The sequence below is a fragment of the Mauremys mutica genome, chromosome 8 (genome assembly GCF_020497125.1).
Source record: "Mauremys mutica isolate MM-2020 ecotype Southern chromosome 8, ASM2049712v1, whole genome shotgun sequence".
In the NCBI taxonomy this organism is placed as follows: domain Eukaryota; kingdom Metazoa; phylum Chordata; order Testudines; family Geoemydidae; genus Mauremys; species Mauremys mutica.
The window spans coordinates 96,060,071-96,203,935 of NC_059079.1; the positions used below are offsets into that span (position 1 = coordinate 96,060,071).

A 143,865-nucleotide genomic window follows, 5' to 3' on the forward strand; every position below is an offset into this window, starting at 1 on the left:
GTCTGTCGGTGTTATAGTACCAGTCCTGCTAATAATATAATTACAAGGCATTATTTGTTAAGTTTTAGCCCTGCGCAAGTCGCCACTCTCCATGCGCCAAACAATTTACAAGCTGGCAAGACAAGATGCAGTGGGAGAACCCAGCGGAAAGCCTTACTCCAGAGCACTTCCCCTCTCTGTGATGTGACTGGACTCCTTCGCCTCCTGGCAGGCCTGGTTCCTCACCTGCTTGCTTCACTATTACAGCTAAATGGCCGGGGCCTCCTTCGCGCCTCCAGCGGCCCGTGGCAGGAGCACGTTCTCTCCTGGCCAACCCTCTGGTGCAGCCCGCACATTCCAGCGAGGAGGGAGGCGGGCAGGGCTCCCCGTTCGACTCAGGCTCGCTGGGGTTCTCGGCGGCTCCGGGCCCTCCAAGCCCGTGTACTGATGCCACTGGCTGCGCCCAGTACTAAAATTAACCCGTCTCCGGCACAGGGTCCGCAAGGGCGCGGGACTACAACTCCCAGCATCCCCCTCCCACCCACGGCGCGGCACAGCCGCGGCGACCACAGCCCGGGTGCCCCCCCGGCCCCTTTTGCAGCGGCGCTCGGGCTGAAGGGGCGCGGGGGAGGGTGTCTTTGCGGCGGCCCTGAGCCCCGCTCCCTGGCTGGCTCCCCCCCAGGCTGGGGGGGCTGAGGGCGGCTCCGCTTGGCCTCTCCAGCCCGCAAAGGGGAGTTTCCAGGAAGTGGCCATATTGGATTCATTCAGCCGCATCGATCCGGGGAGAAGAGCGGGGCTCCGGCAAGGCAGTTTCCCGGCCAGAGACCCGCCGCAGGACCCCCCGCTCCAGCCATGGCTGCCACGGACCTGGAGCGCTTCTGCGTGAGTGCGAAGCCGCGCCCGGCGCTGCCCGGCGGGGCTGGGCGCGGCGCTGGGGCTGCGGGCAGCTCGCCCCCAGCCCGGCTGCAGGCGGGGCGGGAGATGATGTGTCACTCGCCGCTTTGTGCCAGGGCGCACGGGGAGTTTGGGGGAAGCCGCGCTGGGGCCGCACCGGCAGCCGCTGCCCGCCTCTGGCTCCGAGGGGGGCGCAGCCCGGAGCAGGGCGCAGCCTCCGCGGCAGCGAGCTTGCGCCGGGGGTCCCGGCAGCCCCGGGGCGCCCAGCCCAGCCCAGCGCGCAGGGACGGTCCCTCTCCCCCGTGCCCGGCGGCGGTTCTGCCAGCGAGCCCAGGCTCTGAGCCCCAGTTTGGGGGGAAAGCCCGGACCCGCGCCCTCCCCGTCTGGGCTCTGCTGCAGCAGGATGCTCTGGGGCTCCGGCTGCAGGAGGGACAAGGGGAGCAGGGCGGTGACAGCGGGGCGCCTGGCGTTGCTAGTACGCGGGGATCGGGAACTGATCCCCCGTTGGGCTTTCGCTGGGAGTGGCGAGTGCTGAGCTGAAAGAGGTGATCCGGGGCGGGGAGGTGATCCTGGGTCTGGGCAGAGCTGGGTGTTTGCAGACGTGTTGCAATGTTTAACTCTACAAACCCGAAAGGTTCTTCTGTTACATTTCGCAAGTTCTGACACAACAAAGGGACAGTCCTGCTGAATGTAGGTGGAGAGTCTCCATCCAGTAATGAAGAGCCAGACCCCAGCAGGCTAGAAAGGCAGTCAGATCATTCTGGGCCCAATCCTGCTCTGGGGGGAGTCACTCTAATACAATTTCAGGGAAGATAAATATCCTTTGTTATTTTGCTCATGGTGTAAAGTACAGTTTGGCATGTTTAAGGGTGGCAGAATCATGCCCTCTTTGAACTTGTCCTGGGGCAAAATATTTGTAAGTACTATATTCTGTAATTCACATTAAGCACCACACTGCTTCTTGGGCAGTTCCATTTAAATCAACCTAAGGAAGACAAAATCTGGCCTTTAACTTGGGTTGTATATTGTGGTGCTGATTCATTCTTTCTCTGGGTCACTTTTCATTTATCCCTATTAAAAAAAAGTTAAATCTCTGTTTCTCCAGCCCCATGAGATGTTGCTGTTTTGTACAGCTATAAATCCTACTCAGTGTTTTCTACAACAAATAATTGTTTTCTTCAGAATAAAAGAAAAAAGCTGATTGTTGAACTCCTGTGCATGCCATTATCTTATCTAGAATATAGCAAACGTTTGTTTAGTTGGCAGATGTGTTTGGCCCTTGCAAATCCTTAATTGTGTAAATGTTGGCATCTAAACAAGAAAGAAGCAAAGGATATTTCTATAACCAATCTTGTGGGTGCTTCTGGATGATCAAATTAATTTACAGTTTGGCCTGCACTTTTATAAACAATATCAGCTATGATTTAGTGTGTGTCTTAATGTTAGGTTGGAAGTTTTAGAGAAACATTGCAACATTTCTACAAATACCACTGAAATGTTTTGATATGCTTGTTTTGAAAGAATAGATTACAGACATGTAGCGAACAGGTGGGATGTTACATACATAAAATCACAATATAAAGTGTGGGTGTAGGCTCAGAGCCAAATGGCAGATGTTGGTATTGAAGCTTCATTTCATAGATGCAGAAATATGCTTGCAGCAAACAAATGGTCACTCTGCAATGGATTTAAGGATACACTATAAATTTCAGAAGAAAATTTCCATCCAGCCTATTGTATAGTTTCAATGTGTGGTTTGATGCTTAAATGATTGATTCATAAAGATGTTTATAGTTTGTGAATATCATTGTGATGCCAAATATGCTCGCAAAGGAAGTTGAATATTCATGTGTTCATAGGTATGTATTTATATAGGGATGAGAAAAATAAATAAAGTGAGTTAAGGTCTTGTTTACAATAAGAAGAATTGTTTGGATACCAATTGTATGTAGATGTCGTGAAACACTGCCAAAGGCTTGCTCTCCATAGCTAACACTATATTTTACCATAAAGAGTGATTGGCACAAAGAAAAATTAGCCTTGTGCTTGAAGGTGCTTTTTTAAAGAGTACTTATGTTTTATCTTTGTTCTTGAGTCAATGTACAAAGAATATTGTATAATAAATCTGAAACATGACTTAGGTGAGGAATAGAAGGGCGGCAATACATGCTGGATAATTGCTACCAGAAGTTGATCTGACAGAAATCTGTTGGCTTAAAGCTGTTTTTTGTCAAAGGCTTAAAATTGTGTTGGGAAGGGTACCCTAAATAAGCAGACTGATGATGTATCTTTCTACCTTTTGAGAACGGAAAATGTCTTCACCACATTACATGGCATAGTCCCCTAAACGCACCGGTTTGCATTTTAATGTTGCTAAATAAATGGGGCTGTAAGCGATGGTCGCTTGAATTATAGACATGTCCGTTGTGCTAACACAGATAAGTTCCTTCTACTGTTTTGTATGTATAATCCTTTCTACCAAGAGTCTTCAGCTCTGCTTCATTGCTCGGCAACCTGGCATAAAATTTCTCAGCTGGAGAGTGAATTTTTAAAAGTGATACTTGGGCCACAGGGAGAGAAATTCCCTTTCCATGTAATTGAAAAACTGTAAATTGTTTAAAGTTCACATAATGCAAGTACAGCTTTGTTTTTTAAAATTAGAAGTTTCAAGATTTTTTATTTTTTTTTTGGAGGGATGGGGTAGAAGTGGAGAATGGAAACAGAATCATTTATGTGGAATGGGGATGTAATTTTTTCCTGTTTGATATTTATGTAAGAATTTCTAGAACATTAGCTTGCTGTGTATGTGTGACATTAACACTGACCTGGTTTAAAACGAATCAATAATAATTACAGATAGGATTAAGCTGGAACAACAGATGCAGCACTCACTGAACTTGTGAGAAAACAGGGTTCATACCTGCACCTTGTGGGCTGAGCCTTTCTTTAATAATAAATAGCTGACCTTTAGGTAGAGCCAGACTTTCAAAAGAGCTCCGCTCCCATTTAGGCACCTACATGAAGTGGCTGGATTTTCAGAAGAGATCAGTGCCCAGCAGCTGCCATTGAAAATTGGTTCACTTCCTTTAGGTGCCTGAATGGTAACTGAGCTCTTTTGAAAATCTGGCCCTATCTAAAGGCCAGGGATGCTACATCAGGTGGTCTCAGTATTGCCCAAGTAGCAGGAGAGAGCATTGTATACTTGAAAGAAACAGGGAGGGGAGAACTAAAAATCTCATGTGGTTTCTAATTTATACACCTCTACCCCGATATAACGCTGTCCTCAGGAGCCAAAACATCTTACATGTTACAAAACATCTTAGGTGAAACCGCGTTATATCGAACTTGCTTTGATCTGCTGGAGCGCTGCTTTACCGTGTTATATCGGGTCGCGTTATATTGGGGTTGAGGTGTATTGGAAGAGCTCCGACCCCTTCCTCCCCATGTTGACAGTGGACCTGCCTAGATGCTCTGGTACATGAGACAACACCTTTGGAAGAAGAGTGATTGTGTGGTTAAAGTGTTGTGTTGTGAGAGCTGAGTCCTACTCCCAGCTCTGCTACAGATGTTGTCACCTTGGTCAAGACACCTAACCTCTCTATGGCACTCTTCCTCAACTGTAAAGTTCAGATGATAATAGTTCCTTATTGCTAAGGAGCAATGAGGCTAATTTCTTTCAGAATGACTGTGACGCTCTAAGTCCAGAGTCCTGAAAAAGCAATCTGATTAAATAGTCTTAGGGATTGTATAGTGTAATGGTGCCATCAGTTAGTTGACACTGACACCTTACTGTGTTACGACTCTTCAAATTAAGAATCTATATTTAAAAACTCCCCAATTGCATACTTCTCCAATATAGTTCTCCACCGTGTCTTAACAGCCCCCTCCAACACAATGAAGTTCCTGTGAAGTAGTACTATTAGAAATAATCAACAAAAACAAGTGAAAAGAAAATTCACCCACAGAAAGCTGCATTTAAGACTGCCTTCATTCTAGGCTGCAGAATCACACCATCAGGGCTCAAGAGTGCTTTTGTTCTTGTAAATATAGTGCTTGTAAGAGATGTTGGCTTCACAGTCCTGGAGACTGTAGTCCTCTGTTGATCCACACAACAGTTACAGCACAGGCATTGGCAGCACTAGTTTTCCATCAATGTGCTCCAGCTCTGACTTGGAAGTCATACATAGGGGAGGATGGTTCAGTCTCTGTGCCCATTACTACCCTGGCGTGTCTATTGACACGGTTAACAAATAAAAACCACCCAGCTGGTTTGTGATGCAGATATCTCTCCCCTGGGAATTGGACTGAGCCCAGCAGTTCATTTCATATAAATTACTAAATATCCATCAGATGTTACTGAGCTGGGATGCACTTGAACCAACATCCTATACATGAAAAATATTAATTTCATTATCAGTCCCCCAAGCCATCCTGTGCTTAAGAGGTGACACATGTGATTGATTGCCAGTGCTGTGCCAGCGTACAGTAGTAAAAGCATGTTGGTATATCTGCTGTGCAACAGCCAATCACCATGTGCAGGAAATGTGAGAAGCAAAGCAGGAGGAGGATAACAGTGTCAGGGAAATGCAATGGGTCTGGAGAGAGTTAAAACACGTGGGAGGGAAAGAAGTGGGAGAGCAGGCACTGAAGAAAAGAGGTAGAGTAAATGGAGCTTAAAATGGGACAAAATTTGGAGACCCACAATTAAAAATAGTCCAAAGAGTCTGGCTAATTTCATTTCAACAAGTAACATAGTTAAGAGTCCGATTAACCCACTAATACATTAATTGATAGGTGCAAATGCAGTAAGTCACTTTGACCTTAACTCAGGCAGTCATGTGCCCTCAGAATGGTGCATTGGTATGAGTTAGAGCCAATGTGTCAGGCCTGATATTCAGCCTTAACAGTGACTGTTCGGGCAGGTGTTGTCTTGTCAGTCCCCTAGGCCCTGGATTTTGAAAATGTCATCCCTAATCTATATGTGCAAATACTGTGACTGCACAGATTGGAGATTTATGTACGCTGGAGACCAGTTGGAATAATAACTGGTGATTTGCACATAGGTATACGTGAGTTGTATACAGAGCCGCCCGGAGGGGGGGCAAGTGGGGCAATTTGCCCCGGGCCCTGTAGGGGCCCCCACGAGAGTTTTTCGGGGCCCTTGGAGCGGGGTCCTTCACTGGCTCCGGGGGTCCTGGAAAACTCTCGCGGGGTCCGGGCCCCGGAGCTTCTTCTGCTCCGGGTCTTCAGCGGCAATTCAGCGGCGGTGGGTCCTTCTGCTCCGGGAACCGCCGCTGAAGTGCACCAAAGACCCACGGCGGGGGGTCCTTCCACCCCGGGACCCGCCGCCAAAGTGCCGGGTCTTCGGTGGCAATTCGGTGGCGGGAGCCCCCGCTGCCAAAGACCCCAGGCCCCCTGAATCCTCTGGGCGGCCCTGGTTGTATATGCAGAAGGGATGGTGGAATTTTTGCTGCTAACCTCATGTGCCTGTTTGATTTTGGCAGACATTTAAGAGAGTCCAACGATTGTTGCCTGTTGGAAGAACTATGAGTGCTGTTGTATTGTTGTCACCTGTTCATTTGTGTAGCTAATGACCACGAGGAACCACCAGGAGAAACCTTTTAAAATATCTCTAAGGTTTCACCAGTATTGGATGAGTCTTGCAAGACTTTCTACATTGCCTTCACTGCTGGTTTTGTTTAAACAGGAGTTTTCTCCTTAACAGCTGGTATCCTCCTGCCTATTGCATGTAGTCACTTCACAGTCTGGTGTTTGAGATATCACAGTTCCTCTCCATGAAAAGGATTCTGCTGTCAAACACTGTCTTGTGTGGCCTCACAGAATGATTTGGGCATGAGGAACAGGCTGAGCATAGAAGGGAGAAAGCCGCATGTATCCAGTTTAGGACTGAACAATTGCCAATGAAAAGGCCACTGTTGGGGCAATGCAGGCCCCAAACTTAGGTTGGATATTTTTGAAAATAACATTTCAGAAATATTCCCACGATTTAAACAATTCCAGTGAAAATAATTTTTATTTGGATACAAACATTCTCCTGCAGATTTTATAACCCAGCCCACTGCAGCATTTTGCTAGGATTTGGGAGCCCTAGAGAGAAACTGACTAGTCTGTTCTTATTGTCCAACTTGAGTGTTTACCTTTGACCTTGTGCTCAGTTTGGAAGAGTGAGATTATTCAAACAGGAACTTAAAAAAGAAGTGAGTTTTAAAATTGGTAACAGATCAGGAGGCAAGTGCAGCTGCAGATTTGCTACTCTGAATCGGAGTGTGCAGCGTATTCCCTTCCATGCGCTGGCTAGATCTTCTAGCTGGGGTGTGTACTTGCCTGAGGAGGGTGGATGGGAAATGATCTCCCTCACTGTTCTCCTCCTAGTGAGGTTGGCACTGCTGGCTGCATTTCTGAGCCACAATCTGTCCCCAAGTGACCTGCACAAGCTCATCCTTCTCTGACCCACAATCTGTCAGGCTACAGAGAAGGGTGTTTTAACTCTATGTGCGGAACAAATGTCTGCTGGAAAAGTATCAGCTTTTCCAAAGGCATTGCTGTTTCTGGCAGTGCAAATCCAATGCGTCTCTTCCTCCTGTAATATAGATACGTTACTCCAAGTGGGAGTTTGGAGTTGCTTTTTAAATGTGGGATCACTGCGAGCTCTGAGGCAGTGGGAGTAAGAACACACAAACTAGAGAATCCTAGAACCACCTGACCCCAGCATGCCCTCTAGAGAAGCAATAACACATGCAACCTGAAGAACAACTCTCTCTTTCTGGGATGCAGTGAGATGACAGGGCCTCTTTTTTGGTTTGTGGCTGAGAGATGTCAGCGAATCTCCAGCATTGTGGGGAGTGGTAACATTTTGGGAACTACACTATCTTTGGGAAGATTATGCCAATGTTATTTCCAGCTACAATCAGGAAAACTGGCCCTCGGTCTTTTCTTCCCAGTGTACCTGCTGTTCCTGTTTCCTTCATCTCAAGGTTTGATGTACCCCAGTGGGAACTATGGCTGCCTACCACCTCTCAGGATCAGGTCATTAGTGTCTGTGGAACTTTCTCCATCATGCCTGTTCTGGGGCTCTTGCGATATTTCTTCCTGATTATCTCCCTATCCCTTTCCCGTGTGCCTCTTTGCTTGGAGTGGGAGAGGAGGAAATGGGGCACAGTATGTGAAAAACCAGATTGATTCCTTCTGATTGTGCAATAAATTGAAGGAGTCGAGTTTCATGAAACAGGGAGAATAGTGCCCTGTTCGTTCAGGGCTGGGATATCTGCACCATATCACTTCCAACTTTATCAAGTGTGTGAGGGGGGAGTGAGAGAGTGTTGATTTGGGAGGCTGGTGGTGAGATTTGGGGGCTTTTAATTTGGACATTGGTCAAAGACATTTGTATTGATTTTTGACTGATAAAATGCATACGTGCATCTAGAACTTGAGCTGGGCCCATCTTAAATAAAACCAATAAAGTCTGAGGCAAAGGGACCCTGCAACAATGGGATGTTGGATAGCAGGAGCGCCCCATGCTAACTTGTAGAACAGCTTGAGAGCTGAGGAACTTGAGGAGAAAGGTTCAGGAGAACAGAATCGCTCAAGTCTTCGGTCTAGGCCTTGAAGTCTCCCTTTCAGAAGCTTGCTAGCTGGCATAAATAGCTGAAACATGACAGACATTTTTGGGGTGGAGTGAAGGGGAAGGGGCGGCAAATGTTATTTGAAATGAGGTTATAGGGAAACATTATTTTCTGAAAAAAATCTGGGTACAGGCCTGTCCCAACAATGGGATATGTCAGGTTTCTGCCAAATATATTCCCTGTTGTGCTATGAACTCTCTTAAACTCCCAAGCTAAATAAGATCCGGGGGCGGGCAGATTTGTCAGTACTTGGATGGGTGACTTTGTTTAGAAGTTGAAATTCCTTATTGTAGCCAAAAAGTGTGTGTCTCACACACATGAAATTTCAGATATGTCAAACAGCCACAGTAGAAGTTCCCATGAACTGTCGTGCCTTAGAACCAGAAACATAACACCCCTCCCTGCTCTCTCCCACCCATCCGGCTCTGCACTAACTTACTTGGGAGCGGTTGGAGACACAGGGAAAGATGAGAGAGTTTGTACAGAAGGTGCTCCTAGGTACGTGGGCCTGTTCCCATCCTGTCCTGAGTTCTGACGGAACGATTACTAAATGACTGTCGCAATAAGCCCCTGCTCCATTACCACTGCATTATCTGACCCAGGAAACTTGAAACTGTGGATTCAGTGTGACATTTCCCCCCGCAACTGAATTTCATTTGCCCCAGGGTATGCAAGGAACTCGTATGCTGCCTTGGAAGTTTGTACTCAAACTGAACCGTTCAATAGCAATAAAAGAGAGAGATCAAATCAGTCCCTAGAAAAAGGGCCCTTTTAGAAGGTTGTTAAATTACGTCTATTCCAACCAAAGGCCCTGGTGAATGAGGGCGGGAAATTGTTGGACTCTAATCCCACCCTTTCTCCCAGCTCACTTCAGTTAGCATACAGCGGGGTGGGCAAACCTTTTGGCCTGAGGGCCACATCTGGGTATGGAAATTATATGGCGGGCCATGAATGCTCATGAAATTGGGGGTTGGGGTACAGGAGGGTAAGGGCTCCAGCTGGGGGTGCAGGCTCTGGGATGGGGCTGGGGATGAGGGGGTGGGGGTGCCGGAGGGTGCTCTGGGCTGGGACCGAGGGGTTCAGAGGGCGGGAGGGGGATAAGAGCTGGGGTAGGGGGTTGGGGCATGGGAGGGGGCCAGGGGTTCAGGCTCAGGGGGGCGCTTACCTGGATCAGCTTCCAGAAGCAGCGGCGTGTCCCCCTCTCCGGCTCCTACATGGAGGCTCAGCCCCGCAGCTCTGCACGCTGCCTCGTCCACAGGTGCCACCCTTACAGCTCCCATTGGCTGTGGTTCCCTGCCAATGGGAGCTGCGAGGGTGGTGCTTGGGGCGGGGGCAGCCCCCTGCCTGCCCCTGTGCATAGGAGCTGGAGGAGGGACATGCTGTTGCTTCCGGGAGCTGTATGGAGCGGGGCAAGCCCTGGACCCGGCTCCCCAGTGGGAGCTCGAGGGCCAGATTAAAACGTCTGGAGGGCTGGATGCGGCCCCGGACCATAGTTTGCCCACCCCGGCATACCGTATGGGTTCAGTGGGAGTTTTGCCTGAATAAGGACTGCAAGAATGGGCCCTGAGAGAACTACTTCTGCTTTCTCCATCTTCCGTAGGCGTTGTAGCATAAGGGTTTATTCTGCAGTATCACAGCTGAAAGGACTATGTTGAATTTCTCTTCTTCTGTTTCAGTTGTGCAATTAGATGCTTTTTGAATTGTATTGACTCTCCAGGTTAACAATATTTTGCAGCTTTCTAAAGGCCTCAGTTAATAGGATATGTAGTAGTCAGCTTATTAGCCTGATGATTTGATGTAGCTCTTGGAGCCTAGTGGTTATGGTGTATATGTACAGCCTTGCCTTAAAGGTTAGGTTACTTGTCGTCTTCCTGATATTTGCCATTAAGCACCAAAACACAGCATACAGTAGTGGTATTTGGACTGCCTGAGTTAGCAGCCAAAGAAAGAATAGCTTATCACCATAGAGAACAATTATATGAATTCAGAGAAATTTGGGCCCAATTTCTAGATATGTTTGAGTACAAAACGTTGACATGGCTAAAACAGTTCCAGACTTCCATTCCATATAACCCCTCCGCTTTTTCTCTCCTCATTCCGCCACCACAGCCATCTCCTTCCTTCTTCTGCCTATTCATGTATGTCTTCTCCTATTTTATCACTGTTAATGCCACCCTAATGTGTTACGTTTGTGTAGTATTTTCTGACTTTGTATTGTCTGGTTTCGCAGCTTTGATAAGCTGTCATTGCATAATTTTATTGGGATAACGCATGAAAAACGAGGTATTTCGAAACACATACAAACTGTAAATCATTTACCTTTTTGTACCTTTCATTGTCTTTCTTTATGAAAATCGATAGAAAATGAAACTCACTCCCATACAGAGAATTGTCCATTGGCTGGAAATGGAAATTTCTTGGAAATACTGTGTGTTGGATTGTTGTGTTGTGAGAACTGGAAACTAAACCCAGTGATGACCAGAATTCATTGACTCTCTTAAGAGTAACCCCCCACCAAAATCCCTTTCTGCCTTGCCTAAAAAAAAAGTATTGAATGATGGAATTCATTATAAATAGGCAAGGAATTCTGGAAACATATGCAGGAATTAGCCATGTTTATTTTAAATAGTAACTAAAACAAATAATCTTAGTGGCAAATATCCAGCATACAGAGTAGAGCAGCTGGATAATTACATAGTATGAATCCCGTCTCCTCTTTCGATGACACTTCCTAAAAAATGCCATTAACATTTACCAAACCATTATGTGGTGTAGAATTGCCCACTAATATCTCTTTGAGGTTGTGGGGCAAACTTCTGCTTTCGGTTTGTCCAACAGTCATTCATGTTGCTCTGGGTGGAACTTGGCAGTGTGCCTCATTCACTTGCAGACCCATTGCTCAAAGTAAGGAGAGAGGATGGTTGGGAGGGAAATGTGGTTAGACCAGGGGACTGCAAGCCAGCACTGCCACTGCTATGTTGTGTGACCTTGGGAAAGTCACTTACTGTGTCTAACTTGAGGGGAAGGGCAGAAATAATGCTTATCCCCTTGCATAGGGTTGTGAGGGTTAATTAACTAAGGAGCTGTGTAAATACTATCTAAAAGACAAAAACTGAGGGTAATTTACTAGTTGGCTTGGCTTGGATATTTTTTCAAATAAGGAACTGAGGAAGAAGTATCTGTTCTAACTTTTGCCTTCTCAGTAAGAGGTTATTCGTGGAGGAATGGAATTCTTATGCAGCTGAAGTGCTGAACTTTCTCATCCTTTCAAGGAAATGTCTTTCATTTTTGGTTCCATAGTTTCCTTCTGTTTCCACTGATGTTCTTCATTCTCAAAGGCAAAGTTTGTATTTGCAAAAGACTTCCTATGTGGAGCGCCTGGCTTGCTCATTCAGAGCCTGAATATATAGCTTATGGGTCCAAATACCAGATAAAACAGGAAAACTGTGGGTTTTTTTAGTTTTGCTTTTAACATTCTGAGCACAGCTCTGTATGACATGATAGATATTGTATGCAGTGTGATGTAGCTGTGTTGGTTGCAGGCTATTAGAGAGAGATGGTGGGTGAGGTAATATATTTGATTGGACCAAATTCTGTTGGTGAGAGAGACACGCTTTCGAGCTTACACAGAGCTCAAAAGCGTGTCTCTCTCACCAACAGAAGTTAGTCCAATAAAATATATTATCCACAAATATCTGTCATGGAGGTATCTTCTTTCTTCAGTGCACACAGATGTTTCTAATAAATGGAGTTACAGGTGTACTTCGGGACTGAGCCAAGATCTTTTGTGTCAATGGGCATCTTTCCACTGACTTCAGTAAGCTTTGGGTCAGGCCGTCTGAGGGGAGACAATATGTTCCATGGTTCTTACTTTCCTGAGTTGGTGTTCTGGGGCTCTGGGCCTACTTGCGCCCCCACTGAAGACCATTAGAATTCAGCCACTGACTTAGCAGAACTAGGATTGTGCCCATTGTATGGGAAAGTTTAAACTAAAAACCAAAGCCCTCACCTTTTTGATAACTATTTAGAAAATAAAAGAAGCCTTCATGAGAACATATCTATTCAGATGAGGTTTTGCAAAACTCATTTTTGCCCCCGTACCTGAAGCTTGAGCTGACTGTATCCTATAGATTGTGTTGCTCTACATGGTTTTGTCTTTAAATCTTAAACTGGATATTGTGGGGGAGTTTTCTTAGCATGTTTAAATGTTGTGTTCCTGAAACTGGATATTCTTGCTACTTATAGTTGGTCCAGTAAAAGATGGGAGAGGCATCTGAGCGCAGCTTTATACGTCATGGTAGATATTGTATGCAGTGTTGTAGCCGTGTAGCCCAGGATATTAGAGAGAGACACAGTGGGTGAGGTAATATCTTTTATTGGACCAACTTCTGTTCTCACCACCTTGTCTCTCTAGCATCACTGACTGGCAGCCCAGATATGGCATTTTTTTCGAAGCTCATATGTGGCACAGTCTTCTGGGTGTTCAGTGGCAATGACAAAACTTATGTCTAATCCTCGTTTGTTTAATGTGATTAGACCTTGCCGACATTGAAACTGAATGGCTAAGAGATTAGAAAGCAAATTTCCATACGTTTTTTATCAGTTAAAAGGCTTAAAGGGGAATATAAACCAGAGCTGGTCAGTTCATCTGTAGAAAGCTGAACTGGTGCTGTATTTGTAGGTAGTATTTGTTCTTAGATGGATGTACAGTATATAAATGGAGATGGGCAGCAACGTATTACCTAGCTGAAGTTTTACCTGGCACAATGAATGTTGCTTATAAAAAAAAATCCTCCCCTCTCCCCCCAGATGCTGGTGTAAAGCAAATAGCAATCCACATAATTCTGTGAAAAGCTGCTCTGGGGGTGAAAGGCTGATTAAGCACAGTGGGAAAAGGTAGAAGAGTGGGTATATAATACAACTGTTTGCTTGCAAGAGCTGAGGAAAACACTCTGATGTGCAGGCATATAGAAATCCAGGCTTCTAGATTGGTTCTGAGATTGCTCAGCTTTTGGTTTGCTATTTAAATATCGTTACAAGGTGGCGTGAGGAATCACACCACCATTAGGCAAAGGGGAGCAATTTGGGAGTTTTGTTTGCGTAAGAAGTGCAAAATTAGTCCTTAAATGGAGTTCTGTTTGTTAAATGAGCCTGATAACAACACTTACATAGCTGGGTGACCCTAGAAATCAGACCCAGGACCCTGGATTTAAACAGAAAACAGAGCACTTCATTTCCTGGGAGGTGCCTGGCTAGAGTAGCCCAGGATCAGGGACCCATGGTATAGGAAGGGCAGTGTGAAAAATAAACAACAATGGACTGATTTGCAAAGACATTGAATACCTGCAGCTCCTAATTCCTTCTATGGGCTTTGGGGTTGCTAGGAAACTCTAAAAATCAGCCCACAAACTTTCAGGGTGGGTGCAGTTTGTTTTCATCTTTTGCTAGTGTCACTTTATGAACAGAGGAGGAGCCAAACTTTTCTTGCCTCTGCAATTTTAAGTCACCGTGTTAAATAAAATTAAACACAGATTTTGTTGTTCTGTGTTTGGTTTCTTTAATGACATTTGGGGCCAAGTCTGGGCATCTTGAAGCTGGGAGAGACATTGAATAATGGCGTGAGTGTTCTGTGAAAATTCTTGACATTCTTAAGAAAAGGGTTAAAATGGAAGGGTGGGGCTGGGTAGGGATTGTTTTTCCTGTGTGTGATTTTTAATTCTGGAGAGTGCAGTGCAGGCCCGGAGCTTCGTTGCAGACTTTGTTGTAGTGAGTTCTACGCAATGGGAATCAAGCAACTTTGGGGGTATGGCTACACTTGCAGCTGCACAGCGCTGCCGCGGGAGTGCTCCCGCGGCAGCGCTTTGAAGTGCGAGTGTGGTCGCGGCGCCAGCGCTGGGAGAGAGCTCTCCCAGTGCTGCAGGTACTCCACCTCCCTGTGGGGATTAGCTTACAGTGCTGGGAGCCACGCTCCCAGCGCTGGGGCACTGTTTACACTGGCGCTTTACAGCGCTGTAACTTGCTGCGCTCAGGGGGGTGTTTTTTCACACCCCTGAGCGAGAAAGTTGCAGCGCTGTAAAACACCAGTGTAGCCAAGATAGTCTCCTTTGTACGAAGAAATGCCATGGCTGTGATGTCAAAACTCAAATGTGAAATCTGCGGTGCTTATTTTGGAGCGTGCTTGTGGGCCTCAGTGGAGAAGGAAATGCAAATATGCTGTACAATGCTGAGAACTTAGATGCAGGATAGTAATATCACCAGGGTAACAGCAACACTGAACTGGTAAGGAAGAGGTCTCACAGAGCTGCCTAGAGGAGCTAGCTGTTAGTATAGGGCCAGATCACCCCCTGCCCTCCCTGAGTGTCTCCATGTGCGGTTCTGAGCCCCACTCTGTGGAAGGGAGTGGGGATCAATACCTCCATGGCAGCATTCCCTTGTCTCTCTTGTCTGGACCCTGTGGAGGGCTCTTGTCACTGTCTGGGGGCCTTGTGAGGGCAGAGGGACATAGTTGGGTAAGCAGAAGGGGGAAGGGTTTACATCCTCTCGTCCCCTGTCCTGTGGAGGATATCCAGGAGTGGATGGTGTATGCCGGTTTCATACCTCTCGCCTTGCCAAGGCCATTTATGAGAGAGGCCAAAAAGGAGCGGCACCAATAAATTATTAATCCAGGAAACTTAAAATTCAGCCAGATCCTTTCCTTTAGTGTAACTGGCTCTCTCCTTGGCTTCTGTGTCATGATCCTTCATTTCTGATGTCAATAATTTTCCACAATGAAAGTGGGGGAGGCACTCAATTTGTGTGCGCCATAGGCAATTTGGGAGTGAAATGCGGGACATCCTGTCAAATGAGGTGCACTTGAGAGGGATACCTAGTGTTGAGCAGCTCTTTCATTGTTGTGGGCCAGCTGTTTAAGAACATGGTTTCTGGCCTGTTTGGACCAAAACAAAGAAAGAAGAAAGAAAGAAAAGTCCCTGTTAGGAAACCTGGTAGAGCCTTTCTGCAGCTCTGATGATTTTTATCATGTCCCATGATATTTGGTGGTAGTTCATAAATCGCCAGCTTCTGGAGCCAGATGATTTAGGTGAGAATCTCTGTTTTTATATGAATGAAAAGTAAGCTTCTAACCTTCATGGTTGCAGAAAAAAGCTTGAAAATTTGACCCCCTTCAGGTTCAAAAGTCAGAAGACAAATCCAAGGAAGGAAACCAAAATTTATTATTTTCAGAACCTCACTATTTTAGCCAATGTCCAGATTTGTAGGGCCTGACTCCTGATTTTCAAACGTTTGTGGCTGGGGATACTGCTTATGTGAGTAGCTCTGTTAAGGAGGGCTCCCAGAATTAACCTGATGATGTGCCTTGCCATATTTTACCACCATGTCAACTAGATCTGTTCAGGGCTAGACAGCACAATTTATAAAACCCTGGGGGCCCAGTTGTATGCTAGCACCTCCCCTGGTGGGAGAATGTCACTGAACCTTCAGCACAGGCGCACCCTGAAAACATAAAGAGCAGAGAACAGCAGATACAAAGACATGCTTTCCTCTCTGCTAGCCACATAATAACCCAGCCAACTCTGTGCTGAGGCAAAAGAGAGAAGCTCAAATGCAGCAGACTGCAATCATAATACAAATAATGAATACAAACCCCACGTTTAAATGCTCTTATTGATCCATTGAACTTTTGCCTTTGCTTTGAAATACCAGGCCCTGATTGAACAAAACACTTAACGATATGCTTATGTCCTACTGACTTCAGTGACTCTTAAACGGGTGCTTAACTGCTTAGCTGAATTGGGGTCCGGTTGAGACTCAGTATCACCTGCATGGCTATTAGATGTTACAGTTTTTTAGCATCACAAAGGTCAGGGAGTCTCCTCTCTTCTGTCTAGCTTTGTACCATCAATATCTCATCATATGGTGAATTTTAATACCGAGCACTCTGCTCATCAGGCCACAGCTAACCGTGTTATGATTATCGACTGCCTCTATAAGAGTATGGATAGTTTACCTAAACCCTCTATGGATACTTGCTATGCTGTCTGCCTCAGCACTTCTTAGCCATCATTAACCTATCCCGAGCTATGAATTTACTACCTCTTTGATGCTATTATTCTTTAACCAGCATTTTTACATAATGTCAAACTTGCTTGACAGAGCAGTAATATATTATTTAATAGTGCTCAGCACATAGGTTCAGGGAAGATAACGTTTTAATCTGTAAAAAAAATCCTCGCTCTGTTGTGAATTTTAGTGTGAGCATTGCCAGGATCATAAAAGTGCTCCTGAAAGGTCAGACAGTGGCTTTGCCATTACTCCTCCTAATCCGCCAGGCCCAGATAAAGAAGCTTTACTCCATGAAAGTCTGCGGTACCTGCTGCTCAGCCCCTGAAAAGTGTCAGTTTGTGGGTGGTCTATTTAATAACAAAAGAAAGGATTTAGTAAAGTAAAAGATATAGGATCAGAAGGGTGGGAACTTGAAAGAAAAGCATCTGGCATATTATTGATATAGAAACTAGCATTAACTTTGAAACATTCCTGGTTGGAGCCAGGGGCTGGCGTCAAGAGACCTGTGTTTTATTTCTGACACTAACTCCTTGTGCGACCTTAGACAAATCACTCAACCGACCTGTGCCTCGGTTTCCCCATCTGTAAAGTGAGGACAATAACATCTCTGTCTCTGTAAAGCTTGGAGATAGTCAGAGGAAAGGGCCCTATGTGATGGATGATCTGATCTGGTTGTGGGTTCCCAGTGCCTCCCAGGATCATGCCTTCCATGTACAGTAGTATTGTGGTAGTTATATTAGGGTTTGTATCCTGTGTAGGCTGCAGCCGTTAGAGGACAACATGATCTCTCGCTCTTGCACAGGTCTGACATCCAAACCAGCAGGGAGCTATGTGGTCAAGACACACATTGTGGGTGGTGGGAAGGACAGACAGACAAAGGTAAGGCGTTACAGAATGAGTAAGCCTCTGAGACTGCCTCACCCTGCCCACTTACCTGTCAAAAGGTTAGCCAAGTTATTCTGCGTAATCTTCCTCCTCCCGCCCCACCCCTTAGTCGTAATAAAGATTCCTTTGGAGGGGCCTGAATTACTGCAGAGCTGCAGCATGAATGAGTAATTTCCCCGTGCCATTCATTTTTCATTCGGGAGGCAAGTGAATAGCATCTTAATCAATGCCATTGACTTTTGCATTAGAGTGTTTGATACATGTACCATTGTGCCAGGGAGCGGAGAACGAGAAGGTAAAGAAGGGGTGGGCAAACTTTTTGGCCTGTGGGGCCACATCGGGTTTTGAAAATTGTATGGAGGGCCAGTTAGGGGAAGGGGTGGTGGCCCGGCCACCACCTCCTATCTGCCCCCCCAGGGACTTCTGCCGCATCCAACCCCCCTGTTCCTTGACGGCCCCCCCCGGGACCCCTGCCCCATCCACACACACCTCACTCTCTGTCCCCGACCGCCCCCACCCCATCCAACCCCTCCTCTCATTCCTGACTGCCCCTCGGAACTCCTGCCCCATCCAACCACCCCTTCTCCTTGTCCCCGACTGCCCCCAGAACCCCTGCCCCTGACTGCCCCCCACCGCCCCATTCAACCCCCACCTCCTTCCTGACTGCCCCCCCCAGGATACCTCGACCACCCCAACCCCTATCCACACCCCTGCCCCCTGACCACCCCCTGAACTCCCCTGCTCTCTATCCAGTCCCCCTGCTCTCTTCCCCCTTACCACACTGCCTGGAGCACTGCCACGCCACCGCTGCCACCACCACCACCACCACCGTGCAGCACAGAGACCGGGTCAGGCCAGGTTCTGCAGCTGCGCTGCCCCAGGAGCTCACAGCCCCGCCACCCAGAGCATTGCGCCGGCGGTGGAGCGAGCAAGCTGAGGCTGCGGGAGAGGGGGAACAGCGCGGGAGGGGCCGGGGCTAGCCTCCCAGGCCAGGAGCTCAGGGGCTGGGCAGGACAGTCCCGTGGGCCGGATGTGGCCTGCAGGCTGTAGTTCGCCCACTTCTGAGGTAAAGTCATTTGCTTTGTGATTAATAAGAGGCCCGATCCTGCTATCTGCTGAGCACCCTCCACTCCGAGCGAGGACCAGTTGTGCTGAGAGTATTCAGAACCTCACAAGTTTGGGCCCAGAAATGGCACCGAAGGGATATTTTGTATATAAAAATATAACTTCCCTCCTTCTTTTCATCTCACTTTTTTGAATAACTGAGGGCTGGGAACTGCAATCTGTCTCCTTAACGTTAGTTTCTCCTTGTATCCTGTTCACACTGTAGTTTGGTTAGACTGTAAACTCTTTGCTCCATCTGTTCGCTATGTCAAGGGGCCGTGATCCCTGACTGCCCCTCCCCCCTCGGGTGCTACTGTAATACAGAAGAACAAACCTCATAATACATTTGATGTTACAGGGTACTGATGGGTGCTGGGCTAACGATGCCAATTTTATAGTTTACCCAAGCTACAAAATTCAGCTCCTGGTGTGACGGTGTTTGAATCCAGGCTACAGTTCTTGGGCTGCTTCCTGGCTCTAAGAGGCAAATTCTGCACTATGCACATGTAACTCTTACCTACTTCCCTAGGACCGAGGGTGCTCTGTAAATGAAAACATTCTGTCCATGAGAGTTTCCAAGCTGGAGAAGCCCTTCGATGCAACGCGCTACGCAGTGACTGTGTGAGGTTGGCTTCCATTGTTTTACTGAAGAAAGCAGTAAACAGGCTCAGAGATGCAAGCTTTAAACATGGCTGTCAGTGAAACTTGTCACAGTTTCCTGGCACTGAAACTAGAGGACTCCGTTCCAGTCCAACCATTCGTCCTCCCAGTTATCAGATTAGCTCTTGGAATGCTGCAGCCTCAACCGTGTTCTAATTAGGGTTGCCAGCCCTTCAGGATTGGCCTGGAGTCTCCAGGAATTAAAGATGAATCTTTAATTAAAGATTATGTCATGGGATTAAATCTCCAGGAAAACGTCCAACCAAAATTGGCAACCTTAGTTCTAATTAGACATTAGAGTTAAGGCAGTCAGCGATTTTATTCTGATTTTTATTCTTCCAAGCCATGACGACACTGCAGGGAGTGTTCTCAAGGGCTGGGCTCATTGGCGGGGAACCCTGTACCTGTTAAATTTACAATTTGTGACTTTCTTAAAATAAAGCCATTTTTATTTATTATGAAAAAGAACCATTTTTTTTCTGTTAAGCCTTTGCCTGGGAAAACTGCCTGCTATTTATCTTTTGTTTCACATGCTTTAGTTTGCCATAGAAGGGGAGGGATGGGGGGAGTTTTAGAAACAAGAAAGTGCCATATTTATATAATCCCTTAGGGTCCAAGCCCAACAGTTCTAACTCCTGTGGTGTTTTGCCTGAGTAACAGCTGCAGCATTTAGATATTAGGTCTTGATCCTCAAAACTTTACTTGCAAGTTGCTCATGTGCTTAAGTGTTTGCCAGAGTAGGGTCTAAGATTTTAAAGAGCATATTGAGCATCAGACTTAAGCAAATAAATTGGGCATGTGGCACTTGCTTATTTTTTGCTTTGAGCTGCCGCATTAAGAACAAAACAAAATCATTTAAAAGTGTTAGGGTTGTTGCCTGTTAAAAACACAAGTGTCAGTTGTCAAACAGCATTTCTCATTAAAATGAGGTTAAGATTAAAACTGGCAGTTGGCAAAGACCAGATTTTTAGGTCAAGTAAAGCAGGAGGACTTTTTCAGGTGAGTCTCTGCTGATAGTCCCTTTTGAGGACTGCCCTGCTCACACTGCCACCTGCATTTAATCTGAGAACCCTCGGGGGTCAGATCCACAGCAGGCATAAGACAGCACGACTCCTTTCTTTGCCAGAGGCCTGCTGGGGAAATGGTACACGCGAGAGGAAGCAGAGTTAGTCTGATGGTGGCGTTCTCTATAAAGTGCACATGTTGCAGTGAAAAGAATCTGCTTGGGAGTAGGGGCTGGAAAATGGGATGATGTAGTTTGAAATTGATACTAATTTGGGGATGAAAACAGGAAGAGTTCGGGAGCAGGAAAACTACATCTGACTTCATTAAAGGACCATGACCAAACTGGCTGCTGCTATTTTTTCTCTTTGTTCCTTTACCACCTTTTCTTGCTAGCTGAGGCTTGTTAGTATGTGGAATGCCTGATGCCCACCCCTTCATTCGAAAGCTTCCTGGTTTGGTCCCTCTGACCTTTTTCTGGTGCAGCTTCTCCTTGGGCACTTTCTGTTTTGAAAAAGAAGGACAAAATGTTCACCTTCCATTAATGATATGGTTTCTGGCCAGTTGGTGACTGTAGAGAGCAGAGGCTACATCTTACAAGGTGCTGAAGGCCCTCAGCTCCTAAAATGGTAGTGGAAATCAACACCTCATAGAATTGGACCCTTTGGGCTTTGAAAATAGTCCTGATGAGGTTGTTCCTTGAAGGCCACCTTCCTACGCTCCTTGCTCCTCCATAGGCCCCTGAATGCAGCTGGTCACATGCATGCAGCTCCCCTGTACGGCAGTGCAGGGTCAGGTAGTTGCACCTCAACCCAATCTTGCATTTGCTTGGCTTCCATGATACTTCTCTCAGCGCAAGAGTGCATGCGTCTCAGTCTGAGGAAGTTGCTGATGGATGCCTCGCACCTCCTGAGAAGCAGGGAGATTTCAGGTGAGCAGGGAAAAGAGGAGAGAGAATGCAAGAAAAAAATATGAGGGGGGAAAAGAGAGCAATGGTTGGGTGGCGGGCAAAAGGAGAGATGATGGCAGATGTCCAAGGGAACGGCATCCAGGACATGAGTAGGAAGAGGCTGTAACATGAAAATGTGAGGAGCTACTGCCTTATAGCAACACCTGCTTTCTGTTGTCAGTGGTTTGTCCCTCCCTACTGTTCCTCCTGGGTGTAAAGTGAAAATCACACCACAAACATAACAGGAAGGAACCACGCTGGCAAAATGGGGTCCAAATAGCTGTGTCAGCTGACTATATACAGTGTATAAGGCCTGGAGCTGCTGCTCCAGTGGCTTCTGAGACATAGAAGACAGTGGGGACCAGTAGACGGCTTGCAAATTATTTAAGGGAATACTGCTGAATTCTGATACACTACACCTCCCCACACCCAACTGTATTTACTGTAGTCTCTGTTTTGTAGTAAAATACTTATCACCTTTTCCACTCTATTCTTAATGAAATCTTAGCTCTCTTAGGGTATGTCTGCACTGCGAAGTTGTCGACAAAACTTTTGTCTTTCATGGGTACTTAAAAAAGCCCTCCCCACCCCCACCCTCCCGTGAAAGACACAAGTTTTGCTGATGCAAGTGGCAGTGTGAACGCAGCTTTGCTGGCAGGAGCATTGGAAGTTGGTGGGGCTGGAAGTATTTTGTCGATAAAAGTGTCGACAAAGTACTGACAAAAGAGCATTTACACATGCTGACTTTTAGCTGCGTGGTGTAGACAAGCCCTCAAAGACTGTTTGAATCCATTGGATTAAGGCTTTGATGTCTTGTTGGTGGGGGCATGGATGCACCTAAAGTAGTAGTTAAAAGTGTGACTCTATTCCTCTTTGTCCCCTGTGTCCCTTTTTGTAGCCTTCAGAAGTCAGTAGGTGCAATCTTCTGGCTGCAAGAGGTGCTGTTATAATCAATGCAAAGGTATGAATGTCAGTTTGTATGTGACCAGACCTGAAGAAGAGCTCTGGGGAGCTCAAAAGCTTGTCTTGCAGCAACAGAAGTTGGTCCAATAAAAGGTATTACCTCACCCACAGTGTGTATGTGAGGCATATAACTGCTCAGATGGCTGACCGAGTGGATGCTGGTTTGAAATGATATATTTCTCGGCCTTCTTGATCAGTTATCCCTAGTGTTTTTGCAAATTTATCGTTATTAATGGTTTTATTTATACTGCCAAAAGTTTGCTTTGGTACTTCACCTCTGGGGTCCTTGTCCCGACGACCAAACCATCAAAACATAGGAAGAAATCCATTTCCTTCTGGTCAATGGTTGGTGTCATGAAGTTTCCTCTGGCATCCTCAGCCACAGCATCATCAAATTAATGCTGCCCGTTTGTGCAGTTTCAATGGTATACGGTACAGCTCACTCAGAGAGTCTCTGGCATGATTGACGTAGTTAAAATATTTAAAGCACTTTGGAGCTGTTAATGAATTTCATCCCGATCTTCTGATAATTCTTTTGTTCCCCACCAAATCATAGGTTCTTAATACAAATAAGCCTTTAGTGTCCCTGTTAAAACTCCAAATAATATCTCAAGTCATAGAAAATCTTCAAAGAGCACATTGGAAGGCTCTGAGTAAAATCCTGATGGCAGCCTGTCATTGGATGGCACTAAGTGACTGGGAGGATATTATTTAACACTGCAAGGCCTTTCATTGTGGGAATCTGTATCACAGAGCTGTAGTAAGTGAATAATTACCATGTTGCAAAGTTTATAAAAAGTATTTATTTTTTCTCATCTAAGAGGAACAGGCTAAAGCCTCAGAATTATTCACCGACCCACTGCAAGCTGACTGGGATGTGAATAAACTGGAGGAAGGGTCTCCATAGCCCCTGAAAGGCCTGGCTTGTCAGAAGTGGGAAAACGTATCTGGACCTCTCCCTGCACAGCCTCTTCCGTATGTTTGTGAATGAAAGTAGTAATTCTCCTTAGCTGCTGTTAGTACCAAAGAACAGAAGCATTACAGAAGATGCGGCTGCTGTGGACTAGTCAAATGGGACTAATGATTTGAGTAAGAGCTGCGGGATCAGGGCCTGATTTCCTTCCTTGTGGGGTACCAGTAACACTGGAGCTATTACAGTTTAAATATCTGATTTTACTCTTTTATACAGTCTATTTCCATTTTCCAATGCAATGAAAACAGGCTAGTCAGTTTCATGTCCCCGCTCTTCTGCATTAGCTCAATTCTGCATTGTCTGGTTTGCAGACCTGGCAGGGGGATCAAATAAAATACGGTTTCCACTGGATTTAAAAACGGCCAAGGAAACATTTTTATGTGTCTTTTTGGCTTCTGTAAAAGCTCTGTTGCCTCCTTACTATTTGTCACCTCTATTAGTCGTCACACCTACAATTTAGACTGTAAACTCTTTGGGGTAGGGGTTGTGTATTTCTTCTGTGAAGCACCTAGACACCTTTGGCCACTGTTTGATAATCTGTGTCACTTTCAAGATGATGGGACCCACCTTTATTACTGTTAGAACTGTGTTTAACGTGTCATTGAGATAACCTGGTAGTGTGGTGAAAGCAGATGTGTTGAAGACTGTACATTTGAAATCTAGCCATCTTAAAAAAGAGATACAAATAGTTTCAGGTACTCCACCAGCCCTGCACTAGTCATGGTACTTTGATAATCAGTTTCCTATATTTTTTTTAAAAAGTCTTCCTCTCCTTTGTTGTTTATATGAAAGATCTATCCAAACAACAAGAGAAACTGACTATACAGGGAAACTGATTGTACACAAAGAGCTGTGAAGATCACAAAGTTAGCAAACTGGAAAAAATACAGAAAAATATACCTTTTTCTCTAATCTCTGTCCTTTATATTAATTTTTGTTGGTACTTCTCTCTCTCTCTCTCACACACACACACACACACATACACACACACACACACACACACACACACACACACACATACACACACACACTCTATATTTCAGCTGAAGTGATTTTTATTTATTTATTTATTTATTTTAAACTGGTGGTTGAGTTACCTTTCCAATCGAAGCCACTGGAGGCTTCCCATAGAAAAACTGAACAAATCAACTGCCTTTGCCATACTGTTAGTGCCTGCTAGGTAGCTGCAGCAGTGGGACTATGGTAGGATAACAGTAATGCAGTGTTTCAGAGTGGCAGCTGTGTTAGTCTGTATCGGCAATGCAATGGTTGTTTTCTTTCCTTTCAGTAGATTCAGCTGACTTCTGCTTTGCCTAGAGTGGCAGCGGGGTCTTGGATTTGGATCAAATTATGTCACCATTGAGAAAAATAAAAGAGAAAAACAACATCATCACAACAATACTGGACACATTTTTGCCATTCACTGTATTTTTAACCTCACCACCAGTTTAGAGATTCGGTGTTTTAACAGGGCATTTGCAATGCACCTCCTTTCTTGACACACACTACCCTGTAACTAAACATTGCAAAGAGAAGCAAAAGAAAAGCTGTTGGGGATTTGGCTTTTCTTCTTCCCTTTCCTGATCACGTTTTAGTTTTTGATTTAGCTTGGCCTCGCTAGAGCCTGCTTTAAAATCAGTCATAGCGATGCCGCCTGTTGCCTAGGAACATCTCTCAAGTCTTTTGGGGGCATTCTTATTCTAATCATAGCTCTCAGGCAGCCTTGTTTATTTCCTTTCCAGACAGTGGTGATTATGAAAAGCATCTTACACTTCTGGTGTATGTTTTTGGTTAGGCTTGGTTGACCCCCCCCCCCACACACACACGCGCACATAACCGTAAAAGTCCATTTTCTGTGGAAGCAATATGCTTTCCTGCCACATTGTTTCTGCATCAGAATGACTCTACCTGATAATATCTTAACCCGTGTGACCAAGTCGGGGGAGGATTCTCTCTAAGGCATGTGGGTAGGGGGAAAGGGAAGCCAGCTTGGAGAGGCTGGAGTGAATGTGGGCAGAAGCCTCAAGGAGTTCTTTAGCTGTCCAGATGGTGCTTTTGCTAGTCCCTGTCACAGTGTGTTCCTTGTAAGAAGCAAGAGGAAAAGAGAGAGAGCAAACACTAGGACAAAACGTAAACAGCAATTTGAGGAAGGCGCAGAAAGGGGGCGGGGGAGAGGAAATGTGTCATTTTTCTTGAAAAATTTTGTGCATTAATTTTGTGCTTATGAAAATGGACCAAGAACAACTGGCCAAGCACAGTCAATACATCCTATGCCTGGGAACAGGGGGCCCCTGCCTGCCAATGCCTTTCAGGCTTGAGGCGCCTGTCTAGGGCTTGGTCTACACTACAGAGTTAGGCTGATGTAAGGGTCTACCTACAACGTTGTTCCCGCCGATGTAAGTCACCCACTACACCGACCCTAATAACTCCACCTCCACGAGAGGCGTAGCGCTTAGGTTGACATAGTAAGGGTGACACAGTATCTGTGTAGACACTGCGTTACTTATATCGCCGGTTGGCTGTCAGCCCTGCTCACAGCTGGAGACCCACTGCCCTTCAGCTGATGTCGTAGGGTAGACACAGAGTTAGGTCAAAGTAAGCCGCCTTACGTTGACTTAATTCCATAGTGTAGACAAGGCCCTGACAGGCAGCTCAGGCCTGAAATGCATTGGCAGGCAGGGGGTTCTCAGGTATGGATGTATGCTCGCTAGACCAGCTTTGGTCCAAGACTACAAATCATGCCAAAATGCGATGGGAGGGTTGAGACCTCTCCTTACTCCTGCTGTTAGGAGTTGAACCAGTGTCTTCTGGAGTGAGAGCTGAGTATGCTAATGTACTGCAGTACCCAGCTCCATGACATGGTTGGAAATGAAGTGACATGGAAAGAGATGAGGAGGCCTTGTGGCACCTTAGAGACTAACAAATTTATTTGGGTATAAGCTTTTGTGAGCTAGAACCCACTTCATCAGATGCATGGAGTGGAAAATACAGGAGCAGGTATAAATACATGAAAGGATGGGAGTTGTCTGACCAAGTGTGAGGTCAGTCTAATGAGACAATTCAATTGACAGCAGGATGCTAAGGGAGGAAAAATAACTTTTGAAGTGGTAATGAGAGTGGCCCATTTCAGACAGTAGACAAGATGTGTCTGAAAGAGGTGTGAGATGGGCCACTCTCATTACCACTTCAAAAGTTATTTTTCCTCCCTTGGCATCCTGCTGTCAATTGAATTGTCTCATTAGACTGACCTCACACTTGGTCAGACAACTCCCATCCTTTCATGTATTTATACCTGCTCCTGTATTTTCCACTCCATGCATCTGATGAAGTGGGTTCTAGCTCACAAAAGCTTATGTCCAAATAAATTTGTTAGTCTCTAAGGTGCCACAAGGACTCCTCGTTGTTTTTGCTGATACAGACTAACATGGCTACCACTCTGAAACATCACCATGGAAAGAGATGCAAAGTAGGAACTGAAAAATAAGCCAAAGGCCTGAAAGATTACACTAGTGTAATCTCTGACTAGCCTGGCCAATTAGTGGAGGAAAGCAGGGGAATTTCAACACCTGAATACAGTGTTTATAGGCCAAGTGACTATGGCTTAGGGAGAATATGATTTATTTCTGAATGCAGGTCCTAGTTTAGTTGATAAACAATGGGAAATACTTTTGGTGTCTAAGCTCTTGACCACATTTGAGCCTGAATAGACTCTCTCGAAGCGGATTTTTTTGGTGATGGCTTCTTCCTTGTTGTTTAGTGAGAACAGTCAATACTGATAGATTAAACAGGAATTGATTGCAAGAGAACAAACAATTATGGTCAGATTGTCTTTCTGCTCCAGGGAGAGCATTGTGATAATTTTCATCTGAAAGATAATAAAAACAGATCAATACCCACAGAAAAGAAGGTTCAGTCTTATTTCAAATGTGATAGCTGCCTCAGCCATTTAAAAGTTCCTTTTGTAATTAAGTCTTTTTAAAATAAAGAAAATACTTATTTATTCTTCCCAAGGCAGGACTGAAGACAACTTTGACTTGAGATGAAATTAAACAAGTTAATCTTTTGTTTAGGAATCTTGCTCTCACAGAGAGAATGAATTTCAAGTTACTGCTTTTAGAACTTTCCGCTCCCCCATGGGAATATATTTTAAAATATGATAGCCTATTAACTTTATTCTAAGTGCATGGCTTCTGTAGTCTGGGTGTGTTACACACTGGAACATCAGGGCAGAGTTGTGGGGGATGGGAACAGGAGCAGAAAAACCTGATCAGATAAATTGACACTTATCTTTACCGCCCTGTGCTTGTAATTTAAAAAAAAAAAAAAAGGCTGCATTTAAATATGTCACAACAGCAAATGTGTAATTCCACAAAGGAAACGTTAGGATGAAACTGAATAAGCAGTACCCCAAACAACATTTCTGGACATTTGCTTCTCCATTAGGTCTAACTGCATTTAGAGGCAACTTGAAAATGAAAAGAAAAACCAGTTTGTAAATTCAGTGGTCTGCTCAGTTGGTTTTGGTGGTATTATTTGGCTGTGTGGAGACAAGGTGAAAGTTGATTGTAAATCTAAACATATATATATAGAAAATAAACACCTTGCAACAGTTCTATTCTGAATCACTTGAGCTAAGGATACTGGACGTAATTTCCCTTGTCCATTGATTCTAGTGAAATCAATGTCCCATAGATTTTAAGGCCAGAAGGCACCATTAGATCATCTAGACTGACCTCTTGTGTAACACAGGGCACAGAACTGCACCCCTTTACTCCTGTATTGAGCCCAGTAACTAGTCTGCTTATCCCAGGGCTGAGTTCAGCCTTTTTATGTACTTTCCTAACTAGTAACAGTGGTTCTGGATTTTCAGTTGAGAATTTTATTTTTCCCTTTTCTGTGTGCAGTGGCAGGCAGTGTCTGTGCTAAGTCTCTGTGCCCTTGTTATGCATTCCATTGAATGCCTTTGGCAGGCAGAGAGGTAAACTTTGCAAGGTGAATAGAACTGCAAGCATGTTTGTCAATTTCTGGGACCAATAGGCTTAAGCTACAGGGAAAGATAATAATCCTGTAGAGTCCCTGGGCCAAATTCAGTCCCTGTATAAACAAATGCTAGGTTATCGACGCCTGGAGCTGATTGGTTATGCCATCAGGAGTTTGGCCTGTGTCTTCTGCTGGGCTGATTACTTTCTTGCTTGTGTGTATTTACTCAGAGCCCCGGGCACAGTAGCGTAAAATCTTGGGAGTAGAATGTGCATCCCTGCTGGAGTAGACTGGAGGCTCCATGCCTTTCTGTCTGTCTGTGATTTATTAAGAGAGACATTTTATTACTCTGAGTTATTTCCTCCAGTGTCTATCCTATTTATTTATTTCTAAACAAAGCTTCCAGTAAAAGTGACCAGCTTCTTCCACTTGGGGAGGAAGGAGACAGATGGGATTGTAAGGTGTATGCGTGGGAGGAGGGTGGGAGAGATAGGAACAGCTGAAGAAGAAGAGGAACTGGTGAGGTCACAGATGGTGAGGTGAGAGGGTTCATTTGCCTCCCCTTGTAACACGTACCCCTGGAAGTATGATTGAACAAAGCTGCTAAGGCAAAGCCAAAGCAAAAAGATCAAGGGCTCTGAAAGAGGTCCAGACTAGCTCTGACAACATTCAGTGCAGGAACCTCTCAGAACATAAAAGGGGGAGGGAAGTGATCGATAAAACATGGGGAGATGGTTTTTTCCTGCTTTATTCTCCACAAGCTGGATGCAGCTGAATCTTGCCCCGACTTTTTCTTCCAGAGTGGCTCAGCAGTTTAGTGTGCTGTCTCTTTAAGATAATTCCCTGTTAAGATTAGATTTTGTTCTACTGATGCTTGGCTATAATTACCAGTATGTCTGGAATGTGGATATCAAAACATAATAAACCTCTGTGCGGGTAGTGGTAGGATTACCTCAGTGACTCGGAAACACGCGCTGCCTCGAGTACGATGGTAACATTTCTTGTGATTTTATTCCTTGGCCCTTGCGCTGTTGACTCTCTTTTAATGTGCTCTTGCTAAATTGACTCTGTTTGCTTTAACAGAATGAAGAGAAGCGGAATCTTTCCCTGGGGGGCCATGTTGGATTTGATAGTCTCCCAGATCAGCTTGTCAGCAAATCTGTAACACAAGGATTCAGCTTCAACATCCTCTGTGTGGGTAAGCAGAGTTTACCACAGACTAGGGAAATTCTTAGTAATAGTAATACAATAAATAATAATCTAGTAGCACATCAGATCCATGGATGTCGGAGCATGTCACAAAGTACCATTACCGGAATTTTACATGGAAAATGCAGAGAGGTTAAGGCCAAAATTTGTTCAGTTCCCTGCTCTGTCACAAACTCACTGTGTGACCTTGGGCAAACCACATAGGCTTAAATTTTCACAAGTGCTAGCTTATTTTGTAGGCCCAACTTTGGATGCCTCTGATCTGCTTTTCATAAGCTCTGAACACCCTCAGCTGTGTTCAATATCAGTTGGAGTTGTGGGTGTTCTGCCAATGGCCTATCATGCACTAGGCACTCAAAATTAGTGGGCACTTTTGGAAAGTTTTGTCCTTAAATGACTTTGCGAAGGTGTAGCAATGAGTCTGTAGTAGATCTGGGAATAGTGTAAAGTATAAACCACTGGTAAGTGTGTGTTAGAGGTTCCCCTCAGAATAAATCTCCAGAGTTAAAGTTCTCTAGCTGGGGCTGAAGAGGACTTTCTTCCTCTTTAGTTGTAGTTGTAGCGGCTCTGGAAATCCCTAATTCAGTCCCGAGTGTGTTGGCCAAGGTGCCAGCCATTGCAATAGCACTCAGAAGTCCAGTCTGCCATTAACATAATGTCGTGTTTTATTGTTTTATGAGGGAAACCATGTTCCTCTGCATAAAGATAGTTGAAGTGGTTTTTTTTTCTATTGAAATATTCCACATATATAGAGCTGGGCAGGGATTATTATTTTTATTTATAATTATTAATAATAATTGTATTTCTTATTAAACTTTTTGGTCAATAAATGCCAGTTCATCTAACCTGCAACTTTTTGTGGGAAAGGTTTTGATGAATTTTTCAACTCAAAAAACACTTTTTTTTTTTTCAAAAGTTCCAAAAATGTCAACATTTTTTTCAAATGAAAAATTCCAGTTTTCCGGTTCAAAGCAACCTTTTGTTTTGAAATTTAAGCTAATTAGATTTTTTAAAGTGGTTGAAATTGAAATGAAATATTTTTTAAAAAATCAAAACAAAATGTTTCAATTGGCCAAAACTGGGGTTTTGCTTTTGGGGATTTTTTTTTGGATTGTTGGTCTACAAAAGTTTTTGATACTTTGACCTTTCAACCAAATTTGGGACAGGAAGATCTTTCAAATTCTCAAAAATGTTCAAAAGATGAAAAAAAACAACAACATTTCCTGCCCATCCCTATGCATGGGTTGTTTTACTGCAGTCAGATCATGATGGGAGGACAAACAGAATTAGCTTCTGTACCTGAGCTGCTGTGGGTTATATGTAGGGCCCTACCAAATTCATGGCCATGAAAAATGTGTCATGAACTGTGAAATCTGGTATCCCACTGTGAAATCTGGTCTTTTACCCTATACCATACAGATTTCACTGGGGGGAGACCGGTGTTTTTCAAACTGGGGGTCCTGACCCAAAAAGGGGTGAGGAGTCACAAGGTTATTTTAGGGGAGTCATGGTATTGCCACCCTTACTTCTGTGCTGCCTTCAGAGCTGGGCAGCTGGCAGCTGTTGGCCAGGCACCCAGCTCTGAAGGCAGCACTCCACCAGCAGCAGCACAGAAGTACGGGTGGCAATACCATACCATGCCACCATTGCTTCTGCCTTCAGAGCTGTGCTCCCGGCCAACAGCCACCACTCTCCAGCTGCCCAGCTCTGAAGGCAGTGCCTCTGCTAGCAGCAGAGCAGAAATAAGTGTAGCAATACCGCAACCCCCTACAATAACTTATGACCCCCCCCAACTCCTTCTTGGGTCAGGACCCCTACAATGACAACACCGTGAAATTTCACATTTAAATATCTGAAATAATAACATTCATGATGTTTTTAAATCCTATGACCGTGAAATTGAACAAAATGGACCGTGAATTTGGTAGGGCCTTAGACATACGGATTTGAGGATGGGGAAATGAAGTGGCTGGTAGCAGGCTTAAGAATCACTATCGCTACAGCTAGAAATAGTAATGCTTTATTGCTGAGATGGGTCCAGATTGGAACTTCGGCAGAATTTGGGGGTGGGTGAATCCAGGGTTTTGAATTGAGTCCATTTCTATCCCCAGAGAAAGATGGAATTTCCTGTTTGCCTTCAGCATAAAACATTTATCTCTAAACATGCTGGCTGGTTGCTAGAGAACAGATCTTACAATAATCTCATAATAATTTTGCTTTTTCCCTTTCAATTTGTGCATGATTCTAGTAGCTGATGCCACACAGACGCTTGAAGCCAGTCCTTTCTGGTGATGCCTGGGGTGCTGGCTTGCAGATGATTTTTGTTTGTTTGTTTGCTTGGCATGCTTTTGTTTTAGGCTTAAAGTACTGCAACCTGCAATAACAGTTGAAGTGCTTTTGGGGGCAGAGAATTCTTCCCAGCACTGGCTCTGGACCAGTGATCAAGGCAGGGGAAGTGATATTTTCAATATCTGAAATGTGTTCCAAGATCTCTTCCTGCCCAGACTGGATACAGCATTACATAGAGTGGGCAGTGGAATACTTCCTTTATTCCAATCCTCATCCCTTTAGGAACTCGCTACCTACACCCTTCCCCCCCCCCCCCAATATCCAAACCCCAAGTAAGCAGCATTGCTTGTACCCAGAGTTTAACGTTAAGCAAGGATGTTACCCTGGGCTTTATAATGTCATTCTTCAAAAGCAGTGTGTCAGCAGCAGAAGACCGTGCATTTGTAATCGCCACATTTATTTTTTTGAGGGGGGAAGAGGTCAGACTAGATGATTCAATGGCTCCTTCTGGCCTTTAAATCTATGAAACAGTGGGAGAGATCATCAGATTTCCTATAGTTCCCTGGAAAAGGGAGAAGAACCCAGTTACAGCTGTTGACTGCCATTACAAATTCTTCCTCCCAGTCCTGACCCAACCTGGACAGGAGAATGCTGGGAGAAAGTCAGTGCTTCCTGACAGACTTTGGATAGGCCAGCCCTGAGCTTTCCAAATGACTTCTCTGCCACATGGGCTTGGATCATCAGTTTGTTTTTTGTCTCCTTTGCATGGCATTTTGCCATTGTTGGGGGATCCAGTATTTGGCTCTCCACCATTCTATCTACAGTACAAATATTCCACGCAATATTTGTTCTCCAAGGTGGGAGCAGAAGGGTTCCAGAACCTGCTATGTCTAAAATAAAAACCTAGTATCAGGCTTTGGTACTTGTGTAGCCTAGCAGCTTGCCAGTTATCCCATTCTCCCATAACCATGTCGGTTCAGCTCAGATGATTGGTGCACCTTAGACTCTCTATCAGTTCCAAAAGACGATGGCCAGGAAGGGGCATGTCTAGTAAAGTTAAAATGGTGGCCCGTCAATGCCGAAAATGTAGCAGTATGGTTTATCCATTCTGTCTTGTACAGTTTGTCTTGGTGTGTGGGCAATGCATGTGATCATTATTCACCCGGGGAAGCTGGCCTGGGAGAGACCCTCAACTTTCCTTTATTAATTTTCTTAGTTTTGTAGTCTTCTTCCCACTGAGCCTGTCTCTGGTGTCCCCATTTGACTCCACATTCCATCCCTCTGCTTGTCTAAATTATTCAACTTGGCAAAGATTTCTTTTAGCTCTTCCTGCACAGATGATGCATTAGGAGAGGGGAATGATGCTAAACCAACGAATCCCTGCTGCCTTGCTCCTGGGTAATGCTCTGCCAAGACTGTACAGCAATATGGCACTTGGTATGTGGCCTGCAAGACCAAAATATGTGAGACTGGTTTAACTACCTCCACCCCCAGCCCCAAACAAACGTCTGTTAGTCTTGCTTTACCTTTGCCGCAAACCATGCTGATGTGGATTGGAGCATGTGACTAAGGGCAATAATGCAATGTTGGGGGAGGGGAAAATGACTAAGTAAGCTCTGTACATCAGGAGATCTATAGGAGGAACCCATCTCTTCAGCTTAGGTGTTCCATCCTCTCCGAATTCTATCACCAGATCTTCCCAGCCAGCTGAGGCTTTTGTTAACTATATTTCAAAACATTCCAGCCCCTCTTTGCCTTTGAGCAGCTCATCTCTCCTTCAGAAGTTTGCCTGGGTGGCTTCAGATTGGCACCTGAGGCAACTTTTCTTATGCTTATCTCCTTGTGATTCCAACTTGGCTGGTTCTGCTTGATGTGTGGCCTCGCAGCCACTCTTGCGCCATGCAGCACCATTTCCTGCTCTCTGTAACATGCAGCCTAGGAATATTTTGGAAGATTTATTTATACCAAGCCAGATCTAAGGAGTGTTTTAAGCCTTTTGAATGGGATTTGCATTGGGTTCTCAATAAATAAAACACCCAAGAAGTGTTTCCCTTTTTCCTTGTTTCAATGCTGCATGCATTTGCCTGCTGATCAGCACGTACTGATACCCTGTGCATCAGAATGGAGCGTTTTCCAGCACGTCATGCTCACACCCACACTTTTGTTCATCACACCCCTGATGAAGAACTCATGGTGCCTCTAATCTTCACCCTCGAGATGGCTCGATGGGGCGCAGCAGCTGCTAGGAGAGCAGAGCAGGCAGAGGGGCCATGAGGACCAGCTGTCTCATATGCAGTCTGGGCTGGGCAAGGGCAGACCTGCAGCCATAGGCCAGCCATGCACAACAGAGGAACAGATGTGTTGGCTGACAGGTTAAGCTGACTTAGCAGGTCCACTTCTGTGAAGGGAAGGGGGCTGTGGGTTTCTGTGCAGTGGGAGCCCTATGAACTTTTGACCCTTATTAATGGCACATTGGGGATGAAAGGATTAAGAGTATAGTTGAGGAACAAGCAGTTTTAAAGCCTCTGGGCATTTGTTAGGTTGATCTGGCTTTGATTGGAGATTTAAAGAAAGGGTTTGTAGAACAGTGGTATAGTAAGATTTCTTAATACTTAGCTAGCAGCATTTACTAATGTAAAATGACCAGAAACCATCTCTAGTACTAACAGGCCTGGTTTTCATACTTAGGGTATGTCTGCACTTGAGCTTCAGGCGTAAATTTCAGCTCTGGTAGCCATACACACACTAGCTTTGATCGAGCTAGTGTGCTAAAAATAGAACTGTAGCTGTTGAGGGAGGAGGGGCTAGTGGCCTAAGTGAGTACCTAGGGTCCCAGGCAGGGTTGTCCTCGGGGCGTCTGGCCTGTCCTGCCACTTGTGCCACCATGGCTATGCTTCTATTTTTAGCATGTTAGCTGGATGAAAGCTAGCATGTGTATGTCTACCCGAGTTGGAAATTATACCTCCATTGAATGAGGATGTACCCATAGAAGCCTGAGCTCCAGGGCGCCTTCTGTGCACATGCTCACTGCATGCACATGTAGGTCGGGGAGTTAGGCATGCACTTGGCAAGACAGTCGCTTAGCTGATTGTGCGCACTCACAAACTCTCCATTCCCACAGGCACGCTCAGGAAGTGCCCATTGACAAACAGGCAGCACAGGACTAAATAAAAGCAACTGAGGTTGCTCTGACCACTGCAGATTCTCAATCCTGGCCTCTTCCTCCCACATTCTGGGCCAGATTCACCACTTGGGACTCACATGCTGTTACTCGAAGGAGGGATTTTGCCCTGTCTGCTAAAAAAAAAAAAATTACATATTCCTCTGATTCATAAATGGTCAAAATCTGAACTCCTGGGTGGATGGAAATAGTTTTTTGTCTCACAGAGGGAGAACACGCCTGCCCCGCTTGTGCAAATCCCCAAAGAGAGACAAGTGACAAGGCCAAACAAAGGAAGCCGAAAGCCAAATACATTGGGCACTGCTAAAACACACACGAAAAATCTCACTATGAGAAAAAGAGAATCCGAAGACTTAAGCAGACATTTCATGTAGTTCTGCCACAGATCCACGGAACGTAGATCACACTGCACTGACTTGCATTGTTAACTGTTTTAAGTACCTGGAGCTATTGCTTTGTGAGTACGTCCTAAAAGGTGTGCAAAAATTGAGCCAAGTACACTGTAACTTGTCAACAAAAGCATTTGAGTTGAAGAATCAATCAGAACTGAATGTTCTGTAAGTTGTGTTGTGTTCTCCCTAACTTTCATCATTTTGGGCTCTAAATTTGGGTTGGAGGCAGGAGAGGGTTCTGGTTACGTTTGGTTTGATTTAGTTTGCATGTGCTTTGAGATCTTTGGATGAACAGTGATGCAGAAGCAACGTGCTAAATAAGATTAAGAATCAGAGGCCTTTAGGAATAGGGCAGTAGGAACATCACAATGATTATACCTCTCGGAACTTGGGGGAGTTGCAGTAACCTCTCACAGTTTAATTTTTGTTCTGCTCTATAATTAATTTACTCTGAAGTCCCTTTACGAATTCCACTCTGCAATGAACTGGTGACCCTTCCTTCCTAGGTGAAACAGGCATCGGGAAATCCACACTAATGAACACACTTTTCAATACCACCTTTGAGACGGAGGAGGCCAGTCACTATGAGAATGCAGTTCGTTTACGACCGCGTACCTATGACCTGCAGGAGAGCAACGTGCACCTGAAACTGACAATCGTGGATGCAGTGGGGTTTGGAGACCAGATAAATAAAGATGAAAGGCAGGTCACATGCCATCTAGTCGCCATTTCTGCACCAGCCTCTAGTGTTCTAACATGTAGCTATATGCGATTCTCCCTGCAATGTTACAGACAGAGCCTCTGTTCCTGGGCACCCAATTTTCCCATTTGGATTATGAGGACTCTTTATTATGGCTGCGTTAGACTGAAGAGAGCAGGGATGAGCTGCTGTAATAAGTATGGGAGAATGCTAGAGGGAGTTTGGCTAAGCAGAGAGGGTGAGGTTAGTGAGGCACTGAAAATTGTAACGTGTTGTGAGTTGTCTTAAAGAATCCAGTGTAATCCTGCTGACTTGTTTGCTTAATTCAGTGAAAGACACACCAAAAGACACACGTGGCTCTCTTAGGAGACCTGCTGAGGAGCAATTCTTCCCTCCAGGCTTGTTGAAGAAGCCATAAACCTCTTCTTCTTTTGTAGCGTTGGGACAGATTCTGCCACCCTTACTCAGGCTGAGTAGTCTTCTACTCTGTGAGGAGTCCCGTTGGGTGCAGAATCTGTCCTTTTATTAGTGACGGTGAGAGGTTTGTTGTGTTATCACTCCATCCATCCAAAACATATTACCCAGGGGAGCTCACTCACATCATGAGTCAGAAAGATACTGGATTAGTGGGGAACCTACAGAACTGGGTCTTAAATCAGAGATCTAGTTAACTCACTCAAAAACTCACTGAGCCAAATTCTGAGGGATGCTGACCATCTGCAGCTCCTTTTGAAGTCAATAGGAATTGCAGATGCTCAGCACATCTCAGGTTTCGTCCCATTGTCTTTAACAGGGAATAATAGTTTCTTCCCTTTCAGATGGCTTGGTTAGCTAACCTGTAAACTCTTACAAATCTAGTTAAAAAACCAAACCAACTGTGGAATAGTTGGAATTGTTCATGATGACAATGATCAGTTTGTGATATTGGTTCCTCCCACCCACTCCCATTTAACTGCTCGTGCATCTTGTTTGGATCAAGTGACCTTTGCAGGAGGTCAGACAAGATGATCATGATGGTCCCTTCTTGCCTTAAAGTCTATGAGTCTAAGTCCCTGTAAGACGTCTTGCAATAATTTCAATTGGCCTCCTTTCAAAGTAGTTATAATCTGCCATGGCTATCCAGCGGTAAAGGCTCTTCAGGATTCTTGGATTCTCCTCTTTGTGTTGCTATGCTACTATATCGAGATACTTTACACCTGAAATCTGGTCAAAGCTTGATGTATGGAAGTTGTCTGCTTTCCATATTTCAGTTCCACCAGCATTAATCCCTTTTGTGCTGCAACAGAGCCTCTGAAAATACCATATGCCTTTTGATTAGAAGTTGCGCGTGTGAACGTAACATTCTGCATGTTGCCAGTGGAAGGCTAAAAAATTTTGTGTCTCTTTGTAAATGGTTTTTAAACAATAGGCCTGAGAGAATACATGATAACTTTAAACTGTCAACTTCATTTAAACTTCAGCATTCTGGTTGCTAATGGTATCTGTTTTTAGTTACAGGCCAGTAGTTGATTACATTGACACGCAGTTTGAAAACTACTTGCAAGAAGAGCTGAAAATCCGTCGTTCTCTTTTTAATTATCATGACACAAGAATCCACGTCTGCCTTTACTTCATCACTCCAACTGGGCACTCACTCAAATCCTTAGATCTGGTAACGATGAAGAAGCTGGATAGCAAGGTAAGGCGTTTAAGGCAAGCATCCACTCTTCAAAAGTAATGTATGCTTTCTGTTAGATGTAAAGCAATATTAATGCATAGCATCTTCCATACATGGGTCTCAAACCACTTCACAGACATCAACTGATGAATTCTCGTAACAGCTCTGTGAGCTAGGTTGGTTAAAGCACAGATCTGCCTGTGACTTCATATAGATGGTTTCATGGGGTTCTGTGTTCATTTCTTCTCAGTGGCGTCCATATAAAATTTGCTCTTTTTGCAAGAAAAACTAGACATTTATTTGAAAACAGTTTCTCTCAAGTTTTTCTGCAGCACCCATCATTGTAATAACTTTGCTTGGGATCTGAAAGTCAAGCTGGGCTGTTTCTGGCTCATCATCTCTTGTGGAAAACAAGGGAGTCTCCAGCTGAAACTTAGTTAACTATTGTTTTTGGGGGAAGGGGGGAGAGAGGAGGTTTGCTGACATGCAAGTCAGTATAGGTTCCAGCTCGCTGTCCCACAGCTGTGTTGTAGGAACTGCAGTGCTACCCGCATTGTCCTATCAGTAGTGATAACGGGCAAAAAGCAGTAAAAATGGAGACTTCTTGCTAAAGGTAATAGATTTTGCCCTTGGATATACAGATGAAGCAGTTGTTGATGAAAAATGTTTTTACATATGGACTTAACTTACCACAGCTGCACTTTAGAATTGTTGTCCCTATATTCACATTGGAAAAGTAAGTCAAAGAGGATAAGTGACTTGCTCTAGATCAAACAACAAATCAGAGGCAGGAACAGAACCTACGTGTCTCAATGGTCTAACTACTGTATCATGTTGCCTTCTCAAAGTATAGCCAGGGCAATAACCTAGCAAGATCATAGGAATCCTAAAAAGTAGGTCTGTTTATAGTCTAGCTAGTGGTTACATCTATATTTTGTTACATAGGTACTCAAGCAGTCACTCCTTTAGGTGGCAACTGGTCATGTGATTTGTTACATGACATTCATGCAGCTTAAAGTAGGCTTCTTGACACACTTTCTACTTGGTCAGCATGCTGTGAGGGAGTTGGAGGCAGGCTCGAAAGGTCATTGATGTCTTCTTCATCTTGCTTTTTTAATAAAAGTGATTTCCTTGTCTTGAAGAATATTTAACACTTAGGATGCCAGCCCTTTTTCTCCATCACTAGCTAAATGTCTATAGCTACCTGTATGCAGTGTAGTTGTAGTGTCGGTCCCAGGATATTAGAGTGACAAGGTGGGTGAAGTAATATCTTTTATTGGACCTTCAGAACACAACTGACTTCCTCCATAAACTCTGCTACATTAACAACCTCCCTCAGAACACCATCCTCGCCACCATGGATGTCATTTTGCTAAACACTAACATCCCTCACAATAGCTGCTTGCCTCAAATATCTACAAGACAATAGACAACCCTCAGAGATCCACCCCAAACACATCGTCAAACTCATCCATTTCATCCTCATCCATAATAGCAACAAATGCTTTATCCGAATCATGGCAACAACCGTGGGTACTAGAATGCCAACCTCCTCATGGGCCACCTTGAAGAAGAATTTCTGGACAAATATATCACAAAACCAGAGATATACCTGAGATCCATTGATGATGTTTTCGTCATCTGGACAGACGACTTAAACACTTTCATAGATTTCCACCAGAACTTCAACAACTTCCACCCCCTCCTTTAAACACTCTCTGGAACACTCCCACACAATCATCAACTTCCTGGACACCGTAATCAGCTTTAATAATGGAACCCAACAGACAACCGTATACAAGAAACCCATAGATCACCGCACGTACCTTCATAGATCCAGTAACCACCCCAAACACACCAAGAAATCTGTTATTTACAGCCAAACACTCAGATACCACAGAATATGATCCAAGGAGAAAGTCCAGGATATACGCCTTCACATGCGAAACTGCTTTCACCAAAGAGGGACACTTCACCAGAGAAGTAGTTCGCATCCTGAAACGGGCCACCCAAATACCATGAGACAACCTGCTTCAGTATAGAAATAACCCCCCCTCTGACAGCACCAGGGGCGGCTCCAGGCACCAGCACTCCAAGCGCATGCCTGGGGCGGCAAGCTGCGGGGGGCGCTCTGCCGGTCGCCGCTAGGGCGGCAGGCAGGGTGCCTTCGGCGGCTTGCCTGTGGAGGGGCCACTGGTCCCGCGGCTTCGGTGGACCTCCCACAGGCGTGCCTGTGGAGGGGCCACTGGTCCCGCGGCTTCGGCGGACCTCCCACAGGCGTGCCTGTGGAGGGGCCACTGGTCCCGCGGCTTCGGCGGACCTCCCACAGGCATGCCTGTGGAGGGGCCACTGGTCCCGCGGCTTCGGTGGACCTACCACAGGCATGCCTGCGGAGGGGCCACTGGTCCCGCGGCTTCGGCGGACCTCCCACAGGCATGCCTGCGAGAGGTCCGCCGAAGCCGCGGGACCAGCGGACCCTCCGTGCTTGGGGCGGCAAAATGTCTCGAGCCGCCCCTGGACAGCACAGCACACCACACCCCTGTCACCCCACAGTGAAATCTACATGGGGTATCATCAAACTACAATCCATACTTGCTGGGGACTTTGTCCTGAAAGAAATCTTTCCTGAACCCCCACTTCTGGTCTTCAAATACCCCCCCCCCAACCTTTCCAAAGCATCATCAGAAGCAAGCTCCCCACAGACCGACTCACCAACTCAAAGCAGCACCAGACCGTGCCAGAACAACAGATACAAACCATGCAAACATGTCTCTGCTGCTACAGTGATCAACACCCCCCACAAGACACTTTTTAAGATCCATGGGTCTTACACACACTTATCACAACATGTGGCATACCTCATCCAGTGCACTAAATGCCCCAGTAACAACTATGTGGGTGAAACCAGACAGTCACTACGCTCTCAAATGTACTCACATAGGAAAATGATAAAAGAGACACACAAAACCCACCCTTGCACCTGTGGGTGAACAACTTTTCACAAAGCAATCGCTCTAAATCCTACCAGTCCTCATCTTCAAAGGAAACCTGCACAACACTTTCAAAAGATGAGCCCAGGAGCTGAAATTCATAATTGTGCTAGACACTAAAAATCATGGCCTGAACAGATAAACACTGGATTATTACACATGGCTTATTACAACAATCTGTAACCCACTAACCGCCCTTTTTTGTCCTATGATTGCAGCGGTCACTTTACCTTGAATGGAGCCCTCCCTGGCCCGGACACTCCCCCCCCTTCCCCCTCAGGCCAGCCATGGCCCCCTCCACCCCAGACACAGGGATCCAGAGGGAGAAACAGCCTGATGCTGTGCCCCGGGCTTGCACGGAGTTTCCTACATGTGCTGCCTCCTTCCTTCAGGGTGTTCTATTCGCAAGCTGGGCTCTGCTGGGTCCAGCGGTCCCTACTGGCAGCCAACATCTCTGCAGTCCATTTCATTGAGGGGCGGGAGAGGAAATTCTGTGTGCACATTAATTTCTGCAAAATTCTGCATTGCGCAGGAGTAAACTAGAGCATGGACTCTGCAGTAACCAGGGACCCTCTGAATCACTTTTAAGGTCCACTCTCCAACCCAACCTCTGTCCAAAGGTGGCTCTGATGCACTTTCCTTAATGGTAAACATTTACTGGAAGAAGATTGCAGATGTCTGTGTCCCACACTAGCTCCAGCAGCTGGCTCCATTTTATTTGGCACCGCTTACTGGCTTCCACCTTGTGATCGCCTTGTTTGTAACTGTAGTTGCTGCATAGGTGCTGGAATGAGGGGTGCTGGGGGTGCTGCTGTACCCGCTGGCTTGAAGTGGTTTCCATCATATACAGGGCTTATGGTTTGGTTCAATGGTTCTCAGCACCCCGGCTATACAAATTGTTCCAGCACCCCGGAGTTGCTGTTACATTAACATCACAGGGCATCTGAAAACTTTCCCCTAATAAACTCTGCCTCCTGGTGTGATGCCAGCATTACGTGTTCTCTAAAGTATGTTTGCAAGAATGCCCATGTGTGATTTCCCTGGCATTCTTCGTGGCGGTGGTGGTCCCACCAAGCTTTTATATTCCTTTCCTCCTGCATTCCCTTCCCTTAACATCCCCTGCTGCCTTTTTTTTAATTGGCCCTTGTGTAAGGGGCTGTTGGCCCCTTACTGAAACGTAGTGCTTTTTTTTGTTGGCCCTCTCCTAATACCAGGAGAAAGGGGAAGGGCCAAAGAGGAGTCAGAATCCTGGGACTGACAGGTCCCCAGGGCCAATGGGAAGAGGCCGTCCCTCCCAAGTCGGCCAGCTGGCCACGTAGGCAGGTCCTTATTTGTTTACAATTGCTGTTTAATAAATTGTATGTGGTTAAAACTCAATAGTAGTGATCACTGGGCAGAGAAGTGGACAGTGCGGAGAGAGTACTCCAGAGTGGAGCTACCCTAGGCTCTGTCCTGAATTTCCCATGATGAAACGGGGGGTTAAGCCCCCGCAGATCCTGGGTCCAGCCTTATTGGGATTAAAAGGACCCTGCTGCATGGGAGAGAGAAAGAGGAGTCCTCGTGGTCAGGCAGGCATCTGGGTAAAGGGAGTTGGGCCGGGGATTCCAGTGGGGGTAGTATAGAAACCAGGAAAAATTATAGCGGGATCATTCCCCTGCTTCTGCTAGGATCATACCAAAATTAATCATTTGTAATTGGGCATATATGAGAAGCATTTTTTTCAAGTTGGCTAAGCCACTTGGCTAAACCACACTGACATTGCATCCCCTCCCGAAGCCTTCAGATAGTGATTGTATTGCATGGAATGATTACCTAGACCCTATGCAGTGTCTTTAGACGACTAGGAAAGGGGAGACTGGTGATCTTTCTTCTGTTGAATCCAGGCCTGTATAGATATTTTGCATTTCACCACCACCTTCCATCCCAGGATCCCAAAGCGCTTTACACAAGCTTTCATTAATTTAACCTCTCAACACTTTCCTGGTAGGCTGGTAAATATTGTCATCCCCCTTTTGCAGTTGAGGAATCAGAAAGACTAAGGTGATGTGTACACTATGCAGCTTTGAGCAACACGGCTCTGGGCGCGCAGCGTAGCTGCTGTTTGTCGGCAGGAGAGAACTCTCCTGCCGACAAAAAAAATTCCACCCCCAACGAGCGGCAGCAGCTTTGTCGGCTGGAGAGCGCTCCTGCTGCCAAAGTGCCGTTCACACCAGTGCTTTTTGTTGGTAAAACTTTTGTCATTCGGGGGTGTGTGTGTTTTTTTTTTTTTTTTTTTTTTAACACCCCTGAACAATAAAAGTTTTGCCAAAGGGTTTAATCACAACAGGTGTTGACGTCAGTGAGATCTTCTGAGGGTCAAGTTCAAGGTCAGAAGTCTATGGCAGAGCTAGGAATCAAAGCTCAGGTCTACTGAGTCCCAGTCCTGCCCCTTACCCACTAGACCACCATCCTCCCTCTCATACGGGTTGGTTCCTACGTTGGCTTGAGTTCTAAGACTTGTTTAGCAAGGGGCTTGGGTTTTTTGGTAGGAATCTGATTATTATACCTCTGCTGTACCATATTAGCAGGCTGAGGTCAGGTCTTGGATATACAGTTTTGATTCCCTATGTTGATTTTAATAACGTGTCTTGCTCTAAGTACTGAATTTTCAAGATTCCTCTAGGGCTAAGGCTTTTTTGCGTGAAGTCTTCCATCATGCCGTAATACCGCATTTGTTCTGCAGCTGAGCTCACGGCCAGCTGTTGTCTGCTGTATCTAATTACTTCCAGGCAGCCAGAAACATCTTCAAAGCTGGATTTTAGGTAAATAATAGATGACTGGATGTCTGTTAAACAAGAAGAGGCATATTTGAATTGTAATGTGTCTAGCTTTTCCCTTGGTGCGAGTAGAGAAATAAGAAAAGAACTTTAAAAACAAATCATCTCCCTGTGGGCCGTTCTGCCCTAGAAAGTGACTCTGTAAAACTGGCATCCTGGGGCTCCATGTTTATCATCTCTCCATGATTTCCCAATCAGCGTGCTCCATTTACAAGATAAAGCTAACTGCTTGCCCTACCTGAGTTCAGAGATCCCAGATGGACTTTTTACTACTTGCATGTCATCACCAGTCAGAGAGGTTCTGCAGGCCAATTTATGCTCTTAATTGTTTCTGTGCATTCCCAGACTCTGCTTTCAGTGACACCTGTACCACTCCATCGCTGTCAGTGAGGATCCACAGGTGTAACTGGAACTCGGGGAACAGTTTGATTGATGGTGCACAAGCTAAAATAGAATCCAGCTGTGTTAACTCTATGGTGCTAACAGGAGTGTGAAAAGAAGTAAAAATTAAAACATATTAATTTGTATTGATTTACAGAACGGAGGAGTAAGAAGGTGCAGTTTTCCACAGTCCTTTTTCAGAGTGCAATGGCACTTTAATGAAAACTAAATTCAAAGGTGCAGGGTTTTGCTCTCTGCAGAATGTGTTTGAAGCAACCCTCACTAGCCAGCTCTGTTTGGTGTCCTGGTAGTTTACTGCTGCTTATTCAGTACTATACTTTATGGCCTCCTAGGCCTTGGTTTTATTACACTGGAGCAACCCAGTGCTGTGGAAGGGCAAAGTGAACGGGATCATTTGGGTGACCTCCAGGGTACAGAATAAGGTGAGATGCCATTGAAGCTGGAGAAGAATATTCACCTCCCTTTTTTTGTTGGGGGCGAGGAGAGAGGCGACAATTTCTGCTTCACTCTGGGATCCTATTTGACCAAGGGCTTTCCCCCATTGCAAGGTTTCTAAATGGAGTGCTTTATAGCCCTTTTATTCCAAAGCTTTAACATTGTAGAATGAGCCAATGATATCTGAGTGAAGGCTGCATCCTTTTGAGGAATTCTGAATACACAGTGAATACCTGGATCACATCACGAAGGGGATTACCATTAGATCTCAGAAAGCTTTACTTCAGAGGCCTGGCAAGTAGGGATTTGAGCAGAACGAATCAGTAAGCGCTGCCCTTACATATAATCACTCCTTCTCACAGACTGTGCAGAGGTTAGAGCACCAGCGTGAGAACACAGGGACCCTTGGATCCTATTCCCAGCTAGGCCATTGACTTCAGACACTTGTAACCTGATTTTACCGAGGTGCTGAGCACCCATCGATTTTGTTGGGAGCTGAAAACCAGATGGTAAACTCCTGTGCCTCAGTTTCTCTGTCTTTAAAATGGGGATAACATTTAACTACCCCATATAGGTTCTATGAGGCTCAATTATTGTTCATAAATGACTGTGGAATCCTTGAATGAAAACCCTGTGTACGTGCAAAGCATTATTAGTGTTGTGTTGTTAGGGTCTACTCAGGTAGTGGAAGGATAAACCTCTTTCTGTTTCAGCCGTGTTCGCTTTGTTGAGATGGGCTTGTGCTGGCTTTATAAACGTAGTCAGGAGTGAGATGAGACTTTGGCTCTGACTCCTCGCTAAACTATATATCAGTCGATTGGGGCTGTGTCCTTCACGCTGCAAGTAGATACACGAAGGCCATTGTAAGAGGAATGATGTACATTGGTGGGTGGATCAAGCTCAACAGCACTTGAAACCCCATTTGTTTTGTTGTTGTTTTTGATTTATTAGACTTTTTTTCAATTTTTTTTTTTTGTACAACAAACCAAACAAATTCTAGAAGCCAACATATAAAGCAAGTTCAAAAGGAAATCCATCAGAAAAGACCAAGATATTTTACACAGTCATGGATTCTTCTGTGCATTAACAGCAATAGTCCCGGGACAGGGGTTCTTATGACACATATCAAAACAAAAAAATAATAAAATGAAGGAAATCAAAGTCGGGAGGGAAAAGAGTAGAGGAAGGGAGTAGTAGACAGAGAGGAATGGGGATAGGGAGAGTGTGTGTGCGGGGGTTACCTCCGGCTTTTCATCCAGGCCTCCCGTATAGATCGTTAGTTGACAAGTTCTTGGAAAGTGAAACCCGGTTTGAAGGAGGTGACATAATCATTGTAACAGGACGCTTTCTGATACCTTCCTGATGCAGTCTTTTTTTTTTTTTTTTTAGACAGCTGTTAATATTTTTGCCAGGTGTCAGGAAAAGTTGGAATAATCCAAGACTAATTCAACTGAAGCACCATTATTTTTTGCTGTTAGCTAATTGCTGGCATTCATATTTGTATTGGCTGCTGATTGTTGGACGTATCATCTATTTAAAAAGCCTCTTGGATCTCAAATTGTGGAGCAGAGGATTCTTCTTGATTTGCCTTTTCAAGGCAAACAGAATCTGATCAGCGGGGATTAGAACCAAATCCTAGGAGCCTTGGCCTGCACTTTATCTGAGCAATGCAGGGGCCCAGGAAAATACCAGGGGAAACAGCTGTTAACACAATCTCTGCTTCCTCATCCCCACTGGAAGGGCATACCAAACTGTATGGGGCCCTTTGCCTCCTGCATTGTTATAGGTAGAAGGCTGAGCTTAGCTAATGCTAAGAAGGAGGACCTAACTGCGTGGTCAGATTATACTATTTAATACTAATAAAGACAATTGAGCCAAATTGATCCCTGTTTTGGGTTTCAATGTTCTAATCCTTCATTAGCTGCTATGGGACATATTGTCAGAGAGAGTCCCAGGTTCTGATCCTTTCTCTGGAGGATTTGGGTTGTTGAGAAGAGGGTATGTTGGGAAACAGGATGATTAATTTGTCCAAAAATGGAATGACTAAACAATGTTTCTAAAAGCACAAGCCCTGCTGAATTGTCAGCACAAACTCCCGGAAATGCTGGAGGGTGCAACACCGCATACAGTCTGTCCTGGGCTTTCCTCCCAAGGTCATTCTTTCTTCCACACAGGTAAATGGGCCTTATACCAGACCTGGAGAGACCAGCACTGGGAGTTCTGGGTCTACTCAGTCCTTTCTGTCTCTGCTCAGATGGTTAACAAGATAGCCCATTGTGATGTTGGTGTTTTTCACAAGAGGGACATTTGGCCCCTGGCAACTGGAACAAGACAGACAGGCTGCTTTCCAGGTGTCTGTCTGTCGTAGGTACTTATATGGCCTCTGTTGCCATAGTTTCTGAATGATATGTTTATCCTTTTCAACACTGCTGCGAAGTGGGGAAGTGCTATTCTCCCATTTTATAGATGAGGCTCTGAGGCACAAAAAGAATAAGGGCATGTCTATACAAGGACACTCAGGAAAGTTAATCTTTATTAACTAATGGTATGAATTTAAAGTGGATTAGTTAAACCTTTGGAAATGAATTAAGCTCAGTTGAACTAAAGGCACTCTAATTCTGAATCAGTGTGTCCCCACAAGGGCTTAATGTGGTTTAACTAACCCACCTTGGCAGTTAACTCGGATTAACTTTCCTGCAGCTATGTCTTCGCTAGAAGTGCTGCTTCAGGAACAGGTTCTGCTGTTGCTATAGTTAATCCATCTCCCCAAGAGAATTCTTCCACCAACCTAGCGCTGTCTGCACTGGGGTTTAGTTTGGCTTAACTACGTCATATTCTTGAGTGACGTAGCTGGATCAACCTAAGTATTTAGTGTTGACCTGGCCTTAGTGTAGACAAGCCCTAAGTGACTTTCCTGGGATCATGCAGGAAATCTGTAGTAGAGCAGAGAATTAACCTGGGGCTTGGGAGAATCAGGTTCATCAGCCTAATCACTGGACTGTCCTGCCTAACCTCTAGTTCTAGTCAGGAGAAGCTTGGGACTGAGTTGCAAAGATCTCATAGGACAGGACTGAGGTATGTCATAGGAGCTGGGCAGAAGAATTTGCCAAAGTCCAGCTGTTTGTTTGTTTACTTTCATGAGTAGAAATGTCACTGACAAAAACCTAATATGGGAAAATATCATGATGGGGCAGCTAGGGAATTGGGTCACTTTTTTTAATCCAATAAGTGGTCTCCCTTCTACCAGAGAGCTAAGCCGGGGATGGCATGAAAGCTGGGGAAAGCCACCTAGCGAGTTACAAAGAGATTCAGAGCTGGGAGAGCAGCTTTGTTTATTTTAATGGGTGTCAATAGACAGACCAAGCCACAGTTTTGAATTCCAACCTCTGCAGGTCAAAAATACGAGAAGTAGAAAAACATTAGGTGACAGATCAGACTTTCCCTTAATTTGTCTGGAGTCTGGGGTTTCCCTGTTTGGAGTGTGGAACCAGTACAGAATTTTTCAGTGGTCGTTTGTAACTTTTCTGGGCAGAGGGAAATTATTTAAAAGCACTTGCTGAAAAGGGTCCTGCTCCCCAGGAAGCACTTGCTATTCACCACCATCAGCTGCCACCTCCTGTATCCCAGAGGACCCAGACAGATCTGTAAACTGATTTTTCCCTACCCCCATGATTCCAGCTGCCTTCAGACTCCGTGTGGTATAGTATCAGACACACAGCACATCCAAGAGTGGCCTATAAAAGCCCCAGACATCACAAATCATTCACAACTTGCTGCCTTTCCTTGTGCCAGGTCCCCCAGAGAGAAAGCAAAGCCTGTTTCCTCACTTCCCCCAAGACTCCCCTTCTTCCCCCGTCGTGCATTCTCCTTCACCAACCCTCCAGAGGGAGGACAAGAGAGGACTTTCCACCCTAACTCCAACACTGCCTTGCGTACCAGGCTTCCCAGCTCTGCACAGTGTTAGATGATAGTGAAATGGCTTCCTGCCTGAGAAATGTCAAAACGGCCCTAGGTTTTGCTAGACTGGGCTACGCAGTGAATGTGAATGACTTTCTCTCCCTGTGGAGGTTAGTGTAGCTGTGGGAAATGGCTTTGCAGAACCCGGAGGGAGATAACTGTACAGTGTTTGTTTTGGGTCTGAGCTGCTGATGTGAAAACACTGTTAAGTAATGCCAAGAGTAAGAACACGGGCACTTCACAGCTGGGTGTCATTTCCCAGTCGCTCACTTAATCTGCAGGACACACACATAGTGTGGCACTCAAGGGGAGTTTTAACAAGCGTTAAAATAAATTGCTGCAAAGATTCTGACAGCAAGTCTCTCCTCTTCCCCCACTGAATCACGCTGTCTCATTTCACACTATCCGTAACATTTCAGGGATGAAATGGCCTAAACAAGACAATAGTGAAGCACAAAAGTATGAGCTTTATTGATCATGGCTGCACCTACAGGAACTAGCGAACTACCGAAGTCTTGTCCCAGTGCTCGCTGGGCTGAGGCTAAAAGCAGGAAAAGAATCTCTGAAGATAACATCTTGGCTGATTTTTTTTGTGTGTTACAGAAAGTTTGATCTACTCGTTGTCCACATTAATCACAGGGCATTTGTCCTTTAGCTTCTCCAGGAGTTACTGTTGCAGAAAACGTAGTTATATGGTGGCATCCTACACCATCCAGTGCTTAGCTGTACTAGTGCTGCTACCTGTCTTGTAACATGTGTGGGATATTAAGAGATTTAAAGGGGCCGTCCAGGTGGCGCAGCTATTCTAAGAGGGTCCGTGCCATAGCGGCTCTAAACCCATCAATGCTGCTCAGCCAGGGACAATGATTGGCTGCTGCTCCCAGATCTGCCCTATAATGGTTCCCCTGGTTTCTCCCCTACTCCCGTTGTAGGTGAATATTATCCCCATCATCGCCAAAGCAGACACCATTTCCAAGAGCGAGCTGCACAAGTTTAAGATAAAAATAATGAGCGAGCTGGTCAGTAACGGAGTGCAGATCTATCAGTTCCCCACGGATGACGAAACTGTCGCAGAGATCAACTCCGTAATGAATGTGAGTAATGCTGCTTATTGCCTTTCCTCTGAATATTGTAACAAAGGAAACTGCTGGACAATGACGCATTTTAAAGTGGGTCCTCAAGGGGGTTGTGTGGATACTAGATGTGTTTTAAAGATGAGCAGTGCATCTGACAGAGGCCTACGGCTATTGCTAAAGAGAGTTTGTGCCTTTCAACCTCACTGTACAGGAATTTAATTAAAGTGTGACTGTTACTTATCTCATACAGTTCTTATGAGAGGCCATGTTCTGCTCTAAAATAGATTGCATGCTGATATTTCAAGGCTGGGTTTGCAGCAAGTCGTAATACGTTTTTTGCAAAAAAATTTTTGTTTTTTAAATGTTTAGAAAAAATTAGAAATTTTCTGACTTTAGGGATGAGAAAACAGAAAAGTGTTCAGCTTTTGACGTTTGGGGTTTTTCCCCATCCTTTTTCAGAAGCAAAATGAAAAAAGGAGAAAATGGAGAAGAGTTGGAGGGAGAGGAGAAAAACTGAAAAGTTTTTTAGTTTTAATTTTTTGTTGAAGACTTAATAGATTTTGAAACAGGAATCTTTGCGCCAGAATTGTTCGTCTTTCTTTTTTTAAAAAAGGTCATTTGTCATGGCGGGGAGGGGAAGCTTTGAATGAAGAATTTCAACCAGCTCTAGTTTAGAGTCTCCTAAGCCAAGGAAGCCAAATAGATTGAGCCCAACTTAAAATAAAAATAGGGATGATTGTACTCTGCTGTGTTGTTGGGTTTTTTTAAGGCCAAATTCAGCCCTGGTTTAAGTGAGTGTGAGTCTTGCTTATTTCCATGAACTGGGCTATCTGGAATCTGAATTGTGCTTTTGAGTAGAGTTGGTTGACATTTTTCATCTGAAGTAGGGTGTCTGGGGTTTTTTAAAACTAAAATTGGCTTTTTCCACAGTAAATTTCCATTTTTGATTAAATGTTTTTGTCTCTCACCAAAAAACCCCCCCACAAATATGGAAATGGGGTGGGGGTGTGTTCTGGCAACCAAAAACTGAAAAATTTGGGCAAAATTTTGCAATATAAACAAAAAACGTTTGCCCCATTGGCTGGTTTTGGTTGCTGGTTTTTTTTTGGGGGGGGAGGGGAAACTGAAAAATGCAGAAAAAAGTTGAAAATGAAAATTCTTTTGCTTTTGTTAAAATTGTTCATGGTGAGAGGAAGAGGGAACATTTCCCCATGGGTTCTACTTTTGAGTCTACTTCCTCCTATTAATTAAGGACCTCTGTTAACCTCTCCCCATTGAAATCCCTGGGAAGCAGAACAAGATTGCAGTACGTTTAACAGTGTGGTGAACTCTGGATACTGGCTGTAACAGGGAGCATAATACCTACCCACATCTGGTTACCACTATAATACCTACCTACCTCCTAGTGTTTTCTGTGCTCCTTGTTCCAGCAAAGCTCCCATTGATTATTGAGAGCTTTGCCGGCTGACCAGCAGGTAATCGGACCAGTCTTGTATCTATAACAGTAAAACTCTGCATGTGCTGGTGTTTGGGGAAGATCAGCTGTCTGGTGCTTAGTGTGTGGCTGGGTGGTCATTCTGTACTGGTAATTGCCATAACACTTATTGCAGCGTGACTTTCCAACCTCCAGCATTAGTGCCATGACAGAAGAGAGAAGCAGTGATGTGAGGAGAGTAGTGAGAATGTAACACATGTTCTCTAATTGATATTTGCCTTGGGATGGGACAGAGCGACTGACAGTGCCTGTAGCTCTCTATGTAAGGGCTGTGTCCAACGAACACTGTGTTCTCAACCAATGCCCTCCTTTACTGCACTTACAAAGCTGACGACGTCGTCTTGATGCCACGTTCCCTAAACGTGTTGTGATTCTCCCCCCGCTCTCACTCTTGGACACCATGTCTCTAATAACTATGTCTCTAATAACTAAACCAGCATGTGATGTGTCCTGCAAACGCCCCATCCTGTGCCTTCATGTGAGCTGCTGTGCAAATCACCACTAACAAATGTCTTTGTGTGTATGTTCTTCAAAGAAGGCATTGTCCCACCCTCTGTGTGCGGACAGGGCTTAGCACACTGGGGATGCTACAGCAATAAGAACAATCCGGCAGGGAGGGGCCTCTACTTGCTGGCTGTGGAAGCCAGTGATGCTTTATGTGTTGGGAACAGCTGTAGTTTGGAAGTAACTGTCCAGGGCATTAACAAAATCTCTCTCTAACTGACTCAGTGCCAAAGCCGGTACCTGAACCTGTTGTGCCATGCTCTGGCTCCAAGCCGCACTGCACAGCTCCATGGCAAGCAGGTGTTGGGTACGCAGGGTGCCCTATACCGTTTCAGAGTGGAGATTTTCACGCTGAGTAACGAAGATTCTGTGCTTGAGATAAATGATTTTGAAGCAGATTTTGTGCCTGGCTAGAAGCAGCTCATGGTCGCTTTGTAAGACTGATGCCTGTGAGAGATTCTAGCGTGTGCACTGAATCCCTGGGCTGATTCTGTTTCAGGCTCATCTGCCCTTTGCCGTTGTTGGCAGCACAGAGGAGGTGAAAGTTGGAAACAAGCTGGTGAGAGCTCGGCAGTACCCATGGGGGGTGGTGCAAGGTAAGGAAGTCAACAGCATGGCACATTTCAGAGCTGTGAAGCCTCTCGGCGTGTGTGTGTACTCATGCTCTCTCCTGCACATCTTTTTTCTACCACCATGTCAGTGTGTGGGTGCCAGGGCAAGAGACCCGAGGACTCTGTATCACCATTCATGGCTCCTTTGTTGAATCAAGTTATCAGGTGCCTGAAGGTGCAGTGTGGTTACGGCTGGGTCATACCGGCAGGTGCATTCCCTTTGCTCAAACCAGGCTGGAGCAGGTTATGAACAGAGAGAGCTAAGCTCTGGATCAGAGAGGTTCCAGCAGGGAAAACCCTAGGAGCAGCCAATTTTAGGGTGAAAGCTTACACTGAAGTTTATGATGAGCTGTTATAACCAATGCAACTCAAGCCTTGGAAGGAGGGTTGGCTTTATACAGTGTGTGGGAACTCTTCTCAGAGCAGGGTGGGAACTTCAGCTGCTCCTGAGGGTCTTTCTGCTTCTCTCTCTCTTCCAGTGACCCTCCCAGCAATGGTAGCTCTGTGCTGAATGTCTAGGTGGGGGACTTAAGCCTCCCTAGCTTGTTCAGGTGCATCACTCTGTGCTGGGATGATTAGTGCAGTACAAGTGCCCTCCCTCGAGTGCTGCTCCTCCTTTCGGAGCCCCTCTCAGAACGCGTGCGGTGCAGTCTGGGCAGGGTCTTTCACCTGAGCCCCATGCCGTCGAAGTAACAGCTCAGAACGGCACATAGAACCGGGTTGAAGGGAAATGTATTTTTCCTGGATTTTATTTCCTCTTTTCCTTGAGTGGGGCAGAGTCCTGGTGACAGAACCACTCCCACCCACCTTTGTGCACATGCCCCATCATCCTTTTATGACACCCATGGCCATGGCCAGCAGTGTATGGAAGGCACCAAGTCCCATAGCTCCTCTCATAGGTCCGCCATTAGTTCCTTTTGTGCTCATGACCTTTGCTCTTGGAAATGCTGTCCTAGCCCTAGAACCTTGAACCCTGGTAAAGAGCAGTCTCCTGCCTAGGCAGATGCTTCTGAAACGGAAAGGCCCTGCTTCTGCAATGCTCTCCTGTTGGAAAGCTTCGCTCATTGCACCAGAGGTACACATTCCCTGAGAGAGGATCTCGCTGGGGTTAATCTGTCCTGCCCGTATCCTTGCAATCCTCCCCGCCCCTCCACCCCCCTCACCCGGTGTTTGCTGAATTTCTTCCCTTCTGTTTAATCAGTCGAGAATGAAAGCCATTGTGACTTTGTGAAACTGCGAGAAATGCTGATTCGAGTCAACATGGAAGATCTTCGGGAACAGACTCACACCCGCCACTATGAGCTGTACAGACGGTGCAAGCTGGAGGAGATGGGGTTCAAGGACACAGATCCTGACAGCCAGCCATTCAGGTGAGTGACCCTTATCTTCCCAATCCATTTCCAGTAGTGATCCTGCAAACCTTCCATCAGCTGGAATCCTCTTGGGCAGAGAGCTTGCAACATCAGGCCACTAGACTGAGACCTGCTAACATAGATTTTGAACCTCTCTGCTGATTGAGATATTTTTCTCTTCTCTGTCCCCTCTGCCTTCAAGCAATTTAGATGGGCATAGCCTTGCTAGTCACTATTGAATAATACCGTAGTGTCTCGTTTGCTTTTTATCCAGCCTTCAAGAAACCTATGAGACCAAAAGAAAAGAGTTCCTTGGTGAACTGCAGAAGAAAGAGGAAGAAATGAGGCAAATGTTTGTGAACAAAGTCAAGGAGACTGAATCAGAACTGAAAGAGAAGGAAAGAGAGGTGGGTATATCAGAGACCTGCGAGTTGAGCCCAAGCCACACGTTCAGCTCTGAGGTCCAGACGTGGATGAAGTGTGAGCACGTGAAAGCTGTGAGCTGAACACAGTGAGCAGAGTAACGTAACAGTCTCCCCAAGTAGCATATCCCAGCACCCGAGGGTGGCTCTGGGTCTCAAATATACGCAGTGGTATCTAGCTAGATGCTCACGTGGGCCCCATCGCCGTGGGATCTGGACACCACAAACATTAATGAATTTCTCCCTGCAGTAGCCTGGCATGGTAGGGAATTATTCTCCCTGTACAGATCAGAGAGGGAGGCACGGAGGATGACATTTTGAAAACTACCTAAGATTATGTCCACACAGCATTTTGGAGCAAGCAGAAGTGAGTGGATGCTCAGGCTCTGAAACTTAGGGAGTAGGCCAGAGAGTCTCAAACTGGGGGTCGCTCAGGGAGTCACGAAGTTATGATGTGAGGGTCCTGAGCTTTCAGCCTCTACCCGCAAACCCCGCTTCACCTCCAGTGTTTATAATAGTGTTCAGTAGTGACAAATGTGGTTTTGATTTATAAGGGGGGTCGCACTCAGAGGCTTGCTGTGTGAAAGGGGTCACCAATAGAAATCTTTGAGAACTGCTGGAGTAGTATCATTGCCCAAGCTCCAGCTCAAGCTGCAGCTGCATAGTGCTGTCTAGACAACTATTTTTAGAACACTAGTGCAAGCGCGGCTAGCCGGAGCCTGTTGACCCAGGCTGCAGGGGCTCACTCCAAAATGCTGTGTAGACATACCCTAAGTGACTTAAAAGCGTAAGTCCCATTGAATGTCAGCGGGGGCTCAGATTCTTCTGGAAATGTTATTCTCTGTGCCTCCCTCCTCCCCATTCTGTACAATGGGAATAATTGCATAAGTCTCAGTGAGGTCATAGGCTCCTAAGCCACTTTGATGCTTCTGAAAATTAAGGCTTCTCAGAGGAGCTGGGCACCCACAACTCCGGTTGGTACCAACGGGGGCTGTGAAAATCAGGCACGTACTATCATGACTGAGATCCCCGAGGAAGCCTGTGATAAAGCTGGGAGCTGAATCATGATCTCTTGAGTCCTAATCCAGTGCCCTGACCCTAAGACCTCCTTCCCCTCTTGCTGTTCTACATTAGAATGAGCAGCTAGAGCAGGGGTCGGCAACCTTTCAGAAGTGCTGTGCCGAGTCTTCATTTATTCACTCTGATTTAAGGTTTCGCGTGCCAGTCATACATTTTAACCTTTTTAGAAGGTCTCTTTCTAGAAGTCTATAATATATAACTAAACTGTTGTTGTATGTAAAGTAAATAAGGCTTTTAAAATGTTTAAGAAGCTTCATTTAAAATTAAATTAAAATGCAGATCCCCCCCGGACCGGTGGCCAGGACCCAGGCAGTGTGAGTGTCACTGGAAATCAGCTCACGTGCTGCCTTCGGCACCGGTGCCATAGGTTGCCTAGCCCTGAGCTAGAGAGAGATTGAGACGATGTTGAGTTTGTCATGACTTGCACTTTACATACAAAGGCTAGTAATATGCAAAGAGCAGGTAGTTTAGGCTCCTGTCTTGCAGAGAGAGCAGCAATTTCAGCCCCTCAGTCCTGCGGTGAAGCTCTGTGACCTCAGTGGGACTCTGCACAGCAGCAAGAGCCTGTGATTGCTGCTCCTTGGGGAGAAGTGGGGCCTGGGGCAGTAGCCCAGCAGACGGTCGGGGAGGCAATGCTCATGGAGTCTGTCTTCTACCAGCTACACGAAAAGTTTGAGCATTTAAAGAGGATACATCAGGAAGAGAAGAGGAAGGTGGAGGAGAAGAGGAGGGAGCTGGAGGAGGAGATGAATGCCTTCAACAGGCGGAAACTAGCAGTTGAAACCCTGCAGTCTCAGTCCTTGCAAGCTACTTCGCAGCAGCCACTGAAGAAGGATAAAGACAAGAAAAAGTAAGCAGTTTAACTTGAACCTTTTCCAGCCATTCAAAACATTTTATTCTTTCAACAGCGTGGTCGTTTGAGACAGAAACAAACACAATAAAACACCACACGAAGGAAGCTGTAAAGCTAGTAAATAAAAGGGGATTTTAAATCTTAAGCCAGCATCCTTCCAATCCTCCTGAAAGGGTCCGGTTATATCTACCCCCTATAGAAGCCTGGGGGAGTGGAGAGGAAATGGACCTGTCCCTTTTCATGCCTGTTAAGAATGAGAGGTTTCAGAGCAGCAGCCGTGTTAGTCTGTATCCGCAAAAAGAACAGGAGTACTTGTGGCACCTTAGAGACTAACAAATTTATTTGAGCATAAGACATACGTCTCTATGTAAAAGAATAAATGGACACAAATCAGACGTCAAGAATTATAACATTCAAAAAACAGTTGGAGAACACTTCAATCTCCCTGGTCGTTCGATTACAGGCCTAAAAGTCGCAATATTACAACAAAAAAACTTCAAAAACAGACTCCAATGAGAGACTGCTGAATCGGAATTAATTTGCAAAATGGACACCATTAAATTAGGCTTGAATAAAGACTGGGAGTGGATGGGTCATTACACAAAGTAAAACTATTTCCCCGTGTTTATTTCCCCCTCCCCCCGCCCGTCCCCGTTCCTCACAACTTATTGTTAACTGCTGCAAATGGACCATTTTGATTACCACTACAAAAAGTTTTTTTTCTCTCCTGCTGGTAATAGCTCACCTTAACTGGTCACTCTTGTTAGAGTGTGTATGGTAACACCCATTGTTTCATGTTCTCTGTGTGTGTGTATATATATCTTCCTACTGTATTTTCCACTACATGCATCCGATGAAGTGGGCTGTAGCCCATGAAAGCTTATGCTCAAATAAATTTGTTAGTCTCTAAGGTGCCACAAGTACTCCTGTTCTTTTTATGAACGAGAGAGTCAGGTGACATTTATGCCCACCTCCTCGATGGCCGGTTCAAGGACTGGCTTAGCCTGTTTAGCCTAGGGAAACGAGTTGTGTCTTTTTCCCAGGAGAGGGAAGAGGAGGATTCCAGAACAACCAAATAGTGCAGTGTCCTTCAGGCCTGGCCTCAGGCAGTGCAATAACATTATTGTGAGCTGCAGGGTTTGGGACTGTGTCTGTAGGATGCTGAAGGGCTGTTGGTTTTGCTGGACAGTAAAGTGTTTAAAAAAAAAAAGGCACCTAAAAAGGAAGGGAAGGTATGAATTCATCATGGTCCCTTGGGTCTTGTTCCTGCCTATTTGGAATCACTGACCTTTAGATATGAAGAAGATTTTTCTTCTACCCTATGGGCCAGACTCTGGTATCTCTGTGACTGGCCTCTTAGGCATTCCCACTGAGTTCAGCGGTAATGCTTCTGGAGTAAGGGTGCTCATCAGTGAGAATAATGGTTTTCAGAATATAGCCCTATGCGAGTGACAGGGGAATAGAGAAAACAGTGAAACAAATGGTCTGCTCCTGCTCCCATTGAAGTCCATCTTCAGTGAGTGCAGGATTGGGAACAAAATGGAAAAGGGGTCACCCTACAATCTGCTATACTTCTCCGCTGTTCTAACATCTTACGTTGTTTTCTCCTGCACAGAGAAACTTAAATAGTCTCTTTCTGTTCCATAAGATCCAGAGCAAGCTGGTGGTAACAGTAACTAATAATTTTGACGATGGAAAGAAAAAGATCAGGTGTAGTAATCATAATTCAAGTTTACTCTTGACAACAGGGCTTTCAGGTTTGAGATTGCCTATGAAATATTGTACTACAAACCAATATATTATCTCTGTGATACTAACTTCAGTACAGTGTACACTAACACTTCAGTTGGCAGTTTGTTTCCTCCCAGGGAAGACTGTTTCTATTATTTAATGTGTTTACTTTGGATTAACATTTTCCTGGTGCAGTAAAAACCAATTCTGGTTCTGTCCTGCATGCTTTGTGCACATGCTACCTGCAGCTAGAATCCAAGCGCTGATTATAAAATATTATATTATAATGAAAGGATCATCCATTCAAATGTAGTGCAAATTAAGGCCCTCTGAGATCTTTGGGCTAAATTTATTTCAAGCCTTCAAATGTCAGCAATGATTTTGCATGAAAATGATTTGAATAATGTCATGGGGCTTTTTAGACAAAAGACAATGGGCCTAATTCTGTCCTCAGTTACACATGTGTAAACTGAAACTAACGTAAGAGAGATCAGAATCTGGCCCTGCCCTAACAGTATAAAGAATCATTAAGACCAGAATGACTTGATACTCTGCCCTTGGATATAGTGAGTATAGTCCATGGCTGAATAGCTGCCTTTGTTGCTGCTCTGAGTGTTGCATAATGTTCTGTACATCTTGTGACTGGAGGATGCTACTAAATGTAGTTCAGGCCGTCACAGCTTAGTGTGTTGATTTGACGACATAGTCTTCAGTACCTGGGAGTTATAATTAATCATCGTTAGCAGTACACAGTGTGGCCTTGTTGACCACCTCTGCTCAAGAGCTGTATTGAGACAGGAATAACAGGTTGAGTTGCATCTTGTCCTGATTGTGTGAGTCAATGCAATTGAAGAGGATGCTGCAGATAAAGAGGGAGGTATATTAAAATGTGAGGGGGAGTTTGCAGGCCTGCCTACTGTTTAACAAGCACCCAAATTCATGGGTGAATTTAAAATGAACATTTAAATCCCTGGGTGACTTGGCACTTGCTGCCTCAGCTTCTCTCTCTCATAATTTTGCAGTGTTTAATATTTAATTAAAAAAACACAAACATGCTAATTTACATATACTTTATGACTTAATTTATTTGAATATGGGATGTGTGCGAATTGCGTTCCTCATCAGCAGTAGTATTGGTGGCCATACTCTGGGCAGGCAGAAGCCAGACGGTTTGCATCTCAGCCATGATGCATTATCTAGCTCTCCATTTAGAAATAGATATCAAATCATTATTTAACAGTCGATCTGAGATGTGATTTGAAACACCATCGTCACTAACCCATGACTGAATAGTCTGAGTTTTGCCACTGTCATTACAAGGTGGTTACAGTCAGAAAATGTAAAAATGACGACAGATTAACAGAGTAAGAATCTAACTGAAAAAATTACAGACTATTTATTCGGGCTGACGTAAGTACTTCTGAATGCACTGGCGGGAGACTGAGCTGGATTCTTTTGTGGTTTGTGCATCGAGAGGTTTGTTAAATAAGTTCCAGTTGTGGGGTCTTTAGTACTAACCGTGACTGAAAAACCAGAAAGATTCTATCTTGAGTCTCAGATTCTGGGTTCAGTTTGGCATTTTGAGAAATATCACCTCTTTTTACTTTACACCTGCTGCAGAAGTCATTGTGAGAAAATAAATATGGGGGCAAGTTTCAGAATGCCATTTGTACAGAATAGCAAAATGTTTTCTGCTCAAGCAGGATTGCGTGATACAGAACGTAAGAATCTCGAGCTGGAAAAGGTTCCATTCCCCATTGCCTGCCAATGCTCTGACTTTTTTAATATTTTGTCTGGAATGGTATTTCCATCCTTTTTTAAATACCATTATTGCATATCCATGTGGAGACAGGAGGGAGTATAGGAGAGCATTAATGTAGTCTTATGTCTCAACCCAACCCACCCAGCTCTGCCCTTATAGGGAATGTTATAATTACAGCTGGTCAGCAATTTTTTGACAAAACATTTTTTCACCAAAAACTGCTGATTTGTCAAAACCAAAGCTGCTTGAAAGAAAGGGTCGGTTTGATGAGTTTCCCGACTTAAGGAAATGTTGGGAAAAACATTTTGAAACCATTGAAACATCCCCTTTTGATGTTATTTAAATGAAAAGTTTTTTGGGTCAAAATGACTTTTCCTTTCAAAATTTAACTTAATTTATGCTAAACAGGTTTTTTTTAAAAAGAAAAAAAGTTGAAATGAAATGTTTTGATTGACCCAAACAAAAACAATTTTTTTTTATTTGTCAGTTCATTAAAATTTGTGATTGATTTTTTTTTTTTCATCCTGATTTGGGATGGGAAAAATTTTCAGGATCTTCTGGAATAGAAAAAACAGTGTCCTGCCCAGCCCAAGTTATAATATGCTTAGTAGTAAACTAAGCAAACTTTTCCCAAGAGGACTAGGAGATTTAGCCACACAAGGCCCATTGAAATTAATGGAAGCTGTGTGTTTAAATGCCTGATTATCCAGTGTCTTTAATTTGGGCTGTTTCACCAAAAGCTCAACTAGCAAAGTGCTGGAATCCTGATAGCTTTTACCTGTGCAAACAGTGACCTCTGGTGGATACTACTGAAAACATGTTTTGATGCCTCTTCCTGATTGTGCTGTTGGGTTGTGTGTGGAACACTTCAGTCAGGCTGACACTCTATAAAGCTGACTCTGTAGTTAGTACAGAGCACTATCACACAAGAGACCTGGGTTGGATTTGTGGAGTCTGGATTCCTGCTCTCTTAACTGGCAAAGGCTGACGGTCCAGTTCTGTTATGCTGCACTTGTGCAGTCATTTACACCAGTGAAAAGAGAGAGTGAAATGCCACCAACTCATAATGGTAGTGTTTTACACTCACCGACTACCCAAGGTGCAGGCATTGGGAAATCAGGACCCGAGAATGCCACAACGGTAGCCCTGAAGGATGCTTCCTCAGCCCATTTGGTGGATATAGGAGTGGCATCTGAACAGAGGACCATCCGCCCGTTCTTGAACAGATAGATATTCTGTGGGCCTCTGGGAGTGGGAGATAAGTAAGCCCAGGGAGAAGGAATGGGGGAGACAGAGTAGGAATCCTTGGCAGAAATGCTTTACTAATTCTGTTTCATTGAAGTTCTTGTAAGATGGCTCATTAAATCTGACATTTGGTTTTAAATTTTGATAGTTAATTTTTTTTCATAGCTTTGATTAGTAAAATCAGGAATCGGGGATTAAGGATTGCAGATAACCAGATAAAATGTTTCAACGGGGAGGTTGGCCTTCACAAATGCAATTGTTAACCAGATTATGCTTTCGCACCACCTTTAGTTTAGGACGCAGTTAGCGAGTCCTGAAATGCCAGGTCTGTGGTCTCTCTTCTTCATTGTATATGTCTTCACTAGAGTTTGCTTTTGTTTAATTTCCATAACATTAATCCATGCTGTTTTTGTTTATGTTTTTGTTTCTTTCAGTTAATCGCACACAGGCCAAGAGTGGACTTTGTACTTTCATGTGTTAAGTTGCTTGACTTTCCTACCTTGTGTTACTTCTGTCATAACATTGTGTGAGTGGACCAAAGTGAAAGAGAAAATGAGCCTCTTCAGTGTTTACAGTGTAACAATTTATTGTTATCTGTACAGGACTTATGAATAGTTTTTTAAGGAAGTAAAGGTCATACTGTGTAAATTTTCTGACACAAAGTCAACTAATCCTGAAAATGAGCAGGCTTGTTTTGTTTCAGACCTGATGGGCAAACATCCACTTGTAAAGTGACCATAATTGTTTTATCAGAATTAATGTTACTAATTGATAGTTACTTTACAGATTACATTAATTTGTAATGCTTAATGGGACTCCTGATTTGATTTTTTTTCTACAGTTGTTATAAGTAGTGTGAAGAACACACTTTTATTTTTCTAAGAAAAGTCACAACTTGAATAAGTTTAGAATTGAAAAAAACACTTTGAATTTCCTAACAGGGCCTGAGTGCTCTAGGCTGAGTAACCTACTCTCAGGTCATTTAAAAAAAAAAACACCCTAAGTTCTCTAAACACTTTGTGCCGTGCATAATATAAAGAGAGTGGCAATACAAGTCCTACGACAACGTTTTGATTTTTCTTTACTGCTAACATGGAACATTTAAATAGGAAGATTTTCCTTTCCTTAGGGTTTGTTATATTATGTGGAACGATGGAATTTTTGTAACTCCACTTGTAACTTAACCAGTGTGTTTTGCTGTCAAGATGTTTGATCATTCATCTTGAACTTTTAAATTGTTTCCAGTGTAAAAAATGTACCCATAAACAGATGTGTAATGAATACAAGTAGCCTGATCCTAAGCAGGGCTACGGACCCCCAAGCCCCATTAGTCCCCTCCTCTCACAATTTTTTCTCTTTAACACTGTTTTGACAGTTGGAAACCATTGTTTAGCCCACAGGGCTGTACAGGGAACAATACTATTTCAGGCAGTGGCCAGTGGCCCCACCCTTTGCATGATGTAGGCAAGGCAATTGGTGAATATGGGTGTGTTAGGTAGATTGTACCTTTTTCATTTAGACATGGGCTTTGGCTACACTTACACTTCAAAGCGCTGCCGCGGCAGCGCTGCCGCGGCAGCGCTTTGAAGCGCTAAGTGTAGTCAAAGCACCAGCGCTGGGAGAAAACTCTCCCAGCGCTGTCCGTACTCCACATCCCTGTGGGGAATAACGGACAGCGCTGGGAGCGCGGCTCCCAGCGCTGGGGCTCTGACTACACTGGCGCTTTGTAGCGCCGCAATTTGCAGCGCTGCAGAGGGTGTGTTTTCACACCCTGCTGCAGCGCTGCAAATTTGTAAGTGTAGCCAAGCCCCATGGTTGTCTTCGCTAAAAATAGGTAGACTCAAAAATTTCATCAGATACTGGTCTAAAAGAAGACAAATATTTGATACTAGCTCCCACTTAGTGCCTTTAGAGTTTTGGTTAACTGGTTCAGCAAACACTGGCTAATTAGGTGTTGATTGTGAGCATGTCCATTTTATTTAGCATTCATTTCTTCTAATCATTTTTAGAGATCTCTTAGTCTTTAAACAAACATGCTGGCAAATTCCTCATTTGACTTTTAAATAATGGTGTTATAGCCTTGTAAGCTGAGCCTTTAGCAGGTCTGTTCAGAGGTAGCATTTAGCTGTATTGTATACTGAGGTTCTTCAACTTGCATATCCTGATAAAGCAGCTTTTTTAATACATGCTCAGGTGTTGAAATATTTTCTTACAGATGTTGGCCTTTTATATGAATATATTGAAAATCATGTCACAGTATTACTTGATATTTGTAAGTAAGAACCTCATGAAAATTATACAGGTACTTTTAAAGACAGGCCATTTTAAAAAGAAAGAGAGTTAATAGTGAGTATTAACACTTATTCAGGACCTTGCTGAGATCTGACCATTTAATTTTAAGGCTGTGCCTCTTTAAACTAAATATATTGTAAAGAATAACTGTCAAATGTTGAGGGTTAATATGTGTTTTAGAATAGATGCTCAAAGAATATAGCATATTGTTACATACACGACAATCCTAGCACATGATTGGCGGAAAATAGTCATGTGGCAAATTAGTAGCAAATCATGGTATTCTTACTCATGTGAGAAGTTCCATAAAGATCAGTGGACTAATCACATGAGTAAAGCAATAGCCTCTGGTTTATATTATTTTACCTTCTCAAAGGCGATCTGTACTGAGAGTTGGAATAAAGTTAACTAATTAGATCACACATGCAAATGAATGCATTATGATTGGATTTCAGTCAGTAGTTTTCTCCTGATCTCATGCTGCAGCCAACAAGATCATCTATGCAAATATTTTCTTCCTGATTGGCTCATCAGCGATCAGAATACTTTTATTCCTAGAGCTGTAACTATTGTTTCCTTAGTATGTTAGTTAAAAATAATAATAATAATGATAAAAATAAAAGCTTAATATCTGTGGCCATAAGAGAGATTTTCAGATATTTCTGAAGACATTCAGAATGTATGTAACAATATATTAATTATTATTATTACATATACATTGACTTCATGTTGTGGTAAACATCCTTGTCCTTTTAGTTAAATACTGACCTCAACTTCCCTTGGTCATTATTAACCTCTTGAATTGATAGACCATAATATTCTCCCCCAACAGAAGTCAATATATGCTTCTTCTTTTGTTAGTACTTGATTTTTCATTTTTGCCTGAGACCAAATTTAAATGTTTGGTGCATTAAGCTAGTTATGTACTTGCTTTTTATTTAACAAGTTATCAATATAATGTGACACTAATCTCACTCCAAGCTGAAGATTTACCTCTTATGTTGTAGGCTAGAAGAAAATAAAGATTGTTTCAGAAATTATACTCGAAATGAGCAATCCAATTAGAATATTTTTCCTGGTTATTTTTTTTAACATACATCTCTAAAATGTTGGCATTAATGGAAAAGTTATCCATTTTCTGTCTTTTAAACACCCATTACCATGTATTGTTTCTGCTTTTTAAGTTAAAATGTATTTTGGATGTCTCTAAATTTTATAAACTTTTTATGTGTGCATGGAGCAGATTCTACACAGAAGTGGGTACTGAGTTTTTTTGTTTTTAATTTGGCAAGAATATGGAGACATTTGTGGAACTGCTCTTTTGTAAAGTTAACATGCTTCTCAGAAAGTGTTGCATTCATTCACGTTGTCATTCATACTGTTTTTTGACTTTCAATTCTTTCTGTTCACTTTGTACTTATTTCTTTTATTAAATCTCACATTTATTTTGAGTTTTGTGGTGTCGTTTATTTGACAGTACTTTTCTAAAACTTCAGTCCTCTAATAGCATCCTAATGAAATAACAGTGTAATTATTGCAAGCTGACCCAAATACAGTATTTTTCTGTTATGACTTTGAATCATAGAATATCAGGGTTGGAAGGGACCTCATCTAGTCCAATCCCCTGCTCAAAGCAGGACCAATCCGCAGACAGATTTTTACCCCAATTTCTTAAATGGCCACAAGGATTGAACTCACAACCCTGGGTTTAGCCGGCCAGTGCTCAAACCACTGAGCTATCCCTCCCCTCCTGAATTAGGCTCTTGATGAAATAAAAATAACTAACTAGTAAATGTATCATATGGCGTACAAAAAGATGCTTTTCTATCTTGGGGAAAATTCTTAAGTATTAACTTAAGTTTCTCTCCTGTTAGGCAAATGATGCTTTTCAAGATGTTTATAAGCAGTCTTTCACTGTGTAATTCTCTAAGAATAGGTCTATCAGATGTTTCTCTGATATAAAGTTGGCCAGACTCTCACTACAGGATCTCCATGAAAAGGTGGGGGATCTAGTCTTCTTCTGAACACTTCCTCTCAATGTTAATGGAAGCTACATACATTTATGCAGGGGCACAACGTGCCCTTAGTTCACTCAGCAACCCTAGAAAACAAATGCACAAAATTATTTTGGAGAGACTTGCTAATTAAAAATCTAACTGGAGTCCGTTTCTGAATGCATCTTCCATGGGGCCCTGCTAACTCTTAAATCAAGTATAACTTGAGGAATTACTGTCTCGGTCTGTTTGGCCTAAGCTACTGGACTCAGAAATTACAGTTGCACTTAATAAGTAACAACCTTAATTCTAGCCTCAGGCAGAATTTGACCTTAACATGCCACACTTGCTCCAGTTGTGTTTTTGGCCAAAGCTGTCCTGACCTTTAAAAATAACAAGTGTTCCATAATAGTTGGTGCTTTGGGGATTTGAATGGATATGAGTGAAAGAAGGAGGGCATGTGCTGTATGCAGATGACCATTGACCAACTTTTGATGGCCTTGATGATACTATCGCAACCCGGCCTCGGAGCCTGGCCTGGATCACAGAGTTAGGAATTGTTAAGTGTTGGAGTACACTTCCCACAGAATCCCAAGCAGCAAATGTGACTTAATCACATCCTAAACTGGAATTTAAAGAAACTTTGGCCTATAAAGTCTCTGTGTAAAGAGGGTGATGGAAGAGTGTACATAGTTCTTTAGTAGCTGCACTGGTAATAATTAACGGTGAACACTTTGTGACCTGGTAAAATAGTTCTCAGGGTGGCTTCTCTCTCCCACAGAAGTAACCTTTATAATAATATTTTGCATTTCTGTACCATTTTCGAAGGATCTCAAAGCTTTTTTTATAAACATTAGTGAATGTTAAGCCTCACTACACCCAGATGAGGTAAGTATTATCTGCAGTTTACAGATGGGGAAGATAGAAAACAAGAGATCAAACAACTGGTCCCTGGGTCACATAGCAAACCTATATCTGGTTCTGCAGCAAAACCCAGATTTCTTGCCTCCTAGTTCTGTGATATTTAAGAGGGAGGATTGTGTAGTGGTTAAGTGTATAGAGTCTCTAAGGCACAGACAGGTTTGGCCTCTTGGCACTTAATCTTAGAAAATTGTTTTTTCATTGAATTAGCTAGTCTCCAGAGGTCCTCCATTATGGTTAAACTTGAGTACAAGGGAGACGGGCTCCACTTTCCTTCTGTCTCTGTGGAATATCTTTATTTTAGAGATTTTTTTCAGTGTGATGATGGTCACATTTCTCCAGCATTCCCAGTTGATTTAAAAATCCCAGTTCCAACATGAAATCTTCCGCAAATACGTCACTGTTCAAGTCAGGTGTGCCTTGTGCATGCCTAGTGCTGCATGTTACCAGCCTATGTGCAACTGTAGGTTTTGTGCTACTTTGACCTTTTGTGCTCTCTACATTTGATGCAATTTACCTGCAACTTAAATATTGATTCTCTCTTGTTCTTTCTGTAGCTTTTTTAGTCTTCCCAGTGCCTGCTCCATAACATCAGGAAGACATGTTAATTAGAAGATTTATTAAGGCCAAAACATCTCATGCAGAAGAAATTAATTGGTGCTTTCACCTTTATGCTTGCAATATATTGCACAGAAGAGAGTATATAGCAAGGACTAAGACATACTGTATCTTTTGATTTGGACAAGTTCTCTTGAACAGGTTTCTTGATAAATGAAATCTAAGATACTCACTAAAAGATAAATTGCTAATTACGGCTAATGCATGATGTGCACTAAAACCAAGATACTAATCATCTCTGGGTTAAGAACCCATACAAAGTAGTCATAAGCATTTATGCTGTTAAAGTTTCCAAGTAGCAGAGGAACCGATTTGGTGTGTTAGCATGAATCGGATTTTCAGCTTGCTGCTTAAGGAGCCATTGTACAGTAATGGGATTTTGATTTGTTCCTCTTAATTTGATTTTTCGATTGTAATTAGAGAACTTTCTAATGTCCTTAACATATCAGCCGGATTCTAATATTTCTTAGCAATAACTACTTTGTATAGTTTTTTTTAATGTAGCTTATCAGTGAAAACTTTTATAGCCAAAAGAATCCCTTTATTTGTTCAATTTTCCCAATGATAACACATGTGCCTCATATTTAAAAATCCTCTCCTAAAACTTCCTCTGTCCCCAATTTCTGTGCTTGCACCTGATTCTTCAGTTCCAGGTAATATTGGATTGCAATTCCAGAATCCTTCTCTATCTGCAAATAATCTGTTGATGTGTTGAGTGATAATGGAACCATTTTAAAGGACAACTAAATGTAATTACGGTAGTTAATGACGGGGATTTGTTTTCTGCGCTAGGGCCTAAAGCTAGAAATCTGAAAAATGTAGGGTTCAGGATTGTAGGTTATATGTTTCTGCCAGAGGACCACTTCCCCTAAAAGTAAATACTGTTAAAAGACTACACTTTCTCTGCACCAAACCAAATGTATAGAAATACGCAGAAGCCCATTTTTTATTTTTGTTTAAAAACAGGCATAAACTAGTTACAGGAATAATCTTCACTGCACCAAAGGTAGGTTTAATAAAAAGCTGAATTGTGAAATGAATATATACTTTAAAAGTGTACTTTCTAGTAAACCTAAATATGTTCAGTGGAAAAAATGAAGCCATGTGTCCCGATTCATAACCTTAGCCATAAATCTAGTTCCCTTTACCCTGTTTCTCTCTTTCAAAATAGATAAGAATAAAAACCTGATAGAAGCAAAGTCGGGGCTAATAGGGAGCTGGTTACAGCTCCCTGATTCATTCTCTCTCTCTCTCTCTCTCTCTCTCTCTCTCTCTGGGGTGCAGGTTTTCAGCAACATTGGTGCTGCTGTAAACTTTCCTAGCTATACACCAGATGGAGATAGCCAGAGCCCATCCTGTTCTGGCCACTATCCCTACCCCAACGCGTGCCTTGCAGTAGCCCTGTGAGGAGGTGGGGGCAGCAGCTAGCTCTGCTGGCCACGTGTCTGCTGGGGGCTCCCTTCATCTGAGGGCAGACCCTGGCAGGTGTCTCGAGGGAGGTTTCTACTCTCTTTGTAGCGCTTGAATGGTGCAAAGAGCCAAGTGGAGCCAGGGAGCTGGCCCACAGGATGGAGAGAAACGTAGCTTTCTGTGATCTCCACAGTGTGCCACATCTTGGAGTCTGTCACGAAGCGCCCATTGAACAGAATGGGCCCAGAATTTGGATGAATGAGCAAACGTGTGTGTGCATATTGAGACGGGTAGTGCGTGTGTGCTGCCTGCTCCAGAGAGGGCTCAGAGTTCTTGTTGTCACAACATGCACTGAATGCTCCCATCACCAGACCATTGGTGCCTTTTACATACACTCAATCACAGAGATACATTTACTGAAAGTCCCAGGCACACACCCTGCGACTCCCCAGCAATGACCAAAGCAAACTCCCTGAGGTACCAGATCCTGGGCAGTACCTGCTGGGAGACTTACTGTAAGGTGAATCTCAACTCCTACAGTCAGTAAAGAACAAGAAGGGGAAAACCTTAGGCAAGTGCATGCCTCTTGCATTGCCCGCCATTGTCTGCTCCTGCTCACGTAACAGTCAATAGCAAAATGCCCATGCATGCCAATGGGAGTGGGATTGGGGCCAAGAAGAGGCCAGGTTCTGAGTATTGATTTATTTTTCACTGATGGTGAATTCAGAGCTGGCAGCTTGCCTAAGATTGCCCCCCTCACTGTCTCCTTTGGGTCCTACCCTGGGGGTGACAGTCTGTGTCCCTGCCTCCAACGGAACAAGTTTTACCTGGCCTTTTACTATATTTTAAATATAAGTGGATGGGTTGTTGGTTTTTTAAGACAGACTAACTCCATAGACAAGTCTTGAAATAAAGATGGCGCTCTTGTAAAGGTAAATTAATCCTGATAGTCTCCTAGCTGGACAGATGGATTGAAAGTTGAATACTATCGAAAAGTCTGTGTAATTCTTGTTGGGAGGTCCTGACTACATCTTTCAAGAAGAAGAAAGCAGTTATAATAACCACAAGCCTAGCAGAGAAAAAGACTATGGGAGACCTGCTGAAAACTCCTAGAGGGTGCTGCAGTACCAAAAGCAGACAATGAAGGGTCCTCTTCTGCATTGTTAGAATACAGAACATTGAACCATGTGCACCATTACGTTACTGAACTAAAAAGCAGTGAAGACAGGTTAAAAAGAATTGCATAGACAAGCCAACAAAACTAATCTAAAACTGATGTAGAAGGAAACATTTTATATAAAATATAATTACTGTATGGAACGTGCTGTCTATTAAGACAAAAGAGCGTAGTAGGGTTCAAAAAAGGATTAGGCGTTTATATGATATTGTCAATTACACTAAGTAGGGTAAAATTTATAAGTAATATCAACCATGCTTCAAAACATAAGCCAACCACTAACTCTGTGGCGTTTGGAAGAAGACTGTTTCCACAGGTACATTGCTGCATAATTTTCTACTTTGAGGTTTTTCATCTTCTCTTGAAGCATTGGTATTGGTCACAGCTGTAGACGGGATATGGGACTAAATGTTATGACTGTTCTTACGTTACTGTTATTAAAGGGGAGAAGTATTAACCCATTGTAGCCATGTACTTTTGCTTCAAGTTTCAGCACATCTGTTCCTCTCAGAAACCTGTGTAAGGGCAAAAGAATTTTGAATCTCAAATCTTTCTTCTTTATTGCTCTGCTTCTGGATCTCTTCTTGGTCTGACCACAGGAGTTTCCAAATATGTGTAACTGTAAATTACCTTCTCTTTTAGATTAACTGCACAACGTGTGCAGCAAGTAGTGATCAAAGGTTAGAATATTATATGAAATGCCCTGATGTTAGTGGATACAGGTCCATAGCAAAGCTTCTTTACATTTAGATCTGATTGTTTGTAATATACTATATTAACTGTGGTATACAGCCAATCTCTGTGGCACACATTTAATGAAGGAGAAACATGACCACATTGATGGGAAACTATTTCACTCTGTATGCATGTGCTTTATGTTCAGTTCATGTTCATGTTTTGATTCTGATTCAGAATCTCAAGCTGCTTGGAAGGCAACAGTATCTGAAGGATTTATCAGAAAACAGCTTACAGGCTAACCAGTCCCACAAATTACTTATAGTAGATGATTTCCTATGTTATGGCACGTCTGTGTAAAAGGTACTTTTTACTGTATGTTCTGGTGTGCGGGAGGTCACCAGGGTAAGGCAAGAGGCAAAGATGACCCCATCTTTGATAGTTGATGTTGATTATCCAGGATTTTAATTGACCACCAAGCTGCCTTGGCATAGGTACTGCCCATATCCGTCACTGTGGAGCTCACTTAGAACTGTCCAGATGCACTTTGGACAGTTACTTGTTTTTAACTGATGTGGAGGTGTGCATATTTGAATATTTTAGTATTTTAAAAAAAAAACAAAAAACTTTTCCTAATACAAGAAATTTCAGAATTAAATAAGATACCTAATGCAAAAATCAGCTTAGAAAGGTTTGCAATAAGCATTTATCAGACCTTCAGACGCTGACCTATTTTGCAGTGTGCAGAAGTTGGGACGTGTCATTAGTTGTGCATTGAAGGCTTACAACAAAAACAAACCTCACCCCTCCAGTTGAATGTTATCCTTGTTATGCTTTCTGCTTTCTCAATCTGCTGGAGAACGGCCATGGTTTAGTTCTTAGGGCTTGTCTACACTGCGATGTTGTCGACAAAACTTTTGTCTTTCACGAGTACTTAAAAAAGCCCCCCTACCCCCGCAAAAGACAAAAGTTTTGCCGATGCAAGTGGTAGTGCGAATGCAGCTTTGTCGGCAGGAGTGCCACTCACGAGGTGGAAGTATTTTGTCGGCAAAATACCGACAGCGTTTACACATGCTGACTTTTAGTGACAAGGCTGTGTCGCTTGTCGCTAATAGCTGTTTAGTGTAGAGAAGCCCTTAGTGTGCCATTAAATGCTGTTTCACACCAGGACAAATTGCCTGCTAAATACACCATTCAAAAGAAGAGGGTGTGTCCACAGGACTGAAAAACTCCATTCTGTCTGTCTCCCAAGACCAGGTGGAAACAGGACCTTTCTGATCACACAGTGAAAGTGTTATTGGCTCATTTTCCCATATGACTCAGTTGTTGTGGTTTGATGTTAGCTGAGGGATTGAACCTTAATGTGAATGACCAGTGGCCAAGCTCATCCCACAATGATGCATTAATGTCTGGGTGTGAATGGAAAGCAGCTCAGTTTCCAAAATCCCAAACTGCCTTTCCCTTGTCCAGGGCAGGATAAAGCTGCCGAGCCTTGGTTTGAACGTTTGAAGGAGGCTAAATCCAAAATAATTTGTGTTTTTGCTCAGACTTGAGGGGTGAGAGCGGACCCAAGCCTTTTCACCTTACTGGACAAGGTGCTCTGTCTTGCTGAGTTATGTTGCTCTTTGGGAATATTCTTTAATTAGTCTCTGGCATTTCTTTACGAGGACTGTCAATGTGGAAACCCAGGCTAGGCCATCCATACAGACTATCAGCAAAGGGATCCAGAATCAACCGTGGTATACTCCCCCCCCCCCATCCACCCTCCCACAAATTCTCCGTTTCCCTAATTACAGAATTAAGTGTAATAACACGCCTAAGGGCTCAGGAAGAGTTTTTTCCACCACCAAAACTTCACCCTGTATTAAAATATAGAGGAAAAAACCCCTGAAGCCAGGTTCTGCTCTATTATCCCAATGTAAATCAGGAGAACTCTGCTGAAGTCAATAGAGCTGCAGGGGTGTAGGAGAGAAGAAAGCCAGGCCCTTCTCTCATATGAGATGTTGCAATAATATTCTGCATCCAGATCTCTCCTGGTGTGACACATTGGCATAGGAGAACATTCCACTAAAGAACAAACCACTCCCTCCACAAACGACTGTCATTAATTATGATCCTCACAGCGTTCCGTGAGATAGAGAAATCAGTATTTTATCCCCATCTCCCAAATAAGGAAACAGACACAAAAGTTCAGTAACTTTCCCAAGATCACACGGTCGGTCAGTCAGTAGCAGAGCCAGGATTAGACATGAGGCGTTCCTGATTCTCTGTCCTATGCTCAGTCTTATAGCCCAAGCTGCTTCTCTGCTAGAAACATGTGTTACTGGCTGGTTTTGGTTAGCAGAAGCTTTGATAGTCTTGGGTAAGCACCACTGAATATACATTTTCCCCATAGGTTATGAGAGACCTATGCCTGGTTTTACACAGGTATAAATATGCACACGCCAAGCCTCTGGCAAAATAGTGGTCCTGCCAAAACCAGCTCTAACCACACCAGGCCTTCACAAGCCAGTGCAAAGCTGGCTGAATCAGTACAACTCTGCCCAGGAGCAATGGCAGGTAGAACCTCTATAATAAAGTGTTTCTTTAATCTGATAATGATACACAACAGTTTAGCCATAGCTGCTATTGCCGCAATGACTTGGCAACGGAATACTCTGTCCTTCATAATGCTGTGAAGAGAGACCAGTGCAAATCTTGCTTGGAATGAGAGTAATCTGTGATTGATGTGGACTTGTACCAAAAAAAAGGGGGGGGAGGGCGGCAAAAGGAAAATACTGATCCATGAAATTGAACTTGGCAACATGATTCTAAATTCTGGTATTACTGATCCTTAGGATGCTTGACTAAACAGTATACACAACCTTCCCGTGCTGATTAGTTGCTCAGTCAATAAGGGAAGCGGTGCTAACAAGCCCAGGCTGTATTCTCTTACAGGTGTGGAAATTTACATGCATCGCATAACACCAAAGATAATACTGTCTTCCTTAGAGCTCGGGTCAGACCATTGCAGCAGCTCTTCTGTCCTTAAAAGAACAGGAAGTATGTCTGAGCGATATATCGTGGAGTTTTACAAGTTCTAATGGATGACCTTTACATAGATAACATAGCCGTGGCTAGCTGACAAGTGACATTTTGTTTCTGTTGAGGCTGCACAGAAGTCTAAAAAGTACATTTATGATACAGCTGTAACGTTAGAATAGTGTTTGAGAGGTGATGCATGCTCCCAAAGGTACAGAGCTGCCAGAATACCTTTGTTGCAATGGGCACTCTTTGTAGATTTTGCTGTTCACTTTTAGTGTCAAGTCATGTTCCTAATTTGGGAAATGGTGACATCTCTGAATAGGTTTTTCAGTGTGAGTTTCCCTTTTAGAATGAAGAAACCGTATACAAAGTGGGATAAGTGTTGTGGACCAGAATACAAAGAGGTTAAAATTTGGCTTTGTTCAGTAGTGTAGGATGAATTGTGCAGCGAGCGGCAGGAAACTACCCATAAGCTCAAAGCTAGACAGGAGGGCAGATGTGCAATGTGTCTGAGTGTTTTAGGCCCAGTTACAGCTGTGCCACTGCTACTGAGGATGCATAAGAAACAGCATAGAAAATGAAATGGCCCTGGGACCAAATTGTCCCTTGACAAACACCCCCTCAAGCCTGTTGCCTTTAAGGGGATTGCATGGAGTCGCATCAGGGCAGATTCTGGCCCTATTCCAATTTTATTACATTCTTAACCTTAAGGAACACACTCAGAAAACTAGAACGTAGATTACAGTTTATTTAATGAAAACTACAAAAGATAACTTGCCTCTTTAAAAGTCAGGCAGTCAAGTCACAGTTTGTGATAGAAAAGGAAGGTGCTGCTTTTTTTTTTTTCTTTTCATTTTTTTTCTTTTTTTGGTCCTACCACAAAATGAAAACCTTCCTTATGCTACTTAGGCAGGATTAATAAATAACATTCCAAGTCCCTCCATTAACTAGCCCTTGAGATGCGTGGAAAGGCTTGTAAACAGTTTTCTCTTCTGGTACAGTGCATCCTTTTTTTAATTCCCATTTCAAAAACTTATTTACTACAGCCTTGCAATCAGAGACACTGGCAAACCACCCTGTTCATTCTGTAAGGAGGGCTGTGGTTTAAACTAGTATAAAGCGCAGCATTCACAGTTTGTGGTAGCCTTTGCCTTGCCGTACAATTCCATCGTGTTCCAATGGCTGTCCAAATGCACTCATACTCACATCTCTCACTTGCATTAATTCGCCACCTTCCTATAACATTTTTTTGGTACATTTAGCACCGTATTTTTTGCAGTTTAAAAGAAATTTGACTTACACACCCGCACACGTGCGCACACACAAAGCCGACCTTAGCACAGTGCTTACGCAGTCAACATTTTAACAGAACATTTCTAAAACTAAATCTGTTCATTCAGCCTCTAACAGCTTTGAGCCTGCACAGCGTAGCTGCAGGAGATGCTTCACATAAGCACAAGGTAAAAAGAGATGAGCAGGACAAGGATTGCCAGGAAACCTCATCCTTCATTAAGGAGAATGCTGCTGCAAGGCTTCTGTGAGGCTTGGGTAAACCCTCTCGTAGTATGAGGATGGCACTTACATCCAGGTCTCTGCTTAGCCCCACCCAATTTTTACCCTTGCGCAACTGAGAGTGAATGGGCCGGGGCTCTCACTCTGATGAGTTATGCCTGATGCTTAGCCTTACCTGCGCTCATACAAAGGCATGCAACTAGCTTTCATACTGGGCCACAACTTGCAGGATCAAGGCCTAATCTGTTTTCCCTACAGTATTGGTCTGATTACACTTTCAAATTAGTATACAAAAAAAAATTTCACTTAAAAGTGCTGGCCTCCATTTTAAATAAAAAAGTAACAATCACCCTTTCAGGACTCATCCTTTAAAACATTTGCCAGGCTGCTTTAAAACGGTTACACACTACAGAAGTCAGTTTCACTGCCTCACTGTGGGAATTAGTAGTTAAGGCAAAGAACCAAATGTTTTAAAAAATATATAAATTGTAAAAGAAAGTTTAAAAAAAAAAAAAAAAAAGACAGTTTGCATGCTACAATATGAACAAAATTCAATTGCACCACATAATCTGTGAAGGTCTGATGCAAAACCCACTGGAGTCTTCCCATTGGTTGCAATGGATCAATCCCTAAAAGCTTGATTCTTAAAGGTGCCAAAGCACTCAGAGCATCTTTTGAGTTCAAGATCAGCCCTTAAGTAAAACTGGAATTTCCTACACAGAGGCTTAGGCTGTTCTCATGACACATTTTTGTTCACTGTTAAATCAGAAGTTTGGTCCCACCTAGGAAAATATCAGTAGACCTAATGGTCCATGCAATGGGAGCTCCCTTCCCCACAAGGCAACTCACCTACAGCTGTTCATATTATGGAAACCACTTGTAGAGGAGAACAATGTTATAGCCTGGAAGGGCTGAAGTCACAATGCATGCTGGGAGAGAGCCTAAATAATAGCTGCCCAAGGAATGTGGTCCCATCAGTTCCTCCAAGTGCAGTGTCAAGCCCCATCTGCTGAATTTGGATCCCTGAGTTGTATGACTTCAGCTATCCATAGCTGTTGAGGTTTTTACCCAGCTTTATGCTCAGATCACACAAAAATGGTGGGGAAGTAGCAAACATTGTTTTAGGACACACTTAAAAGGCAGCAAGTTAATGTTTTTGGCATTGCTCTATCCAAAACAAGGAATGCTTTCATTTGACAGCATCTAGCATTCCATTCATCGGACCTGGTGGCAACTGCATTTGCTAGTTCCTACACAATTATGGCCGCCTCTAGTTAATTTCAGGTGGCTGTAATGGAGGACAAGGGGAACTACTTTCTCCTTGCCTCAGATTATTGCATGAGCCAGTGATGCTGACCCTTCCAACTTCTGGGACACCCTCCTCATTGTATAGGTGCCTGAATCCATCATAGAATTCATCTGTCTCCATGCTATCTTCTTGAATTTTGACGGAAGTAGGTGTGAAGGTTGCTGGAACTGGCTGACTCACAATGACCCTTGAACTAATTTGACTTGAATTCCTCCATTCAGAATAACAGTAGGGTAACTTTTCCTTGGGATGAGCTCGGATGGCTTGGTTGGCAGGATTAAAGATATAAACAGCATTGGATGGTTGTAAATGTAGTAGCTGCTGATCCACAAGCTCTTTACAATGGATGAATTTGGTGCTACTAACCTGTAATGAAAGATACAGAACCGTTTTTCTCTAGTTTGTAAATGATTCTGTCCTCTGGTCAAAGCTTTAATTGATGTGCAATTCTAAGTAAGCTCAGTGAAAGGAAAAAAACCCATATCAAATTTTCCAGTATACAAGGCTTATAATAATAGCTTAGCATTTATAAAGCTTCTCATCAGTAGCTTTCAAAGCATTTTACAAAAGGTGGGTGAACATTATTATCCCAATGTTACTGACGAGGAAACTAGGATGTAGGGGGGTTCAGTCACTGACGAGCCCAAGGTCACATGATGAGCAAAAGGCAAAGTTAAGAACAGATTCTAGGTTGTTTGACTCCCAGACTACCTCCATACTCACTGCACATGTGGGTTCTGTAAATCAGAGAAAATATCTCAGTTTCAAGACAAACAGAAATGCCCAGGAGGTAGGGTGTGGCCTTTCTCTATCCATATCTTCAAAAGACTGTTTTTAGCTGAAGTAAATGCACTGAAAGATCCTGGCATTCCTAAATCATATAAATGGGCAGATTTTCAATCCTGCTCAGCATCCAGCAGTTCCCACTAAGAACTATGGAGAACCTCCTCCTCTTTGAGAGCAAATGAGCACTGAGATGTCTCAAAAATTGGGTCTAATGTGATCAACCCACCTTTCACAATAAAAGACCCCCGTAACAAAATGCAGTGCACTCTCTCCTCCAGGAGTACCTAACTCCCATTAACATTAAGGGGGTTGGTATCAAAGGGAGAACAGACCCTGACATATACATGCACTCCTGAGAAGTACATTAAAAACGTGCAATGTTGGTTGTAAATATGCCGCAAGCTTTACTCATTTATCTGTGCACTGGCCTCAAATTTGTGGTGTGAGGCCATTTTGACTCCTACCTGTGCTTTTTTTAGCAGATCAGTAATAACAGGAAACCAGTCAGGAGTCAGCCTCTCCAACTCTAAGGTGATGATCACCAAAGCCAATGTGGAGCCCTTAAACTGCAGTAGTTGGTGGCATGCCATACAGTGCTGTAGCTGTCTGGTCAAGAATGCAACATGGCGGGAAGGATTCATCTGAGGCAGCCCATTTAGTAGATGAGGCCAGTTGGACATCACCATGGCATGGAACTGGAGAGAAGATAAATATATACATACATATATATATATAAACAAAAATAGCAGAGGTCAACAGTGAACTTTGTACGTTTCATATGTTATTGACCAGAAGTGCAAACTAATTTCAATCCACATCAGGAAGTGTAGAAATATTTTCCCTGTTACCATGTGTTACTTGGTTTGTGTTGTACTTGCCAACCATCAAACTGTTTTAAAGCTTATAAATGAATGTAAAAGGTCTGTGTTTTCTAACAAATTCTGAGGTCACTGCATTATCCTGATTGCCAACAAAAGCCAAGTGGTATTCAGGCCAGCAGATAGGAGTAAATTCAGTTGTAATGCTTCTGTTTCCTCAGTAAATTCATAGTCCAAGCACCTGGCAATGGTAGGTGGTTTTCAAACAATCAGCAGCTTAATATGGTTTAAATATCCATCCGTTACCATAAAAAGAGAGCCCAGGGTATGTTCAAATCACGTGATTTTTGCCTTATAAACACATGATCATTTATTAAGAAAAGTGTAATTGTTTCTATGAAGTGTTTAGCAAATAATGTGACTAAGTGCCAGATCAGTATGGTCTAATTGCCCAAAACTGGGGGGTCAAGTTTCAGTAGGGGCAAGAGATGGTTTGAGAGGACCTGTGTGTGAAATGTAGCAAAAATTCCGACTGCTTTCTATGTACAGTATTAATAGAATGGAAATAGTTAGAAATATTTTTGCAGTGTGTATTTAAAAAAATAAAAATGGAGTTTAGTTGTGCAGTACAGGAATCTTTTTAAAGTCCATTTTAGTTGTCCTTTAAAAATGGGGGTCTGGTTGAATAATTTTTAAACAAAAATTAAAGGTTTTGAATAGCAGTGTGTTTAAAAGAAGTCGACATTTTTCACTGTAACATTCTTCAAAAGACTTGCAGATAGTTAAGAATGTGTGGCTTAAAAGTTACTGTGGAGAGGGGGGTGTGAGCGCACGTGCATCTGTGTTTTATAGTCTTATTTGGTAAAAGAGCTGTTTGCTTAAACAAGAAACAAAACTAGTTTAGACTTTTGCAAAATTCTTAGTGCTTACAATGTTTAAGAAATCCATAGGTGTCGCTGTGTAAAGATCCCAGTGAAGCTTATCTAGTATAATTCTTTCCATTCTCAAAATCTCAGCTGGAGAGCATTTACAACCACTCCGCACTGCAAGCTTCTTCACTGATGGTATTACCTGTGAAAATTGAAAATAATAATAATAATAATTAATAATAAAGAAGCCACCTTACTACACAACGTTGTGTGCGACCTTTTTTTGCCTGTGCGTGCAAAGGGATCTGATTTAACACACGGGTGCCTTGAGGAGCCAAGAATTGTTTAAATTCAGGTTACCCGATTTCTAAATACCTCCTGACAACACCAAGAGGGAATGTGACCCTGTTGAATATGAAATAAGAGATTCAAGAGCACTGCTTCCCCAGCCTTATTATTTTGCTGTTGTGACGGTCTCTCTGAAGCCTCCTGCTAGCCTGTTTCTCGGTGCTTTTTCTTTATTTGTGGTTCTCTTATTTCCTGTGGCCAATGACTCAACTTCTCCTGTCTACTGGGAAAATATTGCAAAGCACAACCTTACGGTATGTACTGTGTGAAGGCTTATGTGCATCTCTGCAGAGCATTTCAAGGATGCTGACATGTTCAAGGAGAAACACTTCTGACTCTAGCATTTACAATACCGAGTTCTTCTATTTCATGACCTTTAGAAAGGCTTTGAGCCCAGAGCTCTTCTCCTTTCATTACAGTTTGAAAAAGAAAAGCTTTGGCCACATTTAGATAATGAAGAGGAGAGGATTCAGTCTATGCTCTTCAAAGGCAATTTTGAGCTATTATTACAAGCCTTCGATTTTTTTTTTAACTCTAACTCTAAATTTGAAATGCAACTAGTCCAAAATGGTTTACATGATTTTTGAGGTGTGCTTTCAAAATGATGCAAGAGGTTTTAGCCACATGATTATAACTGGGTAATTATCTCTCAGAGATGATATCATATCCAGGTGAGCAGTTGCTGATTTAAGTGTTTAATGAATGGACTGGGAACCAACCTATGTTTAAGTTATCTGCCCCAAACCACTGGGATTTAATTGGATGGAAGTCGAGCCACATCTCCTACCCTCAGGAAAATACATACCTTCTAACCTTCCTTTGAAGAACTATTACCCTGTCTTGGCTTCTTTAATCTCCAAATTTCCCATCACAGCAGCACAAGTGAAGGACAGAGCTTTAATAATATACATATTTCATTCAAGGGACTCATGACGCTTTCCAAATGATGGTTAAGCAATATCAAGACAAGTGTTATTGTTATTAGCTAACCGAAGGACAGAGAGGATAAATTTGGTAAAAGCCTGGAAACATGAATGACTTTCAAGAATGACCAGAAGTTGATTTACTGTATTTAAATAAGACATACAGACCTCATCTTCTTCGTTGGTTTTTGCTGCAAGGACGAGGCAGGTAATTGCTATGCACCGAAGGTATTTTACTTGTGCCTGAAGGAGAAAGAGCAAAACACTGAGCATAGAAGACAACGTTCTAGATGAAAATAAATAATGGTCATTAAGATAGAGGCCCAAATCTTCACCTTTAGTTTGCATTACACCTGCTTTGACCTACATTGTAGTTGCTATTAGTAAAAGATAATTTTGTGCTCAAACAAAGCAAAGACAGGAAAATTACAATGGAAGGAATCCCCTCCTGAGCGCAGATATCACAGCATTCCATACTTAGGTCATGCAATACAGTCAGCCCTAAGTTGCAGTGTTACCAGTCAGAATGTGATGATTCCATTTATTTATTGTAAATTGGTGGGTACTGAATACTAGCCTTGAACTTTTGCCTGATGCCGATTATGAATCTGAGTAATAATACGTAAGAGAGGGTCCTGTCCTGCACACACCGAAGCCAATGGGAAATTTTGCCATTGATTTCAAGGGCAGAGCGATCAGGCCTGTAGTTTGTGTAAAATAGCAGTGAAAAGTAGTTGCATGAACCCAAAGGCTTCATGTTTATAACTATATTTGGACTATAATTCAGGGGAAATCCCTATTTAGGACAGCACTCAAGTATGTGCTTAAATGAAGCTCCTGCTTATGTCCTAGTGACTTAAAATTTAGCACGTGCCAGGGCCTTGATTGCTATCTGAGTTCTGTGCTTTCCAGAGGTTCACTATCGGAGTGATTCCAAATACCTCCAGTCCAGCTAGATTTGTAACTGAATCCTAATTAGATATTCGCGGCAGCCCTCGTTAATAATAAAATCATAAAAGAAAGCTTCCAAGCAGAATCTCTACCTTTACTGATGCCAATAACCGGTTAAGAATGTTGATAGCCAAGGCAAACGTCTCAGAGTAAAATTGGAACTGGGAGCTTAATTCTGCAATCCAGAGAACTGCTTTCTCATAGTGCGATGGAGAGATATCTGTGCCCTGAGATGAAGGAAGAAAGTTAAAACACAATTGGTTGCTTGTTAAACAACACACTTACTTTGGAGGAATAGAATTTAAAAATCCATCTGTTTAAATGCTCTAATCAACAGCTCAGTTACACTCTTAGTCCAACAGTAGAGATCATCTTGAGGGCTTGAGCTGATTTTTTTACATCTATGGGTTCTTTGTGCAGCTCCTTGTCTCTCAAATTTGCTCTACCCCTGGACTGGATAGAAGCCAAGTTTGCTACCATGCAGCATATGCTGCAAAACCTTTCTAGCTACTCAGGCTTTTCTTGTGAGGATGTGTTCCGAGGAGAGGACAGACTATAAGTCTTGTTGACATTGTATTATTGTAAGTGATTTATGGAATGCATTGAAATGTTACTGTAAAAGCAACTAGAGCTGTGTGATAGGCACACAGTCTAAATTAGGGGATGATTCAGATAATAACGTCCACCATTAACTTGTATTGTATTGATCTCAAATTATCCATTCAGATGATAGTGTCCGGTTCATTAATAAAATAAATAATAATACCTTGCACTTGTATAGCACTCCATTAGATTGTGAAGAGAAGGGACATAGCCTGAAATGCTTTTCAAGGGCAATTTTGCACTTTGATCTCAAAGCTTACAAATGTAGTAAGCATTATTATCCCCATATGACAGACAGACAAAAACTGAGCAATGTTAAGTGGCTTCCCAAGGTAACAGAGTGAGCCAATGGTAGAGCCAAGAACAGAATTTAGTTTCCTGACTCCTAACCATTAGATCGCAGTTCATCCCCTCTTACTCTCATCTGAGTGAAAGTGGGAGGTGGGGAATAAAAAGTGACGAAGCACTGTAGATTTTAGGATTACTTACGTATAGGACTGTTGATTTAACCCAAATAAACACACTCCCCTGTCATCCGATTGCCACTCCCAGGTTCCCATTTGTGCAAGGATATTCTCTGGATTTTATTTTGGATCAACTGTGTTTTAGACATTGTGCATCTTGTTATACTAAATTGAAACCTGGATAGACACACATCCCAGTCCTGGTATCTAGTCCATATGCGATGTGGACATGTGGATTAGATAGCAGAATTGGGGCTGTATTTTGCAGAAAACCTTCTGGAATCCTAATGCATTTCCAAAGAAAAGAGGAAAGAATACCTTCAGTGTGAAATTCCAAAAAACTGGCACCTTCCAATTCCTGGCCTCTCTTGTTAGGGCATTCTCTAGTAGGAACGGAAATCTCTGACTCTCAGAAGATCCGGTACACTTCATAGCAATGAGTGGCTGGGCCAGTTTCCCAGGTAGGCACAGCTATCTAAACCAAGGAAAACTGAAGCATTATAAAACATCACAACTCCTTAAAACTATATGAGGATTTTTTTCATAGTGGCTTCTTCAACTTTAAAATGTTGAGAACTACCTAGAGAATGTCCCTGCTACTTGTCTGTTGTCCAAAGATGTTAAGAGGTAGGACCCAGTCTTGCTTTCATGCCAGTTCATGACAATTTTGCCATTAACTTCCATGAAAGCAGAGGCAGATCCATGATGAAAGAACCTCAGACAACTGAACTACTATACAGCCAAGAGCTTTTCTTCACAAGCTGCATAAATATTTGCAGTAGCCTTCTAATGGAGGACTACCTACTACTGGGCTCACACGCTCTGTAAATAAAATTAGGTTCCTAACTAGCTTTTAAAAAAAAAAATCTAACTGCTACATTAAAGGTTTTGGAAAACAGAGGCCTGGAGTTCTAGTTTAAGGTAAACAGATTCAACATCCTTGTTTGCTTTGTTTTCACACAAAACCTAAGATGAACACAATTGTTTTCAATGAGGTTTTATAATTCCAGGGGGAAAAGTTTTGCTTAAAACAAGATAAAACTTTGATTGCAGTGTTTGGAATCTAAACTTTACAGTCTAGTGCTAGTGACTGAGAACCAGAAATGACACTGGTGAGTCTGTTTCCATTAGTCAAACAGAAAGCAATGCAAAGATGCAAACAGCCAAGCTAATGAAAAATAAACTAGATTTAAAACATTCCGTTTGTTGTTTTAATCTTGGATGCTATTAGTAACACAGGTAAGGAAATTTGATTGTTAAAAATAAAATTTTAAACTAATAACATTGTTTTAGAAAAATCACCTCTAACCAGTCAAAACAGTTACACTTGGCTATCAAGAAATGTGAACTTCATTGACAAGCTGAAATTAAAGATTTTAATGCTTACATTTCAGTGCCACTTGAGAAGCTGAAAGAAAAGAGCATGAACATGGAAATAGTGTTTCATCTGTGAAACAGGACCCAGGGTTGATTTTTACAAATTTTAAGTTCTCTACTTCTCTTCTTTTTTTATAAAGACCTGTGGACTGTGGCTTCCTCCTCTTGGCTTCCCAGACGCTCTTATCACTATTTTCAGCAGCTCAGTTAAGTATTCAAAGCCTCCATTAATCTTCTGGAAACTACTCCACATTTCCAAAGCTGAAACTCCATGAAATGTTTTTCCCCTCCCCTGCTAAAGGCAAAAATAATGCACATGACTTTGGCTTTAATTGGTACTGGGTGTAAAAGAGCATCAGAACTGAAAGCCCCAACAGTTAACCAAAGGGAGAGTTTGAAACTAGAACTGAAGCCAACGTAACCAAAGGGAAACGGTCAGGCCACTTTCTGATACACACTGACATATCCCTCCCTGCTCCTGGTTTAAAAAATAAAAAATTTAAAATTAAATAGAAGCAATTCTTAATACAGAAAAAATGAATATTGGCAATAAAAGTAACTATACTTCCCAAAATACTGTATATGCAAACTTGGCATTCCAAGTGATTAACAGAACGGATCTCTCTCTCACCTATTACATTTACAAATGATTCTTACTGAAATCCATTTGCAATCTTCTGTCTTTCTTGAAGCACCACATTCTTTAAAATTACATGTCACAGAGTAATCCTGCCACAGCAGGGGAATGGACCAAATGATTCAACAGTTCATTTCCTTCTCTTGTCTCTGGCTCCTTTGTTCCCACAAAGAGGTGCAGCTGGCAACATTTACCCAAATGGTGCATGAGAATAAGGGAGCTACATTTCAGACACACCATCCTCTGCACAGGGCTGACAGCAGGATGATGGGGCCAGGGTAGGCCATATAGGTCAGGAATCCCTGGCCACAACCGTGGATCCCCAGGCACCCTGATGAGGCAGAGCCACTCACAGGGATATGCTGTCGCACATGGTGCCCCATTCCCTCAGTGGACTAAACCTTGGATCTCGAAGCAACAGTAATAAGGTAAGTTTTACTTACTGAAGATAGAAGCAGTGGGAGATTGACATGATAGAGGGAAGGATGGGTGACAGGGGTGAAGACTGAAGAAATTAGCACCCGTAGGAAATTCTCACCTCTCTAAACATTTGTGAGCCTAGCCAGAGTCTGGAGGGAGATATCTCCATAATCCTTTCAGTCTCCAGCTGTGGGCCTCACGTTGTGTTGCCATGGCTAGCAGCCACTGCCTGTACTGTGCTACTCTCTCCCTCCGAAAACACTGGCTTTAGAGTAGCATTAACAACTCCCCCGGTTTTAACTTGGATATCAGTCCTTGGGAAGGGTGGGAGTACATGCCACAAAGCGCATCCATTTGCTTGCCCCTGCCCATTCCCCCCTTTGTCACATATTGGCCCGAAGCCCCATTTCTGTGACAACCCACTTGGGGGCTGGTTGTCACGGAGTGTTAAGATGTAGGGTGGAGGAGGGCTCCCTGTAACTGGGTGAAAGCCCCGGACTGTCCATGATTTTGACCTGGTGCCAGAGAGGCCCTTAGGCCCTTTCTTCACTTGATTTCTCATTGTGCTTTATCTCCCTTGTAGAGCTGATGGGAGCAAAAAAATCCTGGTTCCCTGGAGTTGTCCCTTTTCTCTCTCTCATTTTTGTAATGCTGAAAAGGCACCAGAAGGAAGGGGAGGGGAGGGGAATTTGACTGTTGGATCCCAGTGTGAACACAGCCGGGCCAGGGTTTCCTCTCCCTCCCCCCGGTTCCCAGGCCCTTATGTTGGGAGCAGAATCTGAGCCCCCGCTGGGTAACTTCTGTCTAGATGCAGCACCCACAAAATAACCAGGCTTGAGGGGCAGAGGGCAGGAGCAAGGCAGGCGGCGACTCCACCATCCCTCTTTCGTTTTCATTTCGGAAACAAAAGGGAGGGCGATCATGTGATGGGCTGGCAACTAACTCCACAAGTAACCAAATCACCGGCTCTGGGAGCCGGGGGGCGGCTGCCCCAAGTCAGACATCTCGGGGCCCGAGGTGGGGGCCGGGATCAGAGTCAGGGTACCCGTGGGGCGGGGGGGTCCCACCGAGAGCTACGCCCATGCCCGTCCCTTCCCCGGGTCTCACCTCCCGGGAGCGGCCGCGGCGGGTCTCCTGGGTCGCGCTGGCAGGGCATTAGGGGAGCCGCCTGCACGGTGGGGTTCAGCCCGTCACTCCGCCGCTTCCCCTCCCATTGTGTCCGGCCCCGGCCGCGGCTGCGGCAGCCTCCGCGCCAGGAAACGGCTCCGCCTGTGCCGGCAGAGGGGGTCTCCCCGGATCATGCTCGAGGGGGCTGCTGACCCCCGCCCAGCCAGCGGGGAGCGAGCCGAGCCCTGCCCCGGAGGACGAGCCGCTCGCCGGGGACACTCGCTCTGTTGACAGGCTCCGGAGTCTGCGCAGCGCCCGGGACAGTCCCTCCGGGGCTGGCTCTGATCGCGCCAGGCTCCGCCTCTCCCCTGCCGGGTCCCGGGGGTGCCGAGCCCAGCAGCGGCAGGACAGCTCCCCCTCCCGGGGGCTACGTGAGCATCAGCATGGAGCAGCCCGCCACGCCACGCCTCGCCTCCTGCCCTGCAGCCCTGAGAACCAGCCCGCCCGGCTGGAGGCGGGGCCCGGTGTCAGCCTCGGCTGCTCGGGCTGCCCCAGCTCCCCGCATACCCGGGGGGCTTTCTGCCCTCGCTGTATCCAGGCCGGCCTGTCCGCCTGCCACTCACGAGCCTTTGGTTGGGCTCTCGAGAGTGGCCGCGGCAAGGATTCCCCTGCTGGAGCCCGGGTCCACATTTCTGAAAAACTAGCGGGCAAGACTAGCAAAAAGTAAAGGCGTTTGCAGCAACAAATGTGCATCTGGAGCGTGAGCTGAGTAGTGCCACTGATACTCAGGGTAATAAAAATGAAGCACATGTGGAAGTGTTTGCCGGACTGGGGACCTAAGTGAGTGTCTGTATTTAATGTTATGTGCTACATATTTAATAACTGTTATTCTGTTACTGACCATACCTTCTGTTCTATTAACCTGGTAACACATTTAAACATGGCATGTTATTCTCACTATTTATGGTCTTTGTGTTTTACTCAGTCTGGAAAATAAAAACCGACTCCTCACTTCCACTTTTGTTAATAGTTTCTGGTTCTCAATCTCATCCACTAGCATAGCAGGCTCTAGCCTCTATCTGCCTTTCAGAACTGTATTCAGGTGCAGATGTCTTTCTTGACAAAATACGAGTTATATGTTGGCAGGTGTTTTGTTTTAAACCTGGTGGATATTTTATGTAATTCCTTAACTTGGTTATACCATAAATATCCAAAGAGGAAGACAAAATCATGTTGTAGCAGTTCACAACCTGAGTTAGCCAGTGTAGCTGCCAAAGTCCTGCTCCAATCACTAAGACAATCCACTTCAATCTATAGCCACCAAAAGAGCTGAGTAAAGGTTGTGCTATGAACTCTATTGTCTAGGGCTGCTTGACAGATCAAGCATGAGAACTCTGCCTCTGTCAGTTCCCTGCCACCCATATGTATGTATTTCTTTCTGCCTCCTTCTACCTGTTTCAAATTGTCATTGCTTTTCCTAGGGCAGCCACCATATTGTGATCACAGCTGATCACAGCGTCACATGACACTTTAAGGCGCTTACATGGAAGAGGAGTCTACACGGGGGCTTATTCCGATTCCCACTGAAGTCAAAGGCCTTGTCTGCACTTGTGGCATCGTGTAGGGTACACACCACAGTGAAAGGCTGGTTGCAGCCACACTCTCTGTGATAAGTACAGGAGTACTTGTGGCACCTTAGAGACTAACAAATTTATTTGAGCGTAAGCTTTCATGGGCTACAGCCCACTTCATCTGTATATATATATCTCCTTACTATATATTCCATTCTATGCATAGAATGGAATATATAGTAAGGAGATATATATACAGAGAACATGAAAAGGTGGGAGTTGCCCTACCAACTCTAAGAGGCTAATTAATTAAGATGAATTAATTACACTGTGATGTGTAGCAACAAGCTGCAGGGAAAGGCTCCGGTAGAGAAGAAGCAGCCGGGAAAGGCTCCGGCAGTAGGGAGCTGTTGGAGCCTTTCCCTGGTGCCTTCCACCTGCAAGAGCCTTTCTCTGCTGCCAGAGTCTTTCACTGCAGCGAGGAAAGGCTCTGGCAGTAGAGGGACAGCGGGACACTACACTGCTAATGGTTGCAGTGTAGATGTGGGATACACTGGCTGGGCGTTTAGAGAGCCATGTAGGGTACATACCCATGGGTTCTGGCATGTCTACTCACCTAAGGACTGCCTCACTGTCTACACTGCTATTTATACCCATGCTAACTGGACATACAATGTCCATACTCTACAACTGCTGCGAGTGCAGACCGACCCAAAGGGAAGCTTTCTTTTTACTTCAGTGGGTTTTGGATCAGGCCCCATAAAGAGTGTCATGCAGTTGTAGAATATCACAGCTCAAGTATCACTGGGCTGCAACACCTTAAAAATTGGAACACTTCTTTGATACCATTATAATCATAGACACCTGGCCTGGAACATTTGGCCTCAGCCCCTACCTCAAGATAGATTCTCAAACACACACAGAATTAACAAAATCAGAGCCAAAACCTGCTTCAATTGAAGCCAATGGAAGTCTTGATATTAACTTCAAAAGGCCAGGATTTGACTGGTGGGGCCAAACAATTCATGGATTTAATAGGAATTGGGCAAAAATTGTCCCACACTAAGTTCATCTGAGATGTTGTACAAATAACTTCATTAAGCAAGATTTTTCAATGACATTTTATTATGAAAATACAATAGTATCAATTTAAATGCCCTTCTGAATGCACTGCAAGGCTTGCCTGTTCTCCCAGGCTTTTAAGAAGGGGGAAGGATTATGAGTGTGCAGATGAGTTCAAAGGAGGTGAAGAGCTAGGTATTGTGGGGGTTTTTGTTAGATTTGAAATTAGGTGAATGTTTCTAACCAACAGTTTTCCAAGAGGAGCAGTGGGGGCAAAAAACTAACTGGCTTCCAAGATTGAGCTTGATAAATTTATGGAGGGGATGGTATGATGGAACTGCCTACAATGGCATGTGACTCATCAGCGACTGCCAGAAGCAAAAATCTCCAGAGCTGGAGATGGAACATTAGATGGGGAGGGCTCTGAGTTATTACAGAAAATTCTTTCCCAGGTATCTGCCTGGAGGGTCTTGCCCACATGCTCAGGATATAACAGATAGCCATATTTGGGGTCAGGAAGAATTTTCCCCCAGGTCAGATTGGCAAAGACCATGGGGTTTTTTTTGCCTTCCTTTGCAGCATGGGGCACAGGTCATTGGCAGGTTTAAACTAGTGTAAATGGTGAATTCTCTGTAACTTGTCTTTAAACCATGATTTGAGGACTTCAGTAACTCAGCCAGAGTTTAAGGGTCTATTTCAGGAGTGGGTGGGTGAAGTTCTGTGGCCTGCAATGTGCAGGAGGTCAATCTAGATGATCATGATGGTCCCTTCTGACCTTAAAGTCTATGAGTCATTCTCAATGTACATGCAGCTCAAGCCTTTGATGGCCATATATTAAAAATCTCACCCCAAAATAATTTCCAGTAAACTCATGGTGTAGACCAATGGTTTTCAACCTTTTTTCATTTGTGGATCTCTAAAAATTTTCTAATGGAGGTGTGGATCCCTTTAGAAATCTTAGTCTGCAGACTCCCCGGGGTCCGTGGACCACAGGTTGAAAATCACTGTTCTATGGTAACGACAACCTTTCACGGACCCCTTAGACATAGTCTTCAGACCCCCATTGAAAACTATTGTGGTAATGACTAAAATGTTGTTATATGAATAGAAAATATGTTCAGCAAAAAAGAAGGAAAAGCTAAGACCTATATCATAATAAATATTTTAAATTAATTCTCACACATTCAGGGCCAAATTGTGTCACTTTTACTTGAATTGGGTAGTACCTCATTCCACAAGTAGACCAGTTGATTTCAAAGTTCCACTCCGTATGAGTAAGGGTGGCTGAATCTGTCCATTAGCTACCATAGGGCCAGACCTTGCTTTCATTGAAGCTAGTTGAAGTTTTGGCAGAGGAAGAAATGCAAGACTGGGCTACAATTCCTACCTTTTCTTCCTTTAGAGTATCTCCAGAATCTGTCCCTTCCTCTTTCCTTTCCTTGCACTGAATACTGCCTTGACTACAACAACTTCCTTCAGAGTCCTACTCTGGTGTACCGCTGTGCAATTTCTCCTATAGCTCCAGCCAAAATGCAGCTGCTTGGGGCAGTTTCCTTACCTGCTACTCAAGGATGATAGGAATTGGATCTTTGCCCTGGTTTCTCATAAGACAATCCAAGCGTCTCTTCTTCACTCTCGTAGCTCTATATAACTGCTATTGCCTTTCTCTCCTCCTGCACTCTCATCCTGTTCCTTTTGTTCCACCCAAGCTTCTCCCCTGACTGCTTCCCATGTCTTTTTCCTCCACGCCTAATTTTGGATTCTTTCATGCAGCACTTTCATATGAAGTAGACCCTCAGCTAATATATGCCATGCCCTTTCAAAGCCCCAGCTGCCCTGTGGAGACATCCGCACACCATTCCGTCTGGTTACTGTATTTGAACCTCTTCTTGCCTTTAAGTTATAAACTCTTGGAGGGGAGGGCTAAATGTCTCCATTAGGATTCTTTGCACACTGTAAAGTGCTATATACCATGAAAAATAGCTGTGAAGAGATTATGTTTTACTTACTTGTTCTCACCATTTTGACTCACTTTTGACACTGCCTATAGGTCTGAGGAAATGGTACACACACCTGTAATTATGTGTAAGTTCCCATGCATATGCCACATGATAATTGCTAGTTGTATAATACTATATTAGGTGTCTAACCCATCCTCTTATAAAAACTTAGTCTTGACTCCTGCCATATTTCCACTTTCTCTTATAACCGGAAGGCAAATGTGCACAGTTGCTAAATGTTACAGACCTCACCTTCTTTAGGTAATAGGTAATAATTGGAGATATACCAATCTCCTAGAACTGGAAGGAACCTTGAAAGGTCATCAAGTCCAGCCCCCTGCCTTCACTAGCAGGACCAATTTTTGCCCCAGATCCCTAAGTGGCCTCCTCAAGGATTGAACTTTCTTCTGATATTGATGATTTTTGTAGATGTATGCAATCAGAGGCCGAGTCTCCCCATCTATACTTCTTCCCCTCTCCATGGCTGCCCATTGTAACTGTAAATAGTGGTCCCTGTAGTTATACCTGGTGCAGTTCTACTAGTACTCTGCAGATTGTACAGGACTCCCAGACCTTACACAGATTTGCTTTGCAGGGAATGTGGGAAAAACTCCCCATGGATTTTGGGGGAAGGATGGGAGGAGACTGGAGAAGAATCAGATCCATTTCATGTGGAATTAGGAGCTGTGGGGTAAAACTACAGCAGGGTTTTGCTGTTTTACAGTTACTATGCAGCTTATGAGGGAATTTCTGCCCAGCCCCCAGTACTCAGGATGTACATGCTAAAACCAGGATTTGGTCCTCATTATAAAAATACTGTGTTCTCATTTTTCACAATGGCCCCCTTAAGAGAAAATTGGTCTCAATGTTGTCTCACCTTACTCATGTGAGTAAGCCCCACTAAAGTCAATGAGAGTATTTCTGTGAGGAAGGAGACCAGGCTTGATTTTGTGCTGAGCAAACATGAAGGCACTCAGCACTTTGCAGGACCAGACCTTTTCACTGTGTTGTGTAATAACTGCTTCCCATCGGTACATGTCATAGTGTCACCATCATTACAACAGAGCCTTCTACCAACTAAACTAATAGCCCGACTATGGTGAACACTAACCAGGGGCGGCTCTAGACATTTCGCCGCCCCAAGCATGGCGTCATGCCACAGGGGGCGCTCTGCTGCTCGCCGGTCCCGTGGCTCCGGTGGACCTCCTGCAGGCATGCCTGCGGAGGGTCCGCTGGTCGTGCAGCTTCGGTGGAGCCGCGGGACCAGCGGACTCTCCGCAGGCATGCCGCCGAAGGCACCCTGCCTGTTGCCCTCCCGGCGACCGGCAGAGTGCCCCCCGCGGCATGCCGCCCCAAGCACGCGCTTGGCATGCTGGGGCCTGGAGCCGCCCCTGACACTAACATCTACAGTCACTGGGCCAGGTTCTCTGCTGCACCTTGCAGCAGAGAGGAGGAGAGCAGGTCATCAGAGAATTGGTTATTGTCATGCCACCACCTTGGTTAGAGCAACTTGGGATCTTGCTCTGACCTGGGCCATCTGGCAAAAGTCCAGCAAAGAGGCCACCTGTCAGGTCAGAATATCCCGAATCTAGCAGTGCTTTGCTGGAGTCTGTGTGGGTGTATGGTGAACACCCGAGCTGCTCAGACTGCAGCATCAGCTCCTAAACTGCCCAGAGCACGCTGAGCTCTCTGGATGAGAAGCGCTAGATCAGTGCTAATGATTAGTTAATTAGCATTAATTATTATTCATGATGATGCAATATGGTGACAACACGAGCTGTTCCATGGTGCTGCTTTTGGGACCAGCTTCCGCTCTGGGCTGCGCGTGGCCCCCGGGCCCGCGCCCAGCCCAGCCCGCAACCTCACCAGAGCCAAACCCCGCGGAGCATCGGGCGCGGCCGCCGCAGTGAAGCCGCTTCGCCCGGCCCCTGCCTCACCCCCTCATTGGCTGGAGCCCTGCACCAATGGCTGCGCGGGAAGTAGATGTGCCCCTCCCCATCCCCAAGCCCATTGGTTGAGCGGCCTCCGCATGGCGCAGGGGTTCGCTGAGCGCCCAGTCACTCGCGCGTGGGGGTGGGGCCAGGTGGAGGAGGCGCCGCGGCTCTAGCGCCCCTGTTATTGTTACACTGTATCGGGTTCGGGGTTACACTGGCCCCGCCCTTCCCCCTCGGGCGGAGAAGCTGGGCGCGGGCCGGAGCCGCCCCGCAGGGACTCGCTCAGGATGCCGGTGAGGATCCAGAGCCGGCCCGCGGTCCCGCCTTCCCCATCGCTACGGAGCGTTGTGCCGTTGCTAGGGTGGCGCTGGGCCTGGGAGCAGCGGGGAGCCTGGGCCGGCTCAGGGGGGGGGGGTGGAGTGCGGGGTGCAGGGGTCCTTGGGCCGGGGAGGGGGGGTCTGAGGTGAGGGGCTTGGCATGGGGGGGTGGAGTGCGGGATGCAGGGGGTCCTTGGGGAGGGGCTTGGCATGGGGGTGGAGTGTGGGGTTCAGGGGGACCATGAGCCGGGGAGGGGGGGTCTGAGGTGAGGGGCTTGGCATGGGGGGATGGAGTGCGGGGTGCAGGGGGTCCTTGGGCCGGGGAGGGGGGTCTGAGGTGAGGGCTTGGCATGGGGGGGTGTAGTGTGGTGCATAGGGGGTCCTTGGGCTGGGGAGGGGTCCTTGGGGAGGGGCTTGGCATGGGGGTGGAGTGTGGGGTTCAGGGGGTCCTTGAGCCGGGGAGGGGGGGTCTGAGGTGAGGGGCTTGGCATGGGGGTGGAGTGCGGGGTGCAGGGGGGTCTGAGGTGATGGGCTTGGCATGGGGGGGTGGAGTGCGGAGTGCAGGGGTCCTTGGGCCGGGGAGGGGGGTCTGAGGTGAGGGGCTTGGCATGGGGGGTGTAGTGTGGTGCATAGGGGGTCCTTGGGCCAGGGAGGGGTCTGAAGTGAGGGGCTTGGCATGGGGGGATGGAGTGCGGGGTACAGGGGGGTCTTTGGGCCGGGGAGGGGGGTCTGATGTGAGGGGCTTGGCATGGGGGGATGGAGTGCGGGGTGCAGGGGGTCCTTGGGCCGGGGAGGGGGGTCTGAGGTGAGGGCTTGGCATGGGGGGGGTGTAGTGTGGTGCATAGGGGGTCCTTGGGCTGGGGAGGGGTCTGAGGTGAGGGGCTTGGCATGGGGGGTGGAGTACAGGAGCAGGTCTGAGATCATGGGCCTGACATTTAGAGATGGAGTGCAGGGTACGGGAGGGCCTAGGCTAAGAGTGGTGCCCACTCAGAGGTGAAGGATGCAGAGGGGGCCTGGTAAAGTGTTTGTCTCTGGGTACCACATGTAGGATGCCCTAGACTCGCAGTGCAGGAAGGTTCTGGAGCCCTTAGGTTCGGAGTAGTAGGCCTAGGGTTCACAGTGTGGGCAGGTGCTGGGCAGGTGTAGCAGGGATGGTGCTGGCCTGGGGTGTTGCTGAGTACTGGGATCTGAGAGAAGGGAGGGGCAGAGAAGTGCTAGACAAAGTTGGTTGTATGTAGTATGGCAAATACTATATTCCTATTACTGGATTGCAGAACATGCATATTTCAGTTTATTATAGATAATAACATGCTGTTGTGCCTCCTGTGGTCTCTACATTATTCACTATGTCATCCTGAGTATTGTGCACATTTATTACGATCAGCCTGAGTTTGTAATAGTGATAAGGCTATTTTTTTTAAGGTAATATGCTTCCTAGGTCCAAAATACCTGCCATTCCAATACTCATTGACAGGTGCTTTTGGTAATCTATGCTGCCAGAATGATTGGTGCCCCATGTACTGTCTGATGCATGCCCCGCAACTTATTTTTCTTCACATGGTGAATCTCAACTAGTCACAGAGATTTTTTTTTTTTTTTTTTTAATGTTAAGGAGCTAGAGAGTTCGAGGAATTTCAAAGTACATGATATTCAGTGTAGCAGAGAACTACTGATCTGCAGTCCTTACCTTTGTCTAATAGTAAAAGCTCACTTAAATAATGAGGTTTCTCCTTGTGACTGGATTGCAGACAGAGGACCTGTAACTTTTTAGCCTTGTTGATTCTATCTATGCTTAAAGCCTTTACTTTTAGACTCCTCTGCTGACTCTGAACTGCCAAATATAATATAAAGTAGCTGTTACATTTGCCCACCCTGTGGCTCTTACTAGGTTTAGTCTTTGGTGATGATAAACTTTTTGATCTGTCTAATTTACTTATAAGGCCTCTATCACCTTGGCACGTGAGCTTGTTATAAGTATTTCAGAGTAGAAATAGCAGTCTTTCTCTTCCCAACTTATAGGAGAAATAGCATGATTAATATATAGGGACTTTTTTTTAATGCTCTGGCTACATGTTGTGTTCTGATGCGAGTATGCTTAATTCAGAGCACTGAGTTTACTGGTCATTCTGATCTCTTTTGGAAGTGATCTCCGTAGGTTAAGTTCAACTGCTGGGAAAGCCGTGTCTCTCACCCTTTCCTTATTGGTTAGTGATTTCATTGTTCCAGTGGAATATAACAGTAACCAATTTAACAATCTGTGGGCAGATGCCCTTTTGCTGAGTGGGAGTGTTATACAAGAAGAAAGTTCTTTTAAAGCTATTTCCTTTTCCTCAGTCTTACTGGGTTCAGCTTTAGCCAGTTCTACATCTGGGTTCTCCTAATGGCTTCCTAAAGAGTAATGGGAGAAGGGACAGGGTCTTGTGGAGTGACGCAGGTGAGGTCTTTGGAGATGGAGGAACTTTTGCCCATTATGACCCACTTGCTTTGTAGACCATATCAGGGAGTGTCTCTTACTTCTGGGGCCCCTAGGTTTGGAGTGCTGGTTCTATGATGAAATAATAATTGATCACCCGTTCAACAGGATGAGTATATGTACTTCTCTTGTCTGGGGACTGGAGGAGCTCATCTACTAGCGGAACAAATGCTGCCTCAATAGTGCTTTGGCCTAAAGCTTGACAGCAATCCAGAATATTGGCTGCTGACTGGTAGCAAAAAAGCAAACAAACCCCACTCTCCAAATTCTAATATCCTGATTAACTTGCTTAGCAAAAGTTAGATGCAGGCTGGTAGTTAGCAACATCTGTAGCATCCAATGATAGGGTTTTTAGTACTGACTGGGTAACTGTAAGTGTTAAGATGAGTGATAGATGTCTTTCATCAGCAATGTTCAGTCTCGAAGTGTGTAACTGTTGGCTTACAATTCATATTTTGAAATTCTTGATGACAGAATAGAAAACTTACATATATTTTAGGAGTATATAAAAGACACAGCACCCCAAATATGGTCCCCCCCAAGTTGCACTTGAAGTAGAGCTGAATTAAATGTGTATATGGACTTTTCTGAAGTGAATATTTGCAAAGAAATTTCTGTTTGATTGTGTTCATGACCCTTCTGTATTTGAATTCTAGGAATGTTCAAGCTTACATGTGTTGTTAGTGTACATAGTTGCAAAATGTGAATTTTAGCTTGACTGTTCAAAATCAAATGTTTAACAGTATATTTGATTGTAAAATCTGCAGTTTGTGTTCATTACTTACTTACTTCTTTCAATCAGGGAATGAAAACAACGTCAATGTAACTAAGCAGTACAGGGCACATGTTTTCAAATGAACAAATATTTTCGACAAAGTGCGCAAACAAAGAATCACTTGTTGAAAGTCACAGATCTTGAATGACTAATAAATTTGAATTTCACAACCTGTGTATAATTTGTGAACAGAAAAAGGTTAATTTAATCAAATTAGTTCTTTATTGCACTTTATTTTCTTAGCCCCAGTTGTAAATCAGTCCTGTTCTGAACACTTAGGCCCCTGATCCTGCAAAGACTTGCACGTACTTAAATATATGCAATGGAATTATTCAGTGTGTACACTTAAGCACATCTGTAAGTCTTACACTGTAACACATGAAGATGTTTGTTTTGTTTTTCATGTATGTAGATCAACAAATCTGAGAAGCCGGACAAGCCTGAGAGCTGTGATAATGTCAAGGTTGTTGTCCGTTGCCGACCTTTCAATGAAAGAGAGAAAGTAATGTGCTACAAGATGGCAGTTAATGTTGATGAAATGAGGGGAACCATTACTGTTCATAAAACAGACTCTTCCAATGAACCTCCAAAGACATTTACATTTGATACAGTTTTTGGACCAGAGAGTAAACAGCTTGATGTCTATAACTTAACTGCGAGACCAATTATTGACTCTGTTCTGGAAGGATACAATGGTAAGTCCCTTATTGTCCTAAAAATTAAGGATCCCTTATGCTGTCAAAGTTCCATCTGATTTTAGTAGGAGTTTATCTGAAGAAAGACTACTGGTGCTAGCACCATATTATTCATATAGTTAACTGTAACCTCGTTTTACCTAAAATAGAATGTCCAATAAGGGTATTCACAATTCTGAGTTCCCTGTTGCCAATGGTTGTGCTTTTATAATTGGTAACAGATAATTATCAGTTACTTTGTGAGCATCAGGTATTGGCAAGGTTAGTGGGCCAAACTTCTCAACTACTTTTTTTCTATTTGTAAAGGATTTGCATTTTATTTATCTTTTCAGCATACCCAGATTCTTGAGTGCTTTTCTTCTTGTAAAATATCAGTTGCCCTGCATGTGTCAGCAACTCTGCATTAACAACTTCACATATATGTATAATGGAAGAAAAAGGTTATAAATAATAGTAAGTTGCAAAGACTTCAAAGATCTAGGTGAAATACTTTTTGTATTGGGGTCAATATAGATGTAAAATATAGGAGGTTCCCTGAAGATTGAATGCTAAGGCAAAAGCTTTGTTAAGGCTGTGTGTAAAGTGTATCCAGATATTCGAACAGAATTAATTATCTGTTTTTGGCCAAGAGTTTTTTGTAGTGGCAACAAAGCATAAACCTGACTTAGGAGCCAAACTTATTTTTGCAGTACTTGGGTCCATGATTCTGGTAAGTCTTTCTGATACAACTGAAGGAGGAAGTTCCATGCCTCAAAGATTGGTGACGTAATCCAAATTGTAACTGAGTCTGAAAATCTGTATCTTGGTTTGTGCTATGCCCATATGTGGCCTATGCTGAATCAATTTGAGGCTGCTACAACTGTGGTTAAGTGAATGCTGATGCCCACCCATGGGGAGTGGCCCTGAGGCAGACTCACACCACTACATAGCCAGTTACCCTTTTAAAAAGAAACTTATGTTTCTGCCTTATGCTTGTCTTAGCAGGTTTGTACGTATTCTGGAACATGAGCTATGCTTGTCTAGTTAATTACTCTTCTTTGCCTTTGTACAAGACAAAGATTGAAATATTCTACTTTTTAAATTTAAAGGAAATGAGTAAATGTGCCTGAACGAAGAGTCATTCATTCTACATTTGCATATTTGTTCTCCCTGTTAATAGAATGCATTATTGATTGGCCTAGCTCCGTTGGTTTGTGTGAGACATATTCCTAGAGCAATTATGCTTGACTGAAATAACACATTAGTCATTTGTGGTAGTTCAGCCCTGTTTGCAAAGACTGTACAACACTTACATTTCCTCTAGGCCTGTATACTGTGTATTGGAAAAGCTGGTCCGTTCTAACTCATTGTTGCTGGTGGTTTTGGTAGTGCCAAGGTAATGATTAAAAACTGCCATCTTTGGTATTACAATTCATTATAAATATTTTTCTTGTACTGCAGGCACCATCTTTGCATATGGACAGACTGGCACAGGCAAAACTTTTACCATGGAAGGTGTACGAGCTGTTCCTGAACTTAGAGGAATCATCCCCAATTCATTTGCCCATATATTTGGTCACATTGCAAAGGCAGAGGGGGACACAAGGTGAACTAATTTTCTTCCTTTGCCTCATCCCTATCCCTGAGACAAGCAATAGATTGAAGCACAAGCTTTCAAAGATCTTGGGTAAGATCCTGACCCCATTAAAGTCAATGGGAGTTTTGCCATTAACTTCATTGTGGGCCAGGATTTCACCACGTGTGCTTAAGCACATCTTTGTTTATGAATCAGTAAGCTGTCAGTTTGTATTAGTACTCTGAATGTCTTCTTTGTACACTGAGATCAAAACAGTTACATTTAACAAATATTTCAGTTTACAAATGTCATTTTTAATCTTAGATTTTTGGTTCGAGTGTCTTACTTGGAAATTTACAATGAAGAAGTGCGCGACTTGCTCGGAAAAGACCAGACACAGAGACTAGAGGTGAGGATGGAGTGTTTTGAATCACTGACATTTTGCATTTTAAAGGAACAAATTGTCTCTTCAAGAAGAGCTGAGTATTAAAAGAACAGACAGACCTTGGAGGGGAAGAAAAGTTTTCCATAGCACCAAAGGTGACCTTTTGCCACTATCAATATTTTGCCTTTTGTCATTTTTCCTTCTCACTTAACCTTTAGTCTAATCATGTAACATTATTTCCCTCACACTCTAGACTAATTCCCCTCAGGAGAATTTGAGGAAGAAGAGATGAAAATATTCAAAACAGGATACAAAAACATATTCTATTCAGCACCTGTATTGCTGTCAAATGAACTCAGTGGCTGAAGTTCCTTTGTCCTTTTACACTGGTGTTTTTCCTATGATTCCTTCAGGGAACTTCTCTCACTTTTATGGCAAGCTTTCTCACAATCTTATGATTGTCCCAAAGACTTTTGGGAGCTCCCTGACAGACTGTAAAATGCTCAGTGAGTTATGAACCTGTTATAAGCGTAACAGTTTGCGGGGTGGTATATTTACGCTCTAGTTCTAGGCCAGTGGTTTTCAACCTTTTTTCATTTGCAGCCCCTAAAAAATTTTGAATGGAGGTGTGGATACCTTTGGAAATCTTAGACATAGTCTTCGGATCCCAAACGGTTCAGCAGCCATGGTTTGAAAACCACTGTTCTGTGGTAACGACAACCTTTTGCGGACCCCTTCGACATAGTCTCCAGACCCCCCAGGCTCTAAACCATGACTCTAGCTGACTTCATATCAACTCTTCCCAGGGCTAGGGGAAAAGATGTCGGCATCTGTACAGAATAGGAGAGTGGCATGTGGGGTGTACTCTTCAGATATTGTAGCAATCCCTTGAAACCGTTGTCTGTTTGAAGTACTTCTCTTGAGAGAAGAAATAAGAGATGGACAAGCCAGCTTTTTATTTGTTAAATACATCAGACATTCCCAATGGTTCCTGGGGCCAGGAAACAGTTGATTAGACTGAGTGCTTTCTCTGCCTCTGAATGTGCTATGTGCCTGCTCCCCCTCTCTGAACCCCTCTTTACGATCTCTTTGGAGATTTGAGGCTTCCTCCTCATTGGTGTTCCCTCCATTTGATTTGCCTTGGCAGAAGGGTCAGTAGAAGGCTACAACACTCTTGATCCATAGGCTTGTATGGTTCTGATAAGTCATGCTTGTATAGAACAGAAACTATGCTTCTAGAAATAGAAGTACACTAGTGCATTATGTTATGATAACTGGTATATGCGAGTACTACAGAGAACAACTTCCAAAAATAATCTCTGTGCACCTCCTGGAAGTGCTCAAGCAAATCTGTTTCTTGTTTAGGTTAAAGAGAGACCTGATGTGGGAGTTTATATCAAAGATCTTTCAGCTTATGTTGTAAACAATGCAGATGATATGGACAGAATCATGACACTAGGCCACAAAAACCGTAAGTAGTACTCATTATTAGGGTTTTAAACTCTTGTCCAGAGCACAGTTTAGTGTAGCACTATGCATTGCCATGTAGACAGTTGACTTTGAGACCTGAGTGCAATCTTCAGGAACAGCACACTCAGCTGAGCAGTGAGAGGGGTGTCTCCTTGCTAAGTTCTGTGATTGAGGAGCAGCCAACGGAGGTAGGACAGACCTTATACAGCAGCTTTTCTTGGCTGGAAGGTTTGTTCCAATGTGGAGTCTTGATGGTGCTCTAGTTGAGGGTGTGAGAGTGGGGCTTGAAAGTGCTGCAACTGAGGTGGTGAGAATACAGCAAAGCAAAAGAGGGAACCACTGGGTCTTCTAGTTGGTCTTGAACTTGCCCATTCATTCTCCTTTTCTTCCTCTCACCTTTGCCAAGGTGAACAAGCATTAGACCAGTGTTGTGCTCTGTAGTGTTGTAAACTGGTGATGTGATTGCATGTTTTCTCGGAGCAACAGAACAGCTCATTTTAACATCCAGGACACTTTCTGAATGAAGTATTATAGGTTAATATACAAATCAAGCAAGGGTTAATGACTGTCACTGCCACTACATTGGAAACTGCAATATTTTTACTACTCTTAAAATACAACTCAATCAGCAAGGATTAATGGTCTGACCCTATTGGGTACTGAGCATCATCTGTTTTAGATTTGCAGTCTTTGCTGAGTCAGTTGTCTTTTCCAAAGTAGATGAATGGGTGTGAGGCTGCCTGGTGCCTTTTGGGATTGGGCCTTGAAAGGCATATGCAGGGATACAACTAGATGCAAAACCTCTGCTTCTCTTTCAAATGATTGCATGTCCAGACTGAAGATGAATGCTACAATTTCATGCTCCTAATAAATGTGATTCATCTCCCCTCAGACCGCGTGGTGAAGGATTTTTTTTCTGGTGCATCAGAAACCCTGCAAAATGTTGGGTGTTACAGCTGAGATAATTATTCCACACTAATTATTAAGTATTACCATTTTCAGAAGTTAAACAACAAGTGTATTCAACTGTTTTAAGTACGATTATAATCTCTGTAAATTATAACTGTTTTGTGGTGTCTTTGTTTTCAGAGTAGGGACTATTTTACCATACAGTTCATTGTTAATTCTGATGTTTTTGGGTCTCTTCACTAAAGGTTCTGTTGGTGCCACTAATATGAATGAGCACAGTTCTCGCTCCCATGCCATCTTCACTATTACCATTGAGTGCAGCGAGAAGGGTGTTGATGGAAACATGCATGTTCGTATGGGCAAGCTGCACCTTGTAGATCTAGCTGTAAGTAGTAACATGCAGATCTAACAAAATGCTGGTTGTGGATGGTTACTGATTGTTATGCTGGACCCTTAACAAGACAGGCGAAAGGCACTGCCCCTCCTTCAAAGAGCTTACAGCATAAGGCCCAGATCCAGTAAGAGTTTCTGTGGGAACAGACTGCTGTGAAACCCCACTTAAATCAATGCAATTCTGCCTGAGTGCAAGATCAGCCTATGCAAAATAAATTGCAGGATTGGGGCCTTCCTTAGACATGCATAATTTTCCCAGTGGAGGGGATGGCCCAGGGAGGACAAGGGGGTATAATAATCAGATTTTTGAGGTTACTCAAGTGTGTTATGTGCATCTAGACGGTTCCATTACATTCATTCTTGTGAAAGTGTGATTGTTTATAAGTTACTTGATGTTTTTTCCTCTTATATCCATTGATTGGGGGAAGCAGGAGATCATATTTAAAAACTTACCATTCGGGTATTATGCAGTGTTGTGTATTAGCTACAGTTTGTTTTTCTAAAATAAATTTTTGTATATGAAATGGTACGTTCCATTTTCCAGCTATGTCATTTTGCTGTGCACACTTCAGTGCTACTGTGAGTCTGAAGAGTCTATTAAGACCTGCTTGACCCTGTCCTTTCATCCTCTAAATGCCCGTGTATTCCTTTTGCCAGGGGTCAGAAAGGCAGACAAAAACTGGAGCCACTGGGCAACGACTAAAGGAAGCCACAAAAATTAACCTTTCGCTTTCCACTCTTGGGAATGTTATTTCTGCATTGGTGGATGGCAAGAGCACTCACGTGCCCTATCGTAACTCTAAATTGACTCGACTTCTTCAGGATTCCCTGGGGGGCAACTCAAAAACCATGATGGTAAGAATGGGATACACCAAAGTTCAATGTCCCAGTAACCTGGTTTATATCTTTAAGGTGGAATTGAAGTAAAATTCTCCTGGGAATAGTCTGACGCTGGTATTTATCACTTTTATTTCAGGACTGTGCTCTTTCATTGATGCATAGAAATGTAGGTCAGAAAGGGACCTTGAGAGGTCATTTAGTCCAACCCCTATGCTGAGGCAGGACAAAGAACCTAGAACATCCCTGATATGTGTTTGGACAACCTGTTCTTAAAATCCTCCAGTGATGGTGCTCCAACAAGCTCCCTTGGAAGCCTGCTCTGGTGCTTACTGTTCTTACAATTAGAAAATTTTCCTTAATATCTAATCTAAATCTCCCTTGCTGCAGGTTTAGCCCATTACTTCTTGTTCTACTTTTAGTGGACATAGATAACGACTGCTCACCATCCTCTTTATAACAGCCCTTCACATATTTGAGACTTCTTTCAGCCCCCTCCCCCTTCCCAGTTTTCTTTTCTCAAGACTAAACATGCCCAGTTTTAACTTTTCCTCATAGGTAGGGCGCTACCAAATTCATGGTCCATTTTGATTAATTTCATAGTCAGAGGATTAAAAAAATTATAAATTTCATGATTTCAGCTATTTAAATCTGAATTTATAGGGTGTTGTAATGGTAGGTGTCCTGACCCAAAAAGGAGTTGAGGGGGGAGGGTTGCGAGGTTACTGTGGGTGTGGGTGTGGGCGGGGGTGTTGCGGTACTGTTACCCTGACTTCTGCGCTGCTGCTGGCAGTGGCGCTGCCTTCAGAGCTGGGCAACTGGAGAGAGGTGGCTGCTGGCTAGGAGCCTAGTTCTGAAAGCAGAGCCACTGCCAGCAGCGCAGAAGTAAGGATGGCATGGCATTGCCACCCTTACTTCTGCGCTGCTGCTGGCAGGGTGCTGCCTTCAGAGCTGGGTGCCCGGCTAACAGCTGCCGCCCTCCGGCTGCCCAGCTCTGAAGGCAGTGCAGAAGTAAGGATGGCAATACTGTGACCTTTCCCTAAAATAACCTTGTGACCCCCCTGCAACTCCCTTTTGGGTCAGGACCTCCAATTTGAGTAATGCTGGTCTCCTAAGTTCCCACTAAGCGATGCAGCAGCCTATTAAATGCTGCGCAGGCACTCAGGGTTGCGGTGGGGAGAGATGCCCCAGACTCAGCCCAGCCCTGGACCTGCCACGGCCAGGGCAGAAATGCCTATTCTGCTGCCTTAGCCCCAGAGCTGCTGTGGGGAGAGGTGCCTCTCCCCTCAAGCCCAGGTGCTGCTGTGGCGAGAGAGAGCTGGGGGGAGTCCTCTCTCCCCGCCATAGCACTGGGGCAGCCTGCACCCCAGATCCCTCACCTTCTCCCCCCTGTACTGCAACCCTCTGCCCCAGCCCTGAGCCCATCATTCCCTGCCCCAGCCCTGAGCCTGCACCCTGAGCCCCCTCCCACACTCCGAACCCCTCGGCCCCACCCCACAGTCCTGTCACACATCACCTCCATATTCATGCACATAACAAAATTCATTCCTCTCATGCGTGGGAAAAATTAGAGGGAACGCTGCTGGTCTCCCCCATGAAATCTGTATAGTATAGGGTAAAAGCACACACAAGACCAGATTTCATGGGGGAGACCAGATTTCACAGTCCGTGATGCATTTTTCATGGCCGTGAATTTGGTAGGGCCCTACTCATAGGTCAGGTTTTCTAACCCTTTTGTCATTTTCTGTACCTCTTCTCTGGAATTTCTCCAATTTGGCACATCTTTCTTAAAATGTGGCACCCAAACTGGATCCAGTATTCCAGCTGAGGCCTCACCAGCGCATCATAAAGCAGTACACTTACCTCCTGTGTGTATCATATACAACAGTCCTGTTAACATACTCTCATTCTGTACAGCTTTTAGCCTCACCTTTATCTGAATATAAAATTATCACTTCATGGACATGGGAGGCTATAGACCAGCACAAGAGTACCCAGACATATAGGGTCAAATGGAAGCTGTGCTTGTGCATCCCAGGGCAGGACTTAGTTCATGCTCTGGAGGCAGCAAAAAAATACAGTTTGCAGGCAGAAAACTACAGGAAGGGATTTGCAGAACAGGGCATGGGTCTGCTTTTACATTTCCTGGTCTTGCAATTATTTGTATTTGTGTCATTCAAGCTTTTACATGCTGCTAAATCCCATACACACAAGTAACTCCTTTTTTTGTATGTAACAGTGTGCAAATATTGGTCCGGCAGACTATAATTATGATGAGACTATCAGCACACTAAGATATGCCAACCGTGCCAAAAACATCAAGAATAAGGCCAGAATTAATGAAGATCCCAAGGATGCCTTGCTCCGTCAGTTTCAAAAAGAAATTGAAGAACTTAAAAAAAAGCTGGAGGAAGGTAACTTCCCTTGTTCCTAATAATGTTCTCTGTACCTTTAGGTTATTCTATTCCTGTATGACACGTCTCCTTTTTAAAGACGTACCATGGTATGCTTTTCAGGAGTTTTGTAATAACATCTGAAGTCCCCATGCTTTTAAATATGAGTTTTAGTTATATAATTGTCTCAAGTAAAGAGAAGAAACCCAAAGATCACCCATAAATAGAAATAGATGGCATGCATATAATTCTATGCTGAATGCAAGCTAGAGCTTTTCTTCAGTTAAGTATTGGATTTGTCCACTAGATGGTATTTAGAGCTAACATAAGAGCAGATTTCATCATTTCTTTTCTCCTTGGCTTAGGTTTGGATGTGACCTATATATAGTTGAAATGTACTAATTTTAAAAGTCTCATTCATGTTACATTAATGACAAATAGGTGTCAAGCTGGGGGCGAGTGCAAATTGGGGTTTAAAAAACATGATGACAAAGAGTTAAATCTTCTAGCAGAAAAAAGTGCGTGGGAAGGGAACAAGTGCCTCCAAAACTCTCAAACTGAACTTGTGGAGGTGGCTGTTAAGTCTCTTTATAAAGAATAAGGGGGTAACACTATAAAACCATATGGTTCCACAAGCTCTTTGAGCAACTGAACCCTGCACATCCCACAAAGGAGAACCAGCCTCTTCCTAGGTGGGGTCCTTGGCAGCATATAGCCTGAGGGAGCAGAGCTATGATTCCATTGGTTTATACGGCCACATGAGTATCCTAACAACTGTGGATAAGGGAGAAGGCACAGAGGAGAATTCCACTCGGATTTCCACTTGGAAATCTTTTCAATCCGAGAGAGACACGGAAAGTACATCAGTGTTCCCACCCCCTGTTCTTAACTCATTATTTCAACTCTGTTGAGTCCCTTTGCTAATTTTGGGTCCCGCACTGCAGAATAAATGCCTTGCAAATGGAAGTCTGATTAAAGCGTACAGCTGAGAAACTGACACTAAAACTCATGGATGTAAGGATGCAGCTGTGCTACTCTTCTGAACTTTAAAATGTAATTAAGTGCAAGAGTTCTGACAGACTTTGGTTTCAAATTCAAGTTGAAGCATTAAAAACACCAAAGCATACTGTGATTATAGCAGAGAGCCATCTTTTCAGAAAACAATTGAGAGACTCTGGACATTTAAAAAATCCATCTATATGGCATAATGCTTAAAGTGTAAATATTTATTCCTGATGAACACAGTAGTCATTTTTCTTTGTATTTAAAATTTAATCTAAAGTGTTTAGAGGCAAAATAATACCTTGTTGAAGAATCATAGCATAATAATGCTTAGCACTCATGCTTTACAAACACTGTAATATTAGACTCCAATCACAAACTTTCTGAAATACCAACATTCTACCTGTAATTATGTATGTCAGCATATTTTGGAACTGGACTCTCAGCCTTACTGAGATTGCTGGTTTAATATTTATCTGTTTTTATACGTTGAAAAAGAAACATGTACCTATTACATAAGTAAACAAATGGAAAAACCCAGATCTCCCCCAAATCTGCATTGCCTGTACAGTCATTTAGTACCTACTGCCAAGACACTGTTCAAATAAAATTGAAAGTAGATAAAATGCTGCTGTTACAATTACTTGTGTGATATGCTGTGAAAGAGAATGCCTTGGAAACATATATTTGTGTTTTAGGGGAAGAGATATCTGGCTCTGATATCAGTGGTTCTGAAGATGAAGATGAAGAAGATGATGGGGAGGTTGGAGAGGATGGAGAAAAGCGTAAAAAACGAAGGGGTAAGGTGTCAGCATGCTCCAATTCTCTTTTCCTTTGTCATCAAGAAGTATCCAGAAATATCTTTGCATAAAGGAATCGGTATGCAACTTTGCTTAAGTATGAACTTAACTGAGACACTAGTAAAGTTGTAGTGCCCGCTGCAATTATCATGCCTCTTGTAGAAACTAAGCCATTTGAAGCAGTCAGTCTAGCTAGACTGCTATACCTTTATATAGCATCTGCTTCCACTTGGGTAGTTTTGCTTGTTGTAACTTTCTCTTACGTGGTGGTTCCCTGATTACAGCCGGGTGGCCGCGTATGGTTTGTTACTGTGCACGTCTATGAGATTGATTGCAAACACACGCAACAGAACTGCCTCTGGGATATGCAGTTGTGGGGAGGGAGTAGGGTTGCCAATTCTGCTTGGACGTATCCTGAAGGTTTCATCACGTGACATAATCTTTAATTAAAGATTAATCTTTGAATCCTGGAGACAATCCTGGAGGGTTGGCAATCCTAGGTGGGAGAGTCCAACAATCTGTCATGGGGAGACAGATCAGTTTCTCAAAAAACCCAGGAAACTTAGTGGCCTTGTCTAATAAAAGCCTGCTGTGTATTTGGAAGAGATGAAGGAACTCCCATTGACTTCTCTTTGCTGGGAGTAGAGACTGTAGGCTTGGGCTCTAATATTACAAGCTAAATTCATCCTGTTCGTTAAACTATTTTAGTGCTCAGACTTCTTTTCTGTCTGAAGGGTAGAATGCGTTTAAACAGAATTCCAGACTTAACGCTGGAGGGAATCTGTTACATTTGACTTCACTCTGTTTTCTTCAGAGGGGCCCCAAGCTCAAATGCCAGTTTTAACGAACCTTTTTATGTTAAAGGTTTACACAGATGTAAAAAGTGCATCTTGCCATAGTGAACTCCCAGAACTCTATCCTGAGCCTAAATTCTGCAGCTTTCTCTACAATCTGTTTCATTGTTGATGTTTAATGAGGCCTCAGTCACATTATTGATTATCAGTATTGCAACATAATTATATTAAATCTACAATATGATGTTTGGTTTAAACAAGTTCTTTCAAGCTTATGTGGGATTGTTTTTGATGGGTAATGTTCATGTTACAGCTGTCTGTCATGTTCAATCAAATTGCTGCTAGTGCTGTGAGCATGGTTACCTGGTGTGTTTTTAAAAATCCACGAGTGGCCTTTCTGTTTTGTTCACATGTTTTCAATTAGTTAGATGATATTACATTTATATGTACTCGATGTTCATAGTGGGTTGTTAGCCCACAAGGGCAAAAAGTAGAATTGTTGTAATTTGTCTTCAGTACAATTACAGAAATCTCTCTGGGGGTGAAGTTCTGCTCTCAAGTTAACTGGTGCAAATCCAGAAGGTTATCTGAGTTCAGAATTTAGCTCAAAGTGAAGTAATATGCCCTTCATTGCTAAGTATTATAAATCTTCAGCATATGCCAGTTCAGAGGATTGTATGGTGCTGAGAATCTCCTGTCAATTAAGATTAATTGATTCTAGAAATTCATTGCATATACTATTGTTTAATAGGTCTGTAGCCTAGCACTTTTCTCATGTGCTAGGGTCGTTTCTTGTGGCAAAAAAGCTGACCACCACTACTTACGTTGGTGCTTTAAACTAGTAGATTATAAATAGTGCGGTGGGTCACGTGTTCTCTTGTGATTTAGTTACCTAAGTGAACTGTTCAACAGGTTTCTTTTTAGTAACTGCCCTTTTGCAGGCAGGTATTATGACCCTTTATAGGACAAATCCTGTTTGGATTCACGTGCCTGATAACATAATAAATGGTGCATAATATTTTCAGAGTCTGTAGAAGTAAGGTGAAAATAGGCATGTGAGTCACTTTCCATTTTGAGCAATACAACAAATAAAATAACTAGGCGTATTGGGTTTCATACTAGACATGGTCAGGATGGATTTTTGCTGAAATATGGTTGTTCTATAGCATACATTTTAGAGTATGAAATGGTGGCTCTACAGAACTGAATCTAAGAGGGATCCAAGCAAATGCTTCCAAACATAAGTATTACTTTGCCTTTTCAAACCAGTTTGCGGGTTCTTCTGAGTTTCTTTGGATTTCTTTCCTTTGGATCTAATTTTTAGCTGCGTGTTTTTTCATATTCTTGTTTCTTCTTTCCTGGGTTTTCCGTGGGTCTTACTTCTTTGTTTTCCAGGCAGTAGCAGCAGCAGTAGTTCAGACTCCACATGCTCTGTCATAGAGAAACCTCTGGATAAGTCCTTCACTAGTGAGTGGGAGCTCTTAAGTCATTTAACAAAGCTTTGGCCTTTCCATAACCTGTGCACTCCATTTTGTAAATGCCACTCTGCTCCCTGCCACTTTTTTATTTAAGAGAAAAATGTGGATTTATAAATTGGCTAAAGCATGCTTTTCTTTTGCTGCTTCCAAGCTTTAAACAATTGTTCAACGTGCAACTTAGCTTAATGTTTGAGACGATGTAAGGCAAGTTAGTGCTTTGTTCAAGCTAACTGTAAAGAGATGAGGAAATAGGATGGAAAATCCAATTCCAGTTTTTGTTTCATTGGCTTCCTTCTCTATTAAGACATTGGCAGAGAACAAATCAGTGGAACAATCAAAATCCTACTTTAGATTTATAATCTGGAAAGGGGGCTAGATAGTATTTGGTTAATTCACAGTCCTTTGATCTGAAGAGATCTGGATTCAGATCTTTAAGGGTGGCAAGTAAAAGTGACTTGTCTATTGTGGAAAGATATCCATGTCTCTATAAATCATCATTTGCTTGGGCATCATTGCCGTTCTTTGTTCAGAGAAGGGGCCAATGGTCTGGATGAAGAAACTATTGGCTTAGTTGCCCCTGGCTCTAGGCAGGGCTTTTGGTCCTCTTATGAACACTAGAATTAATTAATTAGTGATGCCTGTTTTACTCAAAGTACTCTTTAAAAGCCCTAATTCCAGGTTGGTGGAATACTAGTTTGTAGCTTACTTCTGCAAGCCTGAGTCACACTTTCCCCCTTTCTTAGGCAGAGAGAGGCTGATAGTTCAAGGTGTTGATATCTAGTTATATCTAAACGGGAGAGCTCCTTAGTTTCTAAACTGTTCATTTATTGGTGGTATTAACATTTTTCCACCAATAGTAAAATACAAAATCCCATTTACTTGTCACAGTCAAGAAGGCTTGAAATGTAAAAACCCTCTAGTGGTTTACATTATTGGAGGCATTGAAGTGCATTTGCTTTTCCAAACTTGCTTTTAACCAGAATATTTGGATGTGGGCAATTTACTTAATGGCAAGTTGTCCACTGAAATACTTGGGGACCACTCCACCTCCTGTCAGTGGGTGAAGAGACTCCGATTTACTATGGTGGAAGTTGGCTCAGGCCGTCAGTGGTAGAATGAACACTACTTGTTCTACAGTCAAAATAGTAGTTGTCCTCATATGTTGTGTTGATCTTTTGCATGGTGTCTTCCTTCTGCATTATCTTTTTTTTTTCCTTTTCCTGTTTCATTCTGATCACACCTGCTTGAATAACCAAAAGTGGCCATATACCTCCATGGAAGCATCAGTTACTGCAAATTAACTTACTAATATCCTGTTTAATTGAACATAGAAATCTTGTGCTGAAATCCCGTATGTGCAGTTGGTCATATAAAACAAATAATTGATTTGGAAATCTCGCTAAAATGCAAAGCAAGCTTTCTTTCTGTGTGCTAAGTTTTTACAGGTAATGTAAAAAAATTGGCTACCTTGAAAACATAACTCTGTCTTACTTTCGGGTGGTAGATGCCCTCTTGGATGTTTCTTAGGGCATGATCTTTGCGGCAGGCTCGTAATATCATATATAGAATCTGCATTATATTGAACTGAATAAGAGAATGCAAGAATGGGTTGAAGATGAATCAGAATACTCAAAAAAAAATTACTCTGGCCAACCCTAAAATCATAACACAAATATTTGTTTAATGGCTTCTTATGTCTCAATGATTATTCTGCTGATTTTTTTCTGTCTGTAGATGCAGATTTAGATGAATCCTTTTACTGATACTGATGATCTTTATCACAAAACAATCAAGCAGTAATGTTTTTCTTTTTCCTCCCTTTTTTATGCATATGCTGCCTATCTGCGATTTGCTTACTACTTCCTCTTAATGCAAGATCAAGCAGGTTGGTGTGATTGATTTGTGATTGATAGTACAGATACAGAGCTTGTAAAGGGTCTTGCTGCTCAATCTAACTTTCACTCTTTAAAATTGAGAAGACCTAAGAATGTGTTTTAACAGGTAAGGATCCTTCATTCACTTGTCTCTGACCTTTCTGCTTAAGGATTTCTCTACATAGAATTTCACAGAAAGCTCAAACTTCTAAAGCATATTGCCCAAAGCTTGGTCAACCAAAATCCTGGGGCCGTGAACCTACATGTTACTGCTTCTTACCATCTGGCCAACAGAAGCAAATGGATTCTAAACCAAATTATGTTAATTGTTGTATTCCTGAATTACTGTCACATATCCTGCCACAAAATTATATATTACACCCAGATACCTACATAATTCCCCCTCACACCCCATTTCTAGTGTGTGTATATTTAAAATAGGGATGTTGATTAATCACAGTTAACTCACGCGATTAACTCAAAAAAAATTAATTGCAATTAATCTATTGTTTATTGTTAAACAATAGAATACCAATTGAAATTTATTAAATATTTTGGATGGTTTTTTACATTTTCAAATACATTGATTTCAATTACAACAAGAATACAAAGTGTATAGTATTTTTGGATTACAAATATTTGCACTTTAAAAATGATAAACAAAAGAAATAGTATTTTTCATTTCACCTCATACAAATACTGTAGTGCAATCTCTGTTGCGATAGTGCAACTTACAAATGTAGATTTGTTTGTTATATAACTGCACTCAGAAACAAAACAGTGTAAAATTTCAGCGCCTACAAGTCCACTCAGTCCTACTTGTTCAGCCAGTCGCTAAGACAAACAAGTTTGTTTACATATACAAGCGATAATGTTGCCCTCTTCTTTCTTACTTCACCAGAAAGTGAGAATAGGCATTTGCATGGCACTTTCATATCTGTAGTTGCAAGGTATTTACGTCCCAGATATGCTAAACAATCGTATGGCCCTTCATGCTTTGGCCACCATTCCAGAGGACATGCTTCCATGCCGAGGATGATTGTTTAAAAAAAAAATGCCATAATTAAATTTGTGACTGAACTCCTTGGGGGAGAATTATATGTCCCCTGCTCTGTTTTACCCACATTCTGCCTATATTTCATGTTATACCAGTCTCGGATGATGACCCAGCACGTTTTCATTTTAAGAACACTGTCACTGTAGGTTTCACAAAATGCAAAGAAGGTACCAATGTGAGATTTCTAACAGACCCAAGGTGTAAGAATCTGAAGTGCCTTCCAAAATCTGAGAGGGACAAGGTGTGGAGCATGCTTTCAGAAGTCTTAAAAGAGCAACACTCCAATACGAAAACTAGAGAACCCGAACCACCAAAAAAGAAAACCAACCTTCTGCTGGTGAGATCTGACTCAGCTGATGAAAATGAACATGCATTGGTCTGCACTGCTTTGGATTGATATTAAGCAGAACCTGTCCTCAGCATGGATGTGTGTCCACTGGAATGGTGACTGAAGCATGAAGCGTATCTATCACATAATTACCTTGCGGCGCCAGCTACAACAGTGCCATGCAAATGTCTGTTCTCACTTTCAGGTGATGTTCTCAACAAGAAGCGGGCAGCATTATTTCCTGCAAATGTAAACAAACTTCTTTGTCTTAGCGATTGGCTAAATAAGAAGTAGGACTGAGTGGACTTACAGGCTCTAAAATTTTACATTGTTTTATTTTTTAATGCAGTTTTATGTACATAATTCTACATTTGTAACTTCAACTTTCATGATAGAGATTGCACTACAGTACTTGTATTGGGTGAATTGAAAAATACAATTTTGTTTTTTTACAGTGCAAATACTTGTAATAAAAAATAAATATAAAGTGAGCACTGTACACTTTTTATTCTGTGTAATTGAAATCAATATATTTGAAAATGTAGAAAACATCCAAAAATATTTAAATAAATAGTATTCTATTATTGTTTAACAGATTAATTTTTTTAATCGCTTGACAGCCCTAATTTAAAAATAATTAAGGTGATGTTTCAGTGTCTTTACGAAAGTTGTGTGTGCGCACACAGGGGAGAGCCTTTTACTGAACAGTAATATTTGGCAAGGTATTCTATGGGTATTTTTCCTCCCTTCATTCCCCCCCCCCCCCCCCCCCCCCCCCCCCCCCCCCCCCCCGCCCCAGCAGTGGTGGCAAATTGTTGCTATTGGATTTTCATATATGTAAGTTAGGTTTTTTTGGTCTAGATTTTGTTAGAATGTGTCTGGGAAAGATCAAAACAGGGTAAATAAAGGGTATTTTCCACCCAATAAAAGTTCTAGAAATCTAAATTAGCTTGGTATCTTGCTATCCTCTCTGCCACCACTCGTGCAATTAATCTGAAACCTGTTCATGTTCACATGCATCGATATATTGTGCAGTATTGGAATTAAGATCTTCCCAATCCAAAGTTATTTTTCAACTAATGTTGATCTCTGAGATTTGGAGGATGATTTATAGGAGCCATTCTTCTTGTTCTAGAGTTCTGAATTATTTGCAGATGACCTTTTAGGGTTACTGAACTCAGTCTGAATACCAGTTAGCTACTCAAGTTACCTCCATTGTAATCACAGAGGTGTAGGTGTAAAAAAATTGGTTTGGTTTTTACTTTTTACCAGTGGTCATTTCTTGAAAGTACTACCTTATAGACCATCACAAATCCCACCACCTCAAAAATCTCTGAATAGACACTGCTACAAAGGCAGACTGAGTCCATAAACTGTTGTCCATCCCTTATCTGCTGTTATCTAATAGGGCTTTTCTGCATTTCTATGCACATTGTAGTTCTCCATTGTGGACAATACAGTCTTACAAGATCTTACTACTAACTTTCGCAGTGACACTCCATAGGGAATGGAATACAGAAGGGTACCTTGGAGAAAATTTCTTCTAGTGTGAATTTTTGGAAAGTGGAATTCTGAACTTAGCTTTAGAACTCAACTCTTCTAACAGGATACAAAAAGAAACATTAAAGTGTAATCACTTCTCTTTAGAATTAGATGCTAAAGTTTGCTTAAAAAATAAACTCTGGATTGAACTGTGCAGACTAACTTTTCATTATCCTTTTAAAGAAACTTAAGTTTCAAACTTCTGGCTCTTTTTAAGATGGCAGTCTTTCACAAGGGTTTTATTCTTTTTTTAAATTTGATTTTAGTACAGTACACTAATATTAGCTTAATATTTCAGTGTGTCCATTGGTAATAAATAGCAAATGCAGAGCTTGAGTGGCTTGTAAATGTCACTAGATCTCCAAGATGGAACTAGTCTGTTGTGCACATAACTCTTATAAGTCCATTACTATTTTTCTTCTTGCCCAATTTCCAGAGTGCCACTGCATGGCTTTGTTGAAGTCATAGTCTTAATAACAAAGCTACACTAAAGCCTTTGGTATAAAAGTTGCCTTTGTTGGACAGTGATGTGATACAAGCTGGTTTCCTGACAGAATTGGAAGCATCGCCAGCATCTATTAAATATCCATTAGCACTGAATAGTACTATTATAAACTCCAGTAGCTGCAGAGATACAGTAGAACTATATATTGCCATTGAAATCTTCATTTAACTTTTGTTGAAAATCACAGTTAATTTGAAATCTGATGACAAGATAGAAATCTTCACTGTAATAAAAGACAGTGTTTTATTTATTTTTGCCATCAAATAATTCATACTTAATCTGAATCTTTCCAAAGGCAAGAAGAAAGTTTCCCCAGATAAAATGGTAGAGATGCAAGCCAAGATCGATGAAGAGAGAAAAGCACTTGAAACCAAGCTTGACATGGAAGAGGAAGAGAGAAACAAAGCCAGGGCTGAACTGGAGAAGAGAGAGAAAGATCTGCTCAAAGCCCAGTTAGTATTGCATCATAAGAACAATTTTTTTTTTTTTTTTTTTTTTTTACAATTCAGTAATCAGATCCAATTTGGGATGTGTGACTGGTGGAAATTAAAATGAATTGGTTGATTAAAGCAGAGATGCACAAAAGCCATTAAAGCAAATGAGCTTCCTGTTTAGATTAGAGCTGCTCAGAAGATACAATTTAAAAAAAAACCCTGCATTTTTAAATTGTTTTTTCAAAATTTCAGCCAGCCATAGAGAGAGCTTAAAAAAAAAAAGCATCCACATTTGAAAAAGCTGGACAAGCTCCTGTATATATTGACTGCTAATGAAGTAGTCAAATACTAAGAACCATTATAACAGTCTTTACTGCCATACAGTTTAATGAGATGGAAGTGCTTGATTCTGGGCACAGAACTTACCTTGATGTGGAAAGACTGATCCAGGCTGGAGCTGGAAAGTGACCTGTGAGTTCTCACAGGGCCTCAGGGCAGAGCATAAGGCAAGCAGGTGCACGAGGCACATGGCTGGTGGGAGAAGGGCTGGAGGGGTAATGGGCTTGCGTGTTAAGCCTCCATGATCCCCACTTGTCTTCCCCGGCCTCCATGTGTGATTATTTTCTCCTCTCCCTGCCACCAAGGCCCTGAGGTAATCAGCTGCTGCTGCCACCTCTTATTCTGTCTCCTCCTGGGATTCCATGCTGCCTGGGCCCCAGTAGAGGGAGCACTGAAAGTGGAGGAGGAGACAGTCTCCCTGATCTTGGTGCCCCAGCAGCCCCTAGTGAAAGGGAGGATTTGCAGCCGGAGAGACCGTTCAGTGTCAGCTGCCCTGTTTGACTTTAGCTGCAACTCTTTCCAGTGAGTTGTGTATTCTTCTTCTTACAATCTCAAAAGTAAGATGAGTGTTCAGGCCCCCTCCCACCCACAGGCCAGGCCCCCCCACTAGAGAGAGCCTGGAATACATGGTCTTCCACTCCCTGTCTCTCTCTCATCAGACAGGAACACCAGTCGCTGCTGGAGAAGTTATCAGCTCTGGAGAAGAAGGTGATTGTGGGAGGTGTGGACTTGCTGGCAAAAGCTGAGGAGCAGGAGAAACTTCTAGAGGAATCTAACATGGAGCTTGAAGAGCGAAGGAAAAGAGCCGAGCAGCTTCGCAAAGAGCTTGAGGAAAAAGAGGTTTGATCAGCTTCCTTATTGTAGTGCTGATGATTTTAACTGACAGGCCTGATTGGCTTCTCTCAACCTTGTGCGCCCACTTGATATGGAAGCTATGGCAGGAGCTGGTGCCAACATTCCTAGAGACTGACACCTGAAATGGGTAGGCAGTACTCTGGTATGGACGTCTGTGCAAGGACTAGCTTTATGGCAGCGAGTAAAAGTGTGTGTGTGGGAGGGGGGCGGGCGGTGAGACAGATTGGTGTAAGCAGAGCTGGCACTTCACTTACTCCAAGTAGTGTCTCCTCTGGTTATACCACAGCCAAATGCTTCTATGACAATAGTAAATGGTGTGTTGTCTTTTGGTTTTAAATGTTGCAAACAGCAAGAGCGCCTGGACATTGAGGAGAAGTACACCAGCCTGCAGGAGGAGGCACAGGGCAAGACCAAGAAGCTGAAGAAAGTCTGGACAATGCTAATGGCTGCAAAATCAGAGGTCGGTGTCCAGAAGAGTTAGTTTATAAATATAACTGAACACGTCTGTTTTGGAAATACTGTGGCCTACATTGTGTAACCCTGGAAAAGTGTTTTGCCAGTGTCTTTATAAAGCACCTCTTGGTTTGTATGTGTTCAGAGAACTAACTGAACACTGGTAATTTGAGCCTCTGGGGGTTACATCTTTAAGCTTTTCTCTGAATCAATGAGGGCTAAGGTGACCAGACAGCAAGTGTGAAAAATCAGGGTGGGGGGTAATAAACACCTATATAAGACACAGCCCCAAATATCAGGACTGTCCTTATGAAATCAGGACACCTGGTCACCCTAATGAGTGAGAATTTTTTTTCTTTGAAATGAAAGTGGAGGGTCTCATTCATATGACTGTGGGAGCTGGAGCTTTAATAAAATAACCAGTTATCACTAAGTGTTGTAAAATCATCAGTTGCGAACGCACTTTTCACAATTCCCTGCTCCTGCTTGACTTGAATAGTCTTTATTTTTTCTGTCAGAGTAATGTAATAAATTATTAATCCTGTATTCTGTCAGGTTATCTGAGTTGTATCTCCTTGAAATTTCACTCGTTTGTTTTCCTCTCTCTCCTGTGACCTTTCATCTCCATATCATATTTTTCTCCTTTCTGTAGTTTTTTCCCCTATCCTATCCCTCTGACTGGGATCCTCTAATCACGTGCCACCTGGCTACCACATTCTTTCCCTCTCCTGCCAACCTGTGGGAGCTCAGAATGTCTATTGGCTGGTACCTGTAGCTCATGCTGCAGGAGGTCCTCAGGCCGAGAGCTGCTTCCTGCAGCTGGCTGTGGTGCATAGTAGTCTGTTGGATAATGGGATTTTCTTTAGGGTGTGCAGGCCCCTTCCTTGAGCAGGGTGTACCTAGGCTGCTCTGCTCCTGGTTCCTTCCAACAAGTGCAGAGCCGGGGATTTGCAGAAGTCTTGTAGCCAAAAAGTGCCAGTCTGAGCTGGTATGTTTAATTTTATCAATTCTTGGCGATAGTTTTAGAATAAAAGAATTCATTTTGCCTATGAATTTAAATGGAGATGGCCTTTCATCAGTCCATGAAGAGCAACAACTTTTTTTAAAGGCTTTCATGTTTGAGCTACTTCTAGCTTCCTGATGGCTTGCTTTATTGTCCATAGATGGCAGATCTGCAACAGGAACATCAGAGAGAGATTGAAGGATTGCTGGAGAATATTCGGCAGCTCAGCAGGGAGCTTCGTCTTCAAATGCTCATCATAGATAACTTCATTCCTCAGGACTACCAGGTAAAGGAAAGGAAGCCTAGTCTTGGATTTGGGGTTTTTAGTAATGTTAGAGACACCCATTGATTCCTCCAACATTCCTTCTGTCCCCATCAGTAGTGAGAGTGGCTCAGCACACCTCATCTCTGTATCCAGTTTGTTAGAGCTAGTAGGTGTTGAATAGCATAGCACAAAAAAATAATGAGCCACATAAGATTCTAACATGTATATATTTGTAAAGGAGTATTTATAAAACACAGAAAACCTCTAATAAAAAGTAATTAGAAGTAAAATCAAGATTATTAGGTTTGTTTCAGACCAGCGCAATTATATGAACATGCTACCAGGTGCAGCTCTGTCATTTCCATATTAGTTTTAAATCACTGTCAAAAGCATGAGAATCAGAGACCCCAGATGTGACTGAATCAGTCTTTTTGAAAATACCAAGAGGGAGGTTTCTGGTGATTACAATTGTTCACTAAGCAGAATGACATCACCAATCACCTTTCTCCCTCTAGTCTTTATGTAATGCTTTGAAAAGCCTGGTTGAGTATATTGATAAAGTGAAGCAATTATTTGATTATCTGAGGAGGATCCACTTCCTCCTCACTCTCTGTCTAAAATATCTGAAGTGTTTTCTAAAATTGAAGGCCATCTCTACAATGGGAAAATAGATACTTGTAATTGTCCACTGTGACAGCTTCACCCTGGGACTAAGCAGATTTTGGACAACAGTGGTTACAGATAGCTGATGCACTGCACCAGCAGGGAATTACAGGCCCAAACTCTGCCAACGCATCCTAAATATTCATCTTTCACTCTGCTCTTCACAGAAATGAAGATCTCCTGTTGGACCTCCTACTTTAAAAAGTATTATTGATTCAGGATGAACAGTTCCCATCAAAAGGGAGTAGGAGTTACAAGGCACAAAGCCAGATTATGTAGCCTACCCAAAGGCAAAGTGTTAAAACTGATGTAGATCCCCCAAAACAGGGCTATCCGTTCACTACAAGAATATTAATGAAAATTGATCCATTTGCCAGAATGGCTCATGGAATGTTTCAGGACCCGTTTTGGTCTAGGGACTGTTGGATGAAGGTGCAGTTAGCAGCAGTACTTGATGTTAAAAGCCACACAGCATGACAGTACCTGGATCTTCCATCTTTCACTTTCTTTGTAGTGCTCTCTTGGCTCCGCAGTATATAGTATCCCTGAGATTCATTGTATCTGACATTTTAAATACCTCACACCACCCAGTACAAAACACACAAAGCCTTTTTCCTTTGTTTTTATGAATATCACACCTGGACAACTATCTTAATGATATCACCATAACTGAAGACCTGTACATGTGCAGAATACCCCAACATGCACTGGAACAGGTGATTCAGGATAAGGGTATGTCTACACTGCAATAAAAGATCCACAGCATGGCCATGGCTGGCCCAGTTCAGCTAACTCAGGCTTGGGCTGCAGGGCTAAAAATTGCAGTGTAGATGTTCAGGCTTCAGCTGGAACCCAGGCTCTGAAACCCTACAAGCAGGGTGGGTCTCAGAACCTGAGCTCCAGCTGGAACCCAAACATCTATGCAGCAATTTTTAGCCCCATAGCCTCAGTCAGTTGACCTAGGCTCTGAGACTTGTTTCCACAGATTTTTTTTTTTTTTTTAATGGCAGTGTAGACCTATCCTCATAGGCCATGGCCTTCAGTGTGTGTGTGTGTGTGGTTTTTTTAACATGGTATGGCCATCTACATCAGTGAACTAGCCTTGATTAAATTAACAGGGCTTTAATGCTGTTGTTAAATTCACTTTGCCCAGGATCTCTTGGGTGTGCCTTATGGAACATGTGTTTAGAGTGTATGAAGAGTTAAAACTATTATTTTTCTTATTTCTTCTAAGGAAATGATTGAAAACTATGTTCACTGGAATGAAGACATTGGAGAATGGCAGTTGGTAAGCTTAGTTGATAGAAAATGCAGGTAGCTACATTAGTGCAATGCAAAGGTGCTCAAGGGGTATTAAATGAAAGTGAGGGGTCTCATGCTAACTCGCCAACCTTAGCTATACGGTTTTCATTGACTAGTTAGATTGTGCCATAACGGAGAGTCAGCATTACTCTGATAATCTTCATGTCTTCACTTCCTGACTTCTGCACTTTAAGACATGTAGCATTCATGTCTCTTGGAGTTAATTCTCTGGCTTTCCTAATTCTGTGGCATTCCTAAAGCAATCCAGGATGCAACCCTTTTTCTGTCTAATACTATTAAAATGCAAATTCCAATTTGGAGTTCACCTCTCGTCAGAATAAACGGAGTAGGTGAGGGGATGAGCTCTCCCCTTTGTTGCAACTATTGTTTGGCTGCAGACTGCTTGAAACCTGTTCTAACAGGGTAGAGGTACTTCAGTTGACATGCTGTATCATCACAACAGAGGGTCTTTTAAACAAGGGAAATTTAGGACTTGCAGGGAATTGTAGTAATACTATGACTGCAAGATCTCTGTGATGGGTTTGTTACTTATCGCAGATGTTATGGCAGGTTTTTGTTTGGTGTTTGAGGATTTTGGTGTTTCATTGATGTGAGCTAATCAAAACTATTGCAGCTGTCACCAACAATATTACCAGCTATGTTGTTGGAACAGAAAGGATCATCTGAAAGCTTATATATATATATATATATATATATATATATAATCTTGCATCATGCCCTGAAGTCCACTAGACTGGCAAACTGCCAAGGGGAGTAAAAGTTCTAGATCTGTAAATGCTCAATTTAGCCACTAGTCCTAGGAAGTTCTGCTTCCGCACTTCTATAAAGAACATCCCAGCTGCAGTTGAGTAGAAAAAAAAAAGTAAAGATAGAAAAATACATTTTTCAGGGTACTAAAATTATTTGTGCATTTGGGATTGAATTTGACAAAAAACTGGACAACAAAAATGTTGGAAATGTCAAAATTAACTGTTTGACAATGTTTTGAATCCACTTTTCAAGACAAAAAATGTCAAATGTTTTGATTTGACCCAAATTAAAAAAATTTGAATATTTTTTTTTGTTTTGGTGAGAAAAAGAAAGAAAAATTGGTTTGAAATGAATGGATTTTTAAAAGAATTATTCAGTCAGCTCTAATCCAAGATAATCTTAACTGTCATGATGGGTAAAAGGTGCGAAGTGGGTCTTTCATCTCACAAACTCCCAGATTAATTGAATTGAGGCTGGAAGCAAATATAAACCTACCCGATTGTGAAATCAGTTTTATAATATAGTTGACTTTGCTAACAGATCTTTCTCTTTCTTTAAGAAATGTGTTGCATATACAGGGAACAACATGAGAAAACAGACCCCAGTACCAGATAAAAAGGAAAAAGATGTAAGTGTCTCTTCTTAAATATGGATCAAACTGTATAGATGGATAGCATACAAGCCAATGAATACCCATATGTGGGGCCCTACCAAATTCATGGCCATGAAAAACGTGTCAAGGACAGTGAAATATAGTCTCTTCCCCCCTCCCCCCCAATGAAATCTGGTCTTTTGTGGGCTTTTACCGTATACTATACAGATTTCGTGGAGGTGACTAGCGTTGCCCAAATTGGGGTTGCTGACCCAAAAGGGAGTTGCAAGGGGCTCGTGGTATCCACCCTTATTTCTGAGCTGCCTTCAGAGCTGGTCGGCCAGGGAGCAGTGGCTGTTGGCCAGGTGCCCAGCTCTGAAGGCAGCACCCTGCCAGCAGCAGCGCAGAAGTAAGGGTGGCAATGCCATATCATGCTGTCCTTACTTCTGCACTGCTGCTGGCTTTGGCTCTGCCTTCAGAGCTGGGCTCCCTGCCAGCAGCCACCTCTCTCCAGCTGCCCAGCTCTGAAGACAGTGCCATTACCTGCAACAGTGCAGCAATAAGGGTAGCAGTATCACAACTCCCTCCCCCCTCCAATAACCTTGAGACCACCCCACAGCTTTTGTTTTTCGGTCAGAACCCCTACAATTACTGTGAAATTTCAGATGTAAATAGCTGAAATCATGAAAATTACAATTTTTAAAATCCTCTGACCATGAAATTGACAAAAATGGACCTGAATTTGGTAGGCCCCTACCCATATGTACTGCATCTCCTGCTGTAAAACTTTCAAACTCTGATTTTTATAGTCTTTGGTGTTTTGATGAATCACGCTGCTTGATAAGTGTTGTAGAAGAACATATACACACCGTTGTAAAATGGATTCTGTGTATTCTTTCCCTAGCCCTTCGAGGTGGACCTTTCCCATGTTTATCTAGCTTACACAGAAGAGAGCCTGAGGCAGTCTTTGATGAAGTTAGAGAGGCCGAGGACTTCAAAAGGAAGATCAAGGCCTAAAACCAGTAGAAGGTGAGAGTTCTTGTGAAATGGTTTTGTATGTGATTGGGAGCTTCCATGTGGAGTGTTCTAAGTCTTAACTAAAGGTTTATTTGGGGGATCAGTCCTGTAGGCTGCATTTGGGCGTCCCTTTAATTTGAATGGGAGTTAAGGAATGAACAGCAGGACCCCCAGGCCCTTTGAGCAGTGCTGTAATGCATTCAACATAGAAAGTAATTGAACTATACTGAATGCTGATCAAAATCCATAATACTTGGAAAGCATGCTCTGTTGATTTAAGGACAATTTTCTGTTGCCAAGATATGAGATTATTAGAGCTGGTTGTGATTTCTCCTCCGTTTTTTCAAAAACTGACAGTTTCTTTTTCCCCCCTTTTTAAATAATTTTGAAATTTAAAAAACTAACTTTTCAGACTACATAGTCTTATATCTGCAAAGAGCTATAAAAAGGGGTATAAGATTTTTCATAGTATAGATAGTGGGGGTACCGAGGTGGTATTTAAATAAAATGGAGAATGGAATTTAAATGGAAGACGCCCATGAATACATGCCTCAACAATGCTAAAATCACTGAAGCCTACACAGAGGAATATAACATTCCGTAGGTGATATGAGGTAGAGACTCAGTAAAGGTTTGTGAGTTGCTAAGTTGAATTCTGGTTCCAGTTTGGGCTAATGGTACAAAAAGCCCAACACCATTAAGATTGGGAAGTAACACCAAGTCAGCAAACGGAATACATTATGGTTACTCGGTCATGTGACACATTTTGAAGGTATACTTTTTAACTGACTGTACTGCAGGAAGATTTATAGTCAACAGAGAAAACATCCTGCGCACACTATGCAGTGTTTTATCATGAGAGAGTTGGCTTTGGCGAGAAACATTAACTTTTGGGGCCAAGTTAAGAGGCATAAAGCAGTGTAAATTTGACTCTTAATGACACGCAATCAAGTCTCAGTGACTTAGGAAATGGCCTCCTTTAACGCCGTCTTAAACATTTGCTACATTCCTCTCCTCTGGCTACTTGATGTGTTTTATTCTAGCATAGACTTTGGGGGCCAAATTCACAGGTGACGTGTGAGAATACACATAAGTGACCTGTCCAAATGAGGGTGGTGCTGATGGCTGACCAAATGTAAACCTAGATGGATTGTATTTTGAGTTATCCTTCTAAAATATTTAAACATGCAGTTGTTGAGATTTTTAGCATATTATTTTTAGAGGCTAGAAACCAAACTTGTTTAAATGTTAATAGCACGTACTTTAGATTTGGAAAATGTCACCCCTTCCTTTTCTTGGGTAGACTAGTAATGTGTGTTTGTTTTTTTCCATCCCTCCTCTCCAAACAGAAAACGTTCAGCAAAGCCAGGAGCCGTAATTGACTCTCTGCTTCAGTAGGTGTTATGCATTCAGCGTCAGAGTAAAGATGAATGTGTGTTGTAATGCTTTGCTAAAATTCATAGTTCATTAGAAAATATTGAGGAACTGGCACAATTTGACCAGAAGGGGCTACAAAACAATGCCTCATCAGTAAACAAAAATGAACTTGTTTCTCTAATTACCCTTATACTGTATGTTATATTAACATATGTTAAACCAATATATGTGTTGTTGCAAAATTGTCAGTGTATTACACCACTCTTTGTGTTGTGCAGGAAAACCATTGGCAGTAACCCTTGTCGAAATGAAATGTATAGAAAGCAAGAACTCTAGGTGTTTAAATTTTAAAAATATTAGCCCAGCGGTAGATAGACCCTGAACTTTAAATCCCGATAACTCTGTTTTATGTCCTGCTTTGTACATAAACTAGCAGCTTACACTGTTGTCCTGTGTTGCACTGTTATATGTTTTCATGTGGTGGGTATAAATCCATGATATAACTCAATCTGAATACTGAGCCCCTTTCCTTGGCTATTTAAATACTCCCTAATTGTAGCTGTTATTTGAATTCCATACATTAAATGACTAATTGTCTTTCTGTTCCTTTAGTAACTGACATATGTAGACTTACTGTATATTGTTGCATAAAGAGTGACTGTTTTTAAAATCTAAACTGTACAAATTCAAGAACACTGGGCAAGGGACAACGTTTTGTTTAGTTTCAGTACAAATGAAAACAAAGCTGTTTAGTTTCATTTTATTTGAAGTGCTGTTGTCCTTTTATTTACTGTTTAAATGCACACAGTCTCTAGGCAACAACTCTTTGACTACTTTTTTGAGGGTGGCCATCGCTGAAGAAAATGCAAGAGAATATATTTTACTCTTTTGAAGGCTGCTTTGCACTGTTGCTTTGACTGCGCTCGCACTGGGTGGAGGATGTGTAACTGATCTCTCTGATTGTAACTGAGCCTTGCTTTTTTTGTATGAATTGCTCTACTCTCAATATGGATGGACAAGATAAAATCGTAGTATGTTAAAGAGAGTGTCACAAACCCATAATATAGCTCAGGCTAGGTGTTTTCAGAGCTTGTGGCTAGCTTTCTCACCCTTGGCCCTAATGTTTTGGGGACAATGCTCTATTGACCAATGATGAATTTGGACCCTTTATATTTTAAAATAGAGAGGTGCTTCCTTTACTTCCCGTGCCCAGGTAATGGTAACATCCACACAAAAGTTGGTCCTGTCTACACCCAAGTAGTCTTTTGTTTTCCATTACACTTAGAGACTGTAGCTTAATTTCTTCTAAAATCATTATCCTTTGCATTGAGTGGCTGCTGATTTACTAGTTCGGTTGATCCCCCTGAAAACTGTGCTGCTACTAAACATTTAACATTTTAATATATTGCTTTTGTGATACAGGAGAAATTATTGTTCTGTCGTCTTGCGCATATTATGTAAGTAGTGCTGGACCACATCAGTTACAGATGTCATAAATCTTCATAAACCCATTGATGATTAATGTCCATAACTTCAGTATAACCTTACAATGTTGCATGGAGTGTAAAAAGCTGTGACTGCTGATGTGAAAAGATGGAGTCCCTAAACAAAAGCATAGCACTGTTCCACTGCAAGTGTAATGCATTCATTCTGGTAACATGTTACATGGTTCTGGTTACAGTTAGTTGCAATATTCTTTCTGTAGTGTGCAAAATATTTAAAAATTCATCAAAATACCATGTGTTCATGTCCCCTTCTTAGTACTGTGACCGGTAGCTGTGTCTTGTGGATCTATATGCAAGTGTAAGATGCACAGTTTGGCAGTTAAAATTTGGTCTCACAAGAACATATTTAACTCTGAGAATTTCAGTAGCATTCTGGCTAAGCTCTGCTGTCCTTTCTTTTTTAAAAATCCATTTCTTTCAATCTGCCCAAATGTCTACACTGCGATTAAACAACGTGGTTGGCCCGTGTCAGCTAACTCCGGCTCGGGGACTGTAAAATTGCAGTGTAGCTGTTTGGGCTTGGGTTGGAATCCAGGCTCTGGGACCCTGTGAGGGGGAATGCTCCAGCCCTAGCCTGAAAATCTGCACCACAATTTGACAGCTCTGCAGCCTGTGAAGTCAGCTGAGCTGGGCTAGCTGTGGGTGTTTAATTGCAGGGTAGGCATACTCAGTGTCTTCACCCAGGAGCAAAACTTACTGTGCAGTGTGGAATTTTTTTGAAAAGCAATTGGAACTATCGTTTTTAAGTTTATACAAGATTTAAGTAAAACTTCTAGCAGATTTCTTTTTTTATAGCACAGTATTTAAATAAGAGGGAATTCATCAAGCTCTTCCCCAAAATGAGGTGTATTTGCATCTCATCTTGAAGAAAAATTAAAGTATTGGTACATAAATGTATCTTACTGTGAATGTGCAGTAAACTTGATTAAACGTCCTATTTTACCTAACTTGTATACTTTGTCATACCTGCTAAAAAGACTGGAGAGAGACCATAATGGCTCAGAAGTCATTGCTATGGACCCAGGCCTGCACCAGGGTCCGTGCAAGAGAACCTCTGCAGCCGCAGGAAGCCAAAGCTTCATATGGGCTTCTGGAGCCATGTGCTCCGTGTAGAATTGGGGCCAGTGTCAGTAATATAAGATCTGGGGTTCCTCGGCTTTGATGATAAAAATTAATCCCATTATGACCTTGCTGCAGTAGGATCTAGCAACTAGGCGAATAAACAATTCCTCCTTAATCAGTGCTTTTTATAAATGATCTTACCAAATTGTCTGTCTGGCAGACCATTAATGGCACCTTGAAGGTGCCATTGTGAGCCATTCTACCCAGACCAAAACATTAAATGATTAACTCTAAAAGTAGCTTTGCTACAGTGGAACAGGTCTGTAAAAGACAAGTCCCTGATAAACAAATGTTACTTGTCGTCTTAACTACTGTTATACAGCTTTTCTGTGTGTCTGTTTGTTTTTAAAAAAGGAAGCTTCTTGGGTCATTTCTATCTTTTATACCAATTTGCACATAAAACCAGCATGCACCATGATAGACTTGCTGGCTGTGATGCTGTCACAGCTTTGGCTTTGGAGTACAAAATCCTTTGCGATTAAAAAGGAGAAACTTTTAAATGAAATACTTTTAAGTAGGTTCAGTTTATATTTATGAAGCTTGACTGATCTTTGAGAGGTTTGAATGTTTGTCTGAGTATGGGCATTATTTTTAAAGTTGCTAAATATGCATCTGGACTACAGATTTACCCTGCAGCTCTTGGATTATCTGCAGGCTTATTCTGTCCATAGCTCCTTTTTAAATCTTTTTTAAATTTATGCTTTAGCCAATACAGCTATTCTGGTCTCAGCTCAGTCTTTCCTTAACTCACGCTCTTTTGTGTGGGCGTGTCCGTTTGTTTTCCTCCCAGTTTCCTCTGTTCAGGAGTGTTGGCCTTAACACGGACATTTCCTGGGCCTTTTGTTGGTTTGTTACATTCTTAACACTGCTTTTAATAGAGCATATTTTGCATTTAATTTTTTCCTGGTCCTGGGACTGCTAGAAGACGGGGAGGGGTAGGGATCTTCTTTAGTGCCTTTCACTAACTTATACTGTAGTCTGCACACTTTAAATTATAGCTATTTCTCTTTAGTTCTGTTTCACCCATTTGTATATAGGCAAGAAATTCTAGTTGTACAATTACTCCCTATTTATTGTTTTGCTAAGGTTGTTGGAAGTGTTGTTTCTGATTATTCACTGTATTTTATGTATCACTTATGTTTGTTACATTGTACATACCAGTATTGTGTCTACATGGTGCATGTTCTTGCCAAGGAATAAAAATTTGAACTCCTAATGTTTCATCTCTTTATCAGTGTGGCTTTTTTCACATAACACAAGAACCAGGAGTCACCTGATTAAATTAATAGGCATCAGGTTTAAAACAAACATAAGGAAGTACTACTTCACCCAACACACAGTCAGCCTGTAAAACTTGTTGTCATGGGATGTTGTGAAGGCCAAAGTATAACTGGGTGAAAAAAAAAATTTAGATAAGGTCATGCAGGATAGGCCCAACAATGGCTATTAGTCAAGATGTTCAGAGGTGCAACCCCATGCACCAGGTGTCCCTAAACCTCCAATTGGTAGACGCTGGAACCAGGGCCGGCTCCAGCTTTTCTGCTTCCCCAAGCGGCGAAAAAAAAAAAAGATGAATAGCAGCACTTCGGTGGCTGCTCAATCGTGCAGCTTCTTTGGCGGCAAGTCCTTCACTCCCTCTCTTCCTCTTTGGCGGAAGAGAGGGAATGCGGGACCCGCCACCAAATTCCCGCCGAAGACCCGGATGTGCCGTCCCGATACCGGACGGAGTGCCGCCCCTTTGTATTGGCCACCCCAAGTGGACTGCAGGCCAAATCCTGACCGCAAGATGCTTCTGAATGGACCCTAAAATCTTTTTACTTATCGTTTATTATTGTTTTTTTAAATGTTCCCAGGAATGTGGACCTTGACTATACCTTGACAAAGAAATTTGGACCTTGACAAAAAAAATAATAGACTACCCCTGCTCTAAAGCGTCTGACACTGGCCTCCGTCAGAAGACAAAATGCTGAGCTAGATGGACCATTAGTATGACCTGGTATGGCTGTTCTGCTGTGTACACAACAACTGCGTTGACTGATCCTTCCAATGGTCATTTGAAGGATAGTAGCTAAGGTCACCAATAGAGCTTTGAAATATGATAGCCCATAATTGCACTTCTGGAGCATCTTTCATCCAAGGATCTCAAAAATGTTTTATCCAATGTTAACTAAATCCGTCACCCTGCAAGGGATGTGAGCAATAAGGATCATAGGTTTTTAAGGTCAGAAGGGATCATCATGAGCACTGGTCTGATCAACATAAAATTTCACCCAGTGATTCTTGCTTCAAGCCTCAAACTCCTGGTCGGGCTAGAGCTGCTTTTTTTTCCTTAAGACATCTCACCCACTACTGAAATGTGTCATGCTCTCGAAACAAACCTAGATACTCTTAAATTTGTGTAATGTTGTATGCAGTTGAGGAGCAGAAGTGAAGATTGTATCCAATTCAAATTCAGGGGATTTTTAACTAGGACGAACAGAATTACCTGCCCTAGAATTAGTCCAGAAACTAACATTTAACACATCTACTTTTAGTGAAAGTGTCATGGAATCTTTAATAATGTGGTCAGGCTATGTAGGCTTTAGCCAAAAAGATGGTTCTTGCAGCAGTGTAGGGCTCCTACTTACACCCTGGGGTGACTCAGAGCCAAGTGCTACCTACTGAATTCCCACCACAACTTCATGCACCATCTTGGTGTTCTTGAGAAATCGTCTATTCCACCACTAGGCTGGCTTCATGCTGCTTTGCTCTGAGATCTGACCATACCACAAATGCAATACCTAGTGTTTTTCAGATGCAATCTTCCACCTGTGTTGACTGCAGAAAGAGTAATTTGACCATTTAAAAATTTTAGCTTGAGCAGAATAGAGTTGCCCCAGGGCCAGTGCAAGGATGTTTCGTGTCCTAGGTGAAACTTCCACCTTGCGCCCTCCCCCGTCCCCGAGCCCCCGCCCTGAGGCACCCCCCCCCGTGGCAGCTCCCCACCCTCCACCTTGAGGCACCCTTTGCCCCAGCTCACCCCTGCTCGGCCTCCACCCTGAGCGTGCAGTCGCTGCTTCACTTCTCCCGCCTCCCAGGCTTGCGGCGCCTAAGCTGATTGGCGCCGCAAGCCTGGGAGGCGGGAGAAGTGAAGCAGCTCACCCCTGCCCCGCCTCCTCCCCGAGCATGCCATTGCTGCCGAAGAAAATGCCGCCCCCCCAAATCCTAGTGCCCTAGTCGCCTAAATGGTTGCACCGGCTTTGAGTTGCCCCAACTTTCAGGTGGTGATTCTTGCTGGGCACACGTTCCCTCTGCTCTGTCAGCTGGACTGGCTGCCCATTCATTTCTTGATTTATAGATTAAAGGCAACACTTTCTGTATAGGAACCAGATTTTCAAAATTGATTCTTACCTAACCAATCTATCGGGGAAGCAGCTGGGTGCTGAGTACTACTGAAAAGCTATCCCTAAAGCTCTGAATGGATTCAGCTGTCTTCCTTGGAGACCACTCGGATTGGTATGGTAATCCACCCTTGCTAGTAGTCTCACTGCCAGCAGCCATCCTCTGGAATAGTGTTCTCACCTCAGAAAAATTCCTTTCTCCCTTCAACCCATCCTGCTCTCCTGGGAATGGGGTCGGGGTGGGGGGTTGGGGAGAGGCTCGAGTTGATGGTAGGTAGCGTCCCAGTTTGTAGTATTTATTTGTGATTGGATTAGGGGCCCATTGGCCTATGCGTTGTGTACACAAACAAAAAAAATAGTCCCTGCATGTAGAAGTTGAGATGACAGATTGGGGAGCATTTTGAAACTGCTCTTGATTTTGTGTTTTAAAAAATGTGCTCTTGGTGTTAATAACCATACTCACCTACTCTAAACAGTGTTGCGAGGCTGCTGCAAAATTAGCTGAGGTTTTTAGAAGTTAAGTTCCATTTCCTCTGCTGTAAGGAATGACTTGTTGACACACACAATACTGTGTATTAGAATGCTTTCCTTTCGCAGAAGAAAATCATTCATGGGCTATGTGCAGGCAATAGATAAAGGGTTTCGATAGATAACTGAGCAGTTCCATTGAGAATACTCTGACTCAGCTGATGTACCATTTGAACCCTACTGGAGTACAGGGACTTTCCAAAGCTACTGCATGCTGTGTTTCATCAGAAATCTCCCACACTTTTTGCTGAAGTTAAGTGTAACCTGCTGCGTCAGGCATTTTGTTGATGGAAAGACTTGAAACTAACCCCCTGCTCTGAATGCCACAGGAGTCTGGAGGTGTTCAGCTCAGACTTCTTGTTCTTGCCCCCTCTGGTCTTTCTCCTTTCTTGCCCTTTGCTGCTGCTGTCACAAACGCCTCTTTGAATTGTTGATAGTAGTAAAGTGGGGTGGTGATGGCGCGTGCTGCACCGAGTGGAGCACTCAAAGAGGAAATCTGAGGTCTACTGTATGAAGGATTCTGCAAAATCACCTGTGACCACCTCATGGCTCTAGAATTGATATTGCCCTTTAAAGCATGTAGCCAACTTCTATGTACTTCTGAGCCACTGGCTTGCTGTTGCTGGCCTTAGGTTTATGCCATCCCTGTAGCTTGCTTGCATAAGATCACGTTTCTGAACACTGGATTTGCAAAATAGACTCTATGAATAGTCTATTAATGGTTTTAATGACTGCTTCCCACCATCCATTTGACTCACACGCTTTGGATTCTCTCTTGCCTTTTGCCAGCTGAAACCAAGCAAGGCTCCTTAGCTTTCCTCCCAGGCTCAATTCCTCCTCTGCTGTCACTAACACCGGCATCTTGTCATTGGACTTATAGCTCCTTCTGAAGCATCTGGGCTAGCACCAATTCTCACTGCTCACACCACACAATCATCAAAATCTGATCCTCTTTTCTGGTGTAACTTGTCAGTCCCTGTGCCTTGGTTCCCTCCCTCCTTGATTACTGAAACCACCTTCGTTGTGGTATTTAGCTCTCCATTCCTGTCCTAACTGCAGCTGCTAAATTATCTTCACCCATTGCTCCTCCCACACCGCACCTTCCTTCAAACCCTTCGCAGCCTTGCCCTTGTCCACCATATCAATATTAAACATCTGCTCCTCACCTCGTCCTACTTTCCTTTTCCCTCTCACAAGTTCATACCTTCCGTTCCTTCCGTGTGCCTGTAATAACTTTGCAATTCCAGTGTGAAAGAAACACACTCCTCCCTCAGTTCCCTAATAAAGCCACACACACACACACACACACACGCTTGTCTTTTGTGCTCCAATGTTATGTGTGTGGTTGGTGAGCAGAGAAGAGGACAGAAGAAAAAATGCTTTGTCTTTCTCCCAGCGCATTTTGGCTCTCCCATTCCTATGTTACATTGTACGATCCATGAGCAGAGACTGTCTTTATATCTCTGTCTTCTGAATAAACCAAGTACATTGCTGATGCTCTACCAATGGTTACCAACAAATGGCTCCTATAACATGTCAGCAACATTGATCCAAAACCACTTTATTTTAAGGTTAATTATAAATAATCTTTAATAATAATTAATAATAATACAATGCCACTGTACATTTGTGAATGGGAAATTTTATCCTCTAATTCTACTGTACTTTTTCTTTCATTATCCCTTGGGAGAAATCTTTCAGGTTCTCTAGAAAATGTTTCAACTTAATAGTGTTGTCTGCCTTCACCGGACAGGGTACCTATAAGGGAAATGTTACATCAGAGATGTTAGTACAATTGCTGAGGTACTTAGTTTATGGTGGTGGTTTTAGCTGCTAACTGGTGGCAAGAACAAACACCTTTCTTGTGGTTAGACCTGCTTTGAGAAGGTTTTTCTCATATAGTTTGTAGCCAAATGTGGCTTGAATGATGCAAAACTATGAAATGTATGTGAATTTATGAATTACTCAGCAGGATTTGTTTGTATCACCCATGACGTGGTGAAAAAAGTCATGCAAGCAGCCAGTCAGTAGAAAAACACTTGGTTGAGCTCTGTGTGAGGTTCCCTCAAAAGTGAAAAATGATGAATGTACTTTTAAAATGTATCCTATTTGAAAACACAGGACCATATTATTTCTAGTAGGGTAGTGCCTCGGAGTCCTAGTCATGGACCAGAATCCCATTGTGCCAGGAGCTGTACGTACAGAAGCAATTAGGCTTGAGCCAGAGCAAGTGGGGGCCCCTCCCCACCCCTTCCACCTGCATTCCCCCCCCCGGTGAGCGGGGTTGAGGTGTGGGGGCTTGCTCTGCTCCACTCGCTTGGTGCTCCTGCCGGGGAGTGGAGTTGGAGCATGGGCACTCGCCCTGCTCCCTGGCAGGAGCGCCAGGCAGAATGGGGCAAGCCCCTGTGTTCTGACCCCACTCCCTGACAGGAGCACTGGGCAGAGTGGGTCAGGGCACAGGAGCATCCATTTTTCTGGGGTCCCCCCTCTTGGCCCAGTGGTTCATCTGCCACTGTGTATACCCTGGCCAAAAAGGCTGACTCTGATGCAAGGACATTACTCACCCTCTGAATTAGCTGTCTTAAATTAACATAAATGGCTTCCAAGGGAAATTTGTAGGGATGGCAGCAGCGACCATTTTCAACAACCGTTGCAGCTTTGCATAAAATATCAAATGTCTCCTTTTTCTAAAAGAAAGAAAAAAGAAAAAAGTGTATGTCTTTTCTAGAAACTCTCACTGGATGATAAACATAACTGCACGGCGATAGCAGAGACTTTATTAATAGCTGATGAACACTGGGAAGATGCAATCCACTTTTGATTCTGAGGGACGGGGAAGAAAACAGCACCTTGAAATAAAACTATGAGATGTGAAAAAGCTATGGTTACTTCCTGCTTTTGTTCCTACTCACACTGTGTGTGTGTATATATATATGTACCTACAAGTTCTGGTTTCAGCTAGCAGCAGAGAAGGAAGTGCTAACTTTTCAGGAAAAAAAGGCAGTTCTTAACACTCCAGGCTAAATAAAATGCCTCACATCAGTCTCTACATAGTTAGAGATTTGCCTTTCTCTAATTAAGAGTGTTGAAGTAAAAGCCCTGATTCAGGGGCTCCTCTCTTGCACCAACTCCAAGGGAAGCATAAGCAAGAAGCACTTCCCAGTGTCAACTGATGCATAGATCTGATTCTGAGATTGAGAATTGAGAACTCCAAGGAGAAAATAGGCAGGCATGGGGACAGCATATACTTTTTAACCTCACTCCCTCCATTTTCCCATCTGTTAAATGGGCATAATGCTGCCCAACTCAGAGGGAGGGTTGTGCATAGTCAGTTAATATTTCTCAAATGCTTTAAATAGGAAAAGTGCTATCTAAGTGTTAACTATAAGATTATTTGGGGGGGGGGGGAAGGAGGCAGTTTAGAAGTAATTGAAGTGTCAGCAGCTATTAGAGTCCTTTTGACTTTTCTAAACAATTTTAGAAGCCATCCTCTTCCAGGGCTGAAAACCACTAGATGCTAGCTGCATCTGAACAGATTCAGACAAAGCTAGAAACACCTTAAAAGAGATGATTTACATTACAGATGTGTTGATGCAACATCTCTGCCCAGAGCCTGATGTGCTTGACGATCTCACTTGCTACCCTGGTCTGTAAGAATGTCCTGTTGGACTCTGCTTTCCATAGCCCAGAGCAAACTTAGTCTTTGATGCCAAAGCTTCCATGATAATGTACTCTTTGGATGTGACTTACCAGGATGAGGGGTGCACAGGTTGGACCTTGGTGTATGTTCACTAAACTTGTAGATGCCATAAACTGGATGAGAAAAAAAGAAATGTTGGTTTGTTAGATCAGCCTGAATAAATATGACTATGAGAAAAACATATTGACAGCATCAGTAAACTCCATGGCAATTGAGTGAACGGTGGTTTCCTGCTGAACACTAATTTCACCATGCCAGTGGTTTTTCAGTGAGCATCCTCCATGAAGGGGCCAATGTACAATGCCACTGATTAACAATGAAAACTTTACAAGACCTGTTATAAAACGGTGTGTGCCAAAAGTGAAGTCGCGGGGTGTGGGGCGGGGGGGGAGGGGAGGGAATGGGCTCTGGGTGAAATTTCTGCCTCTCCATACCATTCCTGCCTTTCTACAAACGGGCTGTGAGGCTGGCATCTGCATTACCTTCCCCTTCCCAATACAAACTGCAACCTGCAGGGAGACAGCAGGTGGCATGGCAGCCTCTCTGCAGCAGAAAGATCAGGAGTACTCGTGGCACCTTAGAGACTAACAAATTTATTTCAGCATGAGCTTTCGTGAGCAACAGCTCACTTCTTCGGCTGCATAGAATGGAACACACAGACAGGAGATATTGATACATACAGAGAACATGAAAAGGTGGCAGTATGCATACCAACAGGAAGAGTTTAATCAACTGAGCTGAGCTATCGTCAGCAGGAGAAAAAACACTTTTGAAGTGATAGTTAAGATGACCCATAGAAGGTGTGAGGAGAACTTAACATAGGGAAATAGATTCAATTAGTGTAATGACCCAACCATTCCCAGTCTCTGTTTAAGCCTGAGTTAATTGTATCTAATTTGCATAGTAATTCGAGTTCAGCAGTCTCTCTTTGGAGTCTGTTTTTGAAGTTTTTTTGATCCTCCTGCCACCACTGCACACCCCAAGTCTGGTGTTCCCAGCATCCAGTGACTCTTCCCCACCCCGCCCGCTCAGTCCCAACATTCCCTTGTGTGCCAGTCCAGCAGGAGGCAGTTCAGAGCCACGCTCAGTGGGGCACAAGGTGTGCAGTGCCTGGCTTGTCACCCCCGCTCCCAGAAGTGGAAGAGGGGTTCAGCAGCGTGGAGGGGATTGCCCATAAGATCAGGTAGGATCATGAGCTGCCTTGCCACAGCGGGATAGAACATCACCTTTCTATGAATGCAGGAACTGGAGAGAGAGAGAGATACTTGACTTAGGCAGCAGTTTTCAGAGGGAAAAAAAGGCATCTGAGACTTCATTATCTGCTATTAAATCGTTAAGTGCTAACTAAACAAGCTTCCTCCAGCTAAGTGGGACTAGAAGGATGTTCTGCCTAACCAGAAATAGCAATATAGAATGATGTGTGTATGAGAGAGACAGACAGACAGACACACACACACAGACACACACACAGACAGCTCCAAGAAAAAGGAAGTTTCAATTCTTTTTAGTTTTGCAGTGTGTTTGCTTGTGCCGGCAAAGGTAAAGAGCCTGTAAATCCTTTCAGTTATTGTAGTCCCAGCAATCCTGTCAGCATCACTGCTCTGTGGGTTTCAGAGTAGCAGCTGTGTTAGTCTGTATCCGCAAAAAGAACAGGAGTACTTGTGGCACCTTAGAGACTAACACATTTATTTCAGCACAAGCTTTCGTGGGCTACAGCTCACTTCTTCGGATGCATAGAATGGAACACACAGACAGGAGATATTTATACATACAGAGAACATGAAAAGGTGGAAGTGGGATTGCTCTTTGCTGAAAGCAGCTGAACAGAACGCTTACAAACGTTCTTACCAGAACTAGTTTCTGCTAAATTCTGAAAACCTCCAGGCGGAAGCGTTTTGCCTGAAGGCGGCCTGCAGGCTTCTACTTTTTATTATCTGAATAGTGGCCTCGACTCTAACTCAGGAGTTCTCTTCAGTTTTATCTCTAGCAGAACAAGAAACAGAATTGTTTATCATCAGTATGTTGGAGTGTATTTTTGTCCTGTTCCCCAGCTAAGAGAGGAAACTCTTCAGGTCCACCTGCACTGTTACTGCTACACAAGTTGCCTACTATTCTTTGAACAGGGTTTCTTGGTGAAGCCCAGAACACCCATATGCTATGCCTGATTTAGGATGATTTATTTTTCTCTTACCTCGGTGTTTGCAAAAATATTCGTCACATTCATCTCACCACAGGAAACCTTGATCAAGGCAAAAAGAGAGAGAGGAGACATGAGGCTAGACAAGCCGATAACCCACAAGCTAACCTTGGGTTATCTGCTCTCCTCAAGGAGCCGCTGGAGGATGATTTCACTCTAGTTTGCTTAACAATTTTTTTTGCCCGCCACTGTCAGCTCAGCTCTTATGTTTACTTCAGCAGTTACAGAACCTGAATAAAGTCTTCTGTCCCTCCCATCAAATAGTGAAAGGATCACTCTGGAGAATTCACCTACCTTCTGCTTTGTAATGTTGTCCAGTATCTTGATGATTTCTCTTAAATAGGTGACCCAGCAGATTCTGTGCCTTCCCAGGACCACATGATTGTTGCAGGCTAACAAGCAGAAGCAAGTTAGAATAAATGAAAACCTTACAGCCATGTCTGATTATATATTATTCAAATATCTAGCAATTGTGAATCAAGAGGATTTATTTACAATACCTTGCTGTGTGATTCTGGAAAAAGTGTCACTACTTATAGACGTGAAGTTGCTGAAGCTGCCGGAAAAACACTAAAAATATAAATAGATTTTGTGCACAATTGGCTAAGTCATTACTGTTCATGAGTTTATATCTGCTTCCAGGATATAGATAAAAGGGAAAAATTAGACTTTTGTTTCTAATCTTGCAATTGAATTGATCATAGGAAATTTCCGTCCTGCCGATAACAACTGATAGTCACTTCATGGTATTTGTATGCTGTAATTGCATACAAATAACTAAATTGCAGTTTTTCTAATTTCATTACACCAGGTGATGTATAATTTGATGTTAGGCAAAGTTAGCGTCTAGATAAGCCCAAACCAACATCCCATATCTGAACACCCGGAAACACTGGGGCTTCGTCCCAATTTTGTGGTTTGCAGTGACCTCTAATTACCTTGGCTACTCTTTCATTGCTCTTGCTCCCTCTCTTTAATGTGAATATTTACAAATATTGATATAAAGCAAATTTTAGTTTTAAGCTGGTCATTGCATAACATTATCTATCTACAGTGGCTTAAACTGGTGCAAAAAAGACCCTTTAATGGTCACTATAGAAAAAGGCAACATATAAAAGGAAGGACATTTACTATTACATTTTTATCTTGATATGGTCAATTAAAGGTACCCTGATGAGGAAAGAAGCATCCTAGGCACCATGAAAATTGCTGCCACATTAATAATGCTTTTATTGCTTACTTCTATGGGGTAAATGATCAGAACAAAAAAGTGAATGTGATATAATAAAATATAATCCAGGGAAAGACGTGGAGGGCTCTAAATCAGGCTCCTACAGATATCTTAAATATTCAGTCACCACCTCAAAAAAATTGCAATATCAGATTATACAAATCTTGGCTGCATAGTCACCCAGCTGTTACAAGTAGTTCTATAACTGCAAAGAAAACCACCTGACTATGAATCAGGGCTACATCTCTGAAGGATAGATTGAAGAGACGTGCTGGCTGCTCTGTGCATCTCAATGTGGTGTTAATTGCCAAGACTAATGATGGGAGTTAAAGGTAATAATTGGAGATATACCAATCTCCTAGACTGTAAGGAACCTTGAAAGGTCATTGAGTCCAGCCCTCTGCCTTCACTAGGCAGGACCAATTTTTGCCCCAGATCCCTAAATGGCCCCCTCAAGGATTGAACTCACAGTCCTGGGTTTAATAGACCAATGCTCAAACCACTGAGCTATCCCTCAACATAATATTAAAATATCAACAGTGTTAACTTGATCAGTGCTAATTATTTTAGCTTAACAATCTAGCCACGCTGTAATCATAGACGCATGTAGGTCTGGGAAGGAGGGCAAGAAGTCATCAAGTCCTGAGCTAAGGCAGGGCCAAGTAAGCCTGTCTTCAGCCTTGTCTACACTACGTCGTTTTGTCGACAAGTCAGATGGCATCGACAAAACAGTGATGGTGTCCACGCTGCAATGCTCCTTCCGCCGACAGAACGCTGCTGCTTTGCTGACTAAAACCACCTGGGTGAGAGCTAGTGACTCATAACTATTGATACTTGGGGGGCGGGATTTTTAAAGATTTGGAGGTCACATGATGGCCCTATATGTTGCCTCTGCTGCCCACCCAGCGGTGCTTTACATGCTCCCCTCCACGCTGTCCTCTCCCGCTTCACCCCCCCTCACCATCCCCACTGCTCCTCCATAAGCCCCCATCGGGGCGTGTCCCGCTTCCAGCACGCTGCGGAGAACCAGCCCCTGGTGGGAGCGCTCAGCACACCTGCAGCCTGCCCGGCAGGCAACTTCCTGCCTCTGGCTGGGCCAGTACTCAGGGCAAAGCCAAGACGCGCCTGCACAGGAGGTGCCAAGGCCACCCTGCATGTGCCAGAGCCGCCCAGAGCCCTGCGCAGCAGCTGGACACTACACAGGCGGGTATGGGGGAGCTTCTCCGCCCCTCAGACGTGTGTTGGAGTAGAGAGGGGAAGCTATTCCCAGCCCATCTGGCAGGCTCCATAGCAGCACCCCAGGCAGGGGCTTAGTGTCCTTTTTCCTCCCCTCTGTCCAACCCCCACCCCCAGTCCTTGGTCCTGGCCACAGGGAACACCTGGTCAAAAGGGGACATTGGCGGCTCCGGTCAGCACCACTGGCTGGGCCGTTAAAAGTCAGGTCAGCGGCACAGTGGGGCTAAGGCAGGCTCCCTGCCTGCCCCGGCTCCGCGTGGCTCCCCAGAAGCTGCCAGCATGTCCTTGCAGCCCCTAGACATAGGGCTGATCAGGGAAGCTCTGCATGCTGCCCCCGCCCCAGTACCAGCTCTGGAGCTCCCATTGGCCAGTATGAGCTGTGGGAGCAGTGCCAGTGGCATGGACAGCACATGCTGCGCAGAGCTGCCTGGCCACACCTCCGCCTAGTGGCCGCATATGCCAGCCACTTCCGGGCGCAGCGTGGAGCCAGGGCAAGCAGGGAGCCTGCCCCAGGTTGGAACACCCTCACGCACCCTATCCCCCTCCCAGACCCCGCGCCCCCACCTGCACCCCTGCTGCCTGCCCCAGGCTGGACCCCCCCCCGACTCCTGCACCCAAATGCTCTCCCAGAGCCCAAACCCCCTTCTGCACGCCAACCCCCTGCCCCACCCTTTAGCTCTCTCTGTACGCCGAACCCCTTGGCCTCAGCCAGCGCCCTATCCTGCACCCCAACCCCTCATCCCTGGCCCCACCCCAGAGCCTGCACCCCCCAACTCCCTGCCCCAGCCCGGAGCCCCCTCCTGCATCCCAAACCTGACATCCCCAGCCCCACCCCGGAGCCTGCACCCGAGCCAAAGCCCTAACTGCCTCCCCAAACCCCTGCCCCAGCCCGGAGGCTCCTCCTGCACCCCGAATCCCTCATTTATGCCCCCCACCCAAAGCCCACACCCTGAGCTGGAGACCTCATTTCCTTCCACACCCCAAACCCCTGCCCAAGCCCAGTGAATGTGTGTGAGGGTGGGGGAGAGCGAGCAATGGGGGGAGGCTGGAATGAATGGGGGTGGGGCCTCAGAGAAGGGGTGGGATCTCATGGAAGGGGCGGAGCAGGGGTGGGGCAAGGGTGTTCAGTTATGTGCAATTAGAAAGTTAGCAACCCTAACTTCAGTGGGGCTGGAGATGGCGGACAGTGGACTCAGTCTTGAAGATCAAGTCATGGATGAGGAGGTCAAGGTGGAGAATGATGTGGCGCACATGGCAGGGTCGTCCAGTGGTGTGGTGAGTCAGGACCTCTTTTCCACTCCAGAGGGGTCTAACCACTCCCAGCAGTCCATCGCTGGCATGCGTGATGCACGGGAGGAGAGCCCTGGTAAGTGATCTTTTTGAGTTGATGCTGCTCAATTATATGAGGTAGAGCTGTGCTCTATATATTCTAGTAGTGGGTGAAGGGATAGAAATGTACAAGACTAGCTGTGTTTGAGTGTGTATTCCCTTGTGCACCTAAGCAGCGCGACAAAACCATGTGTTAATGCACACTGAGATTTCACAGGAATCCTCCAGGGAGAGCACAAGGAAACTTTCCTGGCTGTATGTGCCAATCCGCTGCCGAAGGTTCCTTGACAGAGATGCTGTGTTCCTTCCTGCAGTGTAGGACACTTTCCCGCACCATTCAGCAGTCACTTGTGCAGGGACCAAAGTGGCACACAGGCGAGCAGCGTAGGGACCAAGTCTGAAGCTGAATGTGTGCAGGAGATGTACTCTTGCATCCTTGCTTAGCCTCAGGAGTGAGATATCGGCTTAAATGACACTCACCTGTGGAAAATGGTGGCAGAATTTACAATATTGTCTCTAATGACCTGCAGTGATCTGCTAAAAAAAACCCACCTAGACCCTTTGCCCCCATAGTGAACACCAGGGCCGGCTCCAGGCCCCAGCACGCCAAGCACGTGCTTGGGGCGGCACGCCGCAGGGGGCGCTCCGCCGGTCGCCAGGAGGGCGGCAGGTGGCTCCGGTGAATCTCCCGCAGGCGTGCCTGCAGAGGGTCCGCTGGTCCGCGGCTCAGGTGGACCTCCTGCAGGCACGCCTGCGGATACTTCACCAGAACCGCGGGACCAACAGCTCCTCCGCAGGCACATCTGCGGAAGGTCCACTGGAGCCGCGGGACCGGCGACCGCCAGAGCGCCCCCCCGCGGCATGCCGCCGTGCTTGGGGCAGCGAAATTGCTAGAGCCACCCCCTGGTGAACACCCAACTCGCCCCCCCCCCTCCCTACACACCCGGGTTAACACACCATGTTTAGGGTGTTCATCAAGATGTATGCTTGCCAAGGATAGTGAGAAAGTGATTCATATGTATGTAAATAAAGGTGCATTTTACTATCATGAGTCAATGCTGTGTGTGAACTAACAGTCGTGCTTCTGTGTGTCATTTCTTGTGCTTCTGCAGCTGTGGCCTTCAGGGGAATCCCTTACACACTGGCAGAGCACCTTTGCTAGATAAGGAAGCTACCAAGGTGGAGCAAGGAGGACGTGTTCTGAGAGATACACCAATGCTCAGAGGCAGGAATAAGAGAATGCAAGGAGTGGAGAGAGTCCCTGAAGGAAAAAATTTAAAATAGAAAGGCTGGTCAGAAAGGAGAGTGAGGAGCACATTGTAAAGGGCCAGGAGTGGATGATAAAAGCAATGGCAGCGCAAAGAAAGATGTTGAGGTTCCTAATCACGCTCCAGGCAGAATACATGGTTGTTCCACCCCCTCACCCTCTGCTCCCATAGCCAATATAGAACTGCTTTCTATGCCCTCCCGAAACTCCTCCCAAACATTCCTTGCAACTTCCCAGAACATCGCGGTACTCCGTTCACTCCACCCCTTTGGTCAGCTTTCAAAATGATACCTGGCCTTACACACAGCTATGAGAGCCTACCCTGCACTCTTAGCTCCCATCCCACCAAGCCTTTTGTGTGTATTGTTAATTGGTATTTAATAAAAACAAATTCTCTGAAAAATAACCAATCTGTATTTGTCTCCTACACATGGGGGTTGCTGCTGGTAGTAATACGTAGTGGCAGTTCGATCATTTGTGGACTACAAATCCCAGTCAGGAATCATCACAATTTTCATGCATAGCAGTAAGTTAACAAAGCATGTTAGAGTGCTGTATGGAAAGACACATTAGTGGTGCTCATTGTCAAAATGTTGCCTCAAAGTCTCCCTGATTCGAATGCCAGCCCCACCCACCCGTTATTCCGCTCTAATCACCCTGGTATCTGGCGGCTCAAATTCAGCGGCCAGGCACGCCACCCAAGGGGAAATGTTTCACCCCTAACCTCACAAATATTATGGAGTGCACAACAGGCTGCTATGTCAATGGGACTATTTTCCTCATTTAGGTTTAACCTGCCATAAAGGCAGCGCCAACTCACTTTTAATCTGCCAAGGGCACATTCTACGGTCATTCTGCACCTGCTGTTGAAGCACTCCTCGATGTTGTGCAGGTTTCCCATGTAAGGCTTCATGAGTCTTGGGCATAAAGGTATGCTGGGGCTCCCGGGATCACTATGGGCATTTCAACATCCCCCACTGGAATCTTCTTGTCTGTAAAGAATGTCCCTACTTGGCACTTTCTGTACAGGCCAGTGTTCCTGAAGACGCATGCGGCATGCACCTTCCCAGACCACCCAACACTGATGACGTGAAATGCCCATGGTGAGCCACAAGTGCCTGCAATACCATAGTGAAGTATCCTTTTCTATTGAGGTACGCCATCAGAAGATGGTCCGGGGCCAAAATTGGGATATGTATGCCATCTATCACCCTGCTGCAGTTAGGGAATCCCATTGCCACAAAGCCATTCACTATTTCACACACATTTCCAAGAGGCGCAGTCCTTTGTAGCAGGATGTGATTAATGGCCTTGCACACTTGCATTACTGCAGCCCCAGTGGTCAACTTCCCAACTCCAAACTGATTTGCAACCAACCAATAGCAGTCTGGAGTCGCCAGCTTCTACACACCAATTGCCATGCGCTTCTCTACAAAGAGGGCAGCTCTCATTTTGGTGTCTTTGCCCTGCAGTGCTGGCGCGAGCTCTACACACAGTTCCAGGAAGCTGGTGTTCCACAGCTGAAAGTTCTGCAGCCACGGCTCATCATCCCAGAACTCTATAACCATGCGCTTTCGCCATTTAGTGTTTGTTTCCCCAGCCCAAAAGCGATGGTCCACCATGTTCAGCTGCTCCATAAATGCCAAAAGTAATCTGGTGTTGTTTCTTCCCATGGAACACTGGAGCTTCAGCTTTGGAGCTCATGATATACTGCATGACCAAGCACGATGTGTTCATAACAGTGACTGTGAAAGCCATGCAGGCTCCATCCTTTCAGACAGAGATGACAGGTGCACAGTATACAGGGGCCATTGAAAAATGCCGCAAAGTGCAGTCAGAAGCCCGTGGAATGCTGGGCCAGAAAGAAACTACAGCATGGGACGTTGAGCCCACACCCATGATGCACTGCTAGCCATACCACCTTCTGACAACGTCTAGCTGCAGAAGGTGGCGAGTAGCACGGTGGGAGGAGCTAACCACAGTGCACTACTCTCGTTGTCGATGTTAGAACACCAACCATGGACACGTGCCGCCAACAGGAGTGCTGTGTGTGCAGGCACAAGCAATGTCATTATACCGTTTGTGGTGGGTTTTTTTTAAATTGTCAGCTTAACGTGCCTTGACAAAATTGTGTAGGCAGCCATAGTTAGCCCAGCCCTAACTGGGCTTAAAAAAAGCTCCAATGATGGGGCATCCACAATCGCCCTTGGGAGCCTAATCTGGTGCTTAACTATCCTGCTAGTCAGAAAGTGTTTTCCAATATCTAACCCAGTGGTTCTCAGCCTGTGGGCCGCATGTGGCCCATTTAGCACACAGCTGCAGTCCAGCTGTTTGCTAAAAATAAATTCAAAATTTGCCACTCCGGTCTGGCACGGGGTGGGAATGGCTGAGGGGGAGACAGGCAGCCCTGCCAGCAAGGGGGCGGGGGGTGAGGTGAGTGTGTCAGGGTGCAGGAAAGTGAGTCTCTGAAGGGGCTCTGGGCGGTGAGGGATGGGGGCGTTTTGGGGGCAGCATAGGCACAGGCATGAGGTGGGCGTGGAGGTGCTGCAGCACACCGAGGTTTTACTTGGGGCTCCACTCCCAGCCCTGCACCACGGGGTCCCGGCTCCTGGCCCCACTCTGTGAAGGGGTCTCTGAGTGGGGAGCACTGGGTGTAGGGAGTCAGGGGGCTGCTGGACGGGGGTCGGTGTGGTGCGGGCCTGCCACCAGGGGGAATGGGCAGACTGGCAGTGCAGGGCTGGGCAGGCCAGTCTGTGTTTCACGCAGTGGTTCTCAACCTGCAGCCCACAATGGTAACTAGGTAGAGAACCACTGAGCTAAACTAAATCTCCACTACTGTAGAGTAAGTCCATTACTTCGTGTCCTACCGTCTGTGACTATGAAGACCAATTGATCACAGCCCTTTTTTATAACCATCTGGACCATATTTGAATCCTGTTAGCAAACTTGAGACTGACCATGCCCAGCAATTTTAAGATGGCCTCACAGGTCAGGTTTTCTTAACCTTTTAGCATTTTGGTTGCTGTCCTCTGGACTCTCTCCACGTCTTTCCTAAAATGTGTCACTCAGACTCGGCTGTACACTCCAGCTGAGGCCTCCCCAGTGCCAAGTAAAGCAGGATAATTACCACCCTTGTCTTACCTACAACATGCTAGTTAATACACCTCATAATGATAGTCACCTTTTTTTGCAACTGCAAGACCTTGTTGACCAGTTCAGTTTGTAATCCACCGAAAGATCCTCTTCCTAGCCAGTTATTCCCCCTATTGGAGTTGTGCATTTGATTTGCCTTCCTAAGTGTAGTACTTTGTACTTGTCTTTATTAAAGTGCACCTTGTTGATTTCAGCCCAATTCTCCAATTTGTCATGGTTGTTTTGACTTCTAAGCCTGCCCGGGAAGTGCTAGCAACCTCTCCCAGCTTGGTGTCATCCACACATTTTATAAGCATGCTCTCCACTCCAGTGTCCGACTTATTAAGGAAAATAGTGAATAGTACCAGACCTAGGACAGACCCCGGTTATGGGCAAGTTACTACAAACGCCCATGGAAGTCAGTGGGGGGTTGAGCCTTCAGCACCTTGCCAGATGGGACTCAGAGTTTTCCTCCCATATGCACAACCAATCGCAAATCAAAGCAATTACTTTGGCTTGCTTCACATATTCTCCTTCAGACCAGTCCGTTTACTGCAAGTAACTATTGTAAATCAGCTAGAGAGAGAGGCTAGCAAACTAAGTGTGATGGAGAAATCAGGCTGTGAAAATAGTACTGTGACCACGACTAGTGGGAATTCAGACACTAGCCTTCCTCAGCCTCACACACCAGTGTTGCATCCGGAAATAATGCTGAGCATAGAGCCGGGCTGGGAAAGTTTGGAGTTTTGCAATAACTAACTGGTATTTTTCAAACTCAAATAGCAACTTTCAATGAGATGCTAGATAAGAGCTACCGTGCACTTTAATAATTGAGGGGCAGAAGAACTGAGAGTCAATGTGTTTGTGCTAGTCATGAAATGCCTCAGATGAAAGGCGTGTCACTGACTAAAAAAGAGCCTCCAAAGGGGTTCTGAAATCTGAATGGTTATGAGGGGGTCTTTTGTGTTTATTCCTTAATTGATGGTAGATTAAAATGAGATGTTAAGGAAGTCTAGCGGGAGGACTGTATGGTCACAGCATCGATAATGACCAGAGGTACAGTGACAAATGTGGGGGGTGCACTTTGAGTAATGTTACGTGTCACTACCACGCTGTGTCTGTACCATAAATAGGGCTGGATCGTTCACCCCAGGCGTCTGTCTGGGTAGCAGAATCTCCCAACCTAAGGAAAGACGGCGGAGGCACTTTCTAGTAGTTTCCTAGCAATAGTTTACGCTAAAGAGACAATGCCAGAGGCAGTAGCCAGCCTTCATGCTCTAGCCTGTGGTCCTGGGGTGGGAAGCATCAACAGACAGTTTAAACAGGGTGGTTATGGGGGAAAACAAGACCAAGAATCCCACAGACTCAGAGGAGGATCTGATCTGGTAGGAGACTGTAACATGGGCCTGTTCCAGTAAACTGAAGAGGAAAGCCGGTTGAACTTAGCGTCTATGAAGCCTGAGCCTAGATGAGCCTAACTATGCATGCAGGCTTTTTGTTAAGTTAAAATCCCCTTTTCTCTGATGCTTCG

The 143,865-nt window shown here is 43.8% G+C and overlaps 3 protein-coding genes across 6 annotated transcripts; 2 read left to right on the top strand and 1 right to left on the bottom strand.

The window, feature by feature from the left end:
* The first annotated feature begins 542 nt into the window (after nucleotides 1-542).
* On the top strand, nucleotides 543-61,771 carry SEPTIN8 (septin 8). The gene is made up of 10 exons (XM_045026515.1): nucleotides 543-861; nucleotides 29,177-29,291; nucleotides 35,671-35,866; nucleotides 37,356-37,542; nucleotides 49,054-49,215; nucleotides 51,696-51,792; nucleotides 53,009-53,177; nucleotides 53,434-53,566; nucleotides 55,321-55,511; nucleotides 60,687-61,771. Exons 1-10 carry the CDS (start codon nucleotides 832-834, stop codon nucleotides 60,688-60,690), a joined length of 1,284 nt encoding a protein of 427 aa, XP_044882450.1. The 5' UTR covers nucleotides 543-831; the 3' UTR covers nucleotides 60,691-61,771.
* An 11,327-nt stretch (nucleotides 61,772-73,098) lies between these two features.
* On the bottom strand, nucleotides 73,099-84,801 carry CCNI2 (cyclin I family member 2). 3 transcript variants are annotated; one of them, XM_045026516.1, is made up of 7 exons: nucleotides 84,488-84,801; nucleotides 81,265-81,421; nucleotides 79,972-80,106; nucleotides 79,097-79,171; nucleotides 77,719-77,859; nucleotides 76,435-76,665; nucleotides 73,099-75,550 (listed from the first exon to the last, which is right to left on the bottom strand). In XM_045026516.1, the coding sequence occupies exons 2-7, from the start codon at nucleotides 81,376-81,378 to the stop codon at nucleotides 75,146-75,148; spliced, it is 1,101 nt and encodes a 366-aa protein (XP_044882451.1). In that variant the 5' UTR covers nucleotides 81,379-81,421; nucleotides 84,488-84,801; the 3' UTR covers nucleotides 73,099-75,145. The 3 variants fall into 3 exon arrangements, with proteins under 3 accessions (XP_044882451.1, XP_044882453.1, XP_044882452.1); XM_045026518.1 differs by lacking the exon at nucleotides 84,488-84,801 and adding an exon at nucleotides 82,466-82,681; XM_045026517.1 differs by lacking the exon at nucleotides 84,488-84,801 and having other exon boundaries at nucleotides 81,265-82,276.
* A 6,408-nt stretch (nucleotides 84,802-91,209) lies between these two features.
* Nucleotides 91,210-125,542, top strand: KIF3A (kinesin family member 3A). 2 transcript variants are annotated; one of them, XM_045028217.1, is made up of 18 exons: nucleotides 91,210-91,347; nucleotides 95,032-95,314; nucleotides 96,755-96,899; nucleotides 97,194-97,278; nucleotides 98,620-98,725; nucleotides 99,879-100,018; nucleotides 100,684-100,881; nucleotides 103,103-103,277; nucleotides 104,957-105,058; nucleotides 109,207-109,215; nucleotides 112,932-113,088; nucleotides 114,069-114,249; nucleotides 114,614-114,724; nucleotides 115,881-116,006; nucleotides 117,883-117,936; nucleotides 119,281-119,349; nucleotides 120,218-120,342; nucleotides 121,680-125,542. In XM_045028217.1, the coding sequence occupies exons 1-18, from the start codon at nucleotides 91,342-91,344 to the stop codon at nucleotides 121,726-121,728; spliced, it is 2,121 nt and encodes a 706-aa protein (XP_044884152.1). In that variant the 5' UTR covers nucleotides 91,210-91,341; the 3' UTR covers nucleotides 121,729-125,542. The 2 variants fall into 2 exon arrangements, with proteins under 2 accessions (XP_044884152.1, XP_044884153.1); XM_045028218.1 differs by lacking the exon at nucleotides 109,207-109,215.
* Nucleotides 125,543-143,865: the final 18,323 nt, after the last annotated feature.

Bases quoted from the DNA above. Each gene is read 5' to 3' on its own strand.
- CCNI2 (XM_045026516.1), bottom strand. From the start codon at position 81,378: ATGAAGTGTACCGGATCTTCTGAGAGTCAGAGATTTCCGTTCCTACTA. The intron at 77,860-79,096 runs GTCTGTATGTCT...CAATTTTCACAG, and splicing joins AAACCAACGAAGAAGATGAG to GTAATACCATCAGTGAAGAA. The intron at 76,666-77,718 runs GTAAGCACTAAG...TCTTCTCTCCAG, and splicing joins CTATGGATTTCTTAAACATT to TTCCATGCCATGGTGATGTC.
- KIF3A (XM_045028217.1), top strand. The intron at 98,726-99,878 runs GTAAGTAGTACT...TCTTCACTAAAG, and splicing joins GACACTAGGCCACAAAAACC to GTTCTGTTGGTGCCACTAAT. The intron at 113,089-114,068 runs GTTAGTATTGCA...CTCTCTCATCAG, and splicing joins AAAGATCTGCTCAAAGCCCA to ACAGGAACACCAGTCGCTGC.
- SEPTIN8 (XM_045026515.1), top strand. From the start codon at position 832: ATGGCTGCCACGGACCTGGAGCGCTTCTGC. The intron at 862-29,176 runs GTGAGTGCGAAG...TTGCTTTAACAG, and splicing joins CGGACCTGGAGCGCTTCTGC to AATGAAGAGAAGCGGAATCT. The intron at 37,543-49,053 runs GTAAGGCGTTTA...CTCCCGTTGTAG, and splicing joins TGAAGAAGCTGGATAGCAAG to GTGAATATTATCCCCATCAT.